General features: G+C 39.4%; 2 protein-coding genes across 2 annotated transcripts; one reads left to right on the top strand and one right to left on the bottom strand.

The window, feature by feature from the left end:
• Nucleotides 1-23,132: 23,132 nt before the first annotated feature.
• ogfrl1 (opioid growth factor receptor-like 1) lies at nucleotides 23,133-35,651 on the top strand (the record flags this gene model as incomplete). Its single annotated transcript, XM_083897472.1, has 7 exons — nucleotides 23,133-23,306; nucleotides 24,168-24,254; nucleotides 25,039-25,117; nucleotides 25,233-25,311; nucleotides 33,850-33,916; nucleotides 34,618-34,763; nucleotides 35,102-35,651. The coding sequence occupies 7 exons, from the start codon at nucleotides 23,133-23,135 to the stop codon at nucleotides 35,649-35,651; spliced, it is 1,182 nt and encodes a 393-aa protein (XP_083753598.1).
• Nucleotides 35,652-43,399: 7,748 nt separating this feature from the next.
• LOC310933994 (exportin-1) lies at nucleotides 43,400-85,467 on the bottom strand. The gene is made up of 25 exons (XM_083897593.1): nucleotides 85,079-85,467; nucleotides 81,647-81,778; nucleotides 79,998-80,099; nucleotides 74,574-74,646; nucleotides 71,839-71,900; nucleotides 69,547-69,591; nucleotides 66,622-66,803; nucleotides 65,997-66,045; nucleotides 65,784-65,903; nucleotides 64,590-64,718; nucleotides 64,335-64,493; nucleotides 62,900-63,097; nucleotides 60,482-60,620; nucleotides 58,874-59,055; nucleotides 56,785-56,941; nucleotides 56,503-56,666; nucleotides 55,051-55,185; nucleotides 54,082-54,265; nucleotides 51,251-51,357; nucleotides 50,955-51,149; nucleotides 50,633-50,801; nucleotides 48,913-49,047; nucleotides 46,947-47,106; nucleotides 46,765-46,861; nucleotides 43,400-45,013 (listed from the first exon to the last, which is right to left on the bottom strand). Exons 2-25 carry the CDS (start codon nucleotides 81,770-81,772, stop codon nucleotides 44,867-44,869), a joined length of 3,216 nt encoding a protein of 1,071 aa, XP_083753719.1. The 5' UTR covers nucleotides 81,773-81,778; nucleotides 85,079-85,467; the 3' UTR covers nucleotides 43,400-44,866.
• Between the last annotated feature and the right edge of the window lie 58,712 nt (nucleotides 85,468-144,179).

Consider the following 144,179-nt stretch of genomic DNA (forward strand, 5'->3'; position numbering starts at 1 on the left):
TCCACAGAGGATAAACCCAGCTGATAGACAGATAGAAACACACAGCATGAATATTACCATATCACCAATATAACAATATAAAAAATAATATTAAATAAATATATTTTTTTTAAAGAAAAAGGTGGGGTCACACGGTGGAGTAGTGGCTAGCATTGTTGCCTCGCAGCAAAAAAGGGTCACGGTTCGAATCCCAAACCTTTCTATGTTCTCGTTGGGTTTCTATCAATTTATTCTGGTTTGTTGTTAATTTGGAGTCGGATCCGACTACAAATGCCATAGCTGTCAATCAAAGGCAAGAAGTTCCTTGTGGGCGGGATCACACTGAAAGTAACCAATTAGTCTCCACCCCCCCCCCCCCCCCCATACCAACTGTCAAACTTCAACTTTGAGAGCAGACTTCACTAGCAAGTGCGCTAGCATCTGTCTGAGGTGCTCGCGGTTATTGGCGTATATTGCGTATGCTAATATCGGCGTACGTGCAGTTATATTATTTGGTATTTTTGACGTATATGAGAACTCCAATTCTGAAGCTAACTCCAGCACGATTACGTGACGTCACGATTACGTGACGCTAACTAGAAATGATGTCGTATATACGGAGTTTAGCGAGTTCCACTTCCTAGAATTCCTAAAAAGTCGGATTCTTGGGGTGTTAAAGTTAGCATTACAGCTCGGTTTGCGAGCTAATTTCACGGCGTATTAATTCGTAAAAACTAGCGCCGGGTTAACGTTCACGCGTTAATGCCGTTAACGTTAACACATTTAGGCAATGGCGTGTTTCCCTGACGACTGACTGGAAAAAGACGCCCGCGACATCATGTTCGCGTGACTCCCGATTGTTAAAACGAGTCTCTAAAGTAACGCTGAACTTTAAAAACAGAGGCGCACATACGCAGTGCGCAGGTACGCTGGTTATTTGTTAGCGCCGCTCTTTTCGTTTATTAAAACAGACCGCTCCAGTTCGACTGTAGGTGCGCTAACGGCGCTAAAGGAGCTAACGGAGCTGACGGAGCTGACGGAGCTAACTGGTAAAGGGCGCCTGACGGCACGTAAACATGACGCCATGCGTGTCTTCCAGTCAGTCGTTATGGAAAACGCGCCATGCGCTAACGTGCGTTAACGTTGACGCCGCTAACCGCTGTTAACGCGCTAAGTGCACAGGTACGCTGGTTATTTGTTAGCGCCGCTCTTTTCGTTTATTAAAAACAGACCGCTACAGTTCGTCTGTAGGCGCGCTAACGACGCTAAAGGAGCTAACGGAGCTAAGTAGTACCTGGACTCCCGTGCCGCGGCATGAAAAACTCATTTTAACAATTGGGTGGCACGTAAACATGACGTTACGCACGTCTTTTTCCGGTCAGTCGTCATGGAAACTCGCCATGCGTTATAGCGGCGTTAACTTGCCGAGCACTAATAATATACTTTTTAATGGAATTATGACATCCCCGGACCGGCCCAAAACCATGCGTCGGCCCTCATCCAGGACATGGCGAGGATTTACGAGGCCATCAGACGCGACGCGGCAGCCTTCGCGCGTCTATAACCACAGCCGACGTTCTCAGAACGAGGTCCGTGTGAAGAGAACCGGATCGAACGGTACAGGGGTCACCGGGTCTTTGTCGATCCCGTCAAGGCTCCTGGAAGCAGATAAGTGCGGGGACTTCCTGTCTTACAGCCAGAGCTCAGGAGCTAATCAATGCCGGATAATTATGCAACGCGACGCGGATCAAGAGATCTGTCTGATCGGCGCTAATGGAGTCGGTTTTGCCCCGCGTTTAGTTTGGTGAGAACCGAGTCCATTAGCGGGCGAGCTTTCACAGGATGGAAAGCTCCTTTGATTGTTGGGATTAGGCAGCGGCCTGGGAACGTCGATGTGTACGGAGGACGGAGATAACCGCAATTATTTTTTTTCTACGTCCTCGTATAAAACCAGGTTGTTTTTTTTTGAGGCTTAAAATCGATGTCATGCTCAGTGATTTGGTTTCGAACCAAGTAATGAGCTTGTTTAATGGGGGGGAAAAAAAACGCTTTTAAGAGACTGACGTGACGCAGCGAATGGTTTAACGGGCTCTGTTCCAATATGAAATTGTCACGCCTGTTCCACATCTGTCCGTAGAACATGAGCAAATTGGAAATTAAAGGTGAAGCGTGAAGGAAATTGTAATTTCTCAGTGACTTGTTTTTTGTTGGGCTTTTCCATTATACAGTTCCAGCGCGACTCGGCTCGCTTGGACTTGGTTTGGTACACTTTTCCATTTCTTCATAGTACCTCCTCAATGTGGGCGGGGTCGTCATAGCACAGCGAAACTGCCGCGGCGTGGTTTCATGAGCGACGCAAACTAGTTTCCATGTTCTCGTTGGGTTTGTATCGCTTTGTTCTGGTTTGTTTTTAATTTGGAGTAATAGCTGTCAATCAAACGCAAGAAGATCCTTGTGGGCGGGATCACACTGAAAGTAACCAATCATAAGAGGGCCAGTGCCCTCCTTAGTCTCCACCCCCCCCCCCCATACCACCTGTCAAACTTCAACTTTGAGAGCAGACTTCACTAGCAAGTGTGCTAGCATCTGTCTGAGCTGCTCGCGGTTATTGGCGTATATTGCGTATGCTAATATCGGCGTACGTGCAGTTATATTATTTATTTATCATTTTTGACGTAAATGAGACGCCGTAGAGGTGTGAATTTGAACACGCAAGCGAACTCCGATTCTGAAGCTAACTCCAGCACACCTGAAAAACCACAGAGCATTGTGGGTACAACGCAACCAAAAACGTACACACGTGTCTAGAGAGCGATCTTGACTTTGTATTTCAGGTGTAACTGAATCGTTAGAATGAGTTGATTAAAAAGATTCAGTTCACAGAATCGTTGAATACTTCCCGCAAAACCGTAAAATTATAATACCACTTTCAGGCGGGTTGTGATGCTAACCCACGATCGCTGGCTTTCATTCCTCGAGAATATTGAGAGTTGCTAAATAATTTGCTAAATGTCGATGTCGATTAACAATTAGCATGTTTTCAGTGATTTTTAAAGGTGCATTATGTAATAAATCTAAAGAAACTGGCCGTAAAATCCTCAGAGACAGAGTATTTGTGCTTCCTGTACTAATATATAATACAGAAGGCTGTGTGCTGGTGAATTACAACACTAGGGGGCACTGTTTGGGAAGTTGCTAATGCGGAATGTTTATTTTAGTCACTTTTTCAACCATAATTACAGCAATATCTGCACTGTACATCTTTTAATCTAAATGTCAAATATTTTTTTGCTACATTTGGCTTCAAACAACATTCAAAAAGTGGTTTTTTTTACACATTGACACCAATATTTGTAATAAATCTAAATCAACTGGCCATAAAATCCTCCTAATATGTCACAGAGACTCAGGAATAATGTTCATATAACAAAGTGAACTCACCAACAACAACAGTACAGACAAAATATTTGCATTAGCAAAAAAATATTTTCATGTCACAATCATGTTTATGTTTTGAAATGTTTGGCATGTGGCGCCACCTACCGCCGTCTACCAATCATTGCAGTCAGTAGAGTCTCAGCTGCCGAGCAACCACGGGTTGCCAGTTACGTCAGAAAAACGAAAGCCAAAAGACCTCGGTATTTTGAATTTGAGTGTAGTAACCGTTTTTGGCCACATTCTTACATATGGCACCTTTAAGTATTTTGTAATTGACGCAAAAGCTACCAGTTGCTATCGCTACTGAGAAACCAAAAAATTTTCTCGACCATATCTCGATATTTTTCTACGTTTACACAAAAAAAAAAAAAAACCTTATACAACCACGGTGCAAAAACCCCTTGTGTTCATCCGCCCGTGCACTCATTTGTCTCCACTTTACTGTTTAGCTGTAAATAACAAAAGAGTTAAAGGCCAAAAAAAAGATAACAAATTGTGTCGCGCTGCTAATGAGACAAAAACGTGCTCCGACAGCCGCCGAGCAGCAGCTTTCTAACAAATTAACTCGGCGTGTCATTAATTCTCACAGCTGAGGGATGCTTTTCAAAATCAAATGACACAACAAAAGCTCTGTCAGATGATATTTATATATATATATATAATATATATAATATATAATATACTGTACGTGTGCTCCTCTGTGACAGACGCAAAAAACCTCAGAGTGTAAAATTAGACACAACTATAATGAAAAGGATAAAAGAGTCGACAAACGCCCGCCGCTAATGCAACTGATGAAACGTAGCCAGAGCCGTAATTGCTTCTCATTAAGCTAGTTAAGCTACGCTAACAAGTTTTCATGACCCTGAAGGACTTTTGATTTATTTGGTTTCATGATTCAGTTTTAACTTTTGGGCACTGATTGATTCATTTGTTTTTCTCTCGGTTATTTTTTTAATGGTTCTTCATCATGGAGTTCATTTGTTTTGTTTTGTTCCCGTTTGGGGATGTTTTTCCTTTTTTTCCCTTTATGTTGTTGTGTTTCTTGTTAGCTTACTGTTTTACACTGAACTTAAGATCCATTATCTCTCTCGCTCCTTGGTTTCATAGTCTGTGTTCTTCTCTGTCTTTGCAGTAGGTTTTTTTCAGGTTAGCTAAGGCTTCAGTCCTGGTGTGAATAAACATGTCCTCAAGGCTAACGAACCAGAAAGCTAGCTGGAGGCTAGCAACAAGCAAACTAGCCAACTGGGAGGCTGACCTGAGGCTAGCAGGCTGCAAACTAGTAAATTTGGTTGGGTCTTATCTAATGTGAATAAACTGCTTGAAGACTAACAAAGGGGGAAGCTAACTGGTGGCTAGCCAGCAGCAAACTAGCTGACTGGAAGGCTGGCCTGAGGCTAGCAGGCTACAGCCTAGCAGATTTAGTGGCTGGTTGGGGGCTTAGCAAGCTGCTGTGAATGAACAGTTTGACTGTAAACTGGGAAGCTAGCTGGAGGCTAGCAGGGTGTGATGTTTATTAGGAGCTAACATACCACATTCTAGCCAAGGGGAGGCTAGCTGGAGGTTATCGTATGTTTTGTTAAGTGGCTAACGTTAGTTTTTCAGCGTTTGCCCACAAACAGACATTTTTCAGTGAGTGCTAACGTTTGCGTCGCGGACTAGCACACTTAAAAAACCCAAACTGTCACTTTAAAACGATCATTATTATTATTTATGTGTTGTTTTTTATTTTCGCAACACAATTACCTAACGATACAGCTGTTTGTGCTAGTGTGTTGTTTAGGTTTTAATCAGGCCTCTGGAGCAATAATTATATTTAATTGATTTAATTCTTATTTTAAATTAAAATAGATTTGAATAGAAGTATAAACTGAAAGTACTCGCACTCTGTGTCTAACTGTGTCCAGATTACAAAGCTGCCTGAAATAATCTGTATTCTCTCCAAACGCTCTCCATCCTCAGACACTTACACCGAAATTATTGATTAATGCAGTTCTAACTTGATGTAAATATTGACTCAATTTGCTGTTTATGTTTTGTTTACGTCTGCCAGTTTGCAAACAAACCTCTACTCTGAAGCTTTTACTGTACATATATACACATACATATATATATATTTACATGTACATCAGCCTGAGTTGTTCTATTTTTCAGCCTCCAGAGCGGCTCAGGGACACGTTTGTACGACGTAAACTCCAATCTGCTCTGCATTACCTGAGCACTCTGTCAACGTGTGATGGGAGGAGATGCAGTTAACGGAGAGTGAGGAGGGACAAACTTCATTTTCACGTCATTCAGTCCATTTCTCTAACGCCCTCTCAAAGAATAAGCAGCTCTGCTTCACACACACACACACACTGTAGAATATTTGACTGTACAGCCACAGAAAAGTACACATTACTGCATGTAAACTTATAGTAAATCACTGTGTCCCAGATACTGTACTTTAGGGGTAAATTACGCCATTGTTTTATAGTGTCTTCACAGTTTTGTCACACACTTTTCTGTCATTTCACAGTGATTTAGCAGTATTTTCAGCATAAATCCCATATTGTACTTTATTTTGAAACATTTGACAGTAATGTCATTCAGTTTATACATTTTTATTTTAACAATATTTTCTTTATAAATCCTGAATTTGATCATTATTTTGTTTACTGATTATGATTTAGCATAATTTTCTTTAAAAAAAAAAACCATATTTTACATAGACGTAGAAGATGTGCAGCATCTGCCTAGGCCGGTTGTGGTGAAAGGAAAAATGTTGTCACCGGACGTGTAGATCAGTTAAAAATACTTAAAAATCACTGAAAAAATTTGTAAATCTTAAATCTTAAATCTTAAAAAATACATTTTCAGTAAATTATGGTAATTTAGCAGTATTTTCTTTATAAATCCTGTATTTTTTTACTTTATTTTAATGTATTTCTTGGAGATTTGAGTTAAATTGTAAACGTTTAATAAGTCCATTTTATATATATATATATATATATATATAATATGGACAACTTCCTGTGAGCTTTTAATTTGTAAATGGAGCCTTTTTATTTTATTTTTATTGTGTTAAAGAGGGAGGGAGATAAAGAATAATCCCACAGTGACAGAAAATACCCTCTGGCCGCCCAACTGACGCACACGCACACACACACACGCACACACACACACAGCAATGACATGCATATGAATCTCTGCTGAAAATACAATTATGATAATTCGGGTTCCAATTCAATTCAAAATCCGCTCCGCCCCCAAAAATGGCGACCTGATCGAAACTAAATTTGTCAACAACATTAGCATAGAAATAAGTTTCTGTCCAGCACCTCCGCAGATCAGTGAGCGACTGGATGGTTTTTTTTTTTTTTCTGCAGAGTGGACGTTTGACATTTGATGACATCAGCTGAAAATACTCTGAGACGAGACGTGAACGTGGTCAGTCTCTTGTTCACCAGCTATTCATCTGTAGTTTGCTTATTTGTGTCCAATACTCTTTAAATCCATAGAAATCTATGACTATTTTCGGTGCTTTTCCAAAATACAGTTCCAACGCGACACGACTCAACTTGGCTCAGCTCGACTCGACTCGACTCATTTGCCGAACTGTCGATCAGTCATAAAAGACTTAAAAATCACTGAAAACGTGCGTTAATCTCCAACATTAAGCTAAGGAAATGTCCATAATGTCAATATTTAACAGCGACAGCACTGCCAAAAACAGACAATCGCGAGTTCAAATCACAACTCGTTCGGTTGTATCGACTGATTCTAGAACCCAGTAGAGCCTAGCAGTGCTAGAACTGTATCATGGAAAAGCGCCATTATGGTCCCACGTCACCAAGTTTTGGTTTCAACATCAAGATCTTCGTGAACGGCGTAATCCTGAAGCTGTTCCACTGCAAAGAACTGTAAAAATCACAGGAGTTTGAGCCATCATGGTCTCTCCACTACACTCTGAGAAATAAAAGTGCTAAGTAGAACCAAATACGGTTCTCCGGCTTGTCCTCATAGGAGAACACTTTTTGGTTCCAGGTAGAAACCTTTTATAAAGGAACCCTTTATTCAGGAAAGGGGTTTTAAACCTTCTTCTGCTTTGGTCAAGACATTTTTGAGCACAGTACTGAGGCTTTTCAGGTTCTTTCTATAAAGGTTCCACCTGAAACCCTTTTGGAGGGTTCCACCAAGAACTCTTTTAAAACCCTTTATTCAGGAAAGGGGTTTTAAAGGATTCTCTCGATCAAAATGGTTCTTACTGGAACCATTAGTGTTACCAAGAACCCTCAGAAGAAAATGGTTCCAGGTAGAACCTCAGCCCTTGAAGAAGAAGAACACTTTTGGAACCCTTATTTCTGAAAGTGTAGCATCTCCAGAAAACAGATAAAGGATATGTTCTCTGCTGACCCTTGACCTTCTTCTCCTTTGGTTAAGACATTTTTGAGCACAGTACTATGGCTTTTTAGGAGCTTTCCGCATGGAGATTGTAGGTTCTCACACTCTTAGAAATAAAAGTGCTAAGTAGAACCACATAAGGTTCTTCGGCTTGTCCTCATAGGAGAACCCTTTTCGGTTCCAGGTAGAACCTTTTTATAAAGATTGCACCTGGAACCCTTTTGGAGGGTTCCACCAAGAACCCTTTTAAAACTCTTTATTCAGGAAAGGGCTTGTAAAGGGTTCTCTGGATCAAAATGGTTCTTACTAGAACCATTAGTGTTACCAAGAACCCTTGAAAAAATCTTTCTTTGGGGAAAGGGTTTTTCAGAAGCAAATGGTTCCAGGTAGAACCTCAGCCCTTGAAGAAGAACACTTTTGGAACCCTCATTTCTAAGAGTGTAGACTCTTCAGAAAACAGATAAAGGATATGTTCTCTGCGGACCCTTGACCTTATTCTCCTTTGGTTAAGACATTTTTGAGCGCAGTACTGAGGCTTTTTAGGAGCTTTCTGCATGCAGTTTGTAGGTGCTAAGTAGAACCATATAAGGTTCTTCAACTTGTCCTCATAGGAGAACCCTTTTCGGCTCCAGGTGGAACCTTCCACCAAGAACCCTTTTAAAACCCTTTATTCAGTAAAGGGGTTTTAAAGGGTTCTCTGGATCAAAATGGTTCTTACTGGAACCATTAGTGTCACCAAGAACCCTTGAAAAAGTTTTTCAGAAGCAAATGGTTCCAGGTAGAACCTCAGCCCTTGTAGAAGAACCCTTTTGGAACCCTTATTTCTAAGAGTGGTGTCCTATTTGTGTGGGTTTTCTCTGACTTCTCCAGTTTCTTCCTACAATCCAAAAACATGCAGAGGTTTAATGGACGCTCTGGATTTCCCACGGTTGTGTCCAGGGTGTGACTCCGACCTTTGGCGCCCCCTATAGCCAGGATTAGCTCCAGCAGGTCCCGTGATCCTCATGTGGAGGATACAGTGCGTCGTTATCGGCGAAACCAGTTTTAAGACATTTGCGAGGAAACAATTACGGCTGGAACGTAAAAAAGAGACCAAGTTTCTTTCAGTTGAGATTTATTATCACATCATGAAACTCTTTTCCCGGTTTTTATTTTTTTTCCGCTCTTCACAGAGACACTTTCATTATTAGGGAGAAATATTAGAGGAAGAAGAAGACTTGAGTTCATACAATAAGAAAGTAGTTTGAGGAGGAGGAGGAGGAGGGAAAAAAAGACGTTAGATTACTGCTTCTGTGGAACGACAGAACCTCGCAATATAGCGAGTCTATTCTCTGCCTCTAAAATCAAATCTCCAAAAGAATAACAGTTCTTTTTTGTGCCTCCGTACAGACGGACTGATAAAAGTGTAATGAAGACCTTCTCTCACTCTCCTCTAACTTCTTTTTCTCGCTGCTTTTTCTTCCCCATATTCAATCTCGCTGCCTCACTTTTTTATATTTCACTCGCTATATTTATCTCCCGTTTCCAGCTCGGTCGCCGCGATCACGTTTCTGCAAACCACAAACATGTGACCTTTTATTTATTTCTGACCCGAAAAGACGGTATTTATTAACATGTTTACTTGTATTATATCATGTATGTATTTATTACCGATTTGAGGGATGTTTCTGGGAAGTATTTTGTGCTTCCTGTACTAATATTTAATACAGAAGACTGTGTGCGCTGGTGAATTGCAACACTAGGGGGCACTGTTGTGAAGTTGCTCATGCGGAAAATTTATTTAAGTCACTTTTTTAACCATAATTACAGCAATATCCAAACTGTACATTATTTAATCTAAATGTCAAATATTTTTTTGCCACATTTAGCTTCAAACAACGTTTAAAAAGTGTTTTTTTTACACATTTACACCAATGTTTGTTAACTTATAAATATATTAAATATTAGATCTAAATATTAAAGGTGCATTATGTAATAAATCTAAAGCAACTGGCCATAAAATCCTCCTAATATGTCACAGAGACTCAGGAATAATGTTCATATAACAAACTGAACTCACCAACAACAACAGTACAGACAAAATATTTGCATTAAAAAATATATATTTTACAGACTGCAAATCATGTTTATGTTTTGAAATCGTGTTTTTTTTTGCATGTGGCGCCACCTACAGCCGTCTACCAATCATTGCAGTCAGTAGAGTCTCAGCTGACGAGCAACCACGGGTTGCCAGTTACGTCAGAAAACGAAACCTAAAAGACCTCAGTATTTTTTAATTTTAATGTAGTAACCGTTTTTGGCCACATTCTTACATATGGCGCCTTTAAATTTGAATGTAAATATTAAATCTGAATCTACACGTCAAATATGAATATGCAGTAGAACCGAATTTCAAAAAAATACCACCAGAGGAAACTCGCGTAAAGGAGGCGTTTATGTGAAGTAAAAAAAAAAAAAGTCCCAACATTTTGAGAAAAATATAAAACGATATTTTATGATATTTATCTCACAGAATTTCAAAATAAAAGCATTTGTTTTGATGATTTGATAAATACGAGCATATTTATTATATAAAATGAACTAAACAACTCATTATAACTTGATATTAAGTCGGGGTTGAAATTACACATGTGACGAATACACTTATGTAACTGGTACATAATGCTTTTATTTAGATTTCAACATCAGGCCACGCCCCCTTTTTGGGGAGCTCTCTCCACCCTTCTTGGCATTATTTCAGAACCAGGCATTGAGCATGGGAGTTAGAGTGGAGGTTTAATTCTCCTTTAAAGTTTCCACATCAGACAGTGTGTGTGTGTGTGTGTGTGTGTGTGTGTGTGTGTGTGTGTGTGTGTGTGTCATCACAAATCTCTCATAAACCTGGTTTATATCTCACCACACTCTGCTCTCCACCCTGACTCTGTTTCTCTGGCTCTAGCTTTTATTTTGGTAAATGGTATTGGGATCAAAAACCCGCTCCACCTAGCGCTGTCGCGTTAGCTGCGGTGACGTTGACGGCTGACGCCCTGCCAGCGTGTTGTTGAGCCATGGACGCGTCTGTTGGAGCGTGACCGGCAACCAAACAGACAAACAAACAAACAAACAGACAAACTGCTGTTGACTTACCTTGAGAAATACTGGCAACATCGAGCCTCGTTAGCATAACAGTGGAGGCCTTAGCTTTAGCCACAAAGCTCATGTTGGAGTTTGGCCAAGTCATGAAAGACGCTGCTTAAAATGTCATTTGAATGTTCAGTGGTTCCCAAACACTGGGTCGGGACCCACATGTGGGTCGCGGGTGATTTTTTTGCGGTCCCCAGAAAAATTTAGCCAAATTTTTCCAACCTTTCAATCAAGATTTATGTATATATGTATATATGTATATATATTCTTTTGTTAAATTTTTAGATTTTAGACATTTCCTTGACTAAATATTGGAGATTAACTCATGTTTTCTGTGATTTTTAAGTATTTTTAACCGATCGACAGGTCCAGTGATGACATTATTCCTTTCACCACAACCAGCCTAGGCAGATGCTGGGTCGTGGGTATTTTTTTGTGGCCACAGAAACATTTTGCTGAATTTTTCCATCCTTTTAATCAATATCAATATATCAATATACTGTCTATACATATTTATATACATATTAGTGCTGTCAAACGTAAACGCGTCAACGGCGTCTAACAGCATCAACGCTAACGCACGTTAGCGCATGATGTGTTTCCATGACTACTTTCCAGAAAAGACGCGCGTGGCGTCATGTTTGCGCGACTCCCGATCGTTAAAATTAGTCTCTAAAGTAACGCTAACCTTTAAAAACAGAGGCGCACATACGCAGTACACAGGTACGCTGGTTATTTGTTAGCGCTGCTCTTTTCCTTTTAATAAACAGACCCGCTCCAGTTCCACTGTAGGCGCGCTAACGACGCTAAAAGGAGCTAACGCAGCTAACGGAGCTAACTGGTAAACGGTGGCTGGACTCCGGTGTCGCGGCACGTAAACATGACGTCGTGCGCGTCTTTTTCCGGTCAGTCGTCATGGAAACACATCGTGCGTTAACCTTTTGCACAGCACTAATATATATATATATATACACATTGTATATATACACATATATACTCTTCTGTTAAATATTGAGATTTTAGACATTTGTGTTGCTAAATGTTGGAGATTAACGCATGTTTTCGGTGATTTTTCTGTATTTTTAACTGATCTACAGGTCCAGTGACGACATTTTTCCTTTCACCACAACCCGCCTAGGCAGATGCTGCACACTTTTGCGTCCGGGTTCTTCCCGAGAGATTTCTTCCTAGCGTTAAAAGTGAGTTTTCTGTGATTTTTAAAAGTCCTTTTATCTGATCTACACTTCGGGAATTGTTTTGCTTTGATTCTCGTGGCGGACGCTTTTGCGCACATGTATGTTGCGCGATTGCCTGCGGGCAGATAACAGAGGGAGTGACGTGGGAGTGGATTAAATGTAAAGAGATAGCCTCAGGCGCACTCACTGACACACACACACACACACACACATTCTATAAACAATAGGCCGTAGCTGTGTAGCTTAAGTGTGAGCTGCTAAGAAAAGGCCGCTAAGTGAAATGTACAGCTCAGTATTTCCCTGTCAGCTGCACCTGTGTGTGTGTGTGTGTGTGTGTGTGTGTGTGTGTGTACATCCACAGTAGTACACAATACAGTGTGTGTACTCAAAGCTGTTGTGTTCCTCTGGGGATTAACCTCGAGTGTGTTGCTACCATTAATAATATGGTGGCTGCCAAAGCTGATGCAGAAAAACCAGCCATCAGCTCTAATGTGTATTTGTGTGTATTTGTGTGTGTGTGTATGTGTGTGTATTTGACAAAAAAAAAGTATATGGTATCTCCAGAATATATTTGCTGCTTTATTTCACTGTTAAATAGTAATAAATGTAATTTTTCCTTCCCCTATACAAAAGTCCATAGAGAAAATCAGCGATTCTACATTACGGTACACAGCTGTTGTTGATCCACTCATATTCTATTTTATTTAGTCAAAATGTGATATAATATGATTTCTGTGTTTGAAATCCTTGATTTGGATTGACCTAAATCACACAAATTAGTAGCAGCAGAAGAGCAGCAGCTCCTGTGTCACTGTGAGCTAAAAAAAATGGTGATTTTCTCTATGGGCTTTGGTGTGGACCAGCGCTAACGGCGCTAAAGCAGCTAACGCAGCTAACTCTCAGCGCGTAAACATGACGTCACGCGCGTCTTTTTCCCGATAGTCGTCATGGAAACGCGTCATGCGTTAACCTAGTGCACATAGCACTAATATATATATATATATATGTATATATATATATATATGTATATATATATATATATATATGTATATATATATATATATATATGTATATATATAGACATATATACTATTCTGTTAAATATTGAAAGACATTTGCTTTGCTAAATATTGTCGATTAACGCATGTTTTTTTGCATTTTTATGTATTTTTAACTGATTTACAGGTTTTCCTTTCACCACAACCGGCCTAGGCAGATGCTGCACACCCTTGAGTCTGGATCTTCCCGAGAGATTTCTATATATATATACATATATATATATATATATAAACCTTGTAGACTCAAGCAGGAATATATTTTTATTAACCAAGCGTTTTGTTTAGTAGCTTAAAGACCCTCGATTATCACTTTAAACACCGGCAGTTGTATAAAAGTATGTATTTGGGGGAAAGCTAAACTGGTTCAGCTGTCACATTAATATTAACAAAACTGAAACTGAAAATACAGTTCATATTATCGCCCGACACAGAGCTTTTTCCAGCGGTGGCCGACTGTGGCGTCAGACAGAAGATCAAAGTGTGGGCAGAGCGAAGTAAAAACAGAGCGTTTGTTCTGAGAGTGTACAGACTGTGTCTGATGAATCAGCCTCGCACTCCGGGGTGAACAACAACTCTTCTGCTGCCCAGCCAGATACCATGTTTCTCCACCCAACCACACACACACACACACACACACACACACACACACACACACACACCCTCCTGTTCAGCTTCACAGGTGAAAATCAGCTGATTTTGCAAGCCTACGCTATCGTAATTAGATTTTACCCAGGGCCGGCCCAAGCCTCCATGGGGCCCTAAGCAACAATTTGATTTTGGGGCCCCCTCCGTTACTGCCAATAATAATGATTATTGATCATTAACACACACCTACTATGCTAAAGGTATTCGACTCATTCCACTCTGTCACGAATACGCTTGTAAAACTACATTTGTTTAATAAAACGGACCGCTCCAGTTCGACTGTAGGCGCGCTAACGGCGCTAAAGGAGCTAACGGCGCTAAAGGAGCTAACGGAGCTAACGGGTAAACGGTGCGTGGACTCCGGTGTCGCGGCGCGTAAACATGATGTCACGCGCGTCTTTTTCCGGTCAGTCGTCGTGGAAACGTGTCATGCGCTAACGTGCGTTAGCTAGTGCCCAGCACTAACATATATATATATATATACTGTATATACACACATACAGTATATACTCTTCTGTTGAACGCATGTTTTCTGTGATTTTTCTGTGTTTTTAACTGATCTACAGGTCCAGCGACGACATTTTTTCCTTTCACCACAACCGGCCTAGGCAGATGCTGCACACCTTTGAGCCTGGTTCTTCCCGAGAGATTTCTATATATGAAAGTATATATATATATATATATATATATATTTATACTTTTAGATTTCCGTGATCCACTCAGACAAAGACAAACTTTTTTTATCTCACACCATCGGGGGCTTTTGTTTGATGTAATTATTGAAGCACTGGAGGAGGAAATGAGCTCTGTACCGAATATTAAATATCATCAAAAGTGATGTCGCTCAACGAAGGGGAATTCATTCTTTAGCCCTTTGGTTTGTCGGGTTCCATCAAGGCAACGTTAAATTCAAACAAAGAGAAATAACAATACAGTATTTAAATTAAACGATGACGTGACCTGATATATAGGAAAAATAACATAGCAATATATTTGCCAGGCTTCCATTTTTTTTGTGTGTAAATCCACTCGAATGTTAATATTAAAGCAGACTTTTATCGTAGCTGTAGGACAGAAAAGGGAACGGCAGTAAATGGTAAAATATGTGACGCGGCTGAATAAACTCTGCTCCATCTGCTGTGGCTCTGCATTAAAATTAAAGATCTTTGGTTTAGCATAACAAAGCGGCTGCGACAGTCGCCTCTAACACAGGCATTCCACTCACAGACACAGTCTTAGCTGTATACACGGAGATTTACATCACTTCAGCATCGATTCCTGCAGAGGATAAAAATTGTGTTTTCTCGCTCTCGTCGGCGGCGGAAGGAGGAAGGAGGATAATCATGAATAACTCAACGCGGAGAGAACCTGTCGCTGAATACCAATAAAAAAAATATTAGACACAAAAACACAGTCGTAGAATGAACGGTTAAAGTAATAGCCGCTCAATCAATTAAGTTGATTAAAGGAATACTTCACCGATTAGCATTTAGCTTTGTATCACTAGAATAGGGGTAGTATTTTGGAAAAATTATGCTTCCCAACCTCCTATTCCCAGAATGAAAACAGTGTCGGCCATCTTTGCTAATAGTTACGCTAACAGGACCGAGTGTCACTGGTGGTGAGTTGAAAACTAGCTTAATTGTTTCCTTTCTTACGTGCCCATCAATGGCACTTGTTCCTGTTAGCGTAACGGTTAGCAAAGATGGCCGACACTGTTTTCATTCTGGGAATGAGGTCCTGTCTACTTACGAGTTAGTTTAAAAGTGGACCGGACCTCATTCCCAGAATGTGAACCGTGTCCGCCATCTTTGCTAACAGTTACGCTAACAGGACCGAGTGTCGCTGGGGGTGAGTTGAGAACTAGCCTCATTCTTTTCTTTGTTATGTGGCCACCAGTGACACTTGGTCCTGTTAGCGTAACGGTTAGCAAAGATGGCCGACACTGTTTTTCATCCTGGTAATGAGGTCCCGTCCACTTACGAGTGGGTTTAAAAGTGCACCGGACCTCATTCCCAGAATGTAAACCATGTCCGCCATCTTTGCTAACAGTTACGCTTACAGGACCGAGTGTCGCTGGGGGTGAGTTGAGAACTAGCCTCATTCTTTTCTTTGTTATGTGGCCACCAGTGACACTTGGTCCTGTTAGCGTAACGGTTAGCAAAGATGGCCGACACTGTTTTTCATCCTGGGATTGAGGTCCCGTCCACTTACGAGTGGGTTTAAGAGTGGACCAGACCTCATTCCCAGAATGTAAACCATGTCCGCCATCTTTGCTAACAGTTACGTTAACAGGACCAAGTGTCACTGGTGGTGAGTTGAAAACTAGCTTAATTGTTTCCTTTCTTACGTGCCCATCAATGGCACTTGTTCCTGTTAGCGTAACGGTTAGCAAAGATGGCCGACACTGTTTTCATTCTGGGAATGAGGTCCTGTCTACTTACGAGTTAGTTTAAAAGTGGACCGGACCTCATTCCCAGAATGTAAACCATGTCCGCCATCTTTGCTAACAGTTACGCTAACAGGACTGAGTGTCGCTGGCGGTGAGTTGAAAACTAGCTTCATTGTTTTCTTTCTTACGTGCCCACCAGTGACACTTGGTCCTGTTAGCGTAACGGTTAGCAAAGATGGCCAACACTGTTTTTCATCCTGGGAATGAGGTCCCGTCCACTTACGAGTGGGTTTAAAAGTGGACCAGACATCATTCCCAGAATATAAACCATGTCCGCCATCTTTGCTAACAGTTACGCTAACAGGACCGAGTGTCGCTGGCGGTCAGTTGAGAACTAGCTTCATTCTTTTCTTTGTTACGTGGCCACCAGTGACACTTGGTCCTGTTAGCGTAACGGTTAGCAAAGATGGCGGACACTGTTTACAGGTGCTCCGTCCCCTCACACCAAACCCCATACAAAAAATAAGCGATTTTACATCACAGCAACGCAGGAGTTGTTGCTTCACTTCACTGCTGCATCCGTCGAGATGACCAAATATGTGATTTCGTGACTCTGGTGATTGAAATTCTTTGCATGGATTTTTTTTCTAAGTGACACAAAATTCCTCAAACGAGGCAGCAGTCGACCAATAACTCCCATGTCTCCACCAGCTAAATACGCTAGATTTGGTGTGAGAGGCTGATGCTAATATTTAGCATGTACAGTTAATATCAGGCGGGTATTTTGTTAATTGGTTAAAGCAAAAATATCTATGTGTGAAGTTGTTTTTCCCATTTGTAAAGCACTCACTCTCCCACACCAAACCCCATAGAGAAAATAGGTGATTTTACATCACAGCACACAGGAGTTGTTGATTCACTGCTGCCTCCATTTGGGAGTCCAAATGTGTTATTGTGTGACTTTGGGGTTTGAAATCTATTGTTTGGATTTTTCTAAATGACAAAAATTCACCAAATAAAGCAGAAATAGACCAAGAACTCCCATATCCCCACAAGCTAAAAACGCCAGATTTATCAATGGGGTTTGGTGGGAGAGACTAAAATGTTGATATACTTCACTTTCCAGTCAGAAAATGCTATTTAATGGCAAAATAAAGCAATATTAAAGGTGAAGTAAGTAGTTTATAGTGCCATCTAGAGGAGAGGCTGAAATTTACAACAAAGAACTGCTCCTCTGCTCACCCCCTCCCTTCCCTGAGCGCTACGGTATCCTCAGCCGGTCAAACGTCGTCCTCGTCGTCTTTCTCCGTGTCAGCAGATGAGGTTCGTGAGGCGAGGGAGAGGGCGGAGCTACCGCGGCCGTAGCAGACGAAGCGGAGAGAGAGGAGGCGGGACTTCCGCTACAAGTAAAGAGACGCTTGATTTGTTCTCTCGCGTTTGTCCTTACAGGCTCCGGTAGAAACATGGCGTCTCGCTGCTAACAGTGGCTATGCGACCGCGGTCCGCGGTCATGTTATTTAACATGACTTTTTGAAACACTACGAAAATGAAACAAAAACTATTATACAGCGACTAGACAATGCAGGAGCACATAATATGTATAAAAAAGTGGATTTTGGGTCATATAAACCCATAAATACTACATATTGTACCTTTAAGCCTGTACAGATATTATCATTAGAAACAAACATGAAGGCAGTTCAAGGCTGAGTTGTTGACAAAGCACCTTGGAATAAACAAGGTTGAAGGAGGGAGGGAATCCAACGGCCGTGTTGTGAAAAACACCTGCAACGTCGTGATTACGCATAAACCACTTAATTTAGGATTTAGCAATCAGCAATCAGCGCAGATCAGAGCATCTGCATCACTGATGAGGACATCGGCGCCGGAAGAAACTGCAGAAAATCTGCGTGAACAAACGGGAGCAGAGACGTCGTTCAAACTCCGCTTTCAAACCGTCGGACTCTGCACCCGGACACGTTTTTCGCTCCCCCGGAGCCTTTAAGTAGCAGCGCGCTAGCAGCTAATCTCTCAGGCCGACAGTCTGGCTCATGGCTAATGACTAAGTGTCAGTGTAACAGATGAGGCTGCTGTCGACACTGACCTGTTTACACTCACTAAAGGCTACAGGCATGAACGTCGCCCGCATGCAGGAATGAAAAGAGAAAAAAAAAATAAAAAATCATTCATCCACAGCGGACGGAGAATGAACTCGAAAAATGCTGCTCAATCGATGCATCAAGTCCGTGATTTATCACGTATTTATCACCAAAAACCGAGCGTTTTTATGATGAAGTTGGTGATTTTCCTCATGTCGATCATCTCAGATTGTCTGCAGTGGGAATGGAACTCTGCAGCTTCAGACCGGTTTTTCATTATGTTGTTGTTTTGGGGTTTTTTTTCTCCCCATCCCCCAAATAGAAAATGAAAACATATTTAAATACAGAATCACATTTGGATTTGAATATAAATAAGATAAGCCGAACTCCCCGAGCAGACGCAACTCGTGATTTCCACCTCGGAGAGAACGTCAGACACTCACAGAGAAGACGAAGACGGCGTTTAAAATGTTCTATAAAACACATAAAAGGTTATTTTTATTCTATTTTTAGATTGAACACAACAATCAAACAACAACAACCTGCTAGCTACTGTGCCAGTTTGATGCTAGCAGCTATCGTTAGCGACCTGTAATGCTGTGAAGGTTATTTTTATTCTATTTTCAGATTGAACACGACAAATCAAACAACAACAACCTGCTAGCTACTGTGCCAATTGCTGTAGCATCATCGTTTGACGCTAGCAGCTATCTTTAGCGACCTGTAGCATTAGTGTTGAATGTTAGCATCTCCTTTAGCTTCACCCAGAAACCATAGCATCGTCATTTGGCTTGAGGATGCTGTGGAGTGAGGTTTTAACGTTAGCAGCTACCGTAGCCAGACACCTTAGCATCTGCATTTGACATAATGCTGTGTTCACACCGGACGCAACGCAAATTTGTCGTGCGACAAGTTTACAATGTCGTCAGACGACTCTGGAGAAAAAAAGTTCCTCAAAATTCAACTCTAAAGTGATAACTAGCGCTACAGGCGACGTGTTCGTAGCATCAGACATGTTAGCAGCTATCGTAGCTACCTGTAGGAGCAGTTAGCGTCACCCAGAAACCATAGCATTTGGCCTTAATTTGGCTTAAGGACACTGTGTGTTGGATGTTATCATCTCCTTTAGCTTCCCCCAGAAACCATAGCATCGTCATTTGGCGTAATGACACTGTGGAGTAAGGTTTTAACTTTAGCAGCTATCGTAGCTACCTGTAGCACCAGAGTTGGATGTTAGCATCTCCTGTGGCTTTACCCAGAAACCAATGGGAATGACCAGTGACCTAAGACTAAACTAGAGGAGTCTAAAAATGGCTAAAAGGATTTGGAGAATTGTGACAGCGCTAGTTTTGACGTTAGCACCTGCTTAACCAAAACAAAGTTGCATTGTGTTCGTTGTTAGCTTCTATTGTAGCCATAGCAACAGCATTTAAGGTAACATCTCCTGCGTCAGGCTACAGATTTGCTACAGTTGAGGCTGTAATCTCTCAGATTATTATGATTTATATTCTGCCCAAAGATTATTATTGATTCAACATAAAAGGTATTAAACATAAAATCAATAAAAACATAAAAATATAACAGTTAAAAAAAATAAAGGCAAACATCTAGACAGAAGTGTCCAGATTAACTGTTCACTGATGGGGGCAGATTTAATTTAATCCAGTCATTTAATTCTGCCTTTTTTATTTTGTAATCAATAATCCTGCCCTAATGTACATTTAAATACTTAATCCTCAACCTGAATCTGACCTGTGACCTTAATCTGAGCCTCACAAATGCCATTTTAATCCATTTCATGTCTCACACTGTCTCCTTAACTTTAACCACAAATATTTAAATCTTAACCAGTTCTTCACAAATGAGCTTCTGCCTCATTAGGACCAGGTTTAGGTCTCTGGGACTGACAACTGGTCCTTACAAGGTTAGTGTTTATGGTAAACACAACACACACTCACGAGGTGAGAGGGGGAATGAGACAGTATTAGTTAGAAAACAGTGCCCCTTAGTGGTTATTTCGAGTAAGTGCAGTTAAAACCTAAAACAATTGAAATGTGTCAAAAAGGGTTTAATGATGTGATTAAATGTCTTTTATTTACAGGAGAAATAACTGAACGCAGTCGAATTTAATTACATTTACAGGTTGAAGTCATCGTTTTTTATAATTAAGTGATCTTTTTTTTTTTTTTTTTTTTTTAAACATCAGTGGATTTTCATCATTTTGAGGACAAACAGCGCGTTTTAATGAAGACAAATAACCACATTATTATTATTTTTGGACAATGGCTATATATATATATATATATATATATATATATATGTATATAGAACATTAATTATCTACTTTGACTAGTAAACTAATATATCTATATCTATAGGTGTATATAAATAATATCTGTGATTATTTAATTGTGAATTATACATAAAATGGAAATGCACGACCTGGAATAGTAAAAAATAATCTCCCTTCAACGAGAGTTTAGGAACAAATGTGAATAAATGTGACAAAAATAAGTCTACTAACATTTATTCAATCAGAGATATTTGAATATTAGAGTTTATTAATAATAATTAATTATTTACAGCAATAATGTGAAAACAGAATAAATAAATAAATAAATAAATAAATAATATAGAGAAATATTTTCTCTATTTAAAAGAACTTAAAGTGACAAGGAGGATTTATTTATTATTCTGAGAGTTGATACAAACCCGAAATATGAACTGAGATTAACAAAACTTTCCTTGGTAATTTCATGTAAAGTCACAGTTTGGATTAGACCAATGAAAATGGCGTGCGTGGGATTATTTCTTAGAACATAAAAATGAAAAAGGGGAAACAAACCTGAGTGAAACCGAATATCATTTGTTTTTTTAATAAACAAAACACTCTGAAACCTTCTTTCTGTTTCCTGTGTCACGTGACGAAACTGTGGCCCTGATGCTGCTCTCTGTATGGCGGGTTATTAGTGCCACACACGACCGCACTACACTCTGAAATACACTGAATATGATGTGGTTACTCGTTTAAGTCACTTCAATTTGTAGAGAACATTCTCTAAAAGTTGTGTGAAGGTTGTGACAAAGTATCGTTAGGGGAACGTTCTGGGAACCAAATTTGCAACCAAAAACTAACATGAGAAGAATGTTAGGAAAACCTTCCATATCAACCACAAGAGACCCCAAGGAAGAAACCTTCAGGGAACTCTCTGGGAACCAAAGGAGAATATCTCTAAAGGTTGTATGAAGGTTGTGACAATGTAATGCTAGGGGAACGTTCTGGGAACCAAATTTGCAACCAATAACTAACGTAAGGAAAACTTTCCATATCAACCCCAGGAGAACCCTAGGAAGGAACCCTCAGAGAACTTTCTGGTAACCACAGGAGAACGTTCTCTAAAGGTTGTATGAAGGTTGTGACCATGTAACATTAGGGGAACGTTCTGGGAACCGAATGGGCAACCAAAAACTAATGTTAGGAAAACTTTTCATATCAACCACAGGAGAACCCTAAGAAGGAACCTTCAGGGAACTTTCTGGAAACCAAAGGAGAAAGTTCTCTCACGGTTGTATGAAGGTTGTGACCATGTAACATTAGGGGAACGTTCTGGGAACCAAATGGGCAACCAAAAACTAATGTTAGGAAAACTTTCCATATCAACCACAGGAGAACATAGGGATGAAGCTTCAAGGAACTTTCTGGGAACCAAAGGAGAACATCTCTAAAGGTTGTATGAAAGTTGTGACAATGTAATGTTAGGGTAACGTTCTGGCAACCAAATTTGCAACCAAAAACTAACGTAAGGAAAACTTTCCATATCAACCCCAGGAGAACCCTAGGAAGGAACCCTAAGGGAACTTTCTGGTAACCACAGGAGAACGTTCTCTAAAGGTTGTATGAAGGTTGTGACAAAGTAACATTATAGAAACCAAATGTGCAACCAAAACTAACGTAAGGAATACTTTCCATATCAACCACAGGAGAACCCTAGGAAGGAACCTTCAGGGAATTTTCTGGTAACCAAAGGAGAACGTTATCTGAAGGTTGTATGAAGGTTGTGACCGTGTTACATTAGGGGAACGTTCTGGAAACCAAATGGGCAACCAAAAACTAACATTAGAAGAACGTTAGGAAAACTTTCCATATCAACCACAAGAGAACCCTAGGAAGGAACCTTCAGGAAACATTCCGGGAACCAAAGGAGAACGTTTTTTCAAGGTTGAATGAATGTTCTGACAAAGTAACGCTAGGGGAACATTCTGGAAACCAAATTTGCAACCAAAAACTAACGTTAGGAAAACTTTCCATATCAACCACAGGAGAACCCTAGGAAGGAACCTTCAGGGAACTTTCTGGGAACCAAAGGAGAACATTCTCTAAAGGTTGTATGAAGGTTGTGAGGGGAACGTTCTGGGAACCAAATGTGCAACCAAATACTAACATAATAAGAACATAAGGAACATTTTCCACATCAACCACTTACCTTCAGATAACGTTCCCACAACCACAAAGTAACTTTCCCAGAACCAGAAATTGTCACCTTGGTAGTAGTGACGGTTTTGTGACGCCTCCCCCTTGCTGCTCTGCGGCACTAATCGCCCGCCATACAGACGCGCATCATCATCATCATCACTGATGGAGATTCCTCTTTCCTGCCATTTAAAAGCTCAGAGACAGCGCGAGCCTGCTAACCCACATAAGAACGAGGTCACGCGCGACATGATGTAGTTTTTTATTTTTTTTTTTAAAATCTGTGCAATAAAGAGGATAATTACGAGGAGCGGCCGCGTGTGTGTGTGAGTGTGTGTGAGTGTTTAAATGGGAAATCTGTTGGGCAGCTGGCGTTTCAAGGAGCCGAGCACCGTGGAGGAATGCGACTCGACGTGGGGGTCGGACTCCGAGAGCGACGAAGATGACAGCGGCAGCTCCGACTCCGTCAGCCCGCCGGAGAGCGAGCGAGGCCCGGGAGATGCCGGAGACTCGTCCCCGCAGGTAAGGTGGTCAGGGCGAGGGTGAGGGTGCGTTTGATTCATAGCACTGTGTAAAAAAAATAGAAGTGTGGGCGGAAACATGTGACACAATATTGACAAGGCCGGGACATACAGAGTAGGGGCGCTACCAGGGAGTGAGTGGGAGTGAGGGGGCCCCTGGATAAAGGGTTCCCCAATTTTTTGGGTGGGACATAGAACTTTAAAAAAACACACCATGTTATTTCTAAAATAATAAGAGGAACTTGTTTGACTTATTCCTGGTTAAATAAAAGTAATAGAAACGAACAGTGCTCCCCCTATAGGTTCTTCAATATAAAACACATTGCTGCTACTATTAATAAATACATTACTTAAGTACTTTTATTACTATTTTGTTGGTCGAATAATGAGTTTGAGTGTTTTTTATTGTTAAAAAAAAAAAAAGTTTTCTGATTTTGCAGAATTCGAAAATGTGAATTTGTTCTATTTTCTTTGCTCCATTTAACAAACAAATAACATAAAATGCTAAAATTAGTGATTATACCTATAATTTTATAAAACTGAAAAAAATCCTTTATGGTTCTATTCATATTATTATAAATTAAAAATAATAAAAACATAAATAAATGTATTATATAGTGTTAAAAAGCAGGATTATTGTAGATTCTCTGACCAGTGGAATGTGACATGACCTAGATTTCATTCAAAACGAATCGACTCCATTTCCCAGAATCCCTCTGTGGTCGCTGTGACCTCAAAAGCAAAGTGGGTGCTTTTAATTTTAGCTGAACGGCAGACGAGCGTTATATTCATGTTCATTCTTGTGTTACGTCCTTGGTTTTATTTCTGAATAACTTTCTTTCTTTCTTCTTCCTCCTCTCAGCTGACTGACTCCCCCGAGTCTCTTCCAAAGATGAAGAGGAGTTTCTACGCTGCCAGAGACCTCTATAAATACCGCCACAGCTACCCGGTACGCACACAAACGTGTCTTTATATCTCTGTGAGGACACTCTCGGACATAATCCACTGGAACCAGTGGAGGTGGTGGGAGAGAGGAGAATGGCTACCAAGCTATCATCTCTGATGGACAACCTCTCCCACCCCCTGCAGAACACCATCGCAGCACTGGGCAGCTCCTTCAGTCACAGACTAAAACATCCGAAATGTCTGAAGGAGCGTTATCGCAGGTCGTTCCTCCCTGCAGCTGTTAGACTGTACAACAAGTACTGCTCTAAGTAGACCCCACACACACACACACACACACACTCCACTCTCCATGTGCAATATACTGTTAATTTTCATTGGTGTAATATACTGTATATATTTTTTCATAATGTAAATTTTATTTAAGTGCAATATATTGTCATTTTTCATACTGTCAAATTTTTTATACTGTAGTTTTCTCATCAGTGCAATATCCTTATCCTTATTTAATAGCTCAGCCTTGTTTCCTTACACTATAAATACCATGTGCATACTGTGTATATTCTGCAGACCGGTTGTAATGTACATTCTACATTCTATTTTTAAACCTATTTTTATAGTCAGTGTTAATATTTTTATATATTGTACTTTATAGATTCTATTTCTTTTTGGTAATGCATGTTTATCATTTATTATCCTTATCCTTACTGTCTTGCTGCTGTAAGACTGTAAATTTCCCCACTGCGGGACGAATAAAGGACTTCTTATCTTATCTTATCTTATCTTATAATACGTCTTAACCGCGATCTCGTTGATGTTTTTGTGAGCAGAACTACAAAAGATCCCGGCAACCCAACGAGTACCGAAACCTGCGCTTCTACCTGAACAAGATCCCTCTGGTGCCCGATGGTGAGCGGAAAACACACACATACGCTTGTTTTTGCAAGTGCCAAACCCTAACCCTAACCCTAACCCAAGCTATAACTGCAAAGCTAATTCGCTAACTAGCCGCGTCTCTCCGCAGGTATCTACGTAGAAGAGATTCTGTCCAAGTGGAGAGGAGACTATGACAAACTGGAGCACAATCACACCTACATTCAGTGGTGAGACGTTTAATCTGAGCGACGACCCGGATTATACGCAGAATATGTGCATATACGTATGTATTTTTCGTCAGTTGCTAATAGCGCTGGGCACTAGGTTAACGCACGGCGCGTTTCCATGACGACCGGCCAGGAAAAAGACGCCAAAGTGACGTCGTGTTTTTTTCGTGCCGCGACACCGGAGTCCAGGCACCGTTTACCAGTTTAGCTCCGTTAGCTGCATTAGCTCCTGAAGCGCGTTTCCATGACGACTGGCCGAAAAAAGATGCGCGTGACGTCATGTTTACGTGCCGCGACACCAGAGTCCAGGCACCGTTTACCAGTTAGCTCCGTTAGCTCCGAAAATCAGGAAATTATGCATTTGCCCTGATGCACTTTGACAGTGAGATGACTTTCTTCAAAAAAACAAAAAGTATCTCAGAATTACTTGAAATTTACCATCATAATAGTCGGCATCACCCTGATCAAGGATCTGTTGAAAATAATTGCAAACCTCTTAAGGATTAATTTTTATGATTTTTTGAAAATCAGGAAATTATGCATTTGCCCTGATGCACTTTGACAGTGAGCTGAGTTTCTTCAAAAAAACAAAAAGTATCTCAGAATTACTTGAAATTTACCATCATAATAGTTGGCATCACCCTGATCAAGGATCTGTTGAAAATATTTGCAAACCTCTTAAGGAATAATTTTTATGATTTTTTTGAAAATCAGGAAATTATGCATTTGCCCTGATGCACTTTGACAGTGAGCTGAGTTTCTTCAAAAAAACAAAAAGTATCTCAGAATGACTTGAAATTTACCACCATAATAGTCGGCATCGCCCTGAACAAGGATCTGTTGAAAATATTTGCAAACCTCTTAAGGAATAATTTTTATGATTTTTTTGAAAATCAGGAAATTATGCATTTGCCCTGATGCACTTTGACAGTGAGCTGAGTTTCTTCAAAAAAAAAAAAAGTATCTCAGAATGACTTGAAATGTACCACCATAATAGTCGGCATCGCCCTGAACAAGGATCTGTTGAAAATATTTGCAAACCTCTTAAGGAATAATTTTTATGATTTTTTGAAAATCAGGAAATTTTGCATTTGCCCTGATGCACTTTGACAGTGAGCTGAGTTTCTTCAAAAAAAAAAAAAGTATCTCAGAATGACTTGAAATTTACCACCATAATAGTCGGCATCGCCCTGAACAAGGATCTGTTGAAAATATTTGCAAACCTCTTAAGGAATAATTTTTATGATTTTTTTGAAAATCAGGAAATTATGCATTTGCCCTGATGCACTTTGACAGTGAGATGACTTTCTTCAAAAAAACAAAAAGTATCTCAGAATTACTTGAAATTTACCATCATAATAGTCGGCATCACCCTGATCAAGGATCTGTTGAAAATATTTGCAAACCTCTTAAGGAATAATTTTTATGATTTTTTGAAAATCAGGAAATTATGCATTTGCCCTGATGCACTTTGACAGTGAGCTGAGTTTCTTCAAAAAAACAAAAAGTATCTCAGAATTACTTGAAATTTACCATCATAATAGTTGGCATCACCCTGATCAAGGATCTGTTGAAAATATTTGCAAACCTCTTAAGGAATAATTTTTATGATTTTTTTGAAAATCAGGAAATTATGCATTTGCCCTGATGCACTTTGACAGTGAGCTGAGTTTCTTCAAAAAAACAAAAAGTATCTCAGAATGACTTGAAATTTACCACCATAATAGTCGGCATCGCCCTGAACAAGGATCTGTTGAAAATATTTGCAAACCTCTTAAGGAATAATTTTTATGATTTTTTTGAAAATCAGGAAATTATGCATTTGCCCTGATGCACTTTGACAGTGAGCTGAGTTTCTTCAAAAAAAAAAAAAGTATCTCAGAATGACTTGAAATTTACCACCATAATAGTCGGCATCGCCCTGAACAAGGATCTGTTGAAAATATTTGCAAACCTCTTAAGGAATAATTTTTATGATTTTTTGAAAATCAGGAAATTTTGCATTTGCCCTGATGCACTTTGACAGTGAGCTGAGTTTCTTCAAAAAAAAAAAAAGTATCTCAGAATGACTTGAAATTTACCACCATAATAGTCGGCATCGCCCTGAACAAGGATCTGTTGAAAATATTTGCAAACCTCTTAAGGAATAATTTTTATGATTTTTTTGAAAATCAGGAAATTATGCATTTGCCCTGATGCACTTTGACAGTGAGCTGAGTTTCTTCAAAAAAAAAAAAAAGTATCTCAGAATGACTTGAAATTTACCATCATAATAGTCGGCATCACCCTGATCAAGGATCTGTTGAAAATATTTGCAAACCTCTTAAGGAATAATTTTTATGATTTTTTGAAAATCAGGAAATTATCAGTTGCCCTGATGCACTTTGACAGTGAGCTGAGTTTCTTCAAAAAAACAAAAAGTATCTCAGAATGACTTGAAATTTACCATCATAATAGTCGGCATCACCCTGATCAAGGATCTGTTGAAAATATTTGCAAACCTCTTAAGGAATAATTTTTATGATTTTTTGAAAATCAGGAAATTATGCATTTGCCCTGATGCACTTTGACAGTGAGCTGAGTTTCTTCAAAAAAAAAAAAAGTATCTCAGAATGATGCATTTGCCCTGATGCACTTTGACAGTGAGCTGAGTTTCTTCAAAAAAACAAAAAGTATCTCAGAATGACTTGAAATTTACCACCATAATAGTCGGCATCGCCCTGAACAAGGATCTGTTGAAAATATTTGCAAAGCTCTTAAGGAATAATTTTTATGATTTTTTGAAAATCAGGAAATTTTGCATTTGCCCTGATGCACTTTGACAGTGAGCTGAGTTTCTTCAAAAAAAAAAAAAGTATCTCAGAATGACTTGAAATTTACCACCATAATAGTCGGCATCGCCCTGAACAAGGATCTGTTGAAAATATTTGCAAACCTCTTAAGGAATAATTTTTATGATTTTTTGAAAATCAGGAAATTATGCATTTGCCCTGATGCACTTTGACAGTGAGCTGACTTTCTTCAAAAAAACAAAAAGTATCTCAGAATTACTTGAAATTTACCATCATAATAGTCGGCATCACCCTGATCAAGGATCTGTTGAAAATATTTGCAAACCTCTTAAGGAATAATTTTTATGATTTTTTGAAAATCAGGAAATTATCAGTTGCCCTGATGCACTTTGACAGTGAGCTGAGTTTCTTCAAAAAAACAAAAAGTATCTCGAAATAACTTGAAATTTACCATCATAATAGTCGGCATCACCCTGATCAAGGATCTGTTGAAAATATTTGCAAACCTCTTAAGGAATAATTTTTATGATTTTTTGAAAATCAGGAAATTATGCATTTGCCCTGATGCACTTTGACAGTGAGCTGAGTTTCTTCAAAAAAAAAAAGAAAGTATCTCAGAATGACTTGAAATGTACCATCATAATAGTCGGCATCACCCTGATCAAGGATCTGTTGAAAATATTTGCAAACCTCTTAAGGAATAATTTTTATGATTTTTTGAAAATCAGGAAATTTTGCATTTGCCCTGATGCACTTTGACAGTGAGCTGAGTTTCTTCAAAAAAAAAAAAAGTATCTCAGAATGACTTGAAATTTACCACCATAATAGTCGGCATCGCCCTGAACAAGGATCTGTTGAAAATATTTGCAAACCTCTTAAGGAATAATTTTTATGATTTTTTGAAAATCAGGAAATTATGCATTTGCCCTGATGCACTTTGACAGTGAGCTGACTTTCTTCAAAAAAACAAAAAGTATCTCAGAATTACTTGAAATTTACCATCATAATAGTCGGCATCACCCTGATCAAGGATCTGTTGAAAATATTTGCAAACCTCTTAAGGAATAATTTTTATGATTTTTTGAAAATCAGGAAATTATCAGTTGCCCTGATGCACTTTGACAGTGAGCTGAGTTTCTTCAAAAAAACAAAAAGTATCTCGAAATAACTTGAAATTTACCATCATAATAGTCGGCATCACCCTGATCAAGGATCTGTTGAAAATATTTGCAAACCTCTTAAGGAATAATTTTTATGATTTTTTGAAAATCAGGAAATTATGCATTTGCCCTGATGCACTTTGACAGTGAGCTGAGTTTCTTCAAAAAAAAAAAAAGTATCTCAGAATGATGCATTTGGCCTGATGCACTTTGACAGTGAGCTGAGTTTCTTCAAAAAAACAAAAAGTATCTCAGAATGACTTGAAATTTACCACCATAATAGTCGGCATCGCCCTGAACAAGGATCTGTTGAAAATATTTGCAAACCTCTTAAGGAATAATTTTTATGATTTTTTTGAAAATCAGGAAATTATGCATTTGCCCTGATGCACTTTGACAGTGAGCTGAGTTTCTTCAAAAAAAAAAAAAAGTATCTCAGAATGACTTGAAATTTACCACCATAATAGTCGGCATCGCCCTGAACAAGGATCTGTTGAAAATATTTGCAAACCTCTTAAGGAATAATTTTTATGATTTTTTGAAAATCAGGAAATTATGCATTTGCCCTGATGCACTTTGACAGTGAGCTGACTTTCTTCAAAAAAACAAAAAGTATCTCAGAATTACTTGAAATTTACCATCATAATAGTCGGCATCACCCTGATCAAGGATCTGTTGAAAATATTTGCAAACCTCTTAAGGAATAATTTTTATGATTTTTTGAAAATCAGGAAATTATCAGTTGCCCTGATGCACTTTGACAGTGAGCTGAGTTTCTTCAAAAAAATAAAAAGTATCTCGAAATAACTTGAAATTTACCATCATAATAGTCGGCATCACCCTGATCAAGGATCTGTTGAAAATATTTGCAAACCTCTTAAGGAATAATTTTTATGATTTTTTGAAAATCAGGAAATTATGCATTTGCCCTGATGCACTTTGACAGTGAGCTGAGTTTCTTCAAAAAAAAAAAAAAGTATCTCAGAATGACTTGAAATTTACCACCATAATAGTCGGCATCGCCCTGAACAAGGATCTGTTGAAAATATTTGCAAACCTCTTAAGGAATAATTTTTATGATTTTTTGAAAATCAGGAAATTATGCATTTGCCCTGATGAACTTTGACAGTGAGCTGAGTTTCTTCAAAAAAAAAAAAGTATCTCAGAATGATGCATTTGCCCTGATGCACTTTGACAGTGAGGTGACTTTCTTCAAAAAAACAAAAAGTATCTCAGAATTACTTGAAATTTACCATCATAATAGTCGGCATCACCCTGATCAAGGATCTGTTGAAAATATTTGCAAACCTCTTAAGGAATCATTTTTATGATTTTTTGAAAATCAGGAAATTATGCATTTGCCCTGATGCACTTTGACAGTGAGCTGAGTTTCTTCAAAAAAAAAAAAAAGTATCTCAGAATGACTTGAAATTTACCATCATAATAGTCGGCATCACCCTGATCAAGGATCTGTTGAAAATATTTGCAAACCTCTTAAGGAATAATTTTTATGATTTTTTGAAAATCAGGAAATTATGCATTTGCCCTGATGCACTTTGACAGTGAGCTGAGTTTCTTCAAAAAAAAAAAAAAGTATCTCAGAATTACTTGAAATTTACCATCATAATAGTCGGCATCGCCCTGAACAAGGATCTGTTGAAAATATTTGCAAATCTCTTAAGGAATAATTTTTATGATTTTTTGAAATTCAGGAAATGATCCATTTGCCCTGATGCACTTTGACAGTGAGGTGACTTTCTTCAAAAAAATCAAAAAGTATCTCAGAATGACTTGAAATTTACCACCATAATAGTCGGCATCGTTTTGAACAAGGATCTGTTGAAAATATTTGCAAACCTCTTAAGGAATCATTTTTATGATTTTTTGAAAATCAGGAAATTATGCATTTGCCCTGATGCACTTTGACAGTGAGCTGAGTTTCTTCAAAAAAAAAAAAAGTATCTCAGAATGACTTGAAATTTACCATCATAATAGTCGGCATCACCCTGATCAAGGATCTGTTGAAAATATTTGCAAACCTCTTAAGGAATAATTTTTATGATTTTTTGAAAATCAGGAAATTATGCATTTGCCTTGATGCACTTTGACAGTGAGCTGAGTTTCTTCAAAAAAAAAAAAAAGTATCTCAGAATTACTTGAAATTTACCATCATAGTAGTCGGCATCACCCTGATCAAGGATCTGTTGAAAATATTTGCAAACCTCTTAAGGAATAATTTTTATGATTTTTTGAAAATCAGGAAATTATGCATTTGCCCTGATGCACTTTGACAGTGAGCTGAGTTTCTTCAAAAAAACAAAAAGTATCTCAGAATTACTTGAAATTTACCATCATAATAGTTGGCATCACCCTGATCAAGGATCTGTTGAAAATATTTGCAAACCTCTTAAGGAATAATTTTTATGATTTTTTGAAAATCAGGAAATTATGCATTTGCCCTGATGCACTTTGACAGTGAGCTGAGTTTCTTCAAAAAAACAAAAAGTATCTCGAAATAACTTGAAATTTACCATCATAATAGTCGGCATCACCCTGATCAAGGATCTGTTGAAAATATTTGCAAACCTCTTAAGGAATAATTTTTATGATTTTTTGAAAATCAGGAAATTATGCATTTGCCCTGATGCACTTTGACAGTGAGCTGAGTTTCTTCAAAAAAACAAAAAGTATCTCAGAATGACTTGAAATTTACCACCATAATAGTCGGCATCGCCCTGAACAAGGATCTGTTGAAAATATTTGCAAACCTCTTAAGGAATAATTTTTATGATTTTTTGAAAATCAGGAAATTTTGCATTTGCCCTGATGCACTTTGACAGTGAGCTGAGTTTCTTCAAAAAAAAAAAAAGTATCTCAGAATTACTTGAAATTTACCACCATAATAGTCGGCATCGCCCTGAACAAGGATCTGTTGAAAATATTTGCAAACCTCTTAAGGAACAATTTTTATGATTTTTTTGAAAATCAGGAAATTATGCATTTGCCCTGATGCACTTTGACAGTGAGCTGAGTTTCTTCAAAAAAAAAAAAGTATCTCAGAATGACTTGAAATTTACCACCATAATAGTCGGCATCGCCCTGAACAAGGATCTGTTGAAAATATTTGCAAACCTCTTAAGGAATAATTTTTATGATTTTTTGAAAATCAGGAAATTATGCATTTGCCCTGATGCACTTTGACAGTGAGCTGACTTTCTTCAAAAAAACAAAAAGTATCTCAGAATTACTTGAAATTTACCATCATAATAGTCGGCATCGCCCTGAACAAGGATCTGTTGAAAATATTTGCAAATCTCTTAAGGAATAATTTAAATGAATTTTTGAAATTCAGGAAATGATCCATTTGCCCTGATGCACTTTGACAGTGAGGTGACTTTCTTCAAAAAAACAAAAAGTATCTCAGAATTACTTGAAATTTACCATCATAATAGTCGGCATCGCCCTGAACAAGGATCTGTTGAAAATATTTGCAAACCTCTTAAGGAATCATTTTTATGATTTTTTGAAAATCAGGAAATTATGCATTTGCCCTGATGCACTTTGACAGTGAGCTGAGTTTCTTCAAAAAAAAAAAAAAAGTATCTCAGAATGACTTGAAATTTACCATCATAATAGTCGGCATCACCCTGATCAAGGATCTGTTGAAAATATTTGCAAACCTCTTAAGGAATAATTTTTATGATTTTTCGAAAATCAGGAAATTATGCATTTGCCCTGATGCACTTTGACAGTGAGCTGAGTTTCTTCAAAAAAAAAAAAAAGTATCTCAGAATTACTTGAAATTTACCATCATAATAGTCGGCATCGCCCTGAACAAGGATCTGTTGAAAATATTTGCAAATCTCTTAAGGAATAATTTAAATGAATTTTTGAAATTCAGGAAATGATCCATTTGCCCTGATGCACTTTGACAGTGAGGTGACAGCTCCTTTAGCGCGTTTCCATGACGACTGGCCCAGGAAAAAATGCGCATGTCATCACGTGTGTCTTTTTCCTGTCAGTCGTCATGGCAACGCGTCATGCGCTAACGCTGATGCCGTTAACCGCCACTATCGCGCTAACGTGCCCAGCACTAGTTGCTAAATGAATTGCTAACGGTTTTGATAAACGTTTAATCTGTTTGATTTTTTTTGACACTTTATGTACCAAACAATCTATGGATTAGTCGAGAAAATAATGGACAAATTAATCAATTATAAATTAAATCTCAGTTGCAGGCCCTAGCAAACAGCAAACTGTATCAATGCTGTTGCTAGTGTCAACCCTCCATGATGTCCCCTATTGGTTTGATCCATTTTGTAGCCTCAAATGTTGACTCAAGTTGAGCAGCGCCTTTTAAACTGAACCGAATTTACTTTAATGGGTGGAGCTTGTGATGAAGGTCATTATTGTGTTGACACTCTGGTGTCGTCAACGTCAACTGAAGTTGGTGAAAGGTAGACGAAACGGAAAACGCTAACGTCAGTGTAATCATTCATTATGTAGAAGCTTCTATATGTTGAGAAATCGACATCATTCAAAATCTACATTCATTTATTTGTATGTTTGTTTTTCTTGTGTCGTAGGCTGTTTCCATTGAGGGAACAAGGGCTAAACTTCTACGCATACGAACTGACTCAGGACGAGATCAAAGTAAGACGCACACAGTACAAGTGTCCACATGTGGGTCATTGTCGGGGGGCTTTGTGTACCGTCTACGTCTTTGCTAGCTTCCATTTAATAGAAGAAAACCAAATGTTGCTTTCAAGATGGCAGTTCCTTTCAATGCAACATAACCAGCTTTTTCAGACAAAATCTATAGAGAGGATTATTTCATTTTGGTTTTAGATTTGTTGTCAAGGCCCAGGACGCATGAAGCCAACAGTCGGCTGTCGAGCCTTTAAGTAGCATCAGCTAGCTCTTGTGGACATACCGAGATTGGCTCTCAAACAGCGAGGCCTTCGGGCGAACCCGTATCCAAACTGGCGACCTTCTTGCTCCGTGAAGCAACAGTGCTAGTCCTATTAGCGAGTGTGTGGTTAGCAACCACTGTTGTAGGTCTTCCAGCTGCTTACCACCTGCTGATCAAGACACTTATTGCAAGCTACAAGGCTGTCTTCTTCAGGCGGCGAACAATTGGCCGACTTTCCTGGGCGAAATCCGCCCCCCAAAAATTAGGATGTTAGCCATTAGCTGATGTTGGCTTGACTTGGTGCGATCCAACCTTTAAGGAATACAAATATTAAATACAAGATCGACTGCCCAAACCTCCTCACAATAATCACCCAATCTCAAAGATTACATACCGAGCAGAAAGACGTTGTTACTCATTTTTCCGCCTTGAATCTTATCAGGAATTCCAAAGCACTCGTGAAGCCAAGCGGAGATTCCTGGCAGCCTATTCCCTCATGCTGGACTTTTATGGCGTCAAACTGCTGGATAAGAGCGGGAGCGTTGCCCGGGCTTCCAACTGGCAGGAGCGCTTCGAGCACCTTAACGAGTAAGCAAACGCACTCTTGAACACGGACACCCGCTGCTCTTTTTAGCGGCGTTTAGCGATTTTTCTAAAGCCCGTGCAACTTAATTGCTCCCTTTATTAGCAGGGAACAGATGCTTAAATGGTAATTTAAAGGGGGATTCTCTTTCTTCCTCATCGCATTTTGATGGTTTGCCGAAGAAGCACCTGAATGGTACAAATGTTGGGGGTTTGTACTCAACGAGCATGTTTTTCCTCTACGTTTTAGCCTCTAATTTAAAATACTTTTCGTCATCACAAAATCGTTTTTCTCGCTTCCCACAAGTCTCGTAAACTGCTTCTCACGTTTTTGCTCTTTTCAGGTCCCAGCACAACTACCTGCGAATCACTCGCATCCTGAAGTCCTTGGGCGAACTGGGCTACGAGGCCTTCAAAGCTCCCCTGGTTCGCCTCTTCCTGGAGGAGTCGCTGCTGTACAACACCCTTCCGAACATGCAGCACAGCGTCCTGGAGTATTACGTCTACACCGTACGCCTCCCGGCCGCGCGCAGGCGCCTGCTTCGCTACGCCCGCCAGCACTACCGCCCCGCGCACGCCTTCCTCTGGGGTCCGCCGCCACCTAAAAGGCGAGGCGGCGGCGGCGGCGGCGGCGGCGGCGGCGTCGGCGTTAGCACCGGCGCTGGGAGCAGCGGCATCCGAGCGCCTGCTCCGACGCCAGAGCCACATCGGAGGGAGGAGGAGAGCAACACCTCCCCCATTATTGTGTCTTCCCACGATGCCGTGTTGTGCCAGGACCTGGTCCGAGCAGGACTGCAGGGCTACACGGGAAGCATGGCCAGATTTGAAGGAGGGCTGATGTTGGGCGGCGCGCGAGGATTGAGGAGTGAATACAACGAAGCCGTTCCTTTGTAGGGTTTATCAGGTTATCAAAGCAGAAGAAACTATTAAGAACTTTGTTATTAGCAGTTCTATAAGACCAGGGTTAAGACTTAAAACACAATAGTTTTAGCTTTGAATCTGCTCAAGGTTTCATGAGTATCAATCCAGGTTAAGGGCTACTATAAACTATGATCATACTTCTTTGCAGATTGTCTTTTTTAGGGATTAAGGTGTTGAGGAGACCCAGTGGAGACCCAGAATTGTGTTGCATCAGAAAGAAGATTGCCTTATTTAATAAATGTTTTGTTTTTTTGAAACTGTAGCAGGTACGAAACCGGCAGAGTGTTATAGAACCAAAGGTATCTGCTGGTTAGCATGTTGGTCACGTGACGGCTTTTTTGGAAAACAGTCCAGTCTGATGAACACCTGGCCCAGGTACAACCATTCTAAACTCGTTTTTTTGGGCACTGACTAAAATGCTGCGATCATACCGAGAACAAGCTAAGCTAATTAGCAGCATTCGTAGGCTGCACCCGCACATACTTGGCACTTAAATGCTAAACCACTGGTACGCCTGTGGTTTGGTGCTTGGTAGGTGACTTTTAGAAGTTAGCAGAGCAGTGTCTGTCTTTGCAAGTGTAGCGAATCATGCTAAAGCGATGGCAACGCGGCGTTAGCTGTTGTTGGGAGCACTGCAACGCTTGCAACAGAGAGAGAATTGGATTGGCAAGCGCTTGCATTGTCACATTGCCATTAAAACAACATTGTTGGATCTCCTGAAGCTTGGTGCTTGAGGCGACTAGCGAAAGCTAGGCAATTGCAATGAGGTGCTAGCATTGGTTGAGAACAGCTTTGCGTGAGAGCGCTGTCATTTCAGCGTCTGTGCTGCTATATTAGCATAGCTTCCTTTGTTTGGCTGCTGCTGTTTTTAGCTTCTGTTGTTTGCTTCACAAGCTAAGCAGCAGCTCTAGCTCTGGCATATGCTACAGAACGATAAGTCATTATTTTTAATGCTCAGTAGATTTGAAGTATTCCGGTTGCTGCTAAAACTGTAGCTAGCGTGAATTATCTGATGTGGGAAAAAGTCGGCGGTTTCTTCAGGGTTACGATTTTTTAAATTCTTGTGAAATAACACCAGGTGCAAAAAGGAGAGAATTGGCTGATAATGTCGAGCTTGGGTCAATTTGTTATAGCAATACTTTACCGACTTGAACTTTTTTTGTTTTAATCGTACTAATGATAATAATAATAATAATAATAATATTGATAACAGGTTCAGTATTTGTCTGTTGTGCATTCTAGTGTCTAATATACAGACTGTAGTGGCCTCTTTAAATTGTACAGAAGTGCAAAAAATAGGTTTTGTTCACTGAATATCTAAAGGGAAACTTCCTTTTTTGTCTGTGAACTACGACTGACGGAGATTCTCTTCACGCTCACTGGTCAGATCTCCATGATGTTGTTTTCGTCTTCCTGCATCTCGTTTGTGCACAGTGATGCGAAGGTGAAAAAGAAAACAAGGAATAACAAAGACTTTTCTGAGCAGCTTCACAGATCCTGCGTCTACTCACTCGTGTGTCTTTTCACCAAAAAATGACGAAACGTTTTTAAATCTGCGTCTTCCGCTTAAAAAGCTCGGCTGGTTTCTCCAAATTATTCATCTACGAATCGTCAGGAATTTGTCCGGTCATTGTTTTTCTCACATTGAAAACTTTGCAATAATTTGGTAAAATCTATAAAAAATATGTAGTTTTCAATCAGCTACACAATACTAGAGAAGAGGATTAGGGCCACGTGTGAGGAAAAATTCTGACTTTTTCTACAGAATTTTGCCTTTTTTTCTGTGAATTTTTAATTTTTATTCCCAGAATTTGTACTTTTTTCTCTCAGAATTTTAACTTTTAATTTCACAATAACAACTTTTTCTTCTAAATTCTGACTTTTTTTGTTTCGGAACTCGCATAATTTTGACTTTTTTCTCAGAATTCTAAATTTTGACTGTTATGAAATCAGTTTTTCTCCGAATTCTGACTTTTTATTTCCTCAGAATTTTGACTTTTTGTTTTGGAATTCTGACCTCTTTTCCCAACGAGAACTTTGACTTTTTTCCCAAAATTTTGACTTTTTATTTCAGAATGATACATTTTGACTGTTATAAAATCAGTTTTTTTGCGAATTCTGACTTTTTGTTTTGGAATTCTGATGTTTTTCCCCAGAATTTTGACCGTTATCAATTATTTTTTTCTAAGAATTCAGTTCTGTTTTTTGACGAATTTTGATGTTTTTCCCCAGAATTCTGACACTTATCAAATATTTTTTTCTAAGAATTCAGTTCTGTTTTTGACGTTCAAAAACAAACATGTGGCCCTAATTATTCTATAATACACACTGTAATATTTTTTTTATGGATTATCAGGAAACAAACAAAAAGAAAAATAGCCCATAAAAAATTGTGACTCTCTGCTGACGTCACATCATTAGCCTCATACTTTAGTGTTTTAAATTATTTTGAAGCTAAAACCTTTTATTTGTGAACTGCAGCCGTCGTTTCAAACACAAATCTGTTGTGTTCCAGGTCACAAAGTGTTGAAATGTTTGATATTTTAAAGCCATGTGAAATGTAAGACTTTTTCACCTGTTCCTCACAGTCTCTTCACTACTTCATCAGCCACGTGTATCTGATATAATTGTAAGAAGAATAACTTTTCAGGTGAATTGTGTGACAGTACAGGCTGAAGTATTTGACCTTTTGTACATAAATACACGTGAATGTGTGTATTTGATATTCTTAAGTGCCTCTTTTTTGTATTTTCTCTGTTGTACATCTTTTCACAGCTAATTTCCTGCACATCCTGTTCTTTTGTATAGCATTTTAATATTTATATAACATATAAATATACTAATTTCATTATATCTATATACAGTATGAGTTAGTGTTGGAGTCGAGACCACGCAGAGCCCGGAACACTTCGTTTGAATTGTGTGAATCGTGCCACAAGAAAAAAGGGCTAATGCTAATTCCCCACAACTAGCTAGTTGTTGTTTTTTTTGGCTAATCTTGCTAATTAAAGAAAGAATGTTGTACAAAACATTGCACAATTTGCTAACTTTGGTTTGAAGCAGCTTAAAGTAGAACTGATCGAGTTTAAAACAGTGTTCAAACTGGTTGATATTATTTGTTGATTTGTTGGTTATATGTTATATTGTGATACGAATTGGCAAATCTACTGCCTCCCTGTGTGCCAGCAACTGCATTCAAATTTTGCCATTTTGTTAGCGTTGTCTTGACTCCAACACAAGAATGAACAAATGTTCAATTAGAGCAGGAATACTGTAAATCCTATAGGTTAATACTATACTATTAATACTTGAAATTGACTGTATACATGGTTTATTGACTGAATTGTGAATGTGCCATCGACAACTGTTCACTAATGATCGCTAAGAGCACACATGTTTTTCAGCCGAGTTCCACCACAAAACCTGTATGTTTTGCTCCCAAATAATGTGAAATGTGACACAATTAAGTCCAATAAATTTGTGGATGTGTGGACTTAAAATGGTGTCGAATTTTTTAAAACATATATAGCGAACACCACGCGCCAAAGGATGAGGACTTACTAAACTCTGATTTTTTTTTGTCAAACTTTGGACAACATACCGCGGCATATCAAAAAATTGTCACATTTTGGACGACATAGTATAGTATGACGTACTACATAGTATAGTATGAAGTTTTTGTCAAGTTTTGGACCAAAAAAATGATTTTCAAAAAATTTGTCTGATTTTGGACGACATAGTATAGTATGACGTACTACATAGTATAGTCTGACGTTTTTGTCAAGTTTTAGACCAAAAAATGATTTTCAAAAAAAATTTCCTATTTTGGACGACATAGTATAGTATATCGTTTTTGTCAAAATTTGGACCAACTTTTTTTTTTCAAAAAATGGTCACATTTTGGAGACAGTATAGTATGTCGTTTTTGTCAAATTTTGGACCAACTGTTTTTTTTTCAAAAAATGGTCACATTTTGGAGACATAGTATACTATGACGTACTACATAGAATAGTATGACGTTTTTGTCAAGTTTTGGACCAAAGAAATGATTTTCAAAAAACATGTCAGATTTTGGACGACATAGTATAGTATGTCGTTTTTGTCAAATTTTGGACAAACTTTTTTTTTTCAAAAAATGGTCACATTTTGGAGACATAGTATAGTATGACGTTTTTGTCAAGTTTTGGACCAAAAAAATGTTTTTCAAAAATGTTTTCCTATTTTGGACGACATAGTATAGTATGTCGCTTTTGTCAAATTTTTGACCAAATTTTCTTTTCATAAAATGGTCACATTTTGGACGACATAGTATAGTATGACGTACTACATAGTAAAGTATGACGTTTTTGTCAAGTTTTGGACCAAAAAAATGATTTTCAAAAAATGTGTCAGATTTTGGACGACATAGTATAGTATGTCGTTTTTGTCAAATTTTGGACCAACTCTTTTTTTTCAAAAAATTGTCACATTTTGGATGACATAGTATAGTATGACGTACTACATAGTATAGTATGACGTTTTTGTCAAGTTTTGGACCAAAAACATTTTTTTCAAAAAAATTGTCAGATTTTGGACGATATAGTATAGTATGTCGTTTTTGTCAAATTTTCGACCATATTTCTTTTTTTTTTTAAATGGTCACATTTTGGACAACATAGTATAGTATGACGTTTTTGTCAAATTTTGGACCAGAAAATGACTTTCAATTTTTTTTTCCCTATTTTGGACTACATAGTACAGTATGTCGTTTTTGTCAAATTTTTGACCAAATTTTCTTTTCATAAAATGATCACATTTTGGACGACATAGTATAGTATGACATACTACATAGTATAGTCTGACGTTTTTGTCAAGTTTTGGACCAAAAAAAAGATTTTCAAAATTTTTTTCCTATTTTGGACGACATAGTATAGTATGTCTTTTTTGTCAAATTTTCGTCCAAATGTTTTTTTCAAAAAATGGTCACATTTTGGACGACAAAGTATAGTATGACGTACTACATAGTATAGTCTGACGTTTTTGTCAAGTTTTGGACCAAAAAAATTATTTTCAAAAAAAGTGTCACATTTTGGACGACATAGTATAGTACTACTTAGTGTAGTATGACGTTTTGACCCAAAAAAATGTTTTTCAAAAAAAGTTGTCAGATTTTGCACGACATAGTATAGTATGTCGTTTTTGTAAAATTTTTGACCAAATTTTCTTTTCATAAAATGGTCACATTTTGGACGACATCGTATAGTTTGACGTACTACATAGTATAGTATGACGTTTTTGTCAAGTTTTGGACCAACTCTTTTTTTTCAAAAAATGGTCACATTTTGGACGACATAGTATAGTATGACGTACTACGTAGAATAGTATGACGTTTTTGTCAAGTTTTGGACCAAAAAAATGATTTTCACAATTTTTTCCTATTTTGGACGACATAGTATAGTATGTCGTTTTTGTCAAATGTTGGACCAAATTCTTTTTTTCAAAAAATGGTCACATTTTGGACGACATAGTATAGTATGACGTACTACATAGTATAGTATGACGTTTTTGTCAAGTTTTGGACCAACTCTTTTTTTTCAAAAAATGGTCACATTTTGGACGACATAGTATAGTATGACGTACTACGTAGAATAGTATGACGTTTTTGTCAAGTTTTGGACCAAAAAAATGATTTTCAAAATTTTTTCCTATTTTGGACGACATAGTATAGTATGTCGTTTTTGTCAAATGTTGGACCAAATTCTTTTTTTCAAAAAATGGTCACATTTTGGACGACATAGTATAGTATGACGTACTACATAGTATAGTATGACGTATTTGTCAAGTTTTGGACCCAAAAAAATGATTTTCAAAAAAATTGTCAGATTTTGGACGACATAGTATAGTATGTCGTTTTTGTCAAATTTTGGACCAAATCTTTTTTTTCATAAAATGGTCACATTTTGGATGACAAAGTATAGTATGACATACTACATAGTATAGTATGACGTTTTTGTCAAGTTTTGGACCAAAAAATTTTTTTTCAAAAAAATTGTCAGATTTTGGATGACATAGTATAGTATGTCGTTTCTGTCAAATTTTGGACCAACTCTTTTTTTTCATAAAATGGTCACAATTTGGACGACATAGTATAGTATGACGTACTACATAGAATAGTATGACGTTTTTGTCAAGTTTTGGACCAAAAAAATGATTTTCAAAAAATGTTCCTATTTTGGACGACTGTTACGACCAGGCCTAGGGCAAAAACCCAATCACAACAAGAATAAAGAGACTCTCTCCTCCCAACTTCCAAGAAACCACCAGCAACACACAAACAGAAACCATTTTAAAGGTTTATTAAAACCAAGCACAAAATGTCTGCTGGCAGTCTGGCTGTGAGAGGTTTGAGGAAGTCCATTGCAGCTGGGATGTTCAGGCCTCTTATTTGATTCCCTCCTGTGGAGGACCAATCAACTCCCAGGATCCACCTAGACTCATTCACTCAAACACACACACACACACACACCTGCAACGCATCTCACACTCACATGCAGACACAAGTGGGCACGACCCTGGGGTCGTAACAACGACATAGTATATATGTCGTTTTTGTCAAATTTTGGACCAAATCTTTTTTTTCATAAAATGGTCACATTTTGGACGACATAGTATAGTACTACTTAGTATTGTATAGTCAAATTTTTGACCAAATTTTCTTTCAACGTCAACAAATTTGACCGTTGACGTTTTGGACCAAAAAAATGTTTTTCAAAAAAATTGTCAGATTTTGGACGACATAGTATAGTATGTCGTTTTTGTCAAATTTTGGACCAAATCTTTTTTTTCATAAAATGGTCACATTTTGGATGACAAAGTATAGTATGATGCACTACATAGAATAGTATGACGTTTTTGTCAAGTTTTGGACCAAAAAAAAGATTTTCTAAAAAATTGTCCGATTTTGGACGACATAGTATAGTATGATGCACTAAATAGAATAGTATGACGTTGGCAGTGGTGGCTCAGTTGGTAGAGCACCTGCCCCATATGCTGAGGCTGTAGTCCTCATTGCAGGTGACCCTGGTTTGAATCCCGCACCAAGCGGTCTTTGCTGCATGTCATTCCACAGATCTCTGCCTCCTGCTTCCTGTCTATCTCTACTATACTATCATTAAAGGAAAAAAGACCCAAAAAATACATCTTAAAAAAAAAGAATAGCATGACGTTTTTGTCAAGTTTTGGACCAAAAAAATGTTTTTCAAAAAAATTGTCTGATTTTGGACGACATAGTATAGTATGTCGTTTTGTCAAATTTTGGACCAAACATTTTGGGTAAATTTCTTCCTCAAATTTTGGACGATATAGTATAGTATGACTTTTTTGTAAATTTTTGGACCAAATTTTTTTTGTCAAATTTTGGAGGACATAGTATAGTATGACGTTTTTGTCAAATTTTGTACAAAAACTTTTGGTAAAGTTTTTTTTCTCAAATTTTGGACGACATAGTATAGTATGACTTTTTTTCAAATTTTGGACCAAAATTTTTTTGTAAATTTTTTTTTTTCAAATTTTGGACGACATAGTATATATAGTATGACGTTTTTTGTCAAAATTTGGACCAAAAATTTTGTGTACATTTTTTTTGTTTTAATAAAGAGGCGTGAGCGGAGGCAGGGTTATAAAATTCTCAGCTTTAATCAGTTCAAAAAAGTTCACAACAAATGTAACACCTTGAGAAGGGAAACTCGTCATTAGAGCGGGCGCTTATTTGGATTTTATACATTCTTCTTTTTTTGTCTTTTTCTAATTCAACTCGTTGGCAAATTTTATTTTTCTCTGTGGACAAAAAAAAACAACAAAACTCAACAAAATAAAAGCCTTTTTTCAATCGATTTTGGACAAAAACATAAAAAACAAGTGAAACAAAGAAATACAAAATAATAATAATAATAATAATAATGTAAACCCAGTTTTTTGTTTTTGTCATGTTGCTCTATGAAGCGCAGTGTCGTGAAAACGAACGCGGTAAACGATCTAAAATTAGTACGATCCAAAAACAAAATAAATCAGGAGAATCTGGAAAAGCCGTCTGAGTTTTAATAATCAAGAGTTTTGTTATAAACTGAGCGAGAACAACAACGCAAAAAAATAATAATAACCATAAATACGTCCGATAACGCCACTTTTTCCTCAAACATCGTCCCAGTAATGAAGGCTGACGCGCGAGCGACGATTCTCACGCGTCAGCGACACGATCCTCTCAGAGGAAAACAAAACGCTGATGTCGACTCTGCGACAGCACACACACACGCACGCACACACACACGTGAATAAAAGAAGGACAAACATCATCATAATAATAATAATAATAATAATAATAATAATAATGTTCCCATGGTAGTAAAGATGCTATAATACAGTCGGGATGATATGCACAAAATCCACGTTTACTTTCCCTAATAATAATAAAAAAAAAAAGTTGTTCCTTTATTTTATTATTTTGTTGTTGTTTTTTTTTTAAAAGGTGGAGTACGTTATAGTTTATGAGCGACAGATTCTCTGTCCGCTCTTCATTCATTCATTCATTCTCCGTTTAGATTCACATTCTCCCACAATGCCGTGTGGGGACGGTGCATCTTATTTAAAAAAAAACGAAAAAAACAAACAAAAAAACACACTTCCTGTCTAGGAGAAGGAAAAAAAAAAACCCTGCTCAGATTGTAAATATAATATATTTATATATAAACAAATATATGGAGGGAGAGAAAAGCAAATAAACGACCTCATCATCATCATCATCATCTTCATCATCATCATCATCATCATGCAGAGACTTTTGATTCAAACGCTTTCTGGAAACAATGTTACACACAAAAAAAAAAAAAGAGAGTTCCCGTAGAAAAACGCAGATAAGGTACAAAGAGGAGGAGGAGGAGGGGGCGGGGCCACAGGGCGACGGCGGTCATTTACACGTTTATTGGCATCGTTTTGGTCAACAAACAAACACGGCGGCGGCGGCGGAGGACGAAAACCTGGAGCCTCCTCTTCCTCTTCCTCTTCCTCCTCCATTCACTCACTCTTTCACTCAGTCACTCAAGTGCCTCTCTCTTGGGTTTTTGTTGCGTCTGCTGTGGGTTACGCTTTTGTTTGTTTGTTTGTTTTGTTTGTTTGTTTACTGTACACAGTCCTGGCTGCAGCCCGCGCTGGGATCAGTCGCACATCTCCTCGGGGATCTCGTGAGGGTTCAGGATCCCCGGCACCGACATCTGGATCTTGTGCTTCTCCTCCTGGGCCTGACGCAGCGACGCCTCCCGCTCCTCCAGGAACAGATCCGACGTGTCCTCGCCCGCAAACTCCTGACGGAACAACAGAAAAGAGGGAGTTTAAAAAAAAAAAAAAATCACACTTTTCAACCACTCACTCTCCCTGCACCAAAGCACCCATAGAGAAAATCAGTGATTTTAGCTCACGGTGGACACGACACAGGAGCTGCTGGTCTACTGCTGCCTCGTGTGGTCACTTTGTGTCAATTAAATAAATCAGAATTAAGTTTTTCAAAAGCCGAATTTTACTAAATGAGACATTTGAAGTTAGTGATGGAGGCAGCAGTGGATCAACAGCTCCTGTGAACTCCTGTGTCTCTGTGATGTCAAAATCATTGGTTTTCTCTATGGGCTTTGGTGCAGGGAGAGTGAGTGGTTTACAAACTTCAGTTTCCTGTTGGAAAAGTCTGTCTAACAGTGAAATAAAGACGTGAACATGTTCTTAAGATATTATAGACTTAAAATAATGTAGATTTAATGAAGTACAAAAGGCTCAAGGGACAGGAAACTGAAGTTTGTAAAGCACTCACTCTCCCTGCACCAAACCCCATAGAGAAAATCAGTGATTTTAGCTCACAGGAGCTGCTGGTCTACCGCTGCCTCGTGTGGTCACTTTGTGTCACTGTAGTCGATCTGAATTAAGTTTTACAAAAGCCGAATTTTACTAAATAAGACGTTTGAAGTTAGAGATGGAGGCAGCAGTGGATCAACAACTTCCTGTGAACTCCTGTGTCTCTGTCATGTTAAAATCACTGATTTTCTCTATGGGCTTTGGTGCAGGGAGAGTGAGTGGTTTACTAACTTCAGTTTACACAAGGAAAGGTCAGTCTAACAGTGAGATAAAGACGTGAACATGTTCTTGACATAATGTAGACTTAAACTGACGTAGATACTGTGAGGCGAGTCTTTTGTTTAGTGGTTAAAATCTGTTTTTATTAGTGAACCGCTCACTCTCCCTGCACCAAAAGCCCAAAGAGAAAATCAGTGATTTTAACATCACAGAGACACAGGAGTTCACAGGAGTTGTTGATCCACTGCTGCCTCCATCACTGAGTTCACATGACTTATTTTGTCAATTCGGCTTTTAAAATCCTTCGTTTAAGATTAACCTCAGTGACACAAATTGACCACACGAGGCAGCAGTAGACCAGCAGCTCCTGTGTCCCTGTGAGCTAAAATCACTGATTTTCTCTATGGGCTTTGGTGCAGTCATTTAAATGTGTATTAAGAGATATATCTTTAAATAGAGGTAAAGTACTTGAGGAAAATATGAAATAATTTTTTTTTTTCTGACAGATATTACGATTTAATTACAAAAATGTGAATAAAAAAAAAACCTGGCCGATACCGAACCTTTCTACGTAAATGTGCCGATTACATGTTATATGTGATTTTGTTTGTCTTTAATCCAATTTGTCTATTGTTGACTTTTATTTGTTGATTCTGTGTAAAAAAAACAATGGTAACCTGAATATTAAATGGTTCACAAAAACTTGCCTCGTGAACATGTGACCTTCAGTGACACACACACACACACACACACACACACACAGTTTTGTTTCTAAATATATGTCTGGTTTGTGGCTCCTGTGCCAGAATATTGTTGGTGTAAATGTTATTAGTGGAAACAACAGCTCAGCGCTGAAGAACACTGACGCTGATAAAAAAAAAAAACACACCACGTTTATCAGCCTTCACTTAAAAAAAATACACATTTCTATTGATTAATGACTCAAAACTTAAGTTAAATCAAATAAAAGTCATAGTGAATGTGTGGGACTCACTTTGATCTGGACCAGGAAATCCCTCAGATGTTCTTTGAAGGCAGGAATGTCCTGGTTTAAGCTGAAGAGCCCCGTCACAAACACCTTCACCTGAGCACTGAAACACACACACGACAACCTTTACTACACACTGTGTGTGTGTGTGTGTGTTTGTGAGTGTGTGTGTGTGTGTGCAAACTCACTCCTGTAGATGAGGGAAGGCCGTCTTCAGCAGGTTGGCCACGTACTCCTGGATGAAGACCTGGTTGTTGGAAGGACTGGCAGGATTGAGCGGAGTGGTGATCTTCCCCTCCTCCACCAGGTTGAACATGTAGGCCAGGATGGACGCGTGCATGGTCAGACCTACACATAAACACGCGCACACACAAGTCAGTTTACTCCAGAAGCTTCTACACATTCTCCATAAAGTGCTCTGGATGTGAGTGACATCGGAGTGAGGACACTTGACCGGTCCTGACTTTGTTTTCATTGAAATCACTTCCTCAGGTTGCTATAACATGCTATACTTAATTTGTCAACGAAAAAAAAAAAGTATGACGTTTTTGTCAAATTTTGGACCAACAATTTTTGGTCAATTTTTTTTTTCAACTTTTGGACGACAGTATAGTCTGACGTTTTTGTCAAATTTTGGACCAAAAATTTTGGGTCAATTTTTTTTTCAAATTTTGGACGACAGTATAGTATGACGTTTTTGTCAAATTTTGGACCAAAAGTTTTGGGTCCATTTTTTTTTCAAATTTTGGACGACATAGTATATAGTATGACGGTTTTGTCAAATTTTTGACCAAAAATTTGGGTCACTTTTTAAAAAATATTTGGACAACATAGTGTAGTATGATGTTTTTTTGCCAAATTTTGGACAAAAAATTTTGGACGACATAGTATATTGTATGACGGTTTTGTCACATTTTTAACCAAAAATTTTGGTCAATTTTTAAAAAAAAATTTGGTCGACATAGTATATAGTATGACGTTTTTGTCAAATTTTGGACCAAAGATTTTTTCAAATTTTGGACGACAGTATAGTATGACGTTTTTGTCAAATTTTGGACCAAAAATTTTGGGTCCATTTTTTTTTCAAATTTTGGACGACATAGTATATAGTATGACGGTTTTGTCAAATTTTTGACCAAAAATTTGGGTCACTTTTTAAAAAATATTTGGACAACATAGTGTAGTATGATGTTTTTTTTGCCAAATTTTGGACCAAAAATTTTGGGTCAATTTTTTTTTCAAATTTTGGACGACATAGTATATTGTATGACGGTTTTGTCAAATTTTTAACCAAAAATTTTGGTCAATTTTTAAAAAAAAATTTGGTCGACATAGTATATAGTATGACGTTTTTGTCAAATTTTGGACCAAAGATTTTTTCAAATTTTGGACGACAGTATAGTATGACGTTTTTGTCAAATTTTGGACCAAAAATTTTGGGTCCATTTTTTTTTCAAATTTTGGACGACATAGTATATAGTATGACGGTTTTGTCAAATTTTTGACCAAAAATTTGGGTCACTTTTTAAAAAATATTTGGACAACATAGTGTAGTATGATGTTTTTTTTGCCAAATTTTGGACCAAAAATTTTGGGTCAATTTTTTTTTCAAATTTTGGACGACATAGTATATTGTATGACGGTTTTGTCAAATTTTTAACCAAAAATTTTGGTCAATTTTTAAAAAAAAATTTGGTCGACATAGTATATAGTATGACGTTTTTGTCAAATTTTGGACCAAAGATTTTTTCAAATTTTGGACGACAGTATAGTATGACGTTTTTGTCAAATTGTGGACCAAAAATTTTGGGCAATTTTTTTTTCAAATTTTGGACAACATAGTATATAGTATGACGTTTTTGTCAAATTTTGGACCAAAAATTTGGGTCACTTTTAAAAAAAATTTTGGACGACATAGTGTAGTATGACGTTTTTGCCAAATTTTAGACCAAAAATTTAAAAAAAAAAGAAAAAGTTGGGGCACCACCTGCAGACATTTTATGGTACTGCAACCAGTAATTCTTTGTCATTCATGAAGTAGATATTTGTTATTGTGTTGATTTATAAAGTGGAAATGCTGGTCCTCACTTTGTCAGCAACCCAGTCCTCAGTATGCAGCAAGTACAAGAATGTGTGTGTGTGTGTCACACTGACCTGCCGTGTGCGACGTGTCCGTGACCACAGAGAAGATGTGTTGCAGGATGTCACAGAAATACGTCTGGTAGAAACTCTGAGCGGCTGCTTCTTCCTGAGCCACGTTCTGCAGCATCGTGTAGAGAATCTGTAAACCTGGACCACGATGAGGAGAAGGAGAAGAAGAAGAAGAAGAAGATCAACACACGATCAGACACAAGAGAATATGAAGTTAAGGCTCAACAAGACAAAAAAACCCTGTTTTTTTGTGTTCTTTGGTTTTTCAGCTTCTTAAAAGTGAATATTTTCATGTTTCTGTCATTTTTCAGCTTCTTAAATGTGAATATTTTACATTTTATGTCATTTTTCAGCTTCTTAAATGTGAATATTTTCATGTTTCTGTCATTTTTCAGCTTCTTAAATGTGAATATTTTCTAATTGTCATTTTTCAGCTTCTTAAATGTGAATATTTTACATTTTCTTTCATTTTTCAGCTTCTTAAATGTGAATATTTTCTACTTTGTCATTTTTCAACTTCTTAAATGTGAATATTTTCTACTTTCTGTCATTTTTCAGCTTTTTAAAAGCGAATATTTTCATGTTTCTGTCATTTTTCAGCTTCTTAAATGTGAATATTTTCACGTTTCTGTCATTTTTCAGCTTCTTAAATGTGAATATTTTCATGTTTCTGTCATTTTTCAGCTTCTTAAATGTGAATATTTTACATTTTATGTCATTTTTCAGCTTCTTAAATGTGAATATTTTCATGTTTCTGTCATTTTTCAGCTTCTTAAATGTGAATATTTTCTAATTGTCATTTTTCAGCTTCTTAAATGTGAATATTTTCATGTTTCTGTCATTTTTCAGCTTCTTAAATGTGAATATTTTACATTTTATGTCATTTTTCAGCTTCTTAAATGTGAATATTTTCATGTTTCTGTCATTTTTCAGCTTCTTAAATGTGAATATTTTCTAATTGTCATTTTTCAGCTTCTTAAATGTGAATATTTTACATTTTCTTTCATTTTTCAGCTTCTTAAATGTGAATATTTTCTACTTTGTCATTTTTCAACTTCTTAAATGTGAATATTTTCTACTTTCTGTCATTTTTCAGCTTTTTAAAAGTGAATATTTTCATGTTTCTGTCATTTTTCAGCTTCTTAAATGTGAATATTTTCACGTTTCTGTCATTTTTCAGCTTCTTAAATGTGAATATTTTCATGTTTCTGTCATTTTTCAGCTTCTTAAATGTGAATATTTTACATTTTATGTCATTTTTCAGCTTCTTAAATGTGAATATTTTCATGTTTCTGTCATTTTTCAGCTTCTTAAATGTGAATATTTTCTAATTGTCATTTTTCAGCTTCTTAAATGTGAATATTTTTCATTTTCTTTCATTTTTCAGCTTCTTAAATGTGAATTTTTTCTACTTTGTCATTTTTCAGCTTCTTAAATGTGAATATTTTCTACTTTCTGTCATTTTTCAGCTTTTTAAAAGTGAATATTTTCATGTTTCTGTCATTTTTCAGCTTCTTAAATGTGAATATTTTCACGTTTCTGTCATTTTTCAGCTTCTTAAATGTGAATATTTTCTACTTTCTGTCATTTTTCAGCTACTTAAATGTGAATATTTTCACGTTTCTGTCATTTTTTGAAGAAATCATTCAAACTCAATCATTTTTGAACAACATTTTCCAACACTTGGACGCGTGGATCTAACAAGAAGAACAGGACGTCTCACCGGTGTCGGCCACGTTCCTCATGGTGTGTTTGAAGGCCCAGATGATGGAGTCCAGCACCAGTTTGAACTGGGCTGGTGGGATGGCGAGGAATGCAGGGAAGCAATGAGAGTTGACGGCCTGAAGCAGGTAGAAGAAGTGAGTCCTGTGTTCTGGATACTCCTCAAAGTTCTGCAAGAAGAAATCACACTTTATAAGAGCTTGTCTTCATCCACGATGGCGTCCACTCTGTCTCTGGACGAGCGATTGTCCATCGGGATCTTGGTCAAAGTCAGTCTTTGTGTCATTCTTGGACCATAAGTGACCTCGGTCTCCGCCTCTCACCTTGTTGATCATGTTCAGCGTGCACTCAAAGACGGCGTCAAAGATCTGGGGGATCTCGCTGGTGATGTGACCTCCCAGTTTGTTCACGATGGTCGCCATGGTGCTGAGGACCTCGGGCTCTCGGGCGGCGGGGACGTTGCGCTGGTAGTCGATGAGGACGGCGTCCAACAGCGGCGGGACAAAGTTCTCGCCGACCTGTGCAGACGCAGAGATCGAATTCGATCGATTGTACCATAAGTTCTGAAGTTCCTGTTTTGAACTCTACTTTTACCACAGTGTGTAACTCGTGAACTCACCATCTGTGGGTCGTTTGATCGGCTGACCCAGCCCGAGATCAGCTTCAGCGTCTCCCGTTTTACCGTCCTCATGCTTCGGATGAGCGGCTGTTTCGTCACCATCTCACCTGAAACGGAGAAGACGCACAAGATCGTCAACACGACGTGAGGAGAAAGCTTTCGACGGCTTCTTAAATGTGAATATTATCCTTTTTCTGTGATTTTTCAGCTTTTTAAATGTGAATATTTTCGTGTTTGTCATTTTTCAGCTTCTTAAATGTGAATATTTTCTAGTTTCTGTCATTTTTAAACTTCTTAAATGTGAATAATTTCGTTTCTGTCATTTTTCAACTTTTTAATGTGAATATTTTCATGTTTGTCATTTTTCAGCTTCTTAAATGTGAATATTATCGTGTTTCTGTCATTTTTCAGCTTCTTAAATGTATATATTTTCACGTTTCTGTCATTTTTCAGCTTCTTAAAAGTGAATATTTTCATGTTTCTGTCATTTTTCAGCTTCTTAAATGTGAATATTTCCGTGTTTCTGTCATTTTTCAACTTCTTTATGTGAATATTTTCACGTTTCTGTCATTTTTCAGCTTCTTAAATGTGAATATTTTCACGTTTCTGTCATTTTTCAGCTTCTTAAATGTGAATATTTTCATGTTTCTGTCATTTTTCAGCTTCTTAAATGTAAATATTTTCGTGTTTCTGTTATTTTTCAGCTTCTTAAATGTGAATATTTCCATGTTTCTGTCATTTTTCAACTTCTTAAATGAAAATTTTTTCACGTTTGTCATTTTTCAGCTTCTTAAATGTGAATATTTCCGTGTTTCTGTCATTTTTCAACTTCTTAATGTGAATATTTTCACGTTTCTGTCATTTTTCAGCTTCTTTAATGTGAATATTTTCACGTTTCTGTCATTTTTCAGCTTCTTAAATGTGAATATTTTCACGTTTCTGTCATTTTTCAGCTTCTTAAATGTGAATATTTTTACGTTTCTGTCATTTTTCAGCTTCTTAAATGTGAATATTTTTACGTTTCTGTCATTTTTCAGCTTCTTAAATGTGAATATTTTTCCGTTTTCCGTCATTTTTAAGCTTCTTAAATGTGAATATTTTTCCCGTTTCTGTAATTTTTCAGTTTCTTAAATGTGAATATTTTCATGTTTCTGTCATTTTTCAGCTTCTTAAATGTGAATATTATCGTGTTTCTGTCATTTTTCAGCTTCTTAAATGTGAATATTTTCGTGTTTATGTCATTTTTCAGCTTCTTAAATGTGAATATTTTCTTGTTTCTGTCATTTTTCAGCTTCTTAAATGTGAATATTTTCTTGTTTCTGTCATTTTTCAGCTTCTTAAATGTGAATATTTTCGTGTTTCTGTCATTTTTCAGCTTCTTAAATGTGAATATTTTCATGTTTCTGTCATTTTTCAGCTTCTTAAATGTGAATATTTTCATGTTTCTGTCATTTTTCAGCTTCTTAAATGTGAATATTTTCTTGTTTCTGTCATTTTTCAGCTTCTTAAATGTGAATATTATCCTGTTTCTGTGATTTTTCAGCTTTTTAAATGTGAATATTTTCGTGTTTGTCATTTTTCAGCTTCTTAAATGTGAATATTTTCTAGTTTCTGTCATTTTTCAGCTTCTTAAATGTGAATATTATCGTGTTTCTGTAATTTTTCAGCTTTTTAAATGTGAATATTTTCATGTTTCTGTCATTTTTCAGCTTCTTAAATGTGAATATTTTCAGGTTTCTGTCATTTTTCAGCTTCTTAAATGTGAATATTATCGTGTTTCTGTCATTTTTCAGCTTTTTAAATGTGAATATTTTCGTGTTTGTCATTTTTCAGCTTCTTAAATGTGAATATTTTCTAGTTTCTGTAATTTTTCAGCTTCTTAAATGTGAATATTATCGTGTTTCTGTAATTTTACAGCTTCTTAAATGTGAATATTTTCGTGTTTCTGTCATTTTTCAGCTTCTTAAATGTGAATATTTTCATGTTTCTGTCATTTTTCAGCTTCTTAAATGTGAATATTATTGTTTCTGTCATTTTTCAGCTTCTTAAATGTGAATATTTTCACGTTTCTTTCATTTTCAGCTTCTTAAATGTGAATACTTTCTTGTTTCTGTCATTTTTCAGCTTCTTAAATGTGAATATTTTCGTGTTTCTGTCATTTTTCAGCTTCTTAAATGTGAATATTTTCACGTTTCTGTCATTTTTCAGCTTCTTAAATGTGAATATTTTCAACACAAATGAGCTAATTTGAAAGAGTAGAAACACTGAAATTGTTGTTCTACATCATTTGCTTTGTATTACTTTGATAAAACTTCCAACACAGAAGACACAAGCGTTTAAAAAAGGCATCGTTCCCACTGATCTGCCACCTTTTTAACCACGATTGTTCACCTCTATGCAGATGATACACTATTATCTAACCATTCTACAGATTTCTGTCGGTTATTTTCTCGATTAATCGATTGGTCCATAAAACGTTGATCAGTGTTTGTGGACGAAACGATGACATTTAAGAATGTCGTCATTTCCAGGTTTGACAAACACAAAATGATTCAGTTTTAATGAATTCTTTGTCATGTGGTGCAAAGAAACAAAGAACATATTCACATTTAAGGAGCTCAAAAAAACGATCAGAAATCTAGTTTTAATCATGAAAAAAGCATAAAAACAGTTGACGTTTAATTGTTTCAGCTCCAGATTATCGCTCATCAAACATCTCCCATTTTTCCTATCCAACACAGATCTAACAGCTGACCTTCAAATGTGACGTTTAAGTGAGTGCGGATGGAACGATGAGAACATAAGATCGTAAACACACACACCTCCCTTACCATTAGTCTGAATGGCAGCAGAGATGTTCTCGCTCAGGCACTTGTAGACGTTGAGCATGTCCAGGTAGATGCGTCCCAGCTGGATGACGAACGGGTGACCCACGGCCTTGCACGCTCGCACGTTGGTCTTCAGGATGCTGCCCAGCTGCTTCACCGTCTCCGGGTCCTTCAGGATGTCCACGTTCTGACGCGAGAGAGAGACGTGGACAGATTAAGGGTGAATTCCAATTCCTTGCTTAACCCTCAATCTCAAAAATGCGCGCTCCCTCTAGTGCAAGTGCTGTCCCGATTTAAGGGCTGTATCGCCCTCAATATTGAGATTTGCCAAGACCACCCTTGGGAGCAAGGGCTACCCAGAATGCATTGCGTGTTTCCACATAACAAAGACGGCGTCGAAAACAGCGATTTTTCGCTACAAATGAAGTATTTTCTTTGTTAATAGAGATATAAAAATGACGAAAACTATTGTATTATCTTAGTTTAGGCCCATATTATGGATTACTGACGTCATTGTTGCGTAAACATTTATTTTTATTTTACGATCTTTTGTCAATAGTCGGCCGGTGTGGTTTACTTTTCAATAAGCCGTGGTGTGTGGTAACTGTCAGCTGAATATTAATATTAATATCATCTTATAACTAACTGACAACCTAATAACTTGACCGACAAACGGATCGTAATAAATAATCCTGACGTAAATGTGTTCTTCTTCTTCTTTTTTGGAGTTGACAGACTGGACGCAGCTTTGGCGTTATTCTGCCCCCTACAGTCTGAAGACGTATCTGCATTTAAGGGGTGTCCCATTTCTAAGTGACAAAATAACCCTCAACACTTGGTTTTGAGGGCCAGTTAAGATTAAGGGTTGAGCTTGAGGGTTAAGATAGGAATTGGCCCTAACACTGAGAAACAGAGACGGCGGTGTGGTGTGTTTGTGTGACGGTGGAGTCATGGTGGTGGTGGTGGAGGTACCTTGGTGGCCTGCTGGATGATGCTGTCCCACACCTGATTGGGCAGCAGCATGTATTTCTCTATGAGATGCTCCTGGACGGCCTGATCCGTCTGAGCTCCGATCATGTAACCGACCGCCTCGTAGAACGTGTGAACCTGGGAAAACAAAGAGGACGAAGACGTGTCAATCAGTTTGTGTGTGTGTGTGCGTGTGTGTGTGTGTGTGTGGATGTCGTCTGGTTTCTCTGCTCCACGCGACAAAGAAAATCGTTAAAACTGAATCGTTTTGGTTTTGAATTAGACAAATAAGACATTTACAAGACAAACACGATTATTCAGTCGCAGCCCGAGGACGTGAAGCTGCATCCAGAGCGACAGGAACTTTCATTATCAATGGTACGGCAGCAGCCGTTTAAAGTAATAGTTCAGGTTCCTTCCTTCAGGGTCGTTTCTGAGGTTCTTATTGCGGTTTTAGCTCACAGGAAACACAAGTTTTATCACTTTAGTATTCTCACTCTTTTCTTCTGAAGGTGAGGAGAGGAAGGCTTTTACACATGGTTTTATTTTAATTTCAATATTATTTTGAACATAACATGTTTAGTTCAGGTATATTTGCGTCTTTCTGGCAATAAATATTAGACATTAAGTTTAGCCATTCTGAGACTAATGAGGGATCTGTTCTGTCGCTGCTCCTACGTTAAAACCTCTGTCATTTTAAATTTGTTCAATTCGTTGTTTGTCCAAAAGTGAAAGTGAAGTCGACTTAAACGAGTATTAATCGTCAACTATTTTGATAATCGATTAAAACAAGATTTCTGACCGTTTCAGCTTCTTAAATTTTCAATTATCTTTGTTTCTTTGCTCCACGTTAACACAGAAATCATTAAAAACTGAATCATTTTGTGTTTGTGGACAAAACAAAGACATTCGTGAACATCGTCATTTCCAGGTTTGACAAACACAGATCAACGTTTTATGGACCAAACGATTAATCGAGGAAATAAATCGACAGATTAATCGAAATGATGAAAATAATCGTTAGTTGCAGCTCTACTATAATCTGTAGTACAGTTGGGATAATAGCGTATCGTCTGCATAGAGGAGAACTTAATTTCTTTGCTCCACTTAAGAAACAAATCATTAAAACTGAATAATCTTTTTGTGGACAAAACAAGACGTTCGAGAACATCGTCATTTCCAGGTTTGACAAACACTGATCAACGTTTTTTTTTTGACATTTTATGGACCAAACGATTCACAGATTACGAAAATAATCGTTCGTTGCAGCTCTACAAGGTATAAAACTAATAAAACCAATAAAAACAAAAGTAAAACTAGGATTGACTTTTCTACTACTACTAGTTTCCAATGTTTTACAGTGTGGTCAAATTCACTGTTTGTCAATCCTGATCCCTGGGACCCACTGCGCTCCGTGTTTTAGAAGTTTCCCCGCTGTGAAGTTACTGCGCTGACCTGTTGTGGCTGAAGGTCACAGATGATGGTGTTGATGTTGTTGAGGATCTCGTCGATGAACGGCATCACCTCCCCGACCTGCACCTGGATGAAGTGGCGCCGGCACTTCTGGGCAATTTTGATGAAGGTGTCGCAGGCCATGTCCTGGACGCCGTCGTGGGTTTCTGATGAAGATCGAAAAAGAGCAAGAACAAGAACAACGCGTTCACACACTGATCTGCGTTCAGAGAATCAGAGAAGGAGGTTTAGTGGGTTTGGAGGAAGAACAGCGGCATGTCTCACCGTGCATGAACTCAAACAGCTTGTTGACGACAGTTTTGAGGAACTTCCAGTGCGCTCTGAGGAAGCGCGGATACTGGCCGACGATGTACATGATGTTGGAGGCGATGATGGCCTTGTTGTCCTTTCCCCTCTTCTGTTCACACAGACCCAGCAGATCCTAACACACACACACACACACACGAGTGTTAAAGGTCCCATATTATACCCTATTAACCCAAGTTAAACTAGGTCCTGATGCCCTAATGAACATGTCTGTGTCATGCTTTAGTCAAAATATCATAAGGATGAAGCACAATAGCAGTTCAATAACTCTGCCAAAACAGCCTTTTTCAAAACGCTCGGTTTTGTGCCTGGTCATTTACATGTGAATGAGACCCAGGTAAACACACATCCACTGCTTCCAAGGGAGTGTCGCCACTTATCACCTATTGTCATGCACTGTCGTCCCAACCCCCGCTCCATATACCCCATAGTAATGTCCGTTTACCTGTCGTTACTGCGTTTCACCGTAATGCATAGAGTGACCACGATTTTGGCTTCTCGCGATCATAAAAACATTAAAATCTAAGAAAAACGATTAATGCGCCGCGCGGCGCGGCGTGTATGTAAACTCCCATGCTAGAAAAAGACCCTGAACGCACCAGTTTTAATGCGGCTGCAAGTGACGTGTGTGGATCAACAACACGAGGAGAGAACGTGGTAACACGACAGAAAGGCAGCCTTTGGTTGAGAAGAAATGTAGGACAACATCTACATCTTTCTGCAGTGCTTTCAAACCCGTGCTCCTCATATCACCGATCCACACACGTCATTTTGATTTTGACACGTTGATTTTGCACAATAGGGGACCTTTAAATCTGATGATTAGGCTGCATCGATTTACGTCGACTACAAAAATGTTGTGTTATCGTTGTTGCAAGTCACACACAATGGCTGCTTCATATCTGTAACTGCAGTGCAAACAAACACGACCAAACACACACACACACACGAGCTATCCAGAACTAGCTACAGGAAGTGCTGGGGGGCAGTATTGCTCGCCGTTTACGTCGCGCAAGGAAGCCTGAGAAGAAGAACGCACAAATAATGGCGGAAACGGAGGAAGAGACTCGAAAACAACTGAAAATAAACCAGCGAAACACGTTAAATTCAATTTCTGCGACACGCAACTCTCATTCCGCGGTAGTGCTACGGCAATGCACGGAAATCATGGAACGAAGCTAGCTTAGCGAACGCTAGTTCACATGCGTTTATTCGTACTTTACGGCAGTAATCGGTGAATTACAGGCGAAGCTGCTTTGACCTGTCGACACTCGCGTTTATAATGAATTGTAATTAATCCTCTTTCACTGATCAACTGTGTGATTCGATATTCAAGCTGTAAGAAATCTGCGATCATTTGTTTCAGGTATTTAACGTTGTGTTATTAAAGCACATGCACGAGTCTACAGTATGTAGGTTAAACACAAGTCCAAAATAGGTGCCAGCGGAGATAAACGTCATTAATGGATCATTTTATTTAAAGGGACACTGTGTAGTATTTATGGGTTTATATGACCCAAAATCCACTTTTTTATACATATTATGTGCTCCTGCATTGTCTAGTCGCTGTATAATATTCTTTGTTTCATTTTTCGTAGCGTTTCAAAAAGTCATGCAAAATAACATGGTCACGGGCCGCTACTGCATTGCCACGACGCCATGTTTCTACGGGAGCCTGTAAGGACAAACGCGAGAGAACAAATCGAGCGTCGCTTTACTTGTAGCGGAAGGACAAACGCGAGAGAACAAATCAACCGTCGCTTTGCTTGTAGCGGAAGTCCCGCCTCCAATCTCTCCACTTTCTCGCTTAGTCTGCTACGGCCGCGGTAGCTCCGCCCTCTCCCTCGTCCTCACGAACCTCATCTGCTGACACGGAGAAAGACGACGAGGACGACGTTTGACCGGCCGAGGACACCGTAGCGCTCAGGGAAGGGAGGGGGTGAGCAGAGGAGCAGTTCTTTGTTGTAAATTTCAGCCTCTCCTCTGGATGGCACTATAAACTACTTACTTCACCTTTAAATTTGCTATGTTTATAAAAGGTGCCGACCTTGATGACCGTGACCAGGAACCTCTTCTCGTCCTCCTCGTGCATGGCTCCGCTGATGGAGCCGATGGCCCAGCACAGCGTGTTCAGGTTCTTCCAGGACCACTCGGTGCCGTTGACCTGGTTGTGAAGCTTCTCCGTCATGATGCGTTCAGTGTCGGCGTAGTCCAGGTGAGTCAGGTACACTGCACGATCGCACAGAGACAGAGCATCAATCAGGATGTGATGTGTTTTTGAAGCGATAGCCCTCTTTTTATGTCTACAACAAGGTAAATATTAAAAAAATAAAACTATGTGGTTAAGTTTGAGGATAATCATAGTAAATGTGTATATATAGGGATATCATAACTATATATGGTGACTTTTCCTGGTTTTTAAAGGCATCGCCATATTTAATATATTGAATACATCTATGAAATACATGGAATTCACTAAATGAAGTCTTTAAAAAGTCACTTAATGACACTTGTTTAATTATAAGCCTAATATTATTATTGTGTTATTGCAGAATTTGACCATATTTGTCTCGTAAAACACGTAAATATATCCTTCATTTAAAGAAATAAAGCAGGTTTTTAATCTGAAATGAAAGGTAACAAGTGTACTTTAAGCTCATGTAATACAGATCATAAACTGTGGATTAGGTTTTGTTTTAGAGCATATTTAAGAATGTGTTTACAGTGTATTTTAGAGTATATTTACAGAGTATTTTAGAGTTTATTTACAGTGCATTTTGGAGTGTATTTACAGTATATTTACATTGTATTTCACGGCGTATTTACAGTGTATTTTAGAGTGCATTTACAGAGTATTTTAGAGTTTATTTACAGTGCATTTTGGAGTGTATTTACAGTATATTTACAGTGTACTTAAGAGGATATTTACAGTATATTCTAGAGTATATTTACAGCGTATTTGCAGAGCATTTTAGACTGTATTAGCAGCGAACTTTAGAGTATATTTACAATGTATTTTAGAGTAAATTTACAGTGTATTTACAATGTATATTAGTGTGTATTTACAGTGTATATTAGTGTGTATTTTACAGTGTATATTAGAGTATATTTACAGTGTATTTTAGAGTGCATTTACAGAGTATTTTAGAGTTTATTTACAGTGCATTTTGGAGTGTATTTACAGTGTATTTTAGAGTATATTTACAGTATATTCAAGAGTATATTTACAGCGTATTTGCAGTGCATTTTAGACTGTATTACCGTCGAACTTTAGAGTATATTTACAATGTATTTTAGAGTATATTTACAGCGTATTTACAGTGTATATTAGTGTGTATTTTAGAGTGTATTTTAGAGTATATTTACAGGGTATTTTAGAGTGCATTTACATTGTATATTAGAATATATGTACAGTGTATATTAGAGTATATTTACAGTGTATTTTACAGTTTATTTTCACAAACTTTCCATGAGTGCAGATAAACAACATGTATCCACATGGACTCGTATACACATATATACGTATACATATACACATTATGTATATCTCATGTTGCCCACAGCCTTACAGAGATATTGTGATATATATATATATATATATATCGATATATATTTTTTATATATACACAGATATATGAATGTTGTGGAGCCGTACCAAGGGTTTCCCTCATGTTCTTGTAGAGGTTGATTGAATCCGTGTCCTTCATGAACTCCCTGACCACCTCGCCCTGGTCGTTCTCGACCACCAGCACCTCCTCGGGCTTGGCCATCCGACTCACCATCAGCAGACGCACCTGTCACGGGAGATTAAGACGTTGTCAGCACCCGTCACGCCTTCACAGAGATTCACGGAGCTTCACGGAGCTTCACGCTCGCACGTGCACGTGTCCTACGACTCACAGTGAATTCTGTGAGTCACAGTGAAACACTCTGTGTTCACAGGCCGCACATTGACCTGAGAAAATGTTATTTTGTTAGAGACCAAACGATAAAGAAAACAAGATGAAAACTCTCGTTGCTTTGCGTCACTGGCGTCTAATTTTTCAGCGACTTTGTAACGAGCAGCTATTTTGGCAGCCGTTGAACAGCCGCCACCTGTTAGCAAACCTGTGCCAAGTGATTCTACAGTGACCGAGAGTCAAGACCCTGGACTCAAGGCTGCAGCAGGCCTGGAAGATTACCAGTACATTTCCACTGAAAAAAATAATAAAACTTTACATGGGATTGGAGACTTTAGTTTTGGGAATTTTGGAAATATTACAAACGATATTTGGATAAAGCATCAATGAAGACATTCCTTCCTTTTGAAAAATGGTTATAAATCTAAATCAATGTTGGTGTAAAAAGAGCTAAACACACACTTCAACTATTTTTATTTCCCTAAATAATCAATTTAAAGTTGTTTGCATCAGCTACTTCACAGTTTGCAGATTTCATATCTTATCTAACTGGATAAAGCCTAAAAGAATATCCACAACATATTGCTAGGGACGCAACGATAGCACGATTAATTAATTATTAATCAATTACTAAACTAATGTCGATAACTTTAAATAAATTAAAAAACAAGCTTTTGTGACATTTCAGCTTCTTAAATGTGAATATGTTCTGGTTTATTTAGCTCCAAATAACAAATAAATCATTGAAAACTGAATAATTTTTGGTTTGCCATCAAAAACAAATACATTTGGGGACGTTATTTCAAGGTTTGGGAAACCAACAAATACTCAATTAATAATAGTTTATTAACATGTACGTCCTCTTCTGCACATTTGTGCAGTATCCAGCTCAAAATGTGCGGGGTTTTTTTTTTTTGCATTTCTCATCTTATTTTGTTTAACTTGTTAACACTAGTTCATAGTTTGAAGCTTTTGTATCTTCTATATCTGGATAAAGCCTAAAAGAATATCCAGACATATTGCTAGGGACGCAACGACAACACCATTAAAATGATAGTTCGGAATTTTGGACATAAGACCTATTTTCCAACTCAGCCGGTGTGATGGAGACGTCTGGAGACGTTTTCAAGAAATTTCATTCAGTTCTTCTAGTTGCAGAGTTCGCTGGTGCTATGGCTAGCGCAAGTCAATGGTGCAAGTTCGCATCGCATTAAAAACACTCATACCGACTCAGGAGTGCACCCGAGGCAAATCGATTGTAACGGCAGACTATCGATGTACATATCTGTGTTGATAGAATGTTTGAAATAATACCAACCTTGCAATTTGAAGGATTTATGTCTCAGCAGCAGCAGCAGCGCGTCATACAAGTATAGTGCTGAGAAAGTAGTCAAAAATTCATGCGATGCGACGTTAGTTTTGTTTCAAATATTATATCAACACAGATATGTACATCGATAGTCTGCCGTTACAATCGATTTGCCTCGGGTGCACTGTGGAGTCGGTATGAGTGTTTCTAATGCCATGCTAACTTGTATCATTGACTTGCGCTAGCCATAGCGTCAGCGAACTCTGCAACTATAAGAACTGAATGAAATTTCTTGAAAACGTCTCCAGACGGGCCCACGGTTGGTGTAGTGGTTAGCACTCTTGCCTTTGCAGCAAGAAGACCCGGGTTCCTGGGTTCGAGCCCCGTTTGGAACAACTTTGGAACAAGGGCCTTTCTGCAAGGAGTTTGCATGTTCTCCCCGTGTGTGTGGGTGGGTTTTCTCCGGGTTCTCCGGCCTCCTCCCACAGTCCAAAAACATGCGATATGGGGATTAGGTGAATTGGTCACTCTAAATTGACCGTAGGTGTGAGTGTGTGAGTGAATGGTTGTTTGTCTCTATGTGGCCCTGCGATGGACTGGCGAACTGTCCAGGGTGTACCCCCGCCTAGTGCCCAATGTCTGCTGAGATGGGCACAGAACCCCCAGCGACCCTCTGGTGGAGGTAAAAGCGGTAGATAATGGATGGGTCTCCAGACATCTCCATCACACCGGCTGAGTTGGAAAAACAGGTCTTATGTCCAAAATTCCAAACTATCCCTTTAAATGTGAATATTCTCTGGGTTTCTTTTGCTCCATAGAACAAAGAGCTCCTTGAAAAGTGACCGATTTTGTTAGCGTGCCGTACCTTCGACAGCACGGGCAGATAGAGCTGTCTGCGCGGTGGGACGTCAAAGTGCTGGTTACCGGAGAGCAGAGGCGACGTGGACGTGGAGAAGGGACTCTCTCTGTACAGCTCTGCTGCCAAGTGGTTCCAGTACTCCAGACAAATCTTGAAGATCTCCGTCTCTTCCACCTCGGACACCAGCAGCATGTAATGCAGAGCCTTGGAACACAAGAGACACACCACACTTACTCATCAGGCTCATTCGATGTGAATATTTCCCAGGTTTCTTTGCTCCGTGTAGACATTTAGGTTACGTTAGTGACGTAAAGCAGGAATTCCCAAACACTGGGTCAATTAACATTTATGCGTTTGTCATAAATTAAAAGCATGAACTGTTATAAATCATTTGTTAAATATAATTTTGTTTTACCACTTATGCAAAAAGTATTATTTAATTATTTATCCAGTTATTTAACACTAACATATAACCATATACGGTGTTTTCCATACACATGGTGTATAAACGGAGTTTTAAATGCATGAAACAACAACAAAAATGCACATTTGTATTTAAAACACAACATATATCAAGTTTCTGAGAACACACGTGTGTCATTTGTAATAATTGTCCAATTAATAAATGAAAATGTGCCAAAGCTGATTATTAAAAATGGCAACTATCAGCGTTTACGTCATAAATAAAAAGCATAAACTGAAGTTTTAGTCATTTATTACACATCTCTTCGATTTTTTTTGTTTTTGTTTTACCACTTATGCAAAAAATATTATTATTACCAAACTGCAGTTCAACTATATACAATATTTTCCATACAAATGATGTATTAACTGAATTTTAAATACATGAAACATAAAAACACAACATTTCTCGAGTTTCTGAGAAATAATTGTCCATTTAATAAATGAAAATGCACCAATGCTGATAATTAAAAATGCAACCATCAGAATCAACGGCTATTTTTTTAAATTTATTTATTTTTTAACCATACTTTCATATGAAAAGCAGCTTGTTTTTAAACGTATTTAAGATATGACGGTGAACACATAGGTTAAAGTGAATTAAAGAGTTTGTTTGGCACCTAAAACTTGGAAAATAAACATGAAAACATGAATTTAATCTTCAGTTTTACCACGACCAGAGATCCTTTGTTTACCAATCTATGGTTCCAATATCTATAAGCAAATAAATGTCTTTCTTTGTTAAATGCTAGTTTATAGTAATATGTTATGTTATTATAATAATCTATATTATAATTAATAATAATATAAATATGTATAATATAATTACTAAATAGTATTGAATAATAATATAATATGTATTATTAAATATTAATATAAATATATAATAATAATTTAAGTGATAAGTTTAGTTAATAAGCTTTTTGAAGCTGCTGTCATTGTTCAATTCTGTGTCAGTGGTTTTCTCGCGCTCACTTACTTCCACTAACGTTTCTCTGAGGTTGAGTCGCTTCTCGATGAGCTGCCCGTGTTCTTTGAGGAACGTGCAGAGGAACAGGCTGAGGTTCTGGATGAAGTTCTGCTCGTCGTCTTTGCCGTTGGCGTAGGCCAGACGTATGTTGGTGTTCAGAGGCAGCATCTGAGAAAAAACGCAGGGAGACGGTCAGAGGTCCAGGTTCCTCAGAATCTCACAAACGCATCACACGAGTTTAAAGTTCGCCAACGGACCACAGACCTGTTTGAGTTGACACATGGTCAGAGTGAAGAGCGTGACGAACTGCTCCTCGTACTGACTGACGCTGACGCCGGCGATCTCCGTCAGGCACTTCAGAGTCACGTTACGGAACATGGGCACGTTCAGAAACTACAGAAAAAAGATAAACAGACGTTCAGTTCAGTCTCTTTACAAGAATGATTCACACTGAGCAGATGAGGTATCTGTGATTATTCCTGGTTTAAAGGCTGTTGCACTGATAATCACCATATTTATCAAATAAATGAGTAAAATACACTAAAATGTGATGTATATTGATTTAAACGTTTTTTTTGTTTGTAAAAATGGAATTTGGGCAATTTATAGTCAGTTTCATTGCTTCCAACACATGTAAATATCCTTCATTTAACATTAAAAAGCCAAAGAAATAAAGCAATATTTACAGTGTATTTACAGTGCATTTTAAAATGTATTTACAGTGTATTTATCGTATATTTACATTGTGTTTTACAGTATTTACGAGAATGTATTTACAGTGTATTTTAGAGGATATGTACAGCATATTTTAGAGTATATTTACAGTGTATTTTAGATTATATTTACAATGCATTTTAGAGTGTATTTACAGGGTATTTATATAGTGTATTTAATGTATTTTAGAGTGTATTTATAGTGTATCTATAGTGAATTTTATAGTGTATTTTACAGTGTATTTTGAGTGTATTTACAATGTATTTTAGAGTGTATTTACAGGGTATTTGAGAGTGTATTTAATGTATTTTAGAGTGTATTTATAGTGGATTTTAACAGTGTATTTTACAGTGCATTTAGAGTCTATTTACAATGTATTTTAGAGTATATTTACGATGTATTTTAGTGTCTATTTACAGGGTATTTATAGTGTATTTAGACTGTCTTTAATGTATTTTAGAGTGGATTTATAGTGGATTTTTACATTGTATTTTACAGTGAAGTTAGAGTCTATTTACAATGTATTTTACAGTGTATTTACAATGTTGTCTTTTCATGAGTCCAGAGAAACAACCTGTTTATATCCCTGTTTATCTCTTCTATACCTGAATAAAACTATACACGGACTAAAAAATAACCAGATATTATATATAAGACATATCCTCATTCTTTAGAGACATTAATATTGTGACATATATATATATGTGGATTACAAGGTTCATTAGTGCATGTGTGTGTCCGCACCTTATAAACCAACGTGCTGATCAGTTTGGTTTCAAAGATGTATCCCAGAGGAATCCAGTTCAGGAAACGTAGGAGGGTCTCCAGCGTGGCGTGGACCAGAGGGGCATTCTGGGAGTTTTCCTAAGGTTGGAAAATAAAAAAATAAAAAAACAATGCGACAAAGTCAGCATCAAATAAAGACAGATGATGACGAGATGAAACCGTGACACGTACCATAACAAACTGGCAGAGCTGGAATATCTGGGAGAATTCATTGCACATGCTGAAAGAAAGAAAAACACAACAACATAAAGACCTATACTGCAGCAGTCCACCAGGGGGCAACAAAAAATTTAAAGTTTTGGCAGGTGCCAGGATGTCATCCATCTTTATTAGGTCCATGCCCTTGTGTCATGTGACCTTCATCAGAAGTGAACTTTTTCTGACAGGAAAGTTTGTAAACCACTCACTCTCCCACACCAAATCCCATAGAGAAAATCGGTGATTTTAGCTCACGGGGAACACAGGGGCTGCTGGTCTACTTGCTGCCTCGTGTGGTCACTTTGTGTCACCGAGGTCAACCCCGAACACAGTATTTCAAATATCAAAGTCGTAAAATGACACATTTAAGGTTCCTGGTGAAGGCAGCGGTGGATCAAGAAGTCCTGTGTGCTGCGACGTGAAATCGCTGATTTTCTCTATGGGGTTTGGTGCAGGGAGGCAATTTCCAAAGTGACACAGAGTCTCTGGGATAAATCTTTCAGCCCTAAACAACAATATAAACTGCTAAATCAATCATTTCGTTTCAGTTTGTAGATCGATTCCAAAATAACCCTCAAAACACTCTTTATTTCCTGACCTGTCTTTTAGATGCTTGGCCTTGACCTGGGTCATCTGACCGCTGGAGAAGTCAAAGACCTCCTCACTGAGCAGCTTCAGGATGACCATGTTGTTCTGACAGAGGCTCTCGCTGGTGCGACTGGCTCCCACGATGTCACTGATGAAGGTGGGCCAGTGTTTGGGCCACTCCTGCTTCAGGATCTGCAACCGCAGACCAGACCAGGAAAAAAAGAATCAGGCTCTGAAATCTGCGACTCCCGCTAAAAAAATAACAAGCCCTTCCTTTCAAAGTCCTGTCGAGCACGTGCCACTGGTAAAGGGATAGTCCGCAGTTTTTTCCACGACGCGGTTCTATCGCAACAAGACTCGGCTCAACTCGTAACAAATTTTTTGGGGGTTTTTCCATCAGTGATAGAACCTGGTACCTGGTGTTTGTTTTTATTTCCAGCGAGCTGAGCTGATACTAAAATGTGACGTCAACAGACTGATGGTCACCGATTGGTCAGAGTTGCTATGATGACTATGACGGAGCTATGAAAAGAGCCTTTGTATGGTTCCTCAAAAACGCGTACCAACAACACGTCGCGTATAAAAACCACGTCACGAATCACAACGATCGTAAAGTACCGAACGATTATGTGAACAAATCTTTAAAAATCAACCGATTCTAATGATTCAATTACGGCCAAAACGAGTCACTCGTGTGTGTGTGTGTCTCGTAGGAAAACCACGTCACGACAGTTTCACGCAAGCCGTTGCTACGACGACTCCGCCTAGGTTGAGGAGGAGCTATGAAGGGTCATGGAAACGATACCAAACCAAGTAGAGTAGCCCTTAGCTTAACACTAATTGCCATTTTGAAGTTGTGAGGAATTCACTTGCATAAAATATCCTTTGTCTGGTTCCTCACAAACGCGTCACGTATAAAACCCACGTCACGAATCGTAACGATCGTAAAATACTCAGCGATTCTGTGAGCAAATCTCTTTTGATTCTAATGATTCAATTACAGCCAAAACAAACCGGCTTTACAAGTCACTCGTTTGTGTCGCGTTGAAACCCAGGTTGTGACGGTTTCACGCATGGAAACGATAACAAACCAAGTAGAGTAGCCCTTACCTTAACCATCACAAGTAAACGGATAGCTCTTAACCTAACCCTACTTCTACCCCGAGCACCAAAACCAGGTCTTACCCCTGGCTGTTTGTGTCATTTAAAAGTTGCGAGGTCCTCACTTTCATAAAACATCGTTTGTTTGGTTCCTCACAAACGTGTACGAACAACACGTCGCGTATAAAACCCACGTCACGAATCACAACGACCATAAAATACTGAACGATTCTTTTTCAAATCAACCGATTCTAATGATTCAATTACGGACAAAACAAACTGGCTCGTTTGTGTCGCGTAGAAACCCACGTCAGAGCGGTTTCGCGTAGCCGTTGCTACGACAACACAGTAGCTAGGTCTTGGAAAAGATACTAAACCAAGTTGAGTTGAGCCGCAACAGTACAGTGGAAAAGAGGCAGATAGCGTCATTCTGACATTTTATGCTAGAAGATAAACAGATACATCGATAATGAAATTGTTAGCTAGTCGCAGTGCGAGTACAAATATATATATATATATATATATACAGTATAAGGCCCATGTAGAGAAACGTTTTAAACACACCCTGCTGAGCATGAGAGTGGAATCTGGAACTTTCGTCCCTCAAGGCCAAAACTGCGTTAGCTCGGCCAACGTCAGCAGTGAGTGAGTGAGTGAGTCACTGAGACTGTGATTTAATACCGAGTCATTTATGAAGCCACACAACCTCTTTCTACCACCTTTAACACCGACATTGAACACACACGCGCGCACACACACACACACACACAGAGAAACGCGTGTGTTGACGGTTGTTAAGGAGTCGTGAAGTGGTCGGGACTAAAATCTGCTGACGAGACGACGCGCGCTTCAACGAACAGCTGAACATTCACAGGACGCAGCGCAGACAACAGTATTCGTTATATAACACTTAATTAACTGCTACATTAAAAAGAAAGCTCCTCTTTTCAGCCATTTTGTCCTAAAACATTCCAGCTGTTAATTATTTTATTCATTAGGAAACAGTGACTGCTTTACAGCCACATTAACTCATTAAATAAGTCCCACTACAAAAGCTGAGCGAGGACAGCATCCTCACTTTCTAAAACACCGTTTCAGTGTCTAATCTTGAGATTGTTGAATGATTACAAGCCAAGTACTTCCTGTTTTGTTTGGTGAGACCTTAAAGCTTATTATTATCATTATTATGCATTTTATTATTCAGCCACACCAGGAGTTTTGAGACGAGTCTTTCTTAGAGTGGGTCACATGACTGTTTACACCAGGATACGATGCGTTCAGGTGCAGACACTCGGGTTCAAAACCAGATTTTCTAACAAACGCTGATGAACTTTGTCAGTTTGACGCGTTTGACGCCGCTGCACGACAAAATGACAAAGGAGCAGCGGATCAGACAATTAACACATTTCTCTTGTGGTTACGCGGAGTTCATGATGCTTAAATATAAACGCAGACGTGACAGTTTGTGCGAACGCATCCGTAACGTCGTGATCGTGAAGGTGCAGATACGGCGCGATATGTTGCTCAGTCGCCACAGGGTTTGTCGTCGGCCTTTTGTTTCACATTCTATATGAGAAATTAATCGCAAAAAAAGGAGCTGCTTAGCTGTTGCAAAATCACCTGACAGAAGACGAGTTATTTCACTGTTCAAATATGAGTGGATAAACTATGTGTTGTCGCAACAACAAGAGTCTTTAACAGAGTAAAATAATCCTGTAGATATACGACTGTGCAATACATGAAAAATATGAAAATATAGAAGCTCATACAGAGGACAGGAAACATCTCTACCATCATACGCATGTTGTTGTTTTTAAGTCATACTTGAACTCACCTGAACAAGGATCATGTTCAGCTTCCCAATGTACACCTTTTCCTTCTAAAACAAAGACAAAAGAGAAGAAACAAAGCAGGTTTACTTACATTAATGTGACCGAGTTTAAACACACTGGAATGTAATCTAACTAAGAACAAGTTCAACACTCACTAAATTTAAAACACACACACACACAACAGATAATTAAAGATAATTATGATTAAAACGTTCAAACGTTCTCATGCGGCAGGGTAACGATTAGTCATCGAGTGCGTTTAATGTCGGGAAACTTGGATCAAAGTTGAAAGTGTTGCCCATAAATCAAAAGGTAATTCAGTTTTAACTATTTCGTTATCAAAGAAACCAGAAAATAATCACATTTAAGAAGCTGATGGATCACAGAACGTGTTTTAATTGTAGGAGAGAAAGCGCGTATTTAAGAGCAAAACAAGAACAAAATCTAAATCTTTTTTGGTTCCCTCGCTAAATGTTTTCCTCTGGTCTCCTCTGGGGGGCGCCAACATAACACGTTATTGTTGCTGCTGAAGTGTGTGTGTTTAGTTTCACACATTACACGTTACATATTGTCGTTACTTTTGTCCAACTCTTCTTATTATTATTATTATTATTATTCTTTCGCCTGTACTTCATAGAAGTCATCGTTTTAATCCAGATTATGCTGGTGGGATTTTACAATTAAGCGATAGCTCTCGCTCCAAACATCTTTTCAAACCTTGCGCGCAACATTTTAACCAGTTTATTGGTTGTTGGACGTAGCAACGCAGTGAGTTTTCCTTCAATTATTTCTCCAATTTTGTCCGTTTGATGACCAATCGATTCATGAAAGACTCGTCGAGAATCGCACTCGCGGTTATAAAAAGCACAGCATTAGCCAGGGTTCACAGACGAGTGTGTGTGTGTGTGTGTGTTATTGCGGCGTCACAGAGTAGGTGTAAAAATGTCTGACAGGCGATAAGAGTGGCTCCACTTTATCACGATCGATGCCAGAGGCGTTTAAACGCTGCACATGCAAAACAGGAAAACTGCCGCCAAGAGACCAGCGACGCGCGAGTCGGCGCTCGCCGCACGACGAGCTATGAATTTAGCTTATTTCAGTCTAAACGGAGACAAACCGGCCCAGCTCAAACGTCTTTATTCTCTTTTCCCCGAAAGGTCCGTGCAGCTCGGTTTAATGAGTAACGTTTAGCTTAAGGAGCGACACAAACAGCAGAAGCTGCCTCCTCAGCACAAAGTTAAACACTGAGAGCAGAGAGGCCGAGCATCAGTCACACACACACACACACGGTCATTTTTAAAGTGTTTACCTTCACCACAACCGACTCTCGTCTGCAGTTAAACGTCTGATTAAGTGTCGACAGACTGCTACCACTCTTTTCTGATCGGACGAGCAGTATATGTTCATTGTGAAACAAGTTTTCTGATTTTTAAGCTTCTTAAATGTGAATATTTTCCGTCTTCTTTGCTCCATAGAACAAAGAAATCAGTAAAACTGAATAATTTTTAGCTAATTTTAAGAATCAATCAAGTACTTCCGTACTCAAGTTCTTCCCTAAAATGCCTAAGTTGGGGGAACTTCGCCATCTGTTTGCAGAAGATGACATTTACCGGGGTCACTGAATGCATCTCGTTAAGCTCAACTTTCACGCATTTGAGACATAGATTATTTAAATAATCACAAAAAATCCTGTGGAATTTCACAAAAAAATCTACAAAATATGAAACTACATTTCTCATTGACAGATTAATAGATTATGAAAGAAATCGTTAATTGCAGCCCTGCTTTATGTTAATGTGTTTGGATATCATCACTCAAGGAACTAGAGCTGAAAATAAACCGTCAACTATTTTGATAAATCGATTAATCCGTTTGAATCTTTTTTGAAGATTTCTGATCGTTTCAGCTTCTTAAATGTGAATATATTCTTTGTTTTTTTGCGCCATAAAACAAATAAATCATTAAAAACTAAATTCGAGAACATCTTTTCCAGGTTTGACAAATACTGATCGACATTTTAGGGACCAAACATTAGTACTCCATTGATACAGAAAAATACGAAAGTAATCGCTATTTGAAGTTGGGGGAACTTCGCCATGTGTTTGCAGAAGTGATGACATTTACCGGGGTCACTGAATGCATCTCGTTAAGCTCAACTTTCATGCATTGTTTCTTTGCTCCATAAAACAAAAAAATCATTTAAAACTGAATCGTCGATTGATATTTTTTAACCTTTTCTGACATTTTATGGACCAAAAAATGAGTGGTTAGTTGCAGCTCTATATTCAACTCACCTCCACTTGCGTCGCGTCTGACGAAGTCTTGATAATGAGACCGACGACGTACTTTTTTATACCTGGCAAACAGACAAAAAGAAACCAAACACTTGAATTAAAACACTTCCGTGTTCATATCAACACATCTCGACACATCCTGACATGACGAGCTGCCTGCAGCGTGTTGCTCAATCCTCCTCGACGTCGTCTGTGGGATCGTAACGAGGATCAATCTGACACTTTTTTTAATCTCTGTACAGGTGTGGGCCTAGATTTTCCCACCCCTTTTCCACCCATGGTCCCAAGCTCACCTCGACTCGGCACGGTTTAGTTTGGTTTCCCACTACAAAATAGTACCACGTCGACGTGGGCGGAGTCATCACTGCACCGCTGCATGAAACTGCCGCACAAACGAGCGACTGGTGACTTGTAAAGCCAGTTGTTGTCAGTGCAATTGAATTGTTAGAATCAGTTAATTCAAACCATTTGTTCAGTACTTGTTAAGTTCCAATTAACGCTGTTTTTGGGTGTGTATCTGCGTCATTACAAGGTTTAAGAAGCCCTGAAGGTTCTAAACAAACTGTTCAGCCACTACTGAGAACGCTGTATTTTATTGTAATCTCGGGCTCAGCGAGATCTCTGAAAAAACCCGGTCCGGTTACGTAAACACCGGTTCTCCTGAACAGCAGATCCTCCCGCTCCGGGCACTAGTCCGGGCACATCCGGTTGCGTACATTGAACCGCAGAAGAAGAATAACGTCCGTTGGGGAGGTGTTTCACGAGCAACAGTGTCTTCTGACTCTGGGTCTGACTCTGGGTCAAAGGTCGTCAAAGGGACTGCGGTGCGGAGTCGTGAAGAAGCTATTTTTAAACACTGTTAAAACAATATTTTGATAATGAGTAGCAGTGCATCCACCGTTCCAGAGGGGGGAGCTGCGCTTCTGAGAGCGGGTGTGCCGATATGTCACTTCCGGGTACTGGCCAATCACAACACAGTCTGTCTTCTGGGTGTGAGAGTTGAGTCTGAAATATCGCGGCTGAGGACAGCGTCAGAAAAGAGGATTTTTTTTCTATCGGCTCGTTTACAGCAACTAGGAGGTTTTTGACCATAAAAACAAGTTAATGTATGTAAGTAGACCTCCTTAACTAACATATATGCGCAACAGGACCGCTCTATGTGACCTTTAAATATTGAGGTTTTAGACATTTCCCTGGTAATTGTTGCCGATTTACCCCACGTTTTTAAGGATTGTCAAGTCTCTTTTGCTGATCTGCAGATCGGATATTGTTCAGCTTCGGACGCCTCTTCCTGTGACGGCACTCGGGTCGCTTTGAACCTCGTCAGAGCAGGTGAAGTACCAGGTATCAGGCGCTACGCTAGTGGGAAAAATAACCGGGGCGAGTCGAGTCGGTGGAAACACGGCATTCGTCTCTCGACTGTAGCTGTTGGAATTCAGCTGTTTATAGAGTTATGTGCTGGGGTGTACGATGTGAGTGGAGACGAAAACAAGGCAATACTCTGATAGGAGGTGGGAGGGTGGTGGTGGTTGGGTGGGGGGGGAGGGGGGGGAGACATACTTGCCGGTCGCCCTGCACCGGGTTTGCCACTTGAACAAAATTCAGGCATCTACGGTCAGTAGCGGGGAGGTCTTAGGTAAATAGGGAAAAAGAATTATTCAGCAGACGCATCAAAAGAATCGAGGGAGGAAGACGACAACGGATTTCAGTGTGATTATTATGATTAAATTTGAGGAGAATTATCAGAATCTGCAATTATGCAGCAGTTAAACACTTCACAATAGTGTACTTAATTTAAGAAAGTTGATCATTATTAATAATGATGGATGGGCGAATGTGAGAAAACCATAATGTCGACTATCTTTGGCAACAAACCCCACATGAAAACATCGCTTCCGGCAAGGAAAACAATATTTTTTTGCTGAAGGACTGTACTTTCCTACTGGAAGCTTCAGTTTGCTTCACTCTGTAAACACTCTCACTCTCCCACACCAAACCCCATAGAGAAAATCAGTGATTTTAACAGAAATCAGTGATCACAGCACACAGGAGTTGTTGATCCACTGCTGCCTCCATCACTAAGTTCAAATGTCTTATTTAATAAAATTCGGCTTTTGAAATACCTCACTTCGGTGACACAAAATGACCACACGAGGCAGCGGTAGACCAGCAACCCCTGTGTCCCCTCCATGAGCTAAAATCACTGATTTTCTCTATGGACTTTGGTGTGGGAGAGTGAGAAAGGTTGTCGAACAGCTATATAAAGCGGCAGACGTATTCTTCAGATATCATAGCTTTAAGATCATGTAGATTTAATAAGGTGAATGTTGGCTAAAATCCTATTCTACAAGCCAAGAGAATAATGTGAAAGATAATCATAATTTGGGGCTTTATTATCTTAAAAGAACCTTGGGTTTTTAAGTACATTTCTTTAAAAGACACGCCTCACAAAGATCTCATCTCAGTGCTCGGGTGCTTTCGTGCTTTGTTTCCTCTGTAGAAAAACAGCTGCTCCGGTGCAGAATCCAACCATTTTGCAGCAGCCAGTGCAAACCAGTGGAGCAGAAAACAAACCAGCGTGCTTGGTGGGGGAATACCTCTCAACTTGGCAACAGCACGTCACGACAATAAAACAGAAAAGACCGAGAGAGAGAGAGAGAGAGAGAGAGAGGAAGAAAGAGAGCAAAACAACACTTTATACGGCTTTAAAAGAAAAAGTAAAAACCGTGTTTTACCTTCACACTGATTCCTGGGCAGAATCTTCCATCTCGTTTTGATAACCGTTTCCAGAATCTGAAGAGCATAGTACTGGAAGACGCAGAGGAGGAACAAGCATTAGGACAAAAACATCTTCGACTGTCATCAACATCATCATCATCATCAACAACAACAACAACAGGCAACCGTGTCATTTGTATACAAACCAAAAAAACAGTATGAAGTGGACCCGTTCTGGAATTTAACTTTAGTATTTTCCTACACTGGTCTGGTGCCAAACCGTGTCTCTCATGCACTTCATTCAGTCATTGGTTTGTTTTGGGTGACGTCTCTACACGAGCAGCATTAATGTGGAACACTGCAGGAGTCCTGCTGTTTCTGACAACATCACACAACACCACACACTAAACACTAACTCAACACTCCTAAATACAGTAGAAAAGGCTTCATTTAACAGCTCTCTGGCTCCAAAGGTGAACAGAACGCACAGTTTGCAGAGGGGTCCACTGGTTCTGGTTCTGATTCTTCACCGTTTGTGACCTCATGCGACCAAAGTGACACCATTTTTGGCATCTATATCACCGGCGGATACACGTTTCCAGACCCAAATTAAGCACAGAAAATCACATTTTAATATTGATGAATGCAAGTGCAGCATCGGCCCCACATTAAATCAGATTTAAGTCGATTAAACGCACACTCGTTTTGGACATCATTTAAATACTGAAGCGTTATTTAATTTCCTTAATGAGAAACAAGGACTTGTTTGTATGACGTTGATTATTCAGGAAACATTCAGGACAGATAGTTCCCACTTTTAATTCATCTTCAATCAATCTTAAATTCCCTTAATTTATAGCCCAAAAAGACCTAAAAGCTAAAGGTAGGATATGTGATATACAATATTATATGATTTAGCTGCAAAAATTGGTTGGTTGGTTTCTTTTAAAACCAATTGGTTTACATTTGACGAATAAGTAGATTTTGGAAAAATAAGTAGATTTTGGAGCTATAATTAGATTTTGGAATTATAAGTAGAGTTTGGAATTAAGTAGATTTTGGAAAAATAAGTCATTTTTCGAGCTATAAGATTTTGGAATTATAAGAAGATTTGGGAACTATAAGTTGATTTTGGAAAAATAAGTCGATTTTGGAATTATAAGTAAATTTTGGAGCTATAATATTTTGGAATTATAAGTAGATTTGGGAACTATAAGTAGATTTTCGAATTATGATTAGATTTGGGAACTATAAGTATATTTTGTAATTCCCTTAATTTATAGTATTAAAGACCCAAAAGCTAAAGGGAGGACATTTAGCTGCAAAAATGTTCTTTTACAATTAACTAAGCTTTTTTTTAAGAACCAGAACCCAAAACCAGTGAAACCTCATTAAAACCATACGAGTCAAGGATGATATCGCTAATATAATCTATATAGATTATGGTTAAAGTCTCTGGTAATCCCAGTAGATTTGGGAACAATAAGTAGATTTTGGAATTAAAAGTAGATTTGGGAACTATAAGTAGATTTTGGAATTCCCTTAATTTATAGTATTAAAGACCCATAAGCTAAAGGGAGGATATGTGATATACAATATTATATGATTTAGCTGCAACAATGTTCTTTTACGACTTAACTAAGCTTTTTTTAAAGAACCAGAACCCAAAACCAGTGAAACCTCATTAAAACCATGCGAGTCAAGGATGATATCGCTAATATAATCTATATAGATTATTGTTAAAGTCTCCGGTAATTTTGGAACTCTCCAAGATTTTGGAACAATAATTAGATTTGGGAACAATAGGTAGATTTTGGGAAGTATTAGTAGATTTTGGGAAGTATAAGTAGATTTTGGAATTAAGTAGATTTTGGAAATATAAGTAGATTTTGTAACAATAAGTAGATTTTGTAACAATAAATCTATATAGATTATGGTTAAAGTCTTGTGTAATCCCAATTCAGACCGCTTCATACTGGTGTGTGTGTCGTAGGGAACAGCAAGACAAACCACAGTGTGTGTGCCCTGTAGTAACGTCTTATCACTGAAAGGATCGTTTAAGTGTGGTTGTATGAGGCGTTGACACACACTCAGTGACTTTCTACACAACTCTGTTTGTGTACGCTTTGTAAAAACTCACCCAAACTGTAATCCCACGAGCTAAAACGCTGATTTTCTCTGTGGGCTTTGGTTTGAGAGGAGAGCGAGAAATATTACACAGCAAGTCGTCTTTTATCGGCGTAAAGCAGAGCTTCTTGCATAGGTGCTGCCACAGAGAGACAGAGATAGTATTTATCGTCTGCCCTTTAAGAAAAGACGCGAGGCTGAAGTGGAAGCCGGTTCAAACGAGTTCTGATACAGAAACGACGACCTGCGTATGAACCTATACAAGCGTGTAAGGTGAGTGCAAAACATAAAAGGTTCACACAGAGGTCAGGCAGACAGGAAAAGGGAATCATGTGAGATAAAGACACAAACGTATCCTTAAGATATCGTACGATCCTCTCGTTTCATCACTGAGCTCCGTGTTCCTCATACAACCACATTTAAATAAAACAGAACTGTCCCTTTAACTGTGAAGTATAGAGAAAAACTCTAAATATGTACTGACTGTATGTATATATATATATATATATATATATATAAACTGCAATTATAAGTGAGCTTCTATTGTTACTTGACTGACTGTTTCAACTGCAGGGATCATCAATCCGAACGTACAATGATTCCAAATCATATTAAAACAGGGATTATTGATGTGGGACAAAGAGGCTTAAAGATTAAAGGTAACATCTCCTTAAATGTAAATGGAGTCTTCACTAAAGGTCAGTCAGTTTTTAGAAAGCAGGGCAGCCGATAATCCTTTTTTTTGGTTCCATATATTTAGCTAATTTTCCTCCATCTGATAAAACACAAGAGGACTTTGTTAATTTGTACGTATTGTGCAAATCGCCAAAATGGAAGCCAAAATTCAAAAACCGCCGACTTCCTTTCGAGTTGAGGTCATGGTTACGTTTGACTTTTTTGTTCGTCTTGGTCGATGACATCTTCTCACCAAGTTTCGGGAAATTCGGTGGAACTATATTTTACCTCCATTTTCACCTTAGGAGGCGCTGTAGAGCCCTTGAGCAACGCACGGGTCCAGGAACTATCAAGTAGATTTTGGAATCAAGTAGATTTTGGAATCAAGTAGATTTTGGAATTATGAATACATTTTGTAAAAAAGCAGATTTTGGAACAATAAGTAGATTTTGGAACATTAAGTAGATTTTGGAATTAAGTAGATTTTGGAACTGTAAGTAGATTTTGGAATTAAGTAGATTTTGGAATTATAAATACATTTTGAAAAAAATCAGATTTTGGAATTAAGTAGATTTTGGAACAATAAGTAGATTTTGGAATTAAGTAGATTTTGGAATTAAGTAGATTTTGGAATTAAGAATTAAGTAGATTTTGGAATTATGAATACATTTTGGAAAAAAGCAGATTTTGGAACAATAATTAGATTTGGGAACAATACGTAGATTTTGGAACTATAAGTAGAATTGAAGTTTATCGACTTTAATTTACAGATGGACATTGTTGGCTTTGATTCTTGTGTTGGACGTCGCGCTCATGGTTCTTCAGTGACGACGCTCTCTGACCAATCAGAGGCCAGCAGTCTGTTGACGTCACACTTTAGTATGGGCTCAGTTGAACCTCATCAGAGCACGAACTAAACAAGTTCCATCGCTGATGGAGAAGAAAACGTCGTCATAAAGCTTTTTATCTACAAAAGAAAAAGCTCGGAATAACAGACGCGATTACAGGTCTGGTTCCGTTTGGGGTCGTCTGAGGAGTTCGGGGTCGCGTACAGACTATAGTACTTTACTGTTCTACTCGTAAATAGAGGTAAATGCGTCGCGGGGAACGCTAGCGGTGATCCCTACAGGCGAAAGTGCAGTCGCCATCATCTCTAACTGCAGCCTGCACCCTCCCTCTGTCCAATGAAACAGATGCAATAGAAACGGATGAACAGAACTGAGTCAAAGGGAATTTAAAAAAGGGTAGACCTTGTGGAGGCCTGCCGTCAATGCCTAGCTGTGTCATGATGCACAGGATGACACACCCCGTTTCTTCCTATTACAAGCCATAAACATAATGGAACATTGTGATTAATATCAAAAAAAAGAGTCACAGCTTGAATTCAGTACATTTGTTGTTGTTGTTTTTTTTAAATTACGGCAGTGATTAAAAGTGCTTTGAAATAACGCACCAACTCGTGTAAGAAGAGAAATGTAGAATTCAAGAGGTGTTTTTACCTTTAGGTTTCCTCTTTTCCTCTAATGTGCCCCCAAAAATTACACAATTTATAACTAGAAAAGAACACGGTTGGTGAATCAACTCAGACATTAGTAAATTAAAAAGAAGATGGTCAGTGTTAAATGCAAACAAGTCAGATCAGTGTCACCGTGACTTTGAGGAAGTCGAATGACTTTGTGCTGTCGTCGTGTCATTTACAAAAAAGATTTTAAATATTGCCAATTGTGCTTTTGTGACAGTTTCAATACATAGTAGTGATTATTTATCCTTTTAAATCACTTATTTTTGTCATTTCTAGCTTCCTTTCACTTCATTTTAGGGCTGTAATTTACAGTTAATCAATTACTAACTATTTAGGTCATCAATACTAGTAAATTAAGTATTTTAGAAAACATCATTATCATTGATGATTATCATTATCAACATAAAACATCATTAAAACATAGTAATTGAGTTATCCTACATAAGTGAAATAAAGGTTCCATAAAAATCTAAGTGAAATACTCAGTTTATAAAATGCATTGCGACATTTGTCATTTTATTTTTTAATTATTTATAAAACAATTGAAAAAAGAGTTTAACAGGTTTTATAATTTTGAGCTCAAATCTTTTTTCCCCCACATGGCTGAACTGTTTTCTTCTGTTCCCAACTTCCTGTCTACAGTTTCAACTTCCTGTCTACAGTTTTAACTTCCTGTCTACAGTTTTGGTCGAATCAATCTGAATTTTTCCAGTAATCCTAAATCACTAATAACGAACAAAACTGTATAAACAAATCATCTAATGTCATATCACAGTCGTCGGATTAGAACAGTATTTGGTTTGTGTACGCAGCCTCAGAAACTCTGCCATCGGACCACGTTTGATCTGGATTACGATCTGGTCCGGATTACGGATTTTGGTGGCAATTTAAACGCAACATGGTTGTTCAGATGCGCGTCAATCGCAGCGACATCTGAACACGTGAGGATGAATTTGGTCGTGCTTATGTAAGACGGTAAAGCTCGTAAAGAACGTCCTTCTGGATCGTTTTAAGTTTTCACGATTCCTTCCTCAAAGCACAAGTGTGTATGTGTGTGAGTGTGTGAGTGAGTGAGTGTGTGTGTGTGTGTCAGTTTTCTGGACTGGAATGAACTTACTTTAGTGTTCATGTTCTGGGAGAACTCCAGGATGGTGTCCACTCTGGTCCAGGCGTCCGGGTGCTCTTTTAAGTGCGTCAACACTTCCTGGGCCATTCTTTGCTGCAACACACAAACCAACGGAAACCTCAGGCCTGGATCAACTTACCGGTTATCCTAACCAAGTAAAACATGTTTGTGATTTATTAGCTTCTTAAAAAAGCCGTGACAGGTCTCTGTAATACGTAATATATCTAGTAGAATGTCAAAATTAAAATCAACAAATCTTTTCCCCCCCCGTCTATTTTTGTTGGGCGATATGCGTTCCTGTTCTGATGCACCAACACTGGACATTGCTCGAATCCCTTAGCGAGTTCACAAACAATCTCAACGCACAGATGTGAGTAGACGAGGTGCGTTATTTCGTCATTCGTGGTTCGACTTTGCGTCGTTTCCCCCACAGTTTGGTGAAAACCAATCGGTGAGCTCTACGACCCAAGAAATGTTGTTGTGTATATCTCAATAGTCTTTAACTGAAGTTATTTGTTTTATTTTGGAGTTGAAGATTTGCTCATAAAGTGCACATTTGCACAGTGGTTCCAAGTTTTAAAAACCAAAGTCATTAACCTGGTTTATTTGTGTGACCATACATTTCAGTGCAACAGTGTGAATTAATACCAGGCCACATTTGTGATTTTACTGCCCTCTAAAGGCCACCAGTTGACACCGGTTTGGTGTCAATAACGCAACTCTAACAAACGCAATTTATAGTGTTGCATTTGTATCGATCATAGTCGAGCACCAGCTACTCCACATTCAGCTTCAGGCCTCCATAAATGCGTCAGACCGGCGATGTGCCTGGTCGAGGCGATCGCGAAAGTTAGCGTTCAGCGCGACGACACGATTGCGGTGTGTGAGCGCTAGCCTGGGGATCAAAAAAACATAACGGAACGTAGCACCTACAGGGGCTGAAATTAAGTATGTCAAAGCAGCTTTGCATGTAATTCACAGATGACTGCTGTAAAGTACATATTAACGCAAGTGAACTAGCGTTCGCTAAGCTAGCTTCTTGATGATTTTCCGACTGATAGACGTACGACACAAACATATTACTAGTACTAGTACTTGCATCATAGGCTGACGGTTAATGAATAAATGAGCATGTGATTTAAAATAACATCTACGACATATCTCTGCGGTACGCGATGATACAGCGGCTTCAGGGTGTTGGTGTTTAAGGTGTTGGTGCATCGCCGTAGTGCGCTTCACAGAGATTGCATTTAAATCAATGATTTAATTTCAGTAAAAACGTTGAAGTTTTCGAGCCGTTTCCGCCATAATGTGTGCGTTCTTCTTCTCTGCTTCCTTGTGGGATGTAAACAGCGAGCAATACTGTCCCCAGCACTTCCTGTAGCTAGTTCTGGATAGCTTGAGTGCGTGTTTGTTTGCAGTTACAGATGAGCATGAAGCTGTCGGTGTGTGATTTACAACAACAATAACACAACGCATCAACGCTTACATTTTAGCGCCGACGAATCGTTGCAGCCCTAGTGGTGTTTATGTCTAATGTAACAGGTGAAGCACAAACGTAAGAACTACGTTTGTTAGCATTTCATTTGCAGTAACAATTGCACAACTAATAATATGATTACAGTTTCAAAACAACGAACCTGTGGTCCCACTCCATGATACAGACAGTTCACCACATTGTCCAGCAGGTTGATATCCAGTTTCTGGTTGAAGTCCAGCAGCTGCTGTGCTGCATGGTCTGCTAACATTGTCATAACTGCTGGCATAGAGCTCTGCAACAAGGACAGCAAGAGGAGAGGAGGTGGGGGGGTCAGGAGTGCACACAACACATTCAACAGGCAAAGTCATGTGAACTGTGCGTCCAGAAACAATTCCAAACAGCTGATCGAGTAACAAAACACGCCTCTAATCCCCGCAGCGAGCAATCATTTGAAGAAGCTAAGCCCCCCGCGCGCTGTCACCGTTCTGTCACTGCTCAAAGTTTACAATTACAGAGCGAGCATTTATTATTGAAAAAGAGTCAGAACGACATGTTTTCCGTTCTTCGGCTGGGCTGTTGTTGTTGTTTTTTTTTACTGGGACTCAAGACGGTAATAACTTCATTATCTCAGCGAGTAACCTTTAGACTGTTGCTGTGAGAATTAGGCCTGCGTGAGTCTGTTTTAGAATTGTTCAATTGCAAATAAACTGTAATGCAAACAAAAATCCACATCTTTAAGTGCTCATAAACTGCCAAGGACCACCTACGTGAAAACATTCAGATAACACCCGCCCAAACAGAAGCAACAAAACCCCCACATTTACATCGCTCCGTCCATTCGAGGAACGTCCTCCCAAGAGTCGTTTGTTGTGGGTAAAAGTTTGAAATGACTTTGATGTAAAATGTCACTCAATCACAGACCGCAGGCTTCACAACAGTGCGGCTAACAAGTGTGCTTGAATGAGTGCGTCATGACTTTTCTGGCCTTTAGAAGAAGCCTTCAATTTGTACTTTAGGTAAGGGCCTCGCTCCACGACGGCCGCCATCTTGCATTCTACATAATCTGCATCGACGGGCTTGAAACATTGATTTTGTTTGGGTTTTTACGTCGCTAAACGAGCCACTTCCATATGCGTCACGACAGTCCATGTCTTAGTAATTTAAGTAACGCCTGTCTGTGTGTGCCCTCCTGTGGTGTGGGTCGATTGACAGGTGTCAAAGTCAAAGACACGAGTCCTTGATCACCTGTTAATCGCATACAGGTGACTTCTGAAGTTTGTAATTTAACTACAGATTAAAAAAGATGTGATTAAGAACATTGAAGTTATTAGAAAGTGAAGAACGCTGCCATAATCTCCGGTGTAATGCTGCCCTCCACAGATCAAAGTTCCGTCTTCTTTTCCTTAGTTCAGAGTTCTCCATCACAGTTCAAAGTTCTCTAATGCAGGCCGACGTTCTCCACCCAGCTGCTTTCTCATCTCCTCATTCTCTTTATCACAGTTCAAAGCTCATCTTCATTCTTTTATCCCCCCTCAAACCGTAATCCCTCCCGGATTCTTCCTTCCCATCTCCTCAGCCCCAAATAATTAACGCCCGAGATGCAGGTACGACACTATGGTTCATTTTAATGCTAATGCTAATAGGAGGCTAATGCCAAATTGGGGTGTTGCACAATACAGGCGTGCACAATGTACGCCTTATATGCAAGTGTGCAGAGAAATAAGAAGTTCTTAAGATTTAATTTAGTATGGTAACTTAAATTTGAATTCCAATTGATCAGATTATAGCAAAATGGAGTAATTTCATTCCCAGAATGTTTTTAATTCAATAAAACGTGTTTTATGCATTTTATATTATGTTTTTTATTATTGAAAATACAATATATAATTGCACTACAGTAATATGTAGTTTGGAGACGGACCATTAGTGTTGTTCAATGACCGTTTACTTGTATACACATAAATATTGATAACAAAAAGTTGTGTACGTACAAAAAAACTAGTGTACATTTAGGTAAGGACCCCAAAAAACTGCCCACGACCCATCTAAGGACCCCAACCCAGTGTTTTAGAACTGCTGGCACTGGCTTCTCCCAACGCTGCCTTTCTGCTTAGGGTAAACTAAATCCCCGTCTTACATATTTACATTTTATTTTATGCAAGTCATTCCCTTCCTATAATAATAGACAGGTTAGCACATATACGACATACTCTCCTACTATTGTGCAGCCTTACTTGGTTCCCTTCACTGTGCTGATGATGACAGGAGGCTGCTGCCATAAATAGGTTAGCAGTCGTGATCTGTGTGGATTGTTGACTACAACCATTCATAAAAAAAAAAAACACACACACACAGTCAATGAAACCTGCCTCTTTGCATTAATCAAACGTTTATTTTCCAATATCATGTGAAACCCAGAAAGGCCACGTGCCAAAACGTACCAGACGACGTCACTGTTGTTTACATCTGTGAGTGACAGCTCCTCCTTAAGTTTGTATCATAATTATTGTCATTTAATAATAAAGATAATACTAATGTGCAAGTGTGGTGACAGTTGCTAACACCACATGCACGACGCAAGCTAATGTAAACAACACACACAGTAGTTAGCATCGTGGCTACATCTTAAGCTATCCGTTCACATGTGCCGACTCTATACGACCACTCCCACCTAACAAGACCAAGGATGCTAAAGGCTAGGATACGACTCCAACTTTTAGCCGTTTGCTTGTTTACATCCGCCAGTGACCTCGGGGCTCGCGTTTTTAAAACGGTGATATATTATTAGCAATAAGAATAGCAGAATAATCTGCTGAAGTGTGTTGACAGTTGCTAGCATCACATGCAATTAGGCTAACGTAAACAACACTCACGAACGCGCGCGCGTCTCTCACACACACACACTCTAGTTAGCATATTGGCTACATGTACAGCTATCACAGTTCACATGTGCAGAACACTTTGCAACCACTCCCACCACACTAAAACAAAACCCGGGACGAGGAAACTCGGTCGTCTGGTGGGTGTTTTTAGCTGATGATGCTAAAAGGCTAAGTGACCGTTCATCCCTTAAAAAAACTACAACTTTTCCTTTAGCGCGCGCACACACACACACACACTTTTAGCCGTTAGCCTTGGCAGCAGCAGCTCCACGGCGATAAAGTTATCACCGGAGCACCTAGCAACACCAACTTGACATCCGCTCACATCACACGAGAAGTGATGCTGGTGTGGTAGTGGAAGTGGGAGAGGCACGCGTGAACTCACTCATTCACACACACACACACACACGCTGCAGTTTGGGTTACTTATTCATCTGCAGCGACACACGTACGCGGCCCGCGTTAGTTGGTGAGTTACGGCACTTTAAGCTAATCCTTGTAACCGCAAAACAGGAGGTTAATGCTCGCTAGCTATCAAGCTAGCACGGCTAATATGGGGAGGGGGGGTGATCTCCCACTGCTGATGCTGCTGCTACTTCACACTGCAAACAACCACGTGCTAAAACACACACATTGCATTTATTTTGAAATCCACACTTTAGCACATTAATACGACAATAAAGGAGACGTTAATCACAGCAGGTACCTACCTAAAGTCCAAGGCTCTGAGTGGAAAAAAAAGAGTGGCGTTTGTAGCCAGAAGGAACTACAAAGATACAGTGAGCGCTTCAGTATCACTGATGAATGAAGGAAAAAAAATAAATAAAAAATATTTATTTCCTATTTTGTGCAGCGTTGTCTGTCTCCACTGAGTGACTGAGTGATGTCTGGCTGCTTTTTTTTTTTTTTTTTAAAGAGGAAAACCCACTGATTTATCCCCCCAAATCTGTCTCTCCTCTCTCACGGCGAACCCTGCGATGTGTCGCCGCGACACATCTTACGCCGAGAAAATAAAAAACAAAAGCAAAAAAAAAATAAACGTGTTTCACTTTGGAATTAAATTCGTCAACTGTGTTAAATGTCCAGCGGCGGCTCTCGGTGCGGAGGTTTGCGGTGTGTGCCCGCCTGCCTGCGCCTCCTTTCCTCCCCTCTCTCTCTCCTCTCGCAACCGGTTGAAACCGGTTCAGACTGGGAGATTCCATCTCGGTTTAGTTTTCAGCCGATGGCGCCGCGTAAAAATTTGGACTCGGGTCACGCCCACCGCGCGCCGCGATTGGCTGCGGCGGCGCCGAGCACTTCCTCAGCGGCGCCCGATTGGCTGCTTGGCACGTCAGTCTATTTCAATTCGCTCAAGCGCCCACGCGACTACTCCGCCCGTAGAGAAAAAAGAGGGCAGACTCCCAATGCACAGAATGGACTCCGCTTCAACGCAATATATAGAACTTTACACTTTTTTTTTTGCGTGCGACTTACGTCAAATAACCTACACATTTACACACAGGACGTGTCAAAATAAAAGCCCCCCACATTTTATTTTATTTTTTTTTTAATATTATCAAATCACATTTATCCACAGAGTGGAGTGAAAGTCCCCGCCACTTTCTCTGTTTCTTAAGGGGGAAAAAAGCGTCACATTTACGTGCGTGTGCGCTCGTTTCTGCGCAGGTACTCTTGTAAATTGCGGTCACCATTCATTTGCCTGTTGCTTGTAAAGCTGGTAATTTTCCACCAGCCACGAGTGGGCGTGGTTACATGATCATGAACGCACGGGGTTATAGAGAGAGAGAGAGAGAGAGAGAAAGAGAGAGAGGGGGGGGGGGGGGTGAAGGAGAAAAGAAACCGACCTGAAGTCTTAATATAATAATCATAATAATAAAAATAATTATAATTATTTTTGTCATAATAATGGCGTCAAAGTGATCGGCGGTGGCGGTCGCTTTGAAATGTCACGTGGCGTGTTTTTGGGCCACCGTGGCGCGTGCTCTGGCGCTAATTGAGAGACAACACAAGTACAGTCAATGTGAAAGAGAGAGAGAGAGAGAGAGCACCGCTGTCAGTGGAGGATGCAAACATGACAGCGTGCACCCCCCCCCCCCCCCCACCTCCTTCCTCCTCCTCTTCCTCCTCCCTCCCCGTGGTCACGTGGTCCACGCGCTACTTGATGGAAAAATACTGGGTTTGGTGTGTAGTGGTGGAGACAGTGCGCACACACACACACACACACACACAGACCCAGTAAAAGTCATTGAGGGAGGATTTCTCGAAGGGCGTTTGTGTCCTTTTTTTTTTTTTACCCAGCAACAACTGTGTCCACCACGACCCGCTCGTGCACACGCATGAAAAGCGTCCACTCGTGCACACGCATGAAAAGCGTCCACTCGTGTGTGCACTGCATGTTTGCAAATGTCAAGTTATTATTATTATTATTTTTTTTTATTTTTTTTTTAGCCACCAAAAACCTGCACAGTAGTAGTCGTTATAGTACTTTTCATTTCAGGTACAGAGGACGCCTGATAAAGTGTCAGGAGTGGTGCTCGTCTGCACTGCTGCAGGTCATAAACACACACACACACACATACAGTAGTTAGCATCGAGGCTACATCTCAAGCTATCCGTTCACGTGTGCCGACTCTTTCTGACCACTCCCACCTAACAAGACCAGGTACCAGGGCTCGCATTTTTTAAATTGTGGTTAATTATTATTGTTATTACTATTGTTATTGTTATAAGAATACTCTGCACAGTGTGTTGACAGTTGCTAGCATCACATGCAATTAGGCTAATGAAAAGCGCGCGCATCTCGTCTGTGAGTAACGTCAGGGCTCGCGTTTTTAAATTGTGATTTATTATTATAATTATTATAAGAATACTCTACAGAGTGTGTTGACAGTTGCTAGCATCACATGCAATTAGGCTAACGTAAACAACTCTTTCCGACCACTCCCGCCTAACAAGACCAGGGATGCTAAAGGCTAGGATACGACTCCAACTTTTAGCACACCGTTTGCTTGTTTACATCTGTGAGTGACGTCAGGGCTCGCGTTTGTGATTTATTTGTTATTATTATAAGAATAATCTGAGTGTGTTGACAGTTGCTAGCATCACATGCAATCAGGCTAACGTAAACAACACTCAAACGCGCGTCTCACTCACACACACACTAGTTAGCATATTGGCTACATGTACAGCAATCACAGTTCACATGTGCAGAACACTTTGCAACCACCCCTAACACACAAAACAAAACCCGGGACGAGGAAACTCGGGAGTCTGGGGTCTTTTTAGCCGAGGACGCTAAAAGGCTACATACCATACCTAAATAATGAAACAGGTGTACCTAATAAAGTGGCCAGTAAGGGCACTGTCCGACCTAGCATCTGGAAGAAGAAGAAAACGAAAATACGTACATTAAATCAACTTACAACCCTCAAAAGTATCATCACGTAGCATTTTGAAAGTTAAAACACGGTTGAAATATCGGAAATCGGAGCCAGGAATGACGTCACCTCCGAATTCACCACGTTCCAGAGAGAGAGATCGGATAGAACCACGACGACGCTAACAGCGCTCCACACAAACAGCGTGTGCGATTGATTTAATGCGAAACAAATACGACAGAAGTGCGATTAACGGTAAAAGAAGCAGCGATTTTATGTGGTGGCCGCCGTCTTGAAAGATTGCGCCGAGTTTGGAATCCAAGTTGACCTCAACTTTTCGACGACCAAGGCAACGCAGCGGTTGAGCTAGCATCCTGTTATACCCCTTTAAAAAATATCACCACAGACATTTTTATTTAAACAATACCAGAACGTGTGTTCCATTTAGCTGGGAGTGACATTCGCCGCACTCCAGAGAGAAGTCGGAAAAAAAACATGGACGTAAACGTAAACATATACAAGGCTAGCCATTGTTAGCCAGTGTTAGCATTACCAGTCGACAATAACATCGCTCTACGTGGTATTTAGCTCACACAAACAGCGTAGTGACATGTCTACGATTAAAAATTAAGCTGTTAACATATCGTAGGCTTAAACAGATGATTTTTATCAGGTGAGCCTTTTTATATATTGTGTTTTTATCTTTTATTGTTGTGATTTTTCTGCTCCATGTTTGTTGTTGTGACACTGTTACACTTCTCTAATCTCAATGAGAATAACATCATAAAGCTTAAAATACTATTTTATGTCAGTACAATTACATTTCCATTTCCTTGCAGGTTAATTTGTAGTAGTAGTACTACTACTAGTAGTAGTAGAAGTAGTAGTAGTGGTGGTGGTGGTAGTAGTGGTAGAGGTAGTAGTTGTAGTAGTTATAGTAGTGGTAGTATTAGTAGTAGTAGTGGTAATGGTAGTAGTAGAATAAGAGGAAGAAGTTGTAGTAGAAGTAGAAGTAGTAGTAGTCGTAGAACAAGTATTTGTACAAGAATTAGTAGTAGTATTAGTAGTAGTTGTTCAGAAAAACTAATATTAGTAGAAGTAATAGTATATGTAGTAGTTTATGTAGAATAAGTAGTAGTAGTGGTGGTCATGGTAGTATTAGAATAAGAGGAAGAAGTTGTAGAAGTAGTAGTAGAATAAGTAGTAAAAGTAGTAGTAATAGTAGTATTTTACTATTTGTAGAAGAAGAACTAGTAGTAGTATAAGTAGCTGTTGTCGTAGAAGAAAAAGTAGTTGTAGTAGTAGTAGTAGTAGTAGTGGTGGTGGTGGTAGTAGTAGTAGAAAAAGTAGTAGTAGCAGAAGTGGTAGTAGAAGTAGTGGTAGTACTAGTAGTAGTGGTAGTACTAGTAGTAGTTGTAGAAGTAGTAGTAGTAGTGGTGGTAGTAGTAGTAGTTGCAGTAGTAGTAGTAGTAGTAGTGGTGGTGGTGGTAGTAGTAGATGTAGTAGAAAAAGTAGTAGTAGCAGAAGTGGTAGTACTAGTAGTAGTTGTAGAAGTAGTAGTAGTAGTAGTAGTAGTAGTTGTAGTAGTAGTTGTAGTAGTAGTAGTAGTCGTCGACGTAGTAGTAGTGGTGGTGGTATAGTGGTTGTAGTAGTAGCAGTAGTGGTAATTGTTGTAGAAGTATTTTATGTGTACAAATACATGTCCATTGCCGTGCTTTTCTTGCAGGTTAATCTGCACAAACATTACTTTGAATATCAGAGGACACGAGGACACAGTTTGTCCTCCATATTTATTAGTTGGCTGTGGAGCGAGGACGACTGTTAGCATCACAACCCACAGGAGTCAAAGCAGTTACACATCATTCATCATTCATCATTCATACATTCATACATTCATACATTCATACATTCATACATGTGTACACTATGTTGTATATGAGGAAATGCAGGTCGACCTGTTCTGTCTCTTTGTATGTGAAGACACCTGGTGTTCATGCTGCTGCTGGAGGAGGACAGAGGACAGAAGGACAGAGGACAGAGGACAGAGGACAGAAGGACAGAGGACCATGTAGGAATGTGTCAGGACGGAGGACGCAGCAAAATGGCCTCCATGAATTAACACAAGAGATAATAGGCTTTGAAATCTTGTTTGTTAATAACTCGTATATAGGCCAAGTGTCTGCGGCGTGAAGCTGATCCCAGAGCAGCCACTCACTCACTCACTCACTCACTCACTCACTCACTCACTCACTCACTCACATATGAAGCTGGTGATATATATACAGTATATATATATATAAGTTACCATCAGAGACTTCCACATGTCACAAAACCCCTAACTGTAATACTCATACTCAGTCCAAGGTTATGATAGTTTGGTATTTTTCATAAGTGTAAGATTGTATTTATTAAAAAAAAAACTTGCTTTTGTTGAAGAAGATTGTATTTGTAAAGTTATAGCTAAGTTGTTAAATGTATAAAGTTATAGCTTATATCTAAGTTGTTGTATTTGTAAAGTTATAGCTTATATCTAAGTTGTTGTAGTTGTAAAGTTGTAGCTTATCGCTAAGTTGTTGTATTTGTAAATTTATAGCTAAGTTGTTGTATTTGTAAAGTTATATCTCATAGCTAAGTTATTGTATTCATAAAGTTATAGCTTATATCTAAGTTGTTGTAGTTGTAAAGTTATCGCGAAGTTGTTGTATTTGTAAATTTATAGCTAAGTTGTTGTATTTGTAAATTTATAGCTAAGTTGTTGTATTTGTAAAGTTGTATCTCATAGCTAAGTTATTGTATTTATAAAGTTATAGCTTATATCTAAGTTGTTGTAGTTGTAAAGTTATAGCTTATCGCTAAGTTGTTGTATTTGTAAAGTTATAGCTTATAGCTAAGTTGTTGTATTTGTAAAGTTATTGTAAAGTTATAGCTTATATCTAAGTTGTTGTAGTTGTAAAGTTATAGCTTATGGCTAAGTTATTGTATTTGTAAAGTTATAGCTTATAGCTAAGTTGTTGTATTTATAAAAATTATAGCTGATAGCTAAATTGTTGTATTTATTAAGTTATAGCTTATAGCAAAGTTGTTGTATTTATAAAGTTATAGTTCATAGCTAAGTTATTGTATTTATAAAGTTATATCTACTTTATTGTATTTATAAAGTTATAGCTTATAGCTAAGTTATTGTATTTATAAAGTTATAGCCCACTCAGCTTCATGGGTGTTAGTGTTAAATTACTCTAGTGCTGATTTCAATGAGGAAAATCATACATAATTTATTTACTGCATAATATTTACTACACGTCTAAATTAGGATTATAGAAGTGATGTTTATACAACTTTAAAACACTTGTCCAGTATTTTAATCCCTCAGTTAATGATCTTTCATTCATCTAAACGTGCCTTTTTTGTTCTTCTGTATTTAAGTTTATATAAATGTGTGAGTAATGATTCATTCATTAAACTTTTAAAAACAACATATACTGCAGTGAGTGAGTGGACTCAGCTTCCTCCTGGTCCTCACTTCAGTGTCAACACAGCTGGAATTCAGTGTTAGCCGTGTGTGAAGTTTGGAGTTAAGTGTCCCAGTGTCCCAGTGTGGACTGGTTAAATCTTGTTCTGTCTGGTCAGGACACGGTGCTTCATTTACATATATTATCATTGCACCACCACCACCAGGAGGGGGCGCCCTCAGTGCGGCTCAGTCAGCTCTAAACAAAAACAAACCAGAGTCTGTGTGATTTGTTGTGCTGACTCACGCCGCGCAAATGTCAACATGTAAGAAGTTCATAAGGGAGTTCGTGGAGAGTGGTGACAAAAGTTACACAATCATCGCACACACAAAAAACAGTGACCACAAATCTGCGTCGCCACGACAACAACGATGTTAGCTCACGATTTTGTGTTTGTTGACGCGGGAAAGGAAAAGTGAATAACAGTCTGCTGTAGTGAAGTAAAGTATAAATAAATAAATAACAACACCATCTTCTGCATTCAGGAGCGTTCACACTGACTGAATTTTATTATGTGATATTGCAGCGCCCTCTGCTGGACAATGACTGGAATATCACCCTTATTTTTTTTTTTTTAGGAAAATCAGGACAAGTTCTTTTTATACATTGTACTTAAGTGCAAGTACAAAAAGTAGCTTGTTTGAAATGTAATCCAAGTAGAAGTTACTTTAATAACAAGATTAGGGGTCTTCCTCACACGAACTGTTTTTAATTAAAGGCAAACCTTTACAAATCAACTTGGCGACAAAATAACAGATGTAAACACACAATGTATCAGTTAAAATGGGTCAAAGGTCACAAATGTTTTAACTTTCTCACCTTAATTAGCGCTTAATTCACCTGTCCTCATCGTTCACCTTAATTACATATTTACTTAATTAATAAAATTCAAGAACAGAGGATTAAGATTAGATGAGATCAGAATTATTAATAAGGCTACAGGATTCTTAAAATGACTGATTTATTTACTGATTTAGAAACATTTCATGTCATCATTCACCTACAATGTAACAGCGCCACCCTCTGCAAACAAGAGCATTACAAACTGATATGTGATCCTGGGGCTCCCTCTGCTGGACAGAGACTGAAACATCATCCTTACTTCTGAAATTCAGAGTATTTATTTTATAAGTAACACAGAGAGATCTGTTATGTTAACAGATTTAAGCTAAATTGTTATTTTTATTATCTGTATTCCCAGATGAATAAATAAGTAGGTAAAGTTATTTATAAGATAAATAAATAATATAATATAAATGACATAATGCGGGAGTTACTTTTGCAGTAAAAAAGAACAAAAAACAAAACATAACAGCTTTAATTTTGCTTCAAAAAACTTGGTTTAATTGAAGACTAGTGCAGTGCCATTAGGAAGCATGTATTCCTATAGGGGGAGCTGAATTTTTCAGTTATGGTAATGAACAGGATCGTAAAGGCTAACATAATACAAACACTGTGCAACCTCATTAGACACAACGCAAATGTGCCTAATGTTTTTTTGAAGAAAGTCAGCTCACTGTCAAAGTACATCAGAGCAAAAAGGATAATTTCCTGAATTTCAAAAATTCATAAAAATTATTCCTTAAGAGGTTTGCAAATATTTTCAACAGATCCTTGTTCAGGGCGATGCTGACTATTATGATGGTGAATTTCAAGTCATTCCGAGATACTTTCTTTTTTGGAGAAGTAAGTCAGCTCACTGTCAAAGTGCATCAGGGCAAATGGATAATTTCCTGTATTTCAAAAATTCATCAAAATTATTCCTTAAGAGGTTTGCAAATATTTTTAACGGATCCTTGTTCAGGGTGATGCCGACTATTATGATGGTAAATTTCAAGTCATTCCGAGATACTTTTTCTTCTTAGACTAAAGTCAGCTCACTGTCAAAGTGCATCAGAGCAAAAGGATCATTTCCGGATTTTTCAAAAATTCATCAAAATTATTCCTTAAGAGGTTTGCAAATATTTTCAAGAGATCCTTGTTCAGGGCGATACCGACTATTATGATGGTAAATTTCAAGTCATTCCGAGATCCTTTTTGTTTTTGAGAAAAAAGTCAGCTCACTGTCAAAGTGCATCAGGACAAATGGATCATTTCCTGAATTTCAAAAATTCATCATAATTATTCCTTGAGAGGTTTTCAAATATTTCCAATGGATCCTTGTTCAGGACGATGCCGACTATTTTGATGGTAAATTTCAAGTCATTCCGAGATACTTTTTGTTTTTGAGAAGAAAGTCAGCTCTCTGTCAAAGTGCATCAGGGCAAATGGATCATTTCCTGAAATTCAAAAATTCATTAAAATTATTCCTTAAGAGGTTTGCAAATATTTTCAAGAGATCCTTGTTCAGGGCGATGCCGACTATTATGATTGTAAATGTCCAGTCATTCCGAGATACTTTTTTTTTGGAGAAGAAAATGAGCTCACTGTCAACTGCATCAGAGCAAAAAGCATCATTTCCTGAATTTCAAAAATTCATCAAAATTATTCCTTAAGAGGTTTGCAAATATTTTCAACAGATCCTTGTTCAGGGCGATGCAGACTATTATGATGGTAAATTTCAAGTCATTCCGAGATACTTTTTGTTTTTGAGAAAAAAGTCAGCTCACTGTCAAAGTGCATCAGGACAAATGGATCATTTCCTGAATTTCAAAAATTCATCATAATTATTCCTTGAGAGGTTTTCAAATATTTCCAATGGATCCTTGTTCAGGGTGATGCCGACTATTAGGATGGTAAATTTCATGTCATGATGATAATAATAATAATAATAATAATAATAAAACTATTATTAATGAAAACATTGGCTTTGTGCCTAATGAGGTTGCACAGTGTTTGTATTATGTTAGCCCGACGCTAATGCTAATCGTAGCCTCGCTGGCTTACCTTTTGAAACAGGTTAGCCAAGTTAGCCACACAGTAGCAGCATGCTTATGAAAAATAAATATATGCTTGTGTATCGGTGAATGGACACCTCCACCATACATTTCTCTGGTGGTACATGTGTTCATTCCTGCATGGCTTACATTTGCCGTTTAAAATTCAAAAGGAAAATTCTTCTTCTTATTATTATTATCAGTTTTTCCTCTCTGTGTCTCACACACACACACACACACACACACACACACACACACACACACACACACACACACACACACACACACACACACACACGCACACACACACCACTGTTGTTCCTGCTCTTCCTCCCGGCCGTGACTGTCACTGCGCCACGGTCGTACACAATACACAGAAGAAGAATAAAAAAAACCCCACACAAACTGTGGCGGAGAAACAAGAAAACAAAGGTGACACATGTGAGAGTTGATGTGAAAGAAAATAATTCACGAGCTTCCTGTTTGTGATGCGTTTAGCTGGCGTGAGCTCAGGGTTGAAGACACGTTTGAATTCTGTAAACTGCACAAGAAAACAACACAAAAACAAATGTAGGTTTGTGTTTGAAAACAAAACACAACTGTCTCAACTTATGTGCACTCACTTTTTTTTTTGAGCATGAACTAGAAAACAAACAAAGTTTCCAGGCCTTTAAAAAAAAAAAAAAAAAAAAAACACAACTTCATTCTTTTGCTGCAGTACCTCCATATGACCAGCAAGTGGCAGTGTTGTTCAGCTTATCAGGTACTGTCCCCCTTTTTCCTGTCTGTGAGTTGTCATATCAGTGTCCTGTTGCTGGATTGACACACACACACACACACACACACACGCACGCACGCGCACGCACGCACGCACGCACGCACGCACGCACGCACGCACGCACGCACGCACGCACGCACGCACGCACGCACGCACGCACGCACGCACGCACGCACACACACACACACACACACACACAGTCACTGAACCCGAACCATTTAAACACGTTTTCACCTTAAAACATAATCATTTACATCATTTGTCCCCATAAGGGGAAAAGTCCCCATACTGTGGCTGCGGAAACACATTGAGGTTCCCGCAACGTGAGCAATACCTGGAACACAAACACAAACACACATTCTTTTACCGCATATTAAGTGAGGACACTAGATATAATGCAAATAGGTCCTTAACTTTACCTTAAGCCCTTAAAAGTCCTTAAAAAGTCCTCACTGTGTGGTTTACGGTGTGGTCCTCACAAAGACATGAAAAAACTGATACAAAGGATGAGACAATACACAACCCTTAACCCTTAACTCCCAACCACTTAAATTAAGTCTTAAACCAATAAGGAGCCATTTTAAGGTGTGACTAATGATGATGTATGTACTTCACACACACACACACACACACACACAAACTTGTTTTTATATCTTAGTGAGGACACGTCACTTACCTTTCCCTTAAACATCGCAACTGTGTTTAACTGTAACCCTTAACCTTATTCTAACCCTAAAACTTGAAAACATATATACATAATATATATATATATGTGTATATACATGTATACATACATATACATATATATACACACATATATAAGAAAAAGCCTGTAAAATAACTTAATTTTACTTTAAGCAGGTAATAGTTATGTGTATGTTTATATACATATATACTTTATATATGTATATACACATACATATGTATGTATGCGTATATACATATACATACCAGCATATATACCTGCAAATATATATATATATATATATATATATATATATATATATATATATATATATATATATATATATATATATATAATAGAAGTCACTGAGTCACATAAATGTGCACAAATATTAAGTGACGCTGATCTATATATACTGTATGTGTGTGTGTGTGTGTGTACAGGCTTTTTATATATAAAAGCCTGTATGTTTTACACTGGAAAAATAACGTAATTTTAAGAACGGAATGTTTATGACTTTATTAATGAATTATTACAGCTTACTTTAAGCAGTTAATAACCAGTTATGTGTATATATATATATGTATACACACATATATATATACTGATATATAGATATACATACAGTATATACACATATGTAAATATACATATACATACAGTATATACATATGTATATATATACACATATTTGTATATAATACATATACATACTGTACATATATACATATATATATATATATAACAGGAGTGAGTGAGTCACATAAATGTGCACTAACATTAACTAACGACGATCACAATGAAGACAGACGTCAGATTTGTCTCCTCAGCGTCTCTTTAAAGACTTTTTACTTCCTGAAAAAGAGGTTTGAACACGAGTGTGAGTGAGTGATGATTCTTCACTCACAATAACTGGGCCACTGCTGCTGCTGCTACTGCTGCTGCTGTTTCTGTTGCTGCTGTTTCTGCTGCTGCACCAACACCACAGTGATCACGCGTGAATACAACCAGCAGCAGTTTTTAGTAGGACACGCGTGAACCAGCAGCTGCAAAACTGAAGGGGAAAATATTTATTTGTACTGAGCTCAAAAAAAAACCAACCGTGGTCAGGATTCTCTCTGTAAACACACACACACACACACACACACACACACAGAGAGAATCCATCATGAACACACACAAGAATGAATACAGTGGTTGAAAATCAAAAATAAAAAGTCTGCTTCATGCAGTATTTTTTGAAAAAAATGGAGGTGCAAAAACAGCCCGATGAGAAAACATCAAATATTCTCATATTTATTTAAAATGTCCTGTTTTAAGAAAAAGGATCTGACAATTCAAACATTAAATCTATTTGGCTTTACGAATTTAAACTTCAGAATTGCTTATATTTTCCCCCAAAACCAATTTGTCATTTGCAAACCACTGGTTATTAACTGCTTAAAGTAAGCCGTAATAAGTTAATTAGTCAAATATAAACATTACTTTCTTAAAGTGTTGTTATTTCTCCAGTGCAAAACATACAGGGGGCAAAAATAAGAACACATTGCGCAAATTTAGGCTTATTTTGCTTTCTTTAAAATGTGTTTTTATACGTTTAAAGGCACCAGAGAGGCATTTATTTAATATTTGCTTCACGAAATACCAATTAAACAGATATTTAAAGTCAAATAAAGAATTTAAATTAAGAAAAATACACGATAAAAGACTCTGAGTAAAAGGTTTAATGCATTGGTTCTCAAAGTGGGGTCCGGGGGCCCAATGGCGGCCCGCAGAAACATTTCTGGCGGCCCCCGCAATGAATAACAGTTGATAGTTTGAATCCAGGAGCTACTAAGCTTGTTAAATGTTTATTAGACATTACTGGATACAGACCAATAAGTGTAAACAAAAACACTGGGTATTTACCTGGTTTCTATATGGTGAATTTTAGTGTATTATTGTGTTATAAGCTGGTAATAAGCAGGTAGCTACCAATTACTAGCTATTTTCCCAGTAAATATATGGTAACAGAAATATTACTTGGTTATATATAAATATTATGTGTTAATTGGTATTAACCTGTAATTAGAAGGTAAGAACAATGGCCAAAATACTGGGTAATTACCCAGTAAATTATAAAGCGTTATTATATTAATGGTTAAATTACATTATATTAACGCTTATATTACTTAACGCTAAACTGTAGAACTGCAATCTGGTCATTAAAATTATTACAAATGGGATTTCTTTCTGTTTTTTTTCCCTTTGGCGAACCCTCAGTCCAATGTTGGGTTCCTAAATTGGCCCTCAGGTATCAACACTTTGAGAACCCCTGGTTTAATGCTTATAACCTTAACCTAATGTAAACTCAGGTGTGAGGATTTGTTTTTTGTATGATTTTGTATCTGAAACTTGCAGAAGACGAGGAAAACTCCAAAATATTCCTCCTCTCACCGCTGTGGTGTTGTGGATTTACGGGCGCCGTGTGTTTTGGAGGCTGAACGCTGAGGATAAGCCTCCGATTTCATTATCATCATCCTCTCTTTGTGCGACGAAGACGGCGGATCTGCATCTGCGAGCGGAGAATCAGCCGCCGCCTGTTTGACTCGACACCAAATCACTTAGGCATCTTTTCCCCCATCAAACAAACACAGAATTTCAATTTCCGTGGAGTCGTTTCGTCGCCGAAGATCAAACGAGTCGTCGCGGAGACGACTGCGAGGAGAAAAGCTCACGTAGATGAAAGGCGTCGACGTCCTGATGCAAACGTCACATTATTGAGGAAAAACGCTGTCGGAGGAAATCTGACGGCTTTAGCGGCGCTGAATGCTAACATTTCAATTCTGCTCGTTTGAAGTGTTGTTGTCTGTTTGTGTGCGTGTTTCCTTTTTATAATCGGAAGTAGGAAGTCGGAACTGGGAAAGACGTCACCTCCGAGTCGGACGAAAAACACGAATGAAAACCGATATCGGGCTAGCGACTGTTAGCAGCACAAGTTACTCTACGTAGTATTTTGCGCTCACGAAAAAGCTTAGCAACATTTTCTACGGTTAAAAATTAAACTTTACTATTTATGTACGACTGGTGAAAAGTCGGACGAAAAACATGAAATAAACACACCTCGGGCTAGCCATTGTTAGCAATACTCTACGTGGTATTTTGTTCTCACTAAACAGCGTAGCAACATTTTATACGGTTAAAACGGAAACAGTGCTATATATGTAAGACTGACAGAATGTGAGACAAATAACTTCCAGGTGAGAAGTCAGGAAAAAACTAGAAAAAACATTCCTGGGGCTAGCCATCGTTAGCAATGGTCTACGTGGTATTTTGCGCTCATTAACATCGTAGCAACATTCTATACGGTTAAAAATTAAACTTTACTATTTATGTGTGACTGACTTAACGTGAAACGAGTAACTTCCAGGTGAAAAGTCGGACAAAAACATGAAATAAACACAACTCAGGCTAGCCATTGTTAGCAATACTCTACGTGTTATTTTGCCCTCACTAACAGTGTAGCAACATTTTCTACGGTTAAAATTTAAAGTTACTATTTATGTACGACTGACTTAACGTGAGACAAATAACTTACAGGTGAGAAGTCGGACGAAAAACATGAAAAAACACACCTCGGGTTAGCCGTTGTTAGCAATACAAGTTACTCTACGTGGTATTTTGCGCTCACTAACAGCATAGCAACATGTAAACAGTTAAAAATGTAACTTTACTATATGTACAACCGATTTAACGTGAGACAAATAACTTCCAGGTGAAAAGTCGGACGAAAAACATGAAATAAACACACCTCGGACTAGCCGTTGTTAGCAATACAAGTTACTCTACGTGGTATTTTGCGCTCACTAACAGCGTAGCAACATTTTATACGGTTAAAAAGTAAACATTACTATATGTATGACTGACTTAGCGTGAGACAAATAAATTCCAGGTGAGAAGTTGGGAAAAAAACCCATAAAAACATCAATCAGGCTAGCCATTGTTAGCATTATCAGGCTTAATAATCACTGGTTTACTCTATGGGCTTTGGTGTGGGAGAGTGAGTGGTTTACAAACTTTTCCTGTTGTTAAAGTCTGTCTAACAGTGAGATTAAGTGGCAATATATATATATATTTTATTACTATTATTAATTTTATATTTTTTACGTTTAGGAAACACATATATAGCCTTAAGCCTTATTTGAATTTCTTGAAAATGTCTTTGTTGACCCACTTTACCATAAAGGTCACGGGGAGCATTAACAACGCTTAATAAACGCTTAATTATCGTTAACTAACGTTTATCCGGCACTCCCATAAACACTTACCAGTTATTAGCGCATGAAGTGACGTGAATTAATTAACCCGAACAACATTATTTAACGTTCAAATGCTAACGACGGCGTTTAGCGAGAGCGTTAATTAACTCTGCCCTTGTCGTAAAGTGCGACAGAAAGGTCACGTTTGTTCTTGTCGGAGTATTTTTAATTTTTTCTTCCACAAAGACAAATCAATCTTTTGCTTTGCGTCCCGTTAGCGTCTCCCTCTCTCGTGCGATCGTGACTGAGCTCGAGGCGCTAACGATAACGTTATAACCCAGACCAATTAGCCGCGGCAATCACACTCGCTTAATTGAGTTGATGATACGCTCGGTGTCTGAGATATGACCTCCTCTGGACCACAGGGTTTGTCTTCAGGCGTCGGCCAATCACTGAGCAGCACTCAGACACATGACATATGTGTGTGTGTGTGTGTGTGTGAGATGATTCTTCAGGCCTTCAGGGAGGGGTGAAGGAGGAGAGTGATGTGGGACAGTGGCTGGAGGAGGAGGAGGAGGAGGAGGAAGATTAAGCCCAGGGTTTGAAAAAATCACAACACAGCCTCTGTAATAGACCCGGACACACACACACACACACACACTCTTGTACTTGCTGCATACTGAGGACTGGGTCGCTGACAAAGTGAGGACCAGCATTTCCACTTTATAAATCAACACAATTACAAATTATCTACTTCATGAATGACATCTACAAAGAACTACTGGTTGCAGTACCATATAGTGTCTGCAGGTGGAGCCCCAGAGCAAAAAGGGCTGGAAAACGATTTTTTCTTTTTTTTTTAATCTGTGGTCCAAAATTTTACAAAAACCTCATACTATACTTTGTCGACTAAAATTAAAAAAAAAAATGTGACCAAAATTTTTTGGTCCAAAATTTGACAAAAACGTCATACAATACTATGTCGTCCAAAATTTGAAAAAAAAAATTTACCCAAAATTTTTGGTCCAAATTTTTACGAAAACGTCATACAATACTATGTCGTCCCAAGATAAAAATAAAAAATTTGACCCCAAATTTTTGGTCCAAAATTTGACAAAAACGTCATACTATAGTATGTCAACCAAAATTTGAAAAAAAGAATTTGACCCAAAATTTTTGGTTCAAAATTTGACAAAAACGTCATATTATACTATGTCGTCCAAAATGTGAAGAAAAAAAAATTGACCCAAAATTTTTGGTCCAAAACTGACAAAAACGTCATACTATACTGTTGTCCAAAATTTGAAAAAAAAAATGGACCCAAAATTTTTGGTCCAAAATTTGAAAAAAACCTCATACTAACAATGTCGTCCAAAAGATGAAAAAAAAATTGAAAAACAATTTTTTGTTCCAAAATTTGACAAAAAAGTCATACTATACTGTCGTCCAAAATTAGATTTTTTTTTTTTTTTTGACAAATTGAGTTTAGCATGTTATGGCAACCTAAGGAAGTGATTTCAATGAAAACAAAGTGAGGACCTGCCAAAATGTCCTCGCTCTCTAAAAATGATCTCACTTTGTTGGTTAAAAACCCTCACTGGTCCTCAGTATGCCGCAAGTACAAGAACACACACACACACACATACACATCTGAAGTTAATCCAATCAGGGAGAAGAAAGTGCGCTCTCATCCGCTGAAGACACACAAACATAAGGTCAACAGCAGCTTGTATTAGCGGCGATGATGTCAGGAGGAAGGGGGCGAAATAATCGACGACGAAGAAGAAGAAGAAGAAGAAGAAGAAGAAATTGTATTATTATTTTGTATTAAAACAACTTGTTTATATATACACCAAAGTCAATTATTGATGAAAATAATAATTCTCGGCCTCCTTACCAACAGTAAGACATCACTATTTCAAACTGCCATGAATGTTTCAATGTATGAAATAACCATTTAATAAATGTGTAAACTTAGCATTAGCTCACTAGTTAGCAAACCCAGTTACAGCGCTAACATTGTTGTGCTGTAGCTATGGTGTTTAGCTGTTGAAAGTCATCGTGCCCCGAAAAAAACATATCAAAATGGCTGCTTCAAACTTCCACATGTTGCCATGGATACATTAGCTTGCTAGTTAGCCAACCTAGCTATAATGCCAATGATAATGCTGCTGCTGAAACAATGTTTAAATGTATGAAATTTAATAAATGTGTAAACTAAGCATTAGCTCACTAGTTAGCAAACCCAGCTACAGTGCTAACATTGTTGAAATGTAGCTATGGTGTTTTAATGTGTATTAAATTTACTAGCAGCCTACTAATGTAAATGTAAATCAAAGTTGCTGTCTACCGATTAGTTTGCTAGTTAGCACATCTAGCTGTAATGGTATTGTTGCTATATTGCCTTTGTGTGTAAAATACTGCGGAAAATGTTTATAAGAACAAATTCAATTAGCTTGTAAGTTGGCAGAGTTAGCTTCATTGCTAACATGAGCCACCAAATATCTAGTGAGCTAATTTAACCCATTTGCAAAGTTTACATTTTTACAATCTGCCAACTTGCACATCTGCCAACATTTTACGCAGTATTTTACACACAAAGGCAATGTAGTAATTAGCATTACAGCTAGACGTGCTAACTAGCAAACTAATCGGTACAAATTGATAACGACAGCAACTTCACGTTTACATTAGCAGGCTAAGCTAGTCCATAAACATGTACAAACACCATAGCTACATCTCAACAATGTTAGCACTGTAGCTGGGTTTGCTAACTAGTGAGCTAATTGAACCTGTTTGCTAAATGTACACATTTTTTTAAATGGTTATTTCTGCAATTAAGGATTATTTTCTGGATTAACTGAGTAATGGTGTAGTCCATAATGATTCAGTTTGAATGATTTCTTTGTTCAATGAAGCAAAGAAACATTCAAGGAGCCGAAAAATCACAGAAACGAGTTTTAATTCTTAACTCGATGATCGAACGTGTCGATAATGAAGCGTTTCAGGCCGAGTTCGCGATGCTTTCAGTCATTTCTGAGCGAGACAAACGTGATTCAGTCCACGATTTCTTTGCTGCCGAACGATTTGGTTCATGTCGTCGTGCGTAAAATTAACTTTAAAAGCACATAAACACACGTGTGAATGAGTGAATTCCAGCCGTTACAACAACGATAACAACGTGCTGCGATGTCTGGGGACCAGAGTGTGAGCGGGCCCCCGGGAGCCCCCAGTTACACCGCTCCCTTTCACGGGGCGACTTGGTTCCACCCGTGATCGAATGAAACGTTCTAAAAAAGGGGACGGGGGACGGGGGGGGGGGGACTATTTACTCTTTTCATTTCCTCTTGTGTATCACACACACACACACACACACACATATGGAAACAGGGCCCGGGCTAATGTCGCGCGACGACCGCGGTGAATTCATATTGATGGGAAAAGCTGCCTCTGAAGCCCGGCAGCCATGATTTTTTCATAAGCCACCGGGAACAAGAAGTCAGTCAGCTGACAGGTGCTAACGCCGCGGATAAGAGACGAGCGAGTGTGCGTGTGTGTGTGTGTGTGTGTGTGCGTGTGAGCTCCACACACCCTGTTCCCCGTGTCTATAGCTTGCACAGCACACTGTGTAAACAGCAGAATGTGCATGTCAAATGTGATGAGTCTTGATAGCTGTAAAACATACCCAAGGACTCGCTCCTCACTTATTATCTACAACCAGAGCCCTGCAGCGACGGCGGCGGCGGCGGCGGCGGCGACGGCGGCTGCAGCAGCTTCAGCATCCTCCTCCTCCTCCTCCTCCTCCTCTTCCTCCTCCTCCTCCTCACATCCACTCATGTCGCACCACAAAGTCCCTCTCTGGAAAACATTGATTATTTTGGCAAAAAGAGAAACACACACACACACACACACACACACACACACACACACACAGAGGGTGAATGTGTGATTTCTTTTGTACTTTCCAACGAGGAACACACACACAAAAAAAAAAAAAAAAATCAGCAAAAAATAAATATTTTTGAGCGCGCGGTGCAGCCACAAGGAATATATGAGCACATGGGGGAAGGAATAAAGATGATGGATTTGCAGGCTGACACGTGTGTGTGTGTGTGTGTGTGTGTGTGTGTGTGTGTGTGTGTGTGTATGTGTGTGTGTGTGCTCTGCAGACTTTCTGCCTGCATTGTTTTGGTTTAAATACGCCGATACAAAGATACCTAGCATACCCGTCACGGCCGCCCGCCACACTTTGTCGCGATAAAAAATATTAGCGCATGTAATGTAATGTTGTCGTTAACGTCATGCTAACATGGTGTTTTTAGTGCACGTGTGACAGAAAATGTTTTTTTTTTCACTTTTGTAAACTGGGGGGAAAAATAAATCTCCCTGCACCAAAACCCCATAGAGAAATTCAGTGATTTTAATCCACTCACTGCTGCCTCGTGTGGTCGCTTTGTGTCACTGGAGTTAATCTGAGGGATGTTTTTCAAAAGCCCGAATTGACAAAATAAGACATTTGAACTCAGTGATGGAGGCAGCAGTGGATCAACAACTCCTGTGTGCTGTGATCACTGATTTATGTTAAAATCACTGATTTTTCTCTATGGGCTTTTGTGTGGGAGAGTGAGTGGTTTACAAACTTCAGTTTCCTGTTGGAAAAGTCGGTGTAAGATAAAAAACAAAGACTTGAACGTGTTCTGAAGATGTCGTAGACTTAAACTGACATAGATTTTTGTTAAGGGAGTCTATTTTTCAATCAACCTCCATGCTTTGTAAACCGCTCACTCTCCCTGCACCAAAGCCCATAGAGAAAATCAGTGATTTTAACATCAACAACAACACAGGAGTTCACAGGAAGTTGTTGATCCACTGCTGCCTCCATCACTAAGTTAAATTAAATGTCTGATTTTGTCAATTCGGCTTTTGAAAAAATTAATTTGTATGTATTTAAGTGACACAAAGTGACCACACGAGGCAGCAGTAGACCAGCAGCTGCTGTGTCCACCGTGAGCTAAAATCACTGATTTTCTCTATGGGCTTTGGTGTGGGAGAGTGAGTGGTTTACAAACTTTTACTGTTTTAGCCAGAAAAGGTCGTCTAATGGTGAAATAAAGCAGAGTCTTTTGTTGGGTTGCCCAGAATTAGTTTTTTGTGATGACGTGGACGTGGAAACAGTGTTCGATTGATTTTTTACTGTGAAACAAGTACAACAGGAAGTGCAATTAACAGTAAAAAAGTATAGCAGTGTTTTTGTTTGTACGAGTGGCGGCCATTTTGTAATCCTGAAATCGGTGCACGCGAGTTAAAAATCCAAGGTCGGGATGTGTGAGTGCAGCAGCATCAGCGTCTGAAAAAGAGAATCATCTGCACGCCACTGTGCGCCTTTGTTTGCTGCATGTGTGTGTGTGTGTGTGTGTGTGTGTGTGTGTGTGTGTGTGTCTGTGGGGGTGTGTGTGTGTGTGAGTGTGTGTGAGGCTCCAGGGATCCACTGCAGATTGCAGGCAGAGGGGCTGATAACGCAGCTCGGCCCATTCATCAGGCCAAATGAAGGCAGTAAAGTTGACTGGAGGAACCCAGGCATCGCCCCAGGATGGCAGTGGAGACCTGTGACTAACACACACACACACGCACACGCACACACACACACACACACACACACACACACACACACACACACACACACACACACACAAGTAAAGGAGGATGAGGAGGATGATGATGAGGAGGAGGCTCAGAGAGAGCAGTGTAATAGACCTCCAGGAGCAGAGGCCTCCTCTCCAGAGACTCTCAGCCTCCTGGAGGGAGAAAACCAGCACCTCCCCCCCCTGTCCTCCTCCGCCCCCCCCCCTCTCAGAAAACATCCATCAGACAGAGATAGTTCTGTAATCCAGAGGTGATACATTAGCTACAGCACCACCGGGACAGTGTGTGTATGTGTGTGTGTGTGTGTGTGCAGGTGATGGATCCGTCCACATCTCCCTGCTGTTGTCAGAGGAGCCACTGCTGCTAACGCTAACGCTGCTGCTGCTAACGCTAACGCTGTTCCATGTCACTGAAGTCACGCTACGTTACATTACGTTACTTCAGCTACGTTACGTTACACTACGTTAGTTACGTCAGGTTACTTTACGCTAGGTTACTTTATGTTTATTTAGGTTATGTTACGTTAGGATACGTTACGTTAGGTTACTTTACGTTAGGTTACTTTACGTTAGGTTACTTTACATTAGGATACGCTAAGTTAGGTTACGTTATGATAGGTTACGTTATGATAGGTTACCTTACGTTAGGTTACGTTAAGTTAGAATATGTTAATTTAGGTTACGTTACGTTAGGTTACTTTACGTTACTTTACAATAGGTTAGGTTACGTTAGGTTACCTTACGTTAGGTTACGTTAACTTACGTTACGTTACTTTATGTTAGGTTAGGTTTCGTTAGGTTACTTTACGTTAGGTTACGTTAACTTACGTTACGTTATGTTACTTTATGTTAGGTTACGTTATGTTAGGTTACTTTACGCTATGTTAGGTTACTTTACGTTAGGTTAGGTTACGCTAAGTTAGGTAACTTTAGGTTAGGTTACGTCACGTTAGATTAAGTTAGGCTATGCTATGTTACTTTACGTTAAGTTAGGTTATGTTAGGTTAAGTTATGTTAGCTTACCTTAGGTTAAGATACGCTGCGTTGCGTTAGGTTACGGTATGTTAGCTTACCTTAGATTAAGTTCAGTTAAGTTAAGTTACGCTGCGTTGCGTTACCTTACTTTACGCTACTTTATGTTACATTAGGTTACGTGCTCCCTAAAGCAAGGCCTTAAGAACATATAAAATTCTTATTCGAAGGCTATAAAACAAAATTATTTTTATTTTATAGCAATTACACACTTAATATAAACATACTTATGGGTGGTTTTATCAACACCTGCCATTAAATTATACACACTGGACCTTTAACATTTAAAACAAAACATTCTATACCTGCTCCTCTGTGATGCGTCCACAGCTCCCTGCTGCTGCTGCTGCTAACGCTAACACTGCTGCTGCTAACGCTAACACTCTCCTGCTCCATGTCACCGTTTGAATTCATACCTCTGCGAAGCTGTTTGTATTTTCCTCTTAATCACAGACCCAGTGCTCACGCCGACGTTCTTCTTCTCGCCAAAGAAAGTGCCACTGCTGCGAAGTTGCACACTTATGAAAGCCATACATTACTTAAGCACTTAGGCCGCGCCGCGGAGGACAGATGAAGCTACTTTAGCGCGTCGCTGCTGTGTTTATAAGACTGTATTAGTGTCTCACTGGTGCTTTGATAGAGCCGCGTACCATCAATTTGTGCAAAGACTCTATCTTTGCTTACATAAATCCCACCTCGGGGTTATTATCAATCTGATTTATTCGCCCCGGTTATGTTTATTATTGTGTTTTACGGTTTATATTCCGCGTTAAACGCCGAGGATGTGAGCGCGCCCTCGTCCTGCGCTGCTTTATGGAGCCGTGAGTGCCAATAAACAGGCAGCCGCAGCCTTTTGGACGTACATCTTTAATGTTTTATGCATGATGAAGTCCATGTTTAGCGCGGGGGTTCAAGGCCAAACGGTGAAGCACTCGCAGGACTTTAGCCGAGGCGGCTCCACGCGGGGGACGAGCGGTGGTACGGGCTGGAGCGGCGATATTGTAATGAAGTAATGATACTTCATAATCGTATTTAAAGTGATCATACGAGGGGAGTTTTTTTAATGTGCGGTTACATGAGTTACTGACACAGAGACATGGAGTGAAAACATGGCCGACAGTGGCAGACACAGGATTTCAGCCTCTTAAAGGGCCAGTTTGTGGAAAACAGTGACATCTAATGGTGAGACTGCAGATTATAACACACAATAACAAGCTCTACGTCGCAGAAAGTACGTTATACGTCATTTACGTAGTATGAAACCTATTTTTTCATTACTTTACATTAGATCGCGTTAGATTACGTCAGGTTACTTTAGGTTAGGTTAGTTTACGATTGTTTACGCTAAGTTAGTTTACGTTAGGTTAGGTTACTTTTACGTTAGGTTAGGTTAGTTTACGATTGTTTACGCTAAGTTAGTTTACGTTAGGTTAGGTTACTTTTACGTTAGGTTAGGTTAGTTTACGATTGTTTACGCTAAGTTAGTTTACGTTAGGTTAGGTTACTTTTACGTTAGGTTAGGTTAGGTTAGTTTACGATTGTTTACGCTAAGTTAGTTTACGTTAGGGTAGGTTACTTTTACATTAGGTTAGGTTACGTTAGCTTATTTTATGTTAGGTTAGTTTACGATAGGTTACGTTAGGTTATGTTAAGTTAGGTTACGTTAGCTTACTTTATGCTAGGTTAGTTTACGATAGGTTACGTTAGGTTATGTTAAGTTAGGTTACGTTTGCTTAGGTTACTTATGAGTCAGGTTAGGTTAGGTTACGTTAGCTTAGGTTACGTTTACGTTAGGTTAGGTTACTTTAGCTTACTTTACGTTAGTTTACGATAGGTTACGTTATGTTTAGTTAGGTTGCGTTAGTGAAGGTGACTTTTACGTTAGGTTAGGTTACGTTAGGTTACTTTTATGTTAGGTAAGGTTACTTTATGATAGGATACGTTAAGTTAAGCTAGGTTAGGTTACTTTACATTAGCTTCAGTTACGTTATGTAACAGTACGTTAGGTTAGGTCACGTTACATTACTTTAGGTTACGCTACGTTAGGTTATGTTACTTTACGTCACGTTAAGTTACAGAATAAGAAGATATTAATAATAATATATATCTCATAGAAGATATTATGAAAATGACTATTTTATAAGAAAAACTACTTCAAAATGTGTATTTATTTTATAAGAAACCAAAAAAACGGTCAAAGAGACGCACAGTTTAGAATTTTACTCAAAGTTTCACATGGAAATCATGAATATTTTGCATATTTCTGCCTGGTGCAGGTGTGTAGAAAGTGTCACATGACCTGTGGAGACTGACTGCATGTTGACGTGTTCACTGACCAGCTGAGAACGACCGAAGGTTCGGTTCCTCGGGTGTAAACGAGAGAACGAGTGGAATTTCCTGTCTTTGATCGCAGCTCCACCGCGAGACAGACGAGCCTGTGCAAAGAAACGATGGCATCAAAGTGTAAATATATATATAACAAAAATCCTGATGATTGACAGCCACTGACAGCCATCTTCCTCCTGAACAGACTCCAGGTCCCGGCGCTCCCTCCCTCTTTTTCTCTCTCTCCATCTCGTCTGTCTGTCTGTCGAGGGACGTGGAGGAGACGCAGCGATAAAGACAGTCGTAAACTGACACCTGTCATCTTGTTTTGTTTTGGTCCGGCCGCGGAACATCGTAAAGTTTTTAAAGACATTCTGAAGGATTTAGTTCTTCTGCAGCTTCACTGCGAGTCTCAGGTGTTTCGCCGCTGTCCTCAAACCTGAGACGCGTGACACGTATAATCATTCTTACGATATATAGACGTATAGCGCTTCTTCCTCCAGTGTTTGGTTCAATCCGACAGATTTATACGACCTTTCGAAAACATTAAATATTGTAGTTTTTGCCTCGAGACTTCATGAAAAAAAGAACATTTTGGTTTCTGCACAAATCTGAGCCGTTTAAATGTACCTTTTCTTTTTGACATCTTACAGAGCGCCCCCTAGAGTTTGGGAGTACATACTTCTACGACATCACCGCAAAACATTCATCCATCCATCGTTATCGCCTTTGTCATAACTGTTGTAAAAACCGCTGAAGCTCCGCCCCCTCCTTCCCCTCTCCTGACCATGTGCATTTGTTTCGATTTACAAGGTTCCTTGAATGCATCAGCAGCAGGTGTTTGTCATTACCAACCAACTAACTAACTTTGTTCTGTGCATGTGCACAGTGTGACTACATACTGTTACTGCTAATGACAGTTAACTAACTAACTAACTAACTAACTAACTAACTAACTAACTAACTAACTTTATTCTGTGCATGTGTGAAGTGCGACTACATCCTGTTACCACTAACTACATCCTGTTATCACTAATTAGATTAAACTAGCTAATTAATTAACCAACTAGCTAACCGACTACCTAACTAACTAACTAACCAACTTTGTTCTGTGCATGTGCAAAGTGTGACTACATCCTGTTACTGCTAATGACAGTTAACTAACTAATTAATTAACCAACTAGCCAACCAACTAACTTACTAAACAACCAACCAACCAACCAACTTTGCTCTGAGCATGTGCTAAGTGTGACTACATCCGATTACCGCTAATGACAGTTAACTAACTAGCCAACTAACTAACTAACTAACTAACTAACTAACTAGCCAACTAACTAACTAACTAACTAACCAACTAGCTAGCCAACTAACTAACTAACTTGTTCTGTGCATGTGCAAAGTGTGACTACATCCTGTTACTGCTAATGACAGTTAACTAACTAGCCAACTAACTAACTAACTAACTAACTAGCCAACTAACTAACCAACTAGCTAGCCAACTAACTAACTAACTTGTTCTGTGCATGTGCAAAGTCTGACTACATCCTGTTACTGCTAATGACAGTTAACTAACTAATTAATTAACCAACAAGCTAACCAACTAACTAAACAACCAACCAACCAACTTTGCTCTGAGCATGTGCTAAGTGTGATTACATCCTGTTACCGCTAATGACAGTTAACTAACTAGCCAACTAACTAACCAACTAGCTAGCCAACTAACTAACTAACTTGTTCTGTGCATGTGCAAAGTGTGACTACATCCTGTTATCGCTAATGACAGTTAACTAACTAATTCACTGACTAACCAACCAACTAGCTAAACAACTATCTAACTAACTAACTAACTAACTTTGTTCTGTGCATGTGCGATGTGTAACTACGTCCTGTTACCGCGAATGACAGTCAACTAACCAACCAACCAACTAACTAACTAAGCCATGTCCTTCCTTGTTTTTCCTCACTTCCTCCGACAACGGTTTACTCTGCATGTTTTTCGTCGTCTCTGCCGCGATCAACGTCTAAAACAACGCTGAAAGGCTGGTTTTCTGCTAACTGACAGTAGGGGGCAGTGGAGACGGCCTCCAGTCACAAACTGTAGACAGGAAGTTGCTAAAAGTAGGACAAGACTGGGGAAATATGGATGTATTTTGGAAGCAGGAAGTGATAGATAAGCTAGCACGTTTGGAGTGAGAACACACCGAAGCGACCATGAACAGTTTCAGAAGTGAATTCTACTTTATAAGTAGAAAAATGCGTCTCGTACCCGCTCGCCCCTGCTCTGCTGCTGTATACACACAAACGCTCCCTCAGTCACGTCCGCTAGTTTCAGGATGAAGATGAAGACGATCGACAACTCAATCAACAAAGGTTACGTAGTGCAGCTTTAATTGAAAGACAACACTGGTAAACAGGACTCACTCCGAGACACCAGAGACATCAGAGACATCAGAGACATCGTCGTCCTCAGCTGCTGTCGTCTCTCATCGTCGTGACGACAGTTAGCGACGGTTAGCGACGCAGAGCGCTCAGCTGTGATTAGTCGACTTCACAGAAGATGAAGAGAAATCATTTAGAGGTCGAGTCTCTACGGGTTCAACCACCGAGACGCTGATGAAACGCAGGGGCAACGACGCGCAGGAATCCAGGTGAGTGTGTGTGTGTGTGTGTGTGTGTGTGTGTGAGTGTGAGAGAGTGTGTGAGTGTGTGTTTTCATATGAAGAAGCTCAGTGTTTATAATTGTTTTGTTAGATCTTAACCCAGAGTTTTAAAGCTGCAGTAGGTAAGATCCAGACAGGATAAAAGACGAAAAAAAGATGTTTGGTTAATTGAATAAAACTCAAAAGTTTTTATATAAAATTAATAATTAAAAATAAACAAAAAACAAAAAAATCTCCTGTGACTCATCTGTGGGCCCTGACCCAGTATTTAGGAAACTCTAAAGTAGCATTCAGTTAGCATCATCGCTCAAGAGGCATTTTGTCAAAGTGAGGACATTTTGTTTAAGTCTAAATTTAAAGACTAGACTGGACTGACCTGGACTGGACTGGACTGGACTGACCTGGACTGGACTGGACTGGACTGGACTGGACTGAACTGAACTGGAATGGACTGGACTAGACTGAACTGGACTTAAGTGGACTGGACTGGACTGAACTGAACTTGAATGGAGTGAACTGAACTGGACTGGACTGGACTGGACTGGACTGGACTAGACTGGACTGCTGGACTGGACTGGAGTGAACTGAACTTGAAAGGCCTGGACTGGACTCAACTGGACTGAACTGGACTGGACTGAGCTGAACTTGACTGGACTGGACTGGACTGGACCGGACTGCACTGGACTGAACTAAACTGGACTGGACTGAACTGGACTGGAGTGAACTGAACTGGACTGAACTGACCTCGACTGGACTGGACTTAACTGAACTAGACTAAACTGGACTGGACTGGACTGGACTGGACTGGACTCAACTGGACTGAACTGGACTGGACTGAGCTGAACTAAACTGGACTGGACTGAACTGGACTGGAGTGAACTGAACTGGACTGAACTGACCTCGACTGGACTGGACTGAACTGGACTTAACTGAACTGGACTAAACTGGACTGCAGCGTCTTCTTAGACTTTATTTGTCTGAAACACTAAGAATCCACTTCCACAGAGTTCAAACAAAGTGTGGACTCTTTGATTTTATTTTATTTAAGTCTAGAGTCTCTCTCTCTCTCTCTCTCTCTCTCTCTCTCTCTCTCTCTCTCTCTCTCTTAAACGGCCTCTGATAATAACGACGCTGCCTTCTGCCTCCATGAGAAACTTCCCATTATCTATTGATCCGCTCTCACCCTGTGTCTCGGTGACTTACGTCTGCCTCTAATTCCCATTACTGGGAACGCTGTGGCCTTATCAACGGGAACAATAAGACGCTTGTCAGCGCCAAGAGAAAATATAAGGAAGCGTCTGCGCGCTGTGGAGGAACTCATGACTCTGTGCTCGAAATATAATAATAAAAATCCTCTGTCTGTCTGGACCCTCCCCGTGACCTCCCTGTGACCTCCCCGTGACCTCCCTGTGACCTCCCCGTGACCACCCCGTGACCTCCCTGTGACCTCTAACAGAAGAAGCCGTGGTGTTTAAACAGTCGACTCTGATCTGATAAAAAAAGTCAGATATTTAGATTAAGATTTAGATAATTTTAGAATACATAAATAAACATAATCACATTTCTTCAGAAAAAAAATCAGCAGATAATTAAGATAAACAGCTGATATTAGCTGCTACTAGCAAGAAGCTAGCAGCTAGATAGATAGATGCTTAACTAGCTACAATAACTAGCTAATTAGCTTAGATAACTAAGTAGCTTAAATAAGTAGCTAAGTTGCTTAGATAAGTAGCTAAGTTGCTTAGATAACTAGCTAAATTGCTAAAATAACGAGCTAAGTTGCTTAGATAAGTAGCTAAGGTGCTTAGATAACTAGCTAAGTTGTTTCAATAAGTAGCTAAGTAGCTTAAATAACTAGCTAAGTTGCTTAGATAAGTAGTTAAGTTGCTAAAATAACTAGCTAAGCTGCTTAGATGAGTAGCTAAGCTGCTTAGATAAGTAGTTGTTGCTTAGATAAATAGCTAAGTAGCTTAGATAGCTAGCTAAGTTGATAAAATAACTAGCTAAGTTGCTTAGATAACTACCAAAGTTGATAGATTTTTGTTATATGGAGAAAAGAAGCTGAAAATGCAATTGATTATCAACATAATTGTTGATTATTAGTTGCAGACGTCATTGATCGCATACTTTTCACACTAATGTTTACAAATTTAAAAGACTTCATTTGAATCCAAATCATCTTGAATAATACAAGCCTGTTTTTTTTACCTTAAAAACTAAGGTAACTCAGGCTTTTGTTGATGAAAAACAGAGTGAACTCAGGCTTTAATGACGCACAAGCGTGTGTTTCAAAGACAGGGGGGGGGGGTTGGACGAGTGGAGGACGACGCCCACCCTCGCACCCGCTCTTCGTCTTCCTCGTCTTCCTCGTCGTCCAGCAGCAGAGCCGTAAAGCTGTCTCACAGATGTGTGTGTGTGTGTCGACGATGGCGTCGCAGCACTTCTTCTTCTTCTTCTTTCTTTTCTTTTTTTTCTACCGTCCTCTTGCAGCCTCTCCCGCTCTGTTATCTCCTTCCTCCCTCGCCGCGTCTCCCTGCTCTTTAAGACAAAGGGTAATAAAGCTATAAATTGTGCGGTGTGCGGACGGTATGGACTTCCTGTCTCGGAGACGCTGTAAGAAGTGCCATAAAGCAGCCTCAAAGTCATAGCTAAAGATTTACACTTATTTAACATCCTCCTCTTCCTCTAAATCACAGTGATAAGAGAATTAAGCGATGGCTGTAGGTTCTTTGTCCTTAGTCCATCGATTTCCCTCGGCCCTCACAAGGATCCTGAACATTATAATTACGGAGCTCTGCAGTTTGACGCAGGTTTACAGAGTAGCAGTCGACGCCCCCTCGCTTCGATTCCGACGCTGTTAAAACAAAAAGGCGACCGTTTTTCAATTCAGTAATGGCCGTCCAATTATGCTTCATTTACCTCGTTGTGTGCCAGAAAAAATGGTTTCTCCCACGTCTCGGCGCCATAAACAGATTATTTGTGCGATGACAAACGTGAGTAAGAGCTCAGTTTGTCTTAATCCCGGGCTTTTACGTCCCGAATAAAACACGTTTTATTACGTGAAAATACGCCGACATCACAACAACGACATTTGTTTGTTCTTCATGTGGACGGAGGGTGGTGCAGGACATGAGGACATGTATGAGGACACTGGACTTAACTGGACTGGACTGGACTGGACTGGACTGAACTGCTGCACTGAACTTGAATGGCCTGGACTGGACTAAACTGTCTAAACTAGACTGGATTGGACTGAACTAAACTAGACTGGATTGGACTGAACTGGACTTAACTGACTAGACTGGACTGGACTGGACTGCTGAACTTGAATGGCTTGGACTGGACTCAACTGGACTGAACTGGACTGGACTGGACTAAACTAGACTGGATTGGAATGAACTGGACTGAACTGGACTGGACTGGACTAAACTAGACTGGATTGGAATGAACTGGACTTAACTGGACTGGACTGGACTAGACTGGACTGGACTGAACTTGACTGGACTGGACTGGACTGAACTGGACTGAACTGAACTGAACTGAACTGAACTGAACTGAACTGAACTGAACTGAACTGAACTGAACTGGACTAGACTGGACTGAAATGCTGCACTGAACTTGAATGGCCTGTACTGGACTAAACTGGACTGGCCTGGACTAAACTAGACTGGATTGGACTGAACTGGACTTAACTGACTGGACTGGACTGGACTGGACTAGTTTGGACTGGACTGGACTGCTAAATACTGAGATATTCTGTACATCTACTGACAGACTGGGTGCCAAATAATGAGCTATTCAAAACATTAATCAACAGACTGACTGCCAAATAGTGAACTGTTACCATACATCCTCCAAGAGACATTCTGCAAAATAATGAGCTGTTCTAAACATTCCCAAAGAGTATGAATGCCAAATAGTGAACTGTTGTCATACATCCACAAAGAGACTGCCTGCCAAATAATGAGCTACTCTAGACATCCACCAAGAGACTGCCTGCAAAATATTGCGCTATTCGAAACACAACGGAACAGACTGATTACCAAGTAGTGAGCTGTTCCTCACGTTCACCAACAGACTGACTGCCAAATAATGAGATGTTCTGAACAGCCACAAAGAGACTGGCTGGCAAATAATGAGCTGTTCTATAAATCTTCCAAGAGACTGCCTGTGAAAAAGTGAGCAAACCTGGACACCAGACTGTGTGCAAAATATTGAGCTGTTCTAAACATTACGAAACAGACTGACTGCCAAATAGTGAGACAACTTTGGAAGTCCCGCCCCCTGTTTGTAGCCCCGCCCCATCTGTTTTTAGACATCAGACCCTCCCACTGTCAAGAGTTCAATGTTATGCTTATACATATATATATATATATGTATATATACATATATACGTATATATGCGTGTATATATATATATATACATATGTAAATATATGTATAATTTGGTTCAATCAAATTAAAGTTAAAGTTATGATAGTTCTTTTAAGTTTCCTTTAAACTTAAAAATGTATCAATGAATTAATTTATAATTCTTTATATATATTATGTATATAATTCAGTGATATAATCTGTTCTGATTACATTTATGGAGCAGTTTAACAAAGTGCTGTTCGGCAACAATAAAATCCATAAAAGTTAATAAAACGTCTCCCATTAAAAGTAATACATATTGGTTTTATACGAGATCGATATAAACGTGTTTTATACGCCGTCATAATGTTTCAGCTTTAAAACAAAGTCTTATTTATTATTCACTCGGTCATTAAAGGAAATCAAGTGAAATAGAGCCGCTGCGTAAACTTGTCTTTGACACATAAACCTTCATTTTTCAGCTCAGCAGAGAAGGACAAATGGTATATTATGAGGTTTGAGTTTGTGACACGCGTATAAAACAAAATTCAGTTCCCCCCCCGAGAGGAAGCTCTTTCAAAATAAAGCTCCCAGCAGAAAGTGAAGCTGACAGAGGAGCACGAGGCGTCGACGGTGGCTCCGGTCCAGTGTGATGAATGTTCCTATGGATCCACCAGATCCTGCCAAACACCTCTCGCCGTAATAAATCCTCAACTCAGGCAGCGGCGAAAATCATCAATCAGAACTTTTCTCAAACGCGGCCGTGATTCACGGCGATTTGTCCGCGATAATTTACAGACGAGGCTCTCAGACGCTTTTAAGTTTTGCCGTGGCAGTAATTTACAAAAGTGAGAGGCGGGGAAGAGAAATGAGTGAAAACAACGCGCCGGTGTTTTTCAGCAGCAGCATAAGCAGCAGCAGCATAAGCAGCAGCAGCTACTGTAAGTGATAAATATATATCCCAGTAAATCAAATACAAAATCAGACGTCTGATGAAATCTCATTGATTCAAACGCTTGAAAAGCAACAGAAAGATGCTGAGGAATCAGCTCCAGGAGAAGAGAAGAGAGACTCACAACTGTGTGATCATCATCAACAACAACAACAACAACAACAACAACAACAACAACAACAACAAAGACAGACTTACAACTGTGTGATCATCATTATAACAACAACAACAACGACAACAAAGACAGACTCACAACTGTGTGATCATCATTTTAACAACAACAACAACAACAAAGAGAGACTCACAACTGTGTGATCATCATTTTAACAACAACAACAGCAACAACAAAGACAGACTCACAACTGTGTGATCATCATTTTAACAACAACAACAAAGAGAGACTCACAACTGTGTGATCATCATTATAACAACAACAACAAAGAGAGACTCACAACTGTGTGATCATCATTATAACAACAACAACAACAACAACAAAGAGAGACTCACAACTGTGTGATCATCATTATAACAACAACAACAACAACAACAAAGACAGACTCACAACTGTGTGATCATCATTTTAACAACAACAACAACAAAGAGAGACTCACAACTGTGTGATCATCATCAACATCATCATCAACATCAACATCAACAACAACAACAACAACAATAACAACAAAGACAGACTCACAACTGTGTGATCATCATTTTAACAACAACAACAGCAACAACAAAGAGAGACTCACAACTGTGTGATCATCATTATAACAACAACAACAACAACAACAAAGAGAGACTCACAACTGTGTGATCATCATTATAACAACAACAACAACAACAACAAAGACAGACTCACAACTGTGTGATCATCATTTTAACAACAACAACAACAAAGAGAGACTCACAACTGTGTGATCATCATCAACATCATCATCAACATCAACATCAACAACAACAACAACAACAATAACAACAAAGACAGACTCACAACTGTGTGATCATCATTTTAACAACAACAGCAACAACAAAGACAGACTCACAACTGTGTGATCATCATTTTAACAACAACAACAAAGAGAGACTCACAACTGTGTGATCATCATTATAACAACAACAACAAAGAGAGACTCACAACTGTGTGATCATCATTATAACAACAACAACAACAACAACAAAAACAGACTCACAACTGTGTGATCATCATTTTAACAACAACAACAAAGAGAGACTCACAACTGTGTGATCATCATCAACAACAACAACAACAACAAAGACAGACTCACAACTGTGTGATCATCATTTTAACAACAACAACAAAGAGAGACTCACAACTGTGTGATCATCATTTTAACAACAACAAAGAGAGACTCACAACTGTGTGATCATCATCAACAACAACAACAACAACAACAAAGACAGACTCACAACTGTGTGATCATCATTTTAACAACAACAACAAAGAGAGACTCACAACTGTGTGATCATAATTTTAACAACAAAGAGAGACTCACAACTGTGTGATCATCATCAACATCAACAACAAAAACAACAAAGACAGACTCACAACTGTGTGATCATCATTTTAACAACAACAACAAAGAGAGACTCACAACTGTGTGATCATCATTATAACAACAACAACAACAAAGAGAGACTCACAAGTGTGTGATCATCATTTTAACAACAACAACAAAGAAAGACTCACAACTGTGTGATCATCATTTTAACAACAACAACAAAGAAAGACTCACAACTGTGTGAACATCATTTTAACAACAACAACAAAGACAGACTCACAACTGTGTGATCATCATTTTAACAACAGCAACAACAACAAAGAGAGACTCACAACTGTGTGATCATCATTTTAACAACAACAACAACAACAACAAAGACAGACTCACATTTGACATATAACATCAAACAAAATAATCAGAAATTCATCGTAGAATGTCGTCAAAAATAATTCGGGTTTTAGTTATTCCACAAATGTTGTATGTATGTAATCCGGATTAAATTTAATCTGACAGTCTCATCTTGCGTACATGCGTCTTTTGTTTTTTCACTTTTGTCCATTTATAAGAGATGAGGATTTCTTAAAAAACGATGACGTCGTCAGTGAGTCGTAAACAGGAAGTTGCTGCTAACAGAAGGACAAACGTACGCCGATGACGACGTGATCTCTTTGGCAGAGGAAACTGAACTCAGCGGTGGATTAAAGGTCATGATTAGCTCCTGAGCTACAAAGTTCTTCTTCATCTAAACAAACCACATGAAACGTAAAAACCACCAGTGACTCTAAAGTCTGAGCTAACGACGCCACGTTTGATCTCGGCTGAAGCCGCAGAACTCACTGCTACGCCTGAGCCCGAGGGTCCAGATTAACCAGATTAACCACAGCGTGTTCTGTATGGATCAGGTCACATGTTTGTTAAAACAAACAAACAAACAAACAAACAAGGCCTGTGGTCGTGAGTGAACCATGAGACGTAAAGAGCATTTACTCAAACGTAGCTTAGCTTTCGTAAAGTTTAGTGATATTTGCGTGAACGCAGCCAACAATTAACGCTCGGCCGGAGTCGAACCTGCGGCTGTTTCACCCTCATCTTCCTCCTCCTCGTCCTCCTCCTCCTCGTCCTCTCTGAGCTTCAGGTCCAGTGGAAGTGATTTATCTTAGCGTGAAAAGACTAGTGATGACGCCGGGACACGAGGACGCGAGGACACGTGTCCTCAGGCTCTGCTGCCACTGAACGCTTGGATGGCGTTAGCATGAAGTTCACGGCCCCAACGGCCACGGTAAATGTCAACAGTTCAACAAACGTCCTGTAAATGAGACCGAGAAAGAGACGGAGACTGAGCAGAAGTCACAGAGAGTGTGTGTGTGTTAGAGTTCTTGTATGTGTTACCTCGTTAGGACCTAGCATAAACACTGACTTTGTCAGGACCAGTTGTCCTCATAGAGGCCAAGTCCTGGTCCTAATGAGGCAGAACTCTTGACATAGAGTCAAGTTTCCCTTTTGACATTGAGTGGGTTTTACCATTGAAAAATAGTGGATTTCCCTATTGAAAAATAGTGGGTTTTACCATTGAAAAATTGTGGATTTCCCTATTGAAAAATAGTGGGTTTTACCATTTAACTATAGTGGATTACCCCATTGAAAAAGAGTGGATTTCCCCATTGAAAAAGAGTGGGTTCCCCATTGAAATATAGAGGATTTGCCAATTTAACTATAGTGGATTTCCCCATTGAAAAAGAAAGGGTTTCCCCATTTAAAAACATGGGTTTCCCTATTGAAATATTGGATTTCCCCATTGAAAAAGACTTCATTTCTCCATTGAAAAAGAGTGGGTTTCCCCATTGAAAAAGAATGGGTTTTGCTATTGAAATATAGTGGGTTTCCCCATTGAAAATAAGTGCATTTCCCCATTGAAAAAGAGTGAATTTCCCCATTAAAATAGAGTGGGTTTCCTATTGAAAAAGAGTGGGTTTCCCCCATTGGAAAAGAGTGCATTTCTCCATTGAAAAATAGTGAATTTCCCCATTGAACAATAGTGGGTTTCCTAAAGGTTTGTCTATGGACTTTGGTGCAGGAGAGTGAGTGAGTTTACACGGTGTCAGAGGTCAAGTCTCTAATTTAAATTCAGTCTGTGGTTTTTATTTATAAAACTATAATCAGGTACAGACACCAGAGACAGAAGCTGCTTCTCCACCTCCTCCTGCTCCTCTCTTTTATTTTCACTACTCCGATGACAAGGTGCCTTTATTTAATTCTGAGATGCCATTTGAGAATTTGAGACAGGGAAGTGAAGACACTTCAAAGAATCATTTTATTTCATCATGTCTCTCGTCTCTTACACTCCAGGAATTTCCCCGCCGGCTTGAAAACGAGGAACAGGAGCAGGAGCTTCATGCTATTAGAGTTATCTGTGAGGGGGGGGGGGGAGGAGGAGGAGGAGGAGGAGGAGGAGGAGGAGCACAGTGATGCATATATCACCTCCACCGTTGTCATCCCTGCACTTGATAAACTGCATTTCCTGTCAGTGGAGGACACTGAAGGTTAAAGCTGAGATTAAAAAGAAGGAGAAAAAAAACAACCTGGTGGGGGCGACGTCTGCGGTGACACACGTTCTACCTGCTGCAGGAAATCATCCTGATAACGTAGACCAATGCTCCGCTAGCTCCTAAATATGGACCTAATCACTGCTTTTAAAGGGTTAGTTCACTCTCGTGTGAGGTATAGTTATTGAAAACATGGCTGCCAGAAAAACAACAACAGATTTTTAGTTTGTAGGCAATCGGGTTTTAGTTATTCCACAACGTTCGTAAAACAAAATCGGGTTTTAGTTATTCCACAAATGTCGTAAAACTAATCGGGTTTTAGTTATTCCACAAATTTCGTAAAACTAATCGAGTTTTAGTTATTCCACAAATGTCGTAAAACTAATCGGGTTTTAGTTATTCCACAAATTTCGTAAAACTAATCGGGTTTTAGTTATTCCACAAACATCGTAAAACTAATCGGGTTTTCGTTATTCCACAAATGTCGTAAAACTAATCGGGTTTTAGTTATTCCACAAATTTCGTAAAACTAATCGGGTTTTAGTTATTCCACAAATTTCGTGAAACTAATCGGGTTTTAGTTATTCCACAAATTTCGTAAAACTAATCGGGTTTTAGTTATTCCACAAATGTCGTAAAACTAATCGGGTTTTAGTTATTCCACAAATGTCGTAAAACTAATCGGGTTTTAGTTATTCCACAAATGTCGTAAAACTAATCGGGTTTTAGTTATTCCACAAACATCGTAAAACTAATCGGGTTTTAGTTATTCCACAAACATCGTAAAACTAATCGGGTTTTAGTTATTCCACAAACGTCGTAAAACTAATCGGGTTTTCGTTATTCCACAAATGTCGTAAAACTAATCGGGTTTTAGTTATTCCACAAATGTCGTAAAACTAATCGGGTTTTAGTTATTCCACAAATTTCGTAAAACGAATCGGGTTTTAGTTATTCCGCAAACGTCGTAAAACTAATCGGGTTTTAGTTATTCCACAAATTTCGTAAAACTAATCGCGTTTTAGTTATTCCACAAATGTCGTAAAACTAATCGGGTTTTAGTTATTCCACAAACGTCGTAAAACTAATCGGGTTTTCGTTATTCCACAAATGTCGTAAAACTAATCGGGTTTTAGTTATTCCACAAATGTCGTAAAACTAATCGGGTTTTAGTTATTCCACAAATTTCGTAAAACGAATCGGGTTTTAGTTATTCCGCAAACGTCGTAAAACTAATCGGGTTTTAGTTATTCCACAAATTTCGTAAAACTAATCGCGTTTTAGTTATTCCACAAATGTCGTAAAACTAATCGGGTTTTAGTTATTACACAAATTTTGTAAAACTAATCGGGATTTAGTTATTCCACAAATGTCGTAAAACTAATCCGGTTTTAGTTATTCCACAAATTTCGTAAAACTAATCGGATTTTATTTATTCCACAAATTTCGTAGAACTAATCGGGTTTTAGTTATTCCACAAATTTCGTAAAACTAATCGGGTTTTAGTTATTCCACAAATTTCGTAAAACTAATCGGGTTTTAGTTATTCCACAAACATCGTAAAAATAATCGGGTTTTAGTTATTCCACAAATTTCGTAAAACTAATCAGGTTTTAGTTATTCCACAAATTTCGTAAAACTAATCGGGTTTTAGTTATTCCACAAACATCGTAAAACTAATCGGGTTTTAGTTATTCCACAAACATCGTAAAACTAATCGGGTTTTAGTTATTCCACAAACATCGTAAAACTAATCGGGTTTACGTTATTCCACAAATGTCGTAAAACTAATCGGGTTTTAGTTATTCCACAAATTTCGTAAAACTAATCGAGTTTTAGTTATTCCACAAATTTCGTAAAACTAATCGAGTTTTAGTTATTCCACAAATGTCGTAAAACTAATCGGGTTTTAGTTATTCCACAAATGTCGTAAAACTAATCGGGTTTTAGTTATTCCACAAATGTCGTAAAACTAATCGGGTTTTAGTTATTCCACAAATGTCGTAAAACTAATCGGGTTTTAGTTATTCCACAAATTTCGTAAAACGAATCGGGTTTTAGTTATTCCACGAACGTCGTAAAACTAATCGGGTTTTAGTTATTCCACAAATTTCGTAAAACTAATCGAGTTTTAGTTATTCCACAAATGTCGTAAAACTAATCGGGTTTTAGTTATTCCACAAACATCGTAAAACTAATCGGGTTTTAGTTATTCCACAAACGTCGTAAAACTAATCGGGTTTTAGTTATTCCACAAATTTCGTAAAACTAATCGGGTTTTAGTTATTCCACAAATGTCGTAAAACTAATCGGGTTTTAGTTATTCCACAAATTTCGTAAAACTAATCGGGTTTTAGTTATTCCACAAATGTCGTAAAACTAATCGGGATTTAGTTATTCCACAAATGTCGTAAAACTAATCGGGTTTTAGTTATTCCACAAATTTTGTAAAACTAATCGGGTTTTAGTTATTCCACAAATTTCGTAAAACTAATCGGGTTTTAGTTATTCCACAAATTTCGTAAAACTAATCAGGTTTTAGTTATTCCACAAGTTTCGTAAAGGTTACTTTTGTTTCAGTTGTGTCTGACCTCATACAACCACACACACACACACACAAAACAACCCCAAACTGTCCCTTTAACCCACATTGAAGACTTTCCATGTGTGTGTGAGCGTGCGATCGCGGGCGAACTCACTTGCTCGTGACATAAAACATGCGTCAATATGCAAACATTAGCCTACGTGCACTCAGCTGATTAAACAGATGCATAAATCGGGGCTCGCTGTCGTGTTCGGTGATATAAAGGCTGCTTGTTCCTCTGTTGCCGTAGATCCACTCTGACGCTGACCATAGGCTGCGTTTATTCACCGGCTGCAGACACTGGGGCGATTTACGAGCCTCTGGCCGCGGCCTGATTAGAACACGACTTGTAAAATGTATTTTGGCATGTATGTGGAGTTTTGCTGGAGCTGCCTCCAGCCCACGTCAGCCATACATCAACACTGAGAGCCAGAGCTCAGGCAGGAGGGAGGGCCTCCATTTTGGAAATGGTTTCCCTCAAACTGTCAACGCCTCATACTTTTTTATTCTGCGGGGCTAACGCGAGACGAAGTCCGATAATTATCTCTGTCCTTTATCGCGTTTCACGTTCGCTCTTTAAATATGGCACACGTGGTCATTAAGAGCACTTCTGCGTATAAATCAAAAGATTCTGACGTGTTCCTGGACGAGGAGTAGTTTGAAAACGACCAAGAAGCGTTTTTGCATGAGGTGCTTTTACATAATCAGTGCGTTGCGGTCGTACGCGGCGGTCGTAATTTCCCAGTTTTTAAGCTTCGACTGAGATTTAACGACTCTTTTGAACTCTTCGTGCCCTTGGATCACAATTCAAAATGGCCGCCCTGAGCGTCAACAAAGTAAAAAAAAAACGTCTTCTCTGTGTCATAAAGAATAAAATACCAAATACTGTGTCAATAAATGGACTCGATTAGCTCACTAAATAGCAAACCTAGCTAACACATTCACATCAATCAAGCTACTACAATGTTTTATGTATGAAACTAGCATGCTAGTTAGTGAAGCTAGCTATAAAACTCAACATTTATTAGAGGTTGCGTCAGTGTTATGTGAAATTCCACGCAATGTTGGCCTAAATTAGCTTTCTAGCTGTAATGCTAACATCAAATAGATGCTACAAGAGTGTTTTTACATATAAAGATTAGCTTCCCAGTTAGCGATCGTAAAGTGTTTTCAAATGGACTAGATTGGCTCGTTAGTTAAATGCTAATATTAATCACACGTTACTACATTGTTTTTATGTATGAAATATCACGTATTGTGTTTATCAAATGACTTAGATTAGCCTGCCAGTTAGAAAACAGTTGTAATGCTAACAATCACATGTTATGTCAGTGTGTTGGATGTAAGACTACGTATTATTATCAAATAGACAATATTAGCTTGCCAGTTAGCAAACCGAGTCACTAGTGTTTTTATGTATGAAATCATGTAAAGTGTTTATTAAGATTAGATTAGCCTGCTAGTTAGCAAAGAGTTGTAACGGTAACATTAATTATGTCAGTGTTTTGGATGTTAGACCACGTATTGTTAGCAAATAGACAAGATTAGCTTGCCTGTTAGCAAACCGAGTGACTACAATGTTGTTATGTGTGAAATATCACGAAATGTGTTTATTAAATGACTTAAACAGTAGAAGCAGAAGTGGATCCAAAAGTGGCTAAAAATCACTTTTTCCAGGTGAGGTTCAACATTTTCGTGAACAATCACTTTAAAAAATATACCAAATATAGCATGTGTTTCCCTGGCCTCTGTCCAAACTGTCAGCTCTCACCACGCAGCATGATTTGCGACATCACGGCGTGACCGGAACAATCGCATTAACGAGCGCCTGAAGGCATCGGCCCGTCAGCCTCGGCCCGACACCATGTGACGTCTTTATTAAATTACAATTATGAGACGACAAATCCTCTCATTGTCCTCACCTTGTGGACCGAGCTTGGACATGAGCCGCTGTCACATGGACGCCGGGGTGAGTCATTTGTCAAGGATGCGTCGCCACGTCTTTACCCTCCTGGCATCCATGACAACAAACCCTACGGGAGAAACTAATTGCTTTGTCCAAGCACCTATTACATTTGTCAAGTCAAGAAAAATGATATTTTCTTCAGTGTTATGTGAAATTTCATGTAATGTTGGACTAAATTAGCTTTCTAGCTGTAATGCTAACATCAAATACATGCTATGACAGTGTTTTTACGTATAAAATACCATGTGATGTGTTTTAAATGTACAAGATTAGCTTGCTAGTTTTTTGAAAAAGTGATAGTGCTAGCATTAATCACATGTTATGTCAGTGTTTTGAATGTAAGACCACAACTGTTATCAAATAGATAAGATTAGCTTCCCAGTTAGCGATCCTCGTTTTGTTGTTAACATTAATCACGTTAATTCAGTGTTTTTAACGTACAAACTATCACATAATGTGTTTTCAAATGGACTTGATTGGCTCGCTAGTTAAATGCTAACATTAATCACATGTTGGTACATTGTTTTTATGTATGAAATGAATGACTTAGATTAGCTTGCTAGTTAGCAAACCGTTGTAATGCTAACATTAATCACATCTTACGTCAGTGTGTTGGATGTAAGACCACGTTTTGTTATCAAATAGACAAGATTAGCTTGCCAGTTAGCAAACCGACCAACTACAGTGTTTTTATGCATGAAATATCATGCAATGTGTTTATTAAATGCCTTAGATTAGCCTGCTAGTTAGCAAAGAGTTGTAATGCTAACATTAATCACATCTTATGTCAGTGTTTTGGGATGTACGACCACGTTTTGTTATCAAATAGACAAGATTAGCTTGCCAGTTAGCAAACCGACCAACTACAGTGTTTTTATGCATGAAATATCATGCAATGTGTTTATTAAATGCCTTAGATTAGCCTGCTAGTTAGCAAAGAGTTGTAATGCTAACATTAATCACATCTTATGTCAGTGTTTTGGATGTACGACCATGTTTTGTTATCAAATAGATTATAGACAAATAGACAAGATTAGCTTGCCAGTTAGCGAACAGAGTTACAAGTGTATGAAATATCTGTAATATGTGTTTATTTAATTGACCAAATTATCTTGCTAGCAACTGGAAGTGAAGTTTTGGAACAGTGATAGTGCTAGCATTAACCACATGAATAATTTTAGGCTAACATTTTAGTTTCTTTCTATTATTCTGCACATTTTAAGGTCATTTTCTTACATAAAGCACACAAAGAGTTGCCTCTGTGTATGAACTAAAGCCTTTATAACGGTGCATATATTGTGCGAATGTTCCGTTTCCACAGCAAAAGCAGAGTGAAAAGCTGCAGTGAAAACACTCCGCGGGGCCCTCGAGGCGACGAGAGCGCGACTCTCGCTCATGTGCCGCTCGCGACTGATCAAATTACGAGCAGGACATTGAAGAGTTCATTAGCAATATTGTCGAGCAAGTCCGCGAGGACGCGAGTAAACACTCTGACCGAAAACCACCTGGGTGCATTAGTCTTATTTACGGCCCCGCGTGCAAATATAAATTGAGGTGAATAGGAAATGAAGCCCTCTCTGGGGCGTCATTCAAGTCGTGCCGGGCGAGCAGTAATTCTCAGACGCGGAAAACAATACAGTCTGCATATGATAATGCCCCCGGTGGATGAAATACGCCTGACACTTGGCACAGCGTGTGTGTGTGTGTGTGTGTGTGTGTGGGCTGAGTCGATCACATATGCAGAGCGGCAGCAGGCGTTTCACCAGGATCGATAAAGTGTATAGGACGTGGGATTTACGACGACGTCCTATCGATCAATTAGGAGCTGACTGGTGGAGGCTCTCGCACACACGCCGATGGGTGTTATAACTAAATCGTAAGGTTAGACAGAATTACTGTATAAGGGAAGATGAAGTGCAGCACTTTGCTCTGACAATTACTGTCGCACCTTCACAGAGGCTGATGAGTGTGGACCAAGACAAACTGACGTCTCTGTGTGTGTGTGTCCAAAAAAATGTGTAGAGGTTAATAAAATGAATGAAAAGGGTTTTTCAAAGTGTGCTTTTACGAGGTTCGGTTCATCACTGCACTTATCGCGGAGTTGAAAAAGTGACCAATTCTAACAGATTCTGAACCACTCGGATGATAAAATAATCTACATCAGCTTAACAATATCTACATCTACACTTTATCTCGCGTCACGGTGTCAAATGTCACAATTTCTACGTGATCCACAGTATGTTGAACTGAGAGGATAAGCTACGTGATGCATTCAAGGACCCCCGTAACCTCCGTCTCGCCTGTAGAGTTCACAGCGTGTTGCAAGAGATGCATTCAAGGAACCTTGTAAATTTATCAGTTCCGGGTGGTGTCCACAGTGTGTTATGGTTCGAGGAGCAGCTAAGAGATGCATTCAAGTAACCACCTAAAATGATGCATTCAAGGACCCTCATGATTTTCATCTTCCCTGCAGAGATCATAGTACGAGTTGCATTCAAGGAACCTCGTAAAATGTTCCATGTGATCCACATTATGTTGAACTGAGAGGAAAGGCTACATGATGCATTCAAGGACCCCCTATAATTTCCATCTCGCCTGTAGAGTTCACAGCGTGTTGCACTTAGAGGAGCGGCTACGAGATGCATTCAAGGAACCTTGCAATTTCGTCACTTCCGGGTGGAGGCTCTCGCACACACGCCGATGGGTGTTATAACTAAATCGTAAGGTTAGACAGAATTACTGTATAAGGGCAGATGAAGTGCAGCACTTTGCTCTGACAATTACTGTCGCACCTTCACAGAGGCTGATGAGTGTGGACCAAGACAAACTGACGTCTCTGTGTGTGTGTGTGTGTGTGTGTCCAAAAAAATGTGTAGAGGTTAATAAAATGAATGAAAAGGGTTTTTCAAAGTGTGCTTTTATGAGGTTCGGTTCATCACTGCACTTATCGCGGGGTTGAAAAAGTGACCAATTCTAACAGATTCTGAACCACTCGGATGATAAAATAATCTACATCAGCTTAACAATATCTACATCTTCACTTTATCTCGCGTCACGGTGTCAAATGTCACAATTTCTACGTGATCCACAGTATGTTGAACTGAGAGGAAAAGCTACGTGATGCATTCAAGGACCCCCGTAACTTCCGTCTCGCCTGTAGAGTTCACATCGTGTTGCAAGAGATGCATTCAAGGAACCTTGTAAATTTATCAGTTCCGGGTGGTGTCCACAGTGTGTTATGGTTCGAGGAGCAGCTAAGAGATGCATTCAAGTAACCACCTAAAATGATGCATTCAAGGACCCTCATGATTTTCATCTTCCCTGCAGAGATCATAGTACGAGTTGCATTCAAGGAACCTCGTAAAATGTTCCATGTGATCCACATTATGTTGAACCGAGAGGAAAATCTATGTGATGCATTCAAGGACCCCCATCATTTCCATCTTGCCTGTAGAGTTCACATCGTGTTGCAAGAGATGCATTCAATGAACCTTGTAAATTCATCAGTTCCAGGTGGTGTCCAAAGTGTGTTGGTGTTAGAGGAGCAGCGAGGATATGCATTCAAGTAACCATCTAAAAAGATGCATTCAGGGACACTCATAATTTTCATCTTCCCTTCAGAATTCACAGCACAAGTTGCATTCAAGGAACCTCATAAATGTCACAATTTCTACATGATCCACATTATGTTGAACTGAGAGGAAAGGCTACGTGATGCATTCAAGGAACCTTGTAATTTCATCACTTCCGGGTGGTGTCCACAGTGTGTTGGGGTGAGAGGAGCAGCAAGGAGATGCATTCAAGTAACCATAGGGACCCTCATGATTTTAATCTTCTGTGCAGAATTCATAGCACGAGTTGCATTCAAGGAACCCCGTAAATGTCACAATTTCTACATGATCCACAGTATGTTGAATTGAGAGGAAAAGCTACGTGATGCATTCAAGGACCCCCATAATTTCCATCTGTAGTTCACAGCATCTTGCACGGCTACGAGATGCATTCAAAGAACCTTGTAAATCTCATCTACAAAATCCACATGCAGTTCAATCGCCAAACGCTTGCTGCTGCCATCTTGTGGACATGTTTTCACGGCCTTTAACCTTTAAACTATCATTTTTTACGTGAAATTCGATCCAACCACCGCTCGATATAATGTCGAATCCCGTTCCTAACCACATTTCAAAACATCAAACACGTCGAAGCGTCAGCCTCGCGCCGCTTTATTACGGATATTTATCTTCAAATATCACATTTGAGACGGGCGCAGAATGAAGAAGACTCATATTTAAAAAAAATAAAAGCCCTCCTCGTGCGACTCCTCACAGGGAATGGAGTCGTTTAGTTGGATTCCATCATTCAGAGCGAGCTGCTCTCGCTCTCTCTCTCTCAGATAATCAGACATATTCTCAGCGCCGGCGCTCGATAAATCTCTGTCCCTGTTTCATTCGTCTCCGTCACTCATCAATCACAGCAGGAGTCGGATGAGACGCCGCCTGCTCGCAGATATATCATATTAGTACCTGGGATGTTTGCTGAGATAATGTGAGACAACAGCAGAGGGTGAAATACGGCCAGCGCCACATTCCTGAAATTAAAACTCCTCCCACTTCCCCCCTCCCCCCCCCATGCCGCCGTCAGAGCAGACCACCCTCGCCCACGCCCTCGTCTCACCTTCATACAGTTAACGTCTGCTGTGTTTGAGGTCAAACTAGTTTATATTACAGCGACGGCGCTTTAGATTTTAAATCAATCGCTCGCCCGAAACTATATTTTATGACCTAAAGGTAAAATAAATGACGAAATATTTAAGGCTACGTTTGTTTAAAATGAAGATCAATAAATAAAACTACAGTTATAAAAAACCTCCCATGTGCATGAGAGCCAGTGTAAGCGATGCAGAGTCGACGGGATGTTGAGTTTAGAGAAAATGGCTACGTGTCGCATTCAAGGAATCTTGTAAATTTCATAAATTCTGCAGGGTCCACAGCATTAGTTTAGCTTCGAGGGGCGGCAACACGACGCGTTCAACAAAACCTGGTAAATGCCAACGATTGTACGGGAAGCGTGCTGGAGGAATGGCCGCAAGATGCATTCATGTTTCTCCGTAAATGTCATTGCTTCCGCGGTGCGTTGGTGTTAGAGGAAACGGCGACGAGTTGCATTCAAGGAACCTCGTAAATGTCACAATTTCTATGTGAGCCACAGTATGTTGAATGAGGACATGATGCATTCAAGGACCCCTATAATTTCCATCTTGCCTGTAGAGTTCACAGCGTGTTGCATGAAGAGGTGCGGTTACGAGATGCATTCAAGGAACCTTGCAATTTCATCACTTTCGGGTGGTGTCCACAGTGTGTTGAGGTTAGACGAGCAGCAAGGAGATGCATTCAAGTAACCATCTACAATGATGCATTCAAGGACCCTCGATAATTTTCATCCCGTCTGCAGAATTCACAGCATGAGTTGCATTCAAGGAACCTCGTAAATGTCACAACTTCTATGTGAGCCACAGTATGTTGGACTAGGAGGAAATGCTACATGATGCATTCAAGGACCCCCCCATAATGTTCATCCTGTCTGCTGAGTTCATAGCATAAGATGCATTCGAGGAACCTTGTAAATGTCACAGTGTGTTGGGGTTAGAGGAGCAGCTAGGAGATGCATTCAAGTAACCATCTAAAATGATGCATTCAAGGACCCTCGATAATTTTCATCCCGTCTGCAGAATTCACAGCATGAGTTGCATTCAAGGAACCTCGTAAATGTCACAACTTCTACGTGAGCCACAGTATGTTGGACTAGGAGGAAATGCTACATGATGCGTTCAAGGACCCCCATAATTTCCATCTCGTCTGTAGAGTTCACAACGTGTTGCATTAAGAGGAGCGGCTGCGGGATGCATTCATGTTTCTCTATAAATGTCATTGCTTCCACAACGTGTTGCATTAAGAGGTGCGGCTACAAGATGCATTCAAGGAACCTTGTAATTTCATCACTTCCGAGTGGTGTCCACAGTGTGTTGGGGTTAGAGGAGCAGCTAGGAGATCCATTCAAGTAACTAAAATGATGCATTCAAGGACCCTCTGCAGAATTCACAGCAAGTTGCGAGTTGCATTCAAGGAGCCTCGTAAATGTCACAATTTCTACGTGATCCACAGTACAGTATGTTGAACTGAGAGGAATGCATTCAAGGACCCCCACCATTTTCAGCGTTTTTGCACTTAGAGGAGCGGCCACGAGGTGCATTCAAGCAACTTTGTAAACGTCATTAGCTAAAACATTAGCTAAAACGTTAGCTCGTTCAGTTTTGTGATGAATAACGACGATTTTCTCTGGAAATCTTTTTTTTCTGACACTGACTTATATTTTTTCATTTCTGATTTTTTCCGACGATGCGTAGAGAACGATCGGCTGATTGATCGTCTTCATTTTCCAACCCATCCTTATTCTACCAGCCTTTAAAACACACACACACACACACACGCAGGTGCAGTAAAGCTTGAGTGTGTGAGTGTGTGTGTGTGTGTGCGTGTTAGACGCTCCGCTCACATCGAAGGTCATTTTCCTTTTCCGCTTTACCACCTTTTAAATTAGAAATGTAATTTGGGGGAGATAAATGCGTTCTATTCCAGTTTGCCGCGATAGGGGATCGTGTTGTTGCTGCTGCTGCTGCTGCTGCTGCTGCTGAAAACAGCGCTGCATCCCGATTATTGAATTTTTATGGCCAGGTAATTAATTGCAGATTCCCTGTTTTGTTCTATTTCTTCCCCCGGTGACATTTTAATTTCGACAAAAAGCCGCGGTCTCGGCGCGGCCCTTCTCTGGAGATCCTAATGGCCTATAAAACACGATGACTTATGGATATGGCAGAGACTTCACTTCGCCAATGATTGTTTGAAACCTTGCTGATCACACAGAATTTAGTTCCTCCCCCTCCTCACCCCCCCTCCCTCCCTCCCTCCCTCCCTTTCCCTTCCCAACCTCCTGAATTCATTTCTTGTCAATTAAACGACCACTTCACTGTCCCGTCTCAAGAATGGGAATTTATCAACGTTGTCATCGAGCGAGCGGGGGGATTCATGATTGGACGCGGTCCCGGTAACTTTTCAGACGCTGCCGTCGGGTCGTCGTTCCTTAAAGACGATTGTCGTTTGCTTGACCGCGCGGGGGCGGCGGCGTGCGTCCTCGGCGGCGCGTTGCATTTGAGGGCAGCCGGCGAAATCAATCGCAAGGCGGCGGCGACGGCGATGACAGACGCCCCATATCTCAGAAGGCGGACAGGTTCGAACGCTCGTGTCAAATCGGAATCCTTTCTGCCGACGCGGGCGAACATTAGTTAGCGCGGTGTCAGCGCGAGAAGCAGGAGGTTTGTTTTTAATCCCTGAGCAACAATAAAACTAGCTTTAGCAATTTGTATTTAATTTTTTCCTTAAACTACAGAGCGTTCGTTGGTGGTTTCACAATTTAAAAAAACATCGGAAATCAAGCTATCTCGTCCGTAATATCGATTTTATCTCTTAAGATTATGTAGCAAACTCAGGACCGCCATCATTTTCATCTTGTTGGTGGAGTTCAGTGTTTTTAGCGGATTAGCGGCTACGAGGTGCATTCAAGGAATCGTCATCTTGCCTGCAGAATTTACAGCACGAGTTGCATTCAAGGAACCTCGCAAACGCCAACGATTTTGTGATCAACCACATGTTGAGCAAAGAGGAAAAGCTACGTGATGCATTCAAGGACCCCCCCCATCATTTTCATCTCGTCTGTGGAGTTCACAACGTGTTGCATTTAGAGGCGTGGCTACGAGATGCATTCAAGGGACTTTGTAAATTTCATCGACAAATCAAGTGACAATACAAGTTTGTGAGTGTCTCTGCGAGTGAGTTAGTGAGTGAGTGAGTGAGTGAGTGAGTGAGTGAGTGAGTGAGTGTGTAAATGAGTGAGTGAGTGAGTGAATGAATGTGTACATGAGTGAGTGAATGAGTGTGTGAATGAGCGAGTGAGTGAGTGTGTAAATGAGTGTGTAAGTGAGTGAGTGAATGAGTGTGTAAATGAATGAGTGAGTGAATGAGTGTGTAAATGAGTGAGTGAGTGAATGAGTGAGTGAATGAATGTGTACATGAGTGAGTGAATGAGTGTGTGAATGAGCGAGTGAGTGAGTGTGTAAATGAGTGTGTAAGTGAATGAGTGAGTGAATGAGTAAATGAGTGAGTGAGTGAATGAGTGTGTAAATGAATGAGTGAGTGAATGAGTGTGTAAATGAGTGAGGGAGTGAATGAGTAAATGAGTGAGTGAGTGAGTGTGTAAATGAGTGTGTAAATGAGTGAGTGAGTGAGTGAATGAGTGTGTAAATAAATGAGTGTGTAAATGAGTGAGTGAGTGAATAAGTGTGTAAATAAGTAATAAGTGAGTGAATGAGTGTGTAAATGAGTGAGTGAGTGAATGAGTGTGTAAATGAGTGAGTGAATGAGTGCGTAAATGAGTAATGAGTGAGTGAATGTGTGTGTAAATGAGTGAGTGAGTGAATGAGTGAGTGAATGAGTGAGTAAATGAGTGAGTGAATGGGTGTGTAAATGAGTGAGTGAATGAGTGCGTTAATGAGTAATGAGTGAGTGAATGAGTGTGTAAATGAGTGAGTGAGTGAATGAGTGAGTACATGAGTGAGTGAGTGAATGAGTGAGTAAATGAGTGAGTGAGTGAGTGAGTGAATAAGTGAATAAATGAGTGAGTGAGTAAATGAGTGAGTGAGTGAACGAATGAATGAATGAGTGAGTGAATGGTCATTCTCTGTGTGATGACCCCATGATGACCTTGTGTCAAGGTCGAGGTTAAACTTGTGTCCTACGTTGAGCTCTGGTGACGTCAGCTGAGATGATGAAGACGTTTGTCTGCAGCAGATCTGAGCAGACGTTTATTCAACCTCCTCTTCCTCTTCCTCCTCCTCTTCGCCTTCATCACGCCGCTCTATTTTCTGCTGTGTAAGCACCAGTACCTCCCCCCTCACCCCCCCCCCCCCCCCTCCCTCCCCACTCTCACCTTCTCTAATGGCTCAGATGCCGTTACCATATTTCAGGCCCTAATTGGGCTGAAGCCTCTCAGCCAATTTGGAGCAGCAGCAGCAGCAGTCGTTTGGAGACGAGTTCCTCTGCGACGTTGTTAGAGCGTCGGGACGCCGCCGCCGTCGTCTTCCCGCGCTCGCCAGGTGTGGACTGTAATTACCTGTGAGTGAAAAGAGCACCTCGCAGCGCTGCTGTGTGTGTGTGTGTGTTCGGTGTGTGTGTTGTGTTGTGTTGTGTTGTGTGTGCTCGATAAGTCAACACAGACGTGATGAGATCGGGGGCGACTCGTCTTGTTTACGCCTTTGTTCTCGGTGGAGGTTTTTCCTGTCGTTTGTCGTCGTCTGCGACGCATTATTTACCCGCGTCGCATTCGCGTATATCTCCCCATCGCGTCACGCGCCTCGACCTTAACGGTAAAGCCTCGGCGGGTGGCTTATGAGTGGGTGTGTAAATGAGTGAGTGAGTAAATGAGTGAGTGACTGAATGCGTGAGTAAATGAGTGAGTGAGTAAATGAGTGAGTGAGTGAATGCGTGAGTAAATGAGTGAGTGAGTAAATGAGTCAGTGAGTGAATGTGTGAGTAAATGAGTGAGTGAGTGTGTAAATGAGTGAGTGAGTGAGTGAGTAAAGGAGTGAGTAAAGGAGTGAGTAAATGAGTGAGTGAGTGAGTGTGTAAATGAGTGAGTGAGTGAGTGAATGAGTGTGTAAATGAGTGAGTGAAAGAGTGTGTAAATGAGTGAGTGAGTGAATGAGTGCGTGAATGAATGTGTACATGAGTGAGTGAATGAGTGTGTGAATGAGCGAGTGAGTGAGTGTGTAAATGAGTGTGTAAGTGAATGAGTGAGTGAATGAGTAAATGAGTGAGTGAGTGAATGAGTGTGTAAATGAATGAGTGAGTGAATGAGTGTGTAAATGAGTGAGGGAGTGAATGAGTAAATGAGTGAGTGAGTGAGTGAGTGTGTAAATGAGTGTGTAAGTGAATGAGTGAGTGAGTGAATGAGTGTGTAAATAAATGAGTGTGTAAATGAGTGAGTGAGTGAGTGAATGAGTGTGTAAATAAGTAATAAGTGAGTGAATGAGTGTGTAAATGAGTGAGTGAGTGAATGAGTGTGTAAATGAGTGAGTGAGTGAATGAGTGAGTAAATGAGTGAGTGAATGAGTGTGTAAATGAGTGAGTGAATGAGTGCGTTAATGAGTAATGAGTGAGTGAATGAGTGTGTAAATGAGTGAGTGAGTGAATGAGTGAGTACATGAGTGAGTGAGTGAATGAGTGAGTAAATGAGTGAGTGAGTGAATAAGTGAATAAATGAGTGAGTGAGTAAATGAGTGAGTGAGTGAACGAATGAATGAGTGAGTGAATGGTCATTCTCTGTGTGATGACCTTGTGTCAAGGTCGAGGTTAAACTTGTGCCATTTTCTGGGAGCAGCCGGTCGTTGAAGACGGCGGCGGACGTAAACGTCAGCGCTCGTCTCCTTAACGCTCGATAAAAGAGGGGGGCCGGCGATCGGCCTCCCCGACGCTCTGCCAGTCGATTGGCCGTCTAATGAGCGGCGGCCTCGCCATCGCTCTGCCGGATTCACTGCTGTTTGCGTTTCGTGCCGGAGGGGCCGCCCGCGCGGGGGGCACGGCGATAATTCCAGCCAGGACGGATGTTTTCCCGATAACAAGCTGAAATAACCTGTCGGCCTGATGTTGATGTAGACAAGAGCAATCGCGCAATTAGCGATTAGCGGGGCGGGGATTTATCCTGCTAACAGGAGACGAGAGGCGAGGAGGAGCCGCCGTGCTGAGATCTGCTCTTTTTTTTCCTCTCTGCCCCACAAACGTCCATCCGTCACGGACTCTTTCTGCCGCAGCCCTCAGTGTTTTTTACCTCCAAACGCCGCCCCCCCCGCGCGCGCGCGCGCTAGCATTTAAGCTTGTTGATGTAATTGAAGTCGCTCGGCGGGAGGCGGGGTTTACAGGCGGCGATGAGGGCGGCGATGCTTCCTAATCTGCGACGCCCGGAGGATTCCGTTTATTTAAGGTTTGTTAAGGAACGATAACGAAAGCGTTCAGCTATTTCAAACGAATCCCGCGGCTAAAACGCAGAGAAGATGAGGTGATGATCAGTGGTCAGAGTTCTGGAGATGAAAATCTGTTTGACGGTGAATACAAATCATTAAAGGAGGAAGAGAACCAGCTTAAGAAACACATGGACACATCCCATAATGAGGAGTCGTACTCCTTATTATGTCAGTGCTGTTCCAAAAATATGTTTTTCCACTTTATCGTCCTGTTAAACAGTGTTTTATGACCAGAAACTTAAGTTACTCTCCTCCCTGCACCAAACCCCATAGGTGGCGCCACATGACGCCAAAACATGATTTCAAAACATAAACATGATTTGCAGTCTGCAAAATGTTTTTTTTAATGCAAATATTTTGTCTCTACTGTTGTTGTTGGTGAGTTCAGTTTGTTATATGAACATTATTCCTGAGTCTCTGTGACATATTAGGAGAGTGAATGAGTGAGTGTGTGAATGAGTGAGTAAATGAGTGAGTGAGTGAGTGAGTGAATGCGTGAGTAAATGAGTGAGTAAATGAGTGAGTGTGTGAATGAGTGAGTAAATGAGTGAGTGAGTGAGTGAGTGAATGCGTGAGTAAATGAGTGAGTAAATGAGTGAGTGTGTGAATGAGTGAGTAAATGAGTGAGTGAGTGAGTGTGTAAATGAGTGAGTGAGTAAAGGAGTGAGTAAATGAGTGAGTGTGTGAATGAGTGAGTAAATGAGTGAGTGAGTGAATGCATGAGTAAATGAGTGAGTGAGTGAGTGAATGCGTGAGTAAATGAGTGAGTAAATGAGTGAGTGTGTGAATGAGTGAGTGAGTAAATGAGTGAGTGAGTGAGTGAGTGAGTGAGTGAATGCGTGAGTAAATGAGTGAGTAAATGAGTGAGTGTGTGAATGAGTGAGTAAATGAGTGAGTGAGTGAGTGTGTAAATGAGTGAGTGAGTAAAGGAGTGAGTAAATTAGTGAGTGTGTGAATGAGTGAGTAAATGAGTGAGTGAGTGAATGCATGAGTAAATGAGTGAGTGAGTGAGTAAATGAGTGAGTGAGTGAGTAAATGAGTGAGTAAATGAGTGAGTGAGTGAGTGAGTGAGTGAGTGAGTAAATGAGTGAGTGAGTAGTGAGTGAGTAAATGTGTGAGTGTGTAAATGAGTGAGTGAGTAAATGAGTGAGTGAGTGAATGAGTGAGTGTGTGAATGAATGAGTGTGTGAATGAGTGAGTAAATGAGTGAGTGTGTAAATGAGTGAGTGAGTGAATGAGTGAGTGTGTAAATGAGTGAGTGTGTAAATGAGTGAGTGAGTAAATGAGTGAGTGTGTAAATGAGTGAGTGAGTAAATGAGTGAGTGAGTGAATGAGTGAGTGTGTAAATGAGTAATGAGTGAGTGTGTAAATGAGTGAGTGAGTAAATGAGTGAGTGAGTAAATGAGTGAGTGAATGAGTGAGTGTGTGAATGAGTGAGTGTGTAAATGAGTAATGAGTGAGTGTGTAAATGAGTGAGTGTGTAAATGAGTGAGTGAGTAAATGAGTGAGTGAGTAAATGAGTGAGTGAGTAAATGAGTGAGTGAGTGAGTGAATGAGTGAGTCTGTAAATGAGTCAGTGAGTGAATGAGTGAGTGTGTAAATGAGTAATGAGTGAGTGAGTGAGTGAGTGAATGAGTGAGTGTGTAAATGAGTGAATGAGTAATGAGTGAGTGTGACCTAACAGAAAATGTTTTGAACACTTTACACAAAAATCAGAGCGTGTTTAAGGAAAAACAGAAAACCTCTGGTCTCAGTGAAGTGGACAAAGCCGTCATTTATTGTCTCTCATTAGAATTCCTGATTGTGTTTTTTGCTAATTACCACTTTCCTTTGGCGATAACTTTCAAATAAAGAGTATATTTAAGTGTCCTTAAAAAGACTGAGTCGGACCACTACGCCGCCGCCGCCGCCGCCGCACATCCCGTAAACGCTGCTCTACGCACGCTAACGCTGATTAATAACAACCAATTTGGTCGTAAAGAGGTAGGACTGCTGTTGCCGTGGCAATTAACCTTTAAGTGTGATGGACCTCGCCGTATATGTATCGCCCATTTCTATTACTGACCCACATACATCACAACGCCGCCGCCGCCGCCGCCGCCGTCCCAGGAGCCTCGACACGCGCGATGACATCACATCCCCCCACGGGGAGCGGGAATTATCTTGTTTTTAGCCGATCTCTGGTGCGCGGAGGGGTTTTTTTCCTGCACGAATGCATCATTTAAACCATTAGCATTAGCAGCGGCGGCGGCGGCGCTAAGCGCTAACTCTTTCATTACAATGAACTATATCATCCCCTCCCCCGGCGGCTGCCGCGAGCCACCAGACTGTGAGAGCGCATTTCACCGAGGGAGGAATCATTGAAGGCGGCAAAACGCGGCCGAGGTAAAGTATGACTTAATTTATTCTGCTAATGTACAACATTGATTCTCTGTGGGGGGAAAATAAAAGGACAACATATTTTCCAGGGCCCACATCATTAAGGTTTAATAATTTAGACCCAGTTAGCGCGATAATAAATATACTGCCGGGACCAAAGTGAGCCTTTTCGGTGATGAATGCAATTAGAAAGCGTTGCACTTACACAGAAGAGTAATATGAATGGGGCGTATAAATTAATTGGAGTTGGAGGAATGGCCCGGCCCTGCAGGGGTGTGTTTCACGGGAGGGATTTTAAAAAAAGAAAAGAAAAGAAAAGCAGACTCTGTTTCCAAAGAGGTTTATCCAGAAAAAAACCAAGCGTCCTCTGCACGACGACTTTCTTTATCGATATCAAACAAACGGCTTTTTGCCGCATTCGGACACGTACGTAGATCCGTGGGGGACGTTGGCAAGAACTAGCCGCGATATAATATCCACCAATGAGTGTCTGGACAAAATGTGTGCAGCTATATTAATTAAAACGTTTATTCTAGCGCATTGGTTCTCAAAGTGCGGCCCGGGGGGCCCAATGGCGGCCCCCGCAGAAACATTTCTGGCGGCCCCCGCGATGAATTACAGTTGATAGTTTTAGTCCAGGAGCTACTAAGATTGTTAAATGTTTAATGGACATTACTGGATACAGACCGATAAGTGTAAACAAAAATACTGTATTTGTGTTGTGGCTTTTTGTATTTGTGTTGTGGCTTTTTTGTATTTATGTTGTGGCTTTTTTGTATTTGTATTGTGGCTTTTGTGTTTGTGTTGTGGCTTTTTGTGTTTGCGTTGTGGCTTTTGTGTTTCTGTTGTGGCTTTTTGTATTTGTGTTGTGGCTTTTGTATTTGTGTTGTGGCTTTTTGTATTTGTGTTGTGGCTTTTTGTATTTGTATTGTGGCTTTTGTGTTTGTGTTGTGGCTTTTTGTGTTTGCGTTGTGGCTTTTGTGTTTCTGTTGTGGCTTTTTGTATTTGTGTTGTGGCTTTTGTATTTGTGTTGTGGCTTTTTGTATTTGTGTTGTGGCTTTTGTGTTTGTGTTGTGGCTTTTTGTGTTTGCGTTGTGGCTTTTGTGTTGTGGCTTTTTGTATTTGTGTTGTGGCTTTTTGTATTTGTGTTGTGGCTTTTGTGTTTCTGTTGTGGCTTTTTGTATTTGTGTTGTGGCTTTTGTATTTGTGTTGTGGCTTTTTGTGTTTGTGTTGTGGCTTTTTGTATTTGTGTTGTGGCTTTTTGTATTTGTGTTGTGGCTTTTGTGTTTGTGTTGTGGCTTTTTGTGTTTGCGTTGTGGCTTTTGTGTTTCTGTTGTGGCTTTTTGTATTTGTGTTGTGGCTTTTTGTATTTGTGTTGTGGCTTTTGTGGTTCTGCTGTGGCTTTTTGTATTTGTGTTGTGGTTTTTTGTATTTGTGTTGTGGCTTTTGTGTTTGTGTTGTGGCTTTTTGTGTTTGCGTTGTGGCTTTTGTGTTTCTGTTGTGGCTTTTTGTATTTGTGTTGTGGCTTTTTGTATTTGTGTTGTGGCTTTTGTGGTTCTGCTGTGGCTTTTTGTATTTGTGTTGTGGCTTTTTGTATTTGTGTTGTGGCTTTTTTGTATTTGTGTTGTGGCTTTTGTATTTGTATTGCGGCTTTTGTATTTGTGTTGTGGCTTTTTTGTATTTGTGTTGTTAAATGTTTATTGGACATTACTGGATACAGACCAATAAGTGTAAACAAAAATACTGGGTATTTACCTGGTTTCTATATGGTGAATTTTAGTGTATTATTGTGTTATAAGCTGGTAATAAGCAGGTAGCTACAGCCCCCAATTACTAGCTATTTACCCAGTAAATATATGGTAACAGAAATGTGTTACTTGGTATTAACCTGTAATTAGAAGGTAAGAACAATGGCCAAAATACTGGGTAATTACCCGGTAAATTATAAAGCGTTATTATATTAATGCTTAAATTACATTATATTAACGCTTATATTACTTAACGCTAAAATGTAGAACTGCAATCTGGTCATTAAAATTATTACAAATGGGATTTTCCTTTGGTGAACCCTCAGTCCAATGTTGGGTTCCTAAATTGGCCCTCAGGTATCAAAACTTTGAGAACCCCTGTTCTAGCGTTTCCAGCGTGTTCTGTTACTTAACGTCACTCCTTCACACCAAAGTCCACACAGAAAACGAGTGAAACGGTCAAAAAATGGAGTTCAAAAGTTGCGCCTTAGACCAATTTTCTATTAGACTAGCATGTTTTACGTGTTTTTTAAAAAGTCCAGTTTCAACATAATAATTAACATATCATGAACAACGACATGAAGAATCAATGGTGGAAAAAAAAATAAACCGCTAAATCCAAAGTGAGAATGTGGAAAATTGGTGAAAAACAGTAGAACATCGTCAGCGTAGACGAACACACACTCTTGACAGGCCAAGACTGAAACCAGTGTAAACAGAGTCTAGAGGAATAAATGTTTAATTATTTTTAGGATTATGTGATTTGGGGTGAATTCCAATTCCTTGCTTAACCCTCAATCTCAAAAATGTGCGCTCCCTCTAGTGCAAGTGCTGTCCCGATTCTCAGAAAAATTGTGCTGTATCGCCCTCAATATTGAGATTTTCCGAGACCACCCTTGGGAGCAAGGGCTACCCAGAATGCATTGCGTGTTTTGACATAACAAAGATGGCATCGAAAGCAGCGAAACGAAAAGTACGCTACAAATGAAGTATTTTCTTTGTTAATAGAGATATAAAAATGATGAAAACCATTGTATTATCTTAGTTTAGGCCCATATTATGGATTACTGACGTCATTGTTGCGTAACGTTATTCTGCCCCCTACAGTCTGAAGACGTATCTGCATTTAAGGGGTGTCCCATTTCTAAGTGACAAAATAACCCTCAACACTTGGTTTTGAGGGTCAGTTAAGATTAAGGGTTGAGCTTGAGGGTTAAGATAGGAATTGGAATTGGCCCTTAGTCAAACTTTCCGATCACACTTGAAAAAAAACCCACTTATTATTATTAACTTAAGTTGAAGACTATCTAAGTGTAAACAGGGTTATTTTCACCCCCAAACGTGTCGGCATTTCTCATAAAGTGTTGCAGATTATTGCCTCGGCACAAGAAGAAGTCACTTTACAGTCGTCGGGTGAGTTGAGATTCTGACTCACCGACATCAAACGGCGAGTCGTAAACATGTCGTAACGCTGATCGAGCGTCGCTCAAAGACCTCGCTCGTCGTCTCGGGCAAAGTTATTTTACTCGCGTTTCCCAGAGCGAGTTCTCACAGCACATCGCAAAAGATGAATAGTTACGCCGGCAACCTTGAAAAATGAAAATCAACGGTATCAAAAAGCTCCTCGGGATTAGAACCCCCCTCCCACACACACACACACACACACACACACACACACACCGGTCTGATATCAAGCCCAGTTCACTCTTTATGACGCCATTTTCTTTTATTACAGAGGTGAGAGCTGCTGAAGCCGATACAGGATCCAGGTTTTTGTGTTTGTGTTGTGGCTTTTTTGTATTTGTGTTGCGGCTTTTTATATTTGTGTTGTGGCTTTTGTATTTGTGTTGCGGCTTTCTGTATTTGTGTTGTGGCTTTTGTGTTTGTGTTGTGGCATTTGTATTTGTGTTGTGGCTTTTTGTATTTGTGTTGTGGCTTTTTGTATTTGTGTTGTGGCTTTTTGTATTTGTGTTGTGGCTTTTGTATTTGTGTTGTGGCTTTTGTATTTGTGTTGTGGCTTTTGTATTTGTGTTGTGGCTTTTGTATTTGTGTTGTGGCTTTTTTGTATTTGTGTTGTGGCTTTTTCTATTTGTGTTGTGGCTTTTGTATTTGTGTTGTGTTGTGGCTTTGTATTTGTGTTGTGGCTTTTGTATTTGTGTTGTGGCTTTTTGTATTTGTGTTGTGGCTTTTTTGTATTTGTGTTGTGGCTTTTTGTATTTGTGTTGTGACTTTTGTATTTGTGTTGTGGCTTTTTTGTATTTCTGTTGTGGCTTTTTTGTATTTGTGTTGTGGCTTTTTGTATTTGTGTTGTCGCTTTTTGTATTTGTGTTGTGGCTTTTTTGTATTTGTGTTGCGGCTTTTTGTATTCGGGTTGTGGCTTTTTGTATTTGTGTTGTGGCTTTTTGTATTTGTGTTGTGGCTTTTTCTGTATTTGTGTTGCGGCTTTTGTATTTGTGTTGTGGCTTTTTTGTATGTGTGTTGCGGCTTTTTGTTTTTGTGTTGTGGCTTTTTTGTATTTGTGTTGTGGCTTTTTTGTATGTGTGTTGTGGCTTTTTGTATTTGTGTTGTGGCTTTCTGTATTCGTGTTGTGGCTTTTTGTATTTGTGTTGTGGATTTTGTATTTGTGTTGTGGCTTTTTTGTATTTGTGTTGTGGCGTTTGTATTAGGCCTGACACCGTTGGGCCACCGTAGTGTCAGATTATTTGTAACAGTAGTAACAACATGGTGATGAACACTGGTTGGAAGGGGGAAGGGCCCCCTGGGAATTTTTGCCTAGGGCCCCTACAGACTCTAGAATCGCCTCTGTGCAGGACAGCCGTGCTCAACATTTATGGGCGTCATTCCTGCGTCGGCCTGAGCCCCCCCGGCCCCCCACGGCCCCCCTCGCCCCCGCTCTGTAATAGCTTGTAGAGTCATGTAACACCTCTACGTGTGAGTGAATGTACAAATGTGTCCGAGGCCCTGCTGAGTAAGTTTACGCTGGCCGTTAATCATCGTCCGGGCCAGTTGGTCGGCGGCTGCCGGGGCAGGTGGTTCTGTCAGGTTGGCAGAGCCTCAATCATGCAGGGCTGAAACCGGAGTCGACGGGGTGACGACCGCCCTCAACCCCCCTCCCAAAGGCGTCTGTCAAGTGCTTACCGCGGTGCTATTTTGACGGATACTTCAGAGAGAACAGTCGAGCGCGTTGAACTCTCGCCGTAATTAAATCCCGGGCGAACAGGCACGTAAAATTTAAACAGGAAGACATAATGTTTTCATTTTGGTCTCCGGTTTCCCCAACAGCGAAACACAAGGTGGCTCAAATCAGCAGCCTGTGAAAGTGGATCGCTTTGCTCTTCACTGTAAATACGCTCCGTGCTTTACTCTCCCACTGGGAAAAATCAGCGATTTTACATCACAGCACACAGGGACGATCCACATATATGTTTTCATGACGTACTGATACACTTTATTTTGCCCTTTTTGACCAGAAACGTTGTTTGTTTACGTCACTTTGTAAACTTTTTACCCGCCTGC

This window comes from Microchirus variegatus, assembly GCF_963457635.1.
Source record: "Microchirus variegatus genome assembly, chromosome: 11".
Classification (NCBI taxonomy): Eukaryota; Metazoa; Chordata; class Actinopteri; order Pleuronectiformes; family Soleidae; genus Microchirus; species Microchirus variegatus.

What these genes read in the sequence shown, in the direction of transcription:
- LOC310933994 (XM_083897593.1), bottom strand. Translation starts at nt 81,772, where the DNA reads ATGCCAGCAGTTATGACAATGTTAGCAGACCATGCAGCACAGCAGCTG. An exon ending in ATCATGGAGTGGGACCACAG is followed by an intron (nt 80,100 to 81,646) that starts GTTCGTTGTTTT and finishes TGTGTGTTGCAG; the next exon opens with CAAAGAATGGCCCAGGAAGT. An exon ending in GCCAAGCATCTAAAAGACAG is followed by an intron (nt 66,046 to 66,621) that starts GTCAGGAAATAA and finishes TCTTTCTTTCAG; the next exon opens with CATGTGCAATGAATTCTCCC.